Genomic DNA, 144,179 nt, shown 5'->3' on the forward strand with positions numbered 1-144,179 from the left:
GCGTTGAATTACCTGCTCATCATCACTCTAAACACTAATGTCAGATTTTTGCATCAAGTCATTAATAAATTGAAAATGTTAAGTGTAAGCGACGCATAAAAAGATTTAAATATTGCATATGACATTGATTCATAAATCAAAGTTGTGTAACCAAATGTTTCATCACAAGAGTTACTAATAACCAATTAAGAATAATAAATAGGCCAAGTAACGAAAACATAAATTAATAACAATGTGTATTGCTACGTCAACAAAGATGATAGAGATAACAAGTAAATTAAACTTTAAGGCGATAGAATCATGTTAATGATAATTCTAATTAGAAAATCAAAGTAATGATACGTTATTGAAGATGATCAATTGAAAAAATAAATACTTTAAGCTAGGCAACCGATTAAAGAGCATGATCATGACAATGTAAATTTAGAAACCAAAAGTGATAATGTGGTGTAACTCAATAGTGTCGGTGAATACCACAGTTTGTGACAAGATTAATGGAAGGCAACATATATTTTAAATAATAGAAAGTTACCTTGATAAGATGTCAATTTAAATCGAGCCCTCAACGTTGGGTCACTCGAGATGATGTAAGTCAAGTCTAGCCCCCGGTGTCATTTTCTAGATTGATAGATTATCTACAAGAGCATTCTCATATGCCAACTTGTTGTTAATTAATCATGGAATCATACCAAATAGCATTAAATATTCGTAAACGCATAAAGAATTAATGAATAATAAACAAAGTATTATAACAATTGATCAAAGTATAATGATCAAAGCGTTAGGAACTAAAACCATTAAAAATCAAAAAGTGTTGACATAATCATAATAAGCAAAGCATTAAATATTAGAGCATTGAGAATTTTCAATAATAAAAGAATAATAAAAATAATTAAAGCATTAAATTTATATTCAAAGTATACTATCTTGCCCCCTTGTGGCAATTTCATGAAAAATGCAAATAATATGAAATGAAGTTAGCCACAAAATATAATGTTACCGTCAACTTGTTGCTGTTGTTGATGCCAATATTTTAATGTCACGATCAATTAACATTATGAATCTCCACATGTGATCTTACTTTATCTAAAAATACGTTTGGTACATAGGTTAGTCATCACAAGATATATATATATATATATATATATATAGGCATTACTTAAGCTAATGTCATGATATATAATTGGTATTATAGGTAAAAGTTAATGAAAATATTTGTAGAATAGAGTAGTCTCAAGTAAAATATCTGTATTTTGCATTAGGTAAAATCTTACTTGCATCATCATTAAAGCTACATTTGTCTTCATGTCGTCATTAACTGATGACACTAGGTTGCTAACGACTGGTATCGTCGACACTAATTGACGTCGTCAACATTGGCTGTCGTCGTTGAAACTGGTTGTCGTCGTCGACACTAACTGGTGACAGACGACTTCAAGTTGCTATTGACGACGTAAAGTTGCTGACTGATGATCACAATGACCTTATTGGCGTTAACATTAATGGTTGGCGTCACTTGACTACTTTAATACCCTGAATTTTTGTGACATCGCGAGATCCGTGACTTAAAGCGGCGTTTTCCATGATGTCCTTCCCTTTTAGTGTGATGTTTACTTTGTTGATGACGATATAGTCTGTCATAGCTTAAAGGAAACACAAAATAGATAGTTAAATTAAACCACATGGAGGAACATTAGCAAAACTCTTAAGACCGTCTAGGACAATCACCCTTGTCGCAGTATTTTGAGTTGGGTTGGTGTCGGTCGCCACTTTGACGTTGATCGCTATCTCGTCATTGACGATCACCCCCTCCACGCTGATAGTTGTCACATGGCATCGTCATCCCGTCGTTGACGTCACCATCTCGTCGGCGGGACCAAGAACAGTTCTTATGCGGTTAAAGTCACTTTACGGGATTGATTATATCTTGATGATCGGAATGTGTTTGAATGTTCTTGGAGAAAAACTTTTGTAGGGTTGAGATTTTAATCTAGCTGCATCCCCACAGACGCGCGCCAAATTGTTTATGCTAAATTTCGTACCTAGGATTTGATGTGGGAATACGGGCTACGGATCAACTAAATTAAAACAGGATTATGGAATGCGGAAAGTAAATGACGAAAAAATAAATGAAGAGGGAGGAGACACGATATGGTGACGCGGAAAATCCCAATAAAGATGGGTAAAAACCGCAAGTGGCAATGAATCCACCAATCCACTATAATACGGGCATAAAGTCAATAATTACAATTACATTGTATAATTAATATATGTAAAATATAAGAGAATATAACTAAATGAAGGTATCTTGGATAAGGCTTCGTAATATAGCAAGGAGGGTATTTTTATGGTAGTATATACTTCGAGAAATAATATACCAATTGGGGTGGATCTTGTAATGTATAAACAATTGTAGTTGCTCTCTTAGTGGGATGTTGATGTGGAGGATGGATGAAATTAATGTAGGAGGTTCATGGGACGTTTTCCCAAACTAAGCCATTTTTGCTAAATATTAACCAAAATGGTTGCGTGGCAAAAGTATTTACGAAACTAAGCTTCTAGGCTAAAACGCTATCTCGGAAAGCATTTTATGCATGGTTTCTTTTTTTAAAAAAAAAAATTCAACTTAAAAACGCTGTCTGAGACAGCGTTTCTAGTTGTTGACTTTTTTTTTTAAATTTTCTTAAATTTTGAGTTTTTAATAAAGTGAAAAAAATACCTTAAACGTTGTCTGAGGCAGCGTTTTAATCTTTACTAAAAACGCTGCCTGAGACAGCGTTTATAGTGTTTTTTATATTTAAATGAAACGGTGCCTCAGTCAGCATTTCTATGGTTGTTATGTTCGTGTTTCGCAGGCTGCAGTTCACTTCTCATCCCTCAAACTCTCACTCTCACTCATCTCGCTGCCGCCACCACAGTCAACCACCGGGTTGCCACCACTGCTGCCGCCACCACTGCTGTTGCCGCCAGTGGTTGTTGCTGCTACCCCTCTCCACTCAATTTCGTGGTAAACCCTAAATTCAAACTAGTGTAATGTTGATAATTGCTGAATTGTTCAAATTGTATCAAATTGTTCAAATTGCTGCTTTGTTCAAACTAGTATAATGTTGATAATTGTTGCCCCTCTTAATTGTTCAAATTGTATGAAATTGTTACTAATAATTAATGAAAATGTTGTAAATTGTTGATAATTTTTTATGGTAATGTGGTACATTGTTGATGAAATTGTTCATGAAATTGTTATGGTTATGTGGAACATATATGTGAAATAGTTGAAATTATTGATGGTAATATGTGAAATATAATTGTTGATGATTATAGATTATTGGTGAGAAGACGGTTATTTCATTATTGATAATTTATCTATGATTTCATATTAGTTTATTGCTTAAAATATTAGTTTGTTAGTAATCGTTTTGCATTGCAACCTAAACTAAGAGTTTATAAATGGAGTTAATGCTTAGTTTGTGGGCAACATTTTTTACCTCGCTCTAGATTTCAATTATCCTAATATGTGTTTTGGTTATGTAGAATATGACCAGACAAAATGTAGTGTTGTTATGCCGGTGGGGAGGTGAAATTTTGTGTGATGGATCAAATGTTGAGTATAGTGGAGGAAATATGGAACCAGTACCACTTGAACCGAACATGACAATTAATGATTTGATGAACGAGGTTCATAGTAGCATTGGTTCAAACCCAATGAATGTTGAACTGAACATTAAAATGAGGTTTGATACTGGTCATGGGGTTCAAGTGTTACCTGTCTCTACGAACAGACATTTGAAAGCTTTGAGGAGCATTGTTGCAATGAAGGGTGTTCCCAATGAGATATATGTAGAAACTGTTCCTATATGTACCCAACAAAGTACTCGGGCAGAACAGCAAGCTACATATGTCTCTGATTACAACACCGCATCCCTCCAAGTGCCCTCAAACCACATTCCATCGGCTGAATATGGGATGGGATCTTTCATTTGAATGCTGCAGGACGATCAAGTTCACATGCCGTTAAGTTCTCATATAGCTTCACCAGTACATGCGGGGGGATGTGTGACAATGTTCGGCCAACCCGGTCCGTCGTCATCGAATATTGTGGCACCTTCACTGATGCAATTTCATAGTTATTCGCATATGCAAGGTGATGTTCAAGCATCACCGTCTCGAGAAGAGCCAAATCATTTTAATGATATTGTGAATAATGAATTGTCGGTGTATGATGTGTATGCGAAAATGGATGATGAGGACGAGAACGGAGAGGAGGATGATGAACCTGCACATATGGAAGTTGGCGAGCCCTTGGTTAGAACTCCCATACCTTGGTTCAGTGAGGTACCCGAGAACTATGAAGTTGATCATTATTGGGTCGAATCGGGTAGCCACACATCATTTGTTCCCGGGGGAGAATTTCAGAAGGGAATGTATTTTGAAAGCAAGAAAATGCTTCAAGAAATGGTGAAGATGTATTCTATACAGAGGAATCAATTCTACACCACAGTGACCTCGAATGATGGTGTCCTACATCTGCGATGCAAGCAGAAATGTGGTTGGATGCTACGAGGTACCAAATCCAGTGAGCACTCGCGTGGTTTTACCATAGTCACGTACAAAGGCCCGCACCGGGAGACATGTGTCACTGAAGTACTATCTACTGATCACCCACACTTGGATTCGTCCATAATAGGAGAGTATGTGAAGTCCTTTGTGCGGAAAGATCTGTCCTTGAAAGTTGAATTCATACAGGAACTCATCTCCAAGAAATTTCATTTTGATGTCCCGTATCGACGAGCGTGGTATGCCAAGGAGAAAGCTATAGTTGAAATATTTGGGGATTGGGAGAGTTCTTACGGCAGACTTCCGCACTTTATACAAGCACTCCTACGGTCAAACCTGGGTACATGTGTCGTATGGAAACACAAATCTTTGGTGGACGGTGTATACTACAGCAACATGGAAGTGTTTGAACGAGTGTTTTGGGCCTTCGGTCCTTGCATCGACGGCTTTAAACATTGTATGCCTGTTATCTGTATCGATGGGACGCACTTGTACGGGAAGTATAAAGGAACACTGTTGGTTGCTACAAGTGTTGATGCAAGCTTCCAAGTATTTCCTCTAGCATTTGCGGTGGTTGAAGGGGAAAACACACCCAATTGGTCTTGGTTCCTGGGTTGTATTCGGGATCGTGTCACGCAAAGGGATGGCCTCTGTGTTATATCTGATCGACATCCTGGGATCATTGCAGCAATGAATGATCCTAATGTAGGATTCACCCAGCCGCGAGCCTATCACAGGTTTTGTGTCCGCCACATAGCTTCTAACTTGAAGACTTACGTGCAAAGTAACGACATGAGAGATATGTTCAAGGCTGCGGCGTACCAAAGGCACGAAAGAAAACTTCAAGCTGATTTATGTTTCATTGGTGAGGCATGTACCAAGGCCATGGAGTACATTGCTCAAGTCCCGTTCACTATGTGATCTCTCTTTCACGATAATGGTCGCATATATGGGATATGTACTGCAAACCTCTCGGAAACATATAACAATGTGTTGAAAGGAGCTCGGTTTCTACCGATCATGTCCCTTGTCGAGTTAACCTTCCACAGAGTTAACAGGTATTTCATTTTGAGAAGGGAGTCTTTCGAGGCTATGTCTGATCAGGGACTTCCATACCCCCCAAAGGTCACTGCGATCCTGGAGAAGAACACCGTAAAAGCCAGATATCATAGAGTGGATGCGTATAGTCGCCGTTTGCATATTTACCAAGTGACAACAGAGAGGGGAGAGCGAATTGGTAGTAAAGGAGGCCACAAGCATATTGTTAACTGGCAGTTGAGAACGTGTACATGCAACAAACCGAAGATATTCCACCTCCCATGTTCTAGCAGTCTGTGCGACGTATTCACTGTCGGAGTGGCCGTGGGTAGACCCTTTGCTGCAATCAGCCGCCTACACGAACACCTATGCACCACAATTCTGACCTATCCCCTGCGAGACAACCTGAGCACAGTGGGCACTGTACGTTGGCCCTAAACTCATTCCGAACGGCACCATGGTTCGTGGAAAAGGTCGTCCAAGGACGAAGCGCATACGCAATGAAATGGATGACACCAACCGGCCCCCGACCAAATGCAGTCGTTGTCACCAGCAGGGTCACAACCGAAGTACTTGTCCATCTAGACCGACGTAGGACCTAAGTTTATATTTGTTATTTGTTGTAGTAGTATCTAGTAGTGTTATTTTGATTATTTTGTACCAGATTTTCTAAAGTCTGTAAAATTGCGGTCACTTGGATGATTTATATTTACTACTTTGGATGTTGTTAGAAATTTTCTGTCTTTGCCTTTAAATCGTTAAATCGTCCACCTTATGTTAAATTGCTATTCCAGTTATTCTGTTGGTGTTTGGTATGTAACGTTTTTAATTAACAGACACCATGCACGGACAGGATAGGACACCCGGACCCATTGACCCTTCTGTCCTGACTCTGCAGGACACACATCGGAGCGTCGACATATGGAACCAGACGGTAATATTTCATCTGTTACTATTCTGGATTCATTGATGTACTATCTAATATTAATTACAAACGGATCATACTTTTTCAGGGTGACGTAGCGAAGGCGCTGATTTGCAGGCACTACACTACCCGAGCTCTGGGCGGCTGGGTTGTCGATGAACACTGTCTTGCGTACGTCGACTACGCTGGCTTTGGCGGTATTCATCGGGTGGCGTTCAGGGAGATCGACCGACAGCTTGTCACTGCGCTAGAGGAGAGATGGAGGCAGAAGACGCACTCCTTCCATCTACCAGTTGGGGAGGCCACCGTTACATTGCGGCACATCGCGATACTGACGCGCCTTCCTGTGCATGGGACTGTGGTGATAGGATCTGCGATAGTCGATCCAGCTGGTTTGGTAGTCCGGGTTCTCGGGGTGCAGCCGGGTCCCGATGATATTAGGGGCTCCGGGTTGAGGACCAGCTGGTTACGAGATACTTTTCGTGCCATGCCTGCGGACGCTGATGACGTCACAGTTCAGAGATATGCTCGAGCATACATGTTCCTGCTCATATCCGGCGTGTTGTTCGGGAACAAGAGCAGGAGCCATATGCAGCTTATTTACCTACAGCTGTTAGACCACGACTGGGATCATATACGTGGATACAACTGGGGTAGTGCCTGTTTGGCGATGTTGTATCGCAACCTCTGTAGGGCCTCCCAGAGTGGTGCATTCGAGATCTGTGGACCCCTGATCGTGCTTCAGGTAACCAACCTAGTTTTTCACAAGCTATTTAGGCAATGACCACGGATCATACTTAACCTAGTTTTGTATTTTGCTATTGCAGTTATGGGCTTGGGAGCACATCCACGTAGGAAGACCAGGTAGGCCTGCTGTACATCGTCGAGGGCAGCAGAACTGGGATGACCAGTATGAGTCGTACATCGCTCCACCGCTCCCTGCAGCTGATGAGGCATACGGTTGCAGGTTTGTAACATTTGTCAATCTTTTTTGCCCCTATACAGTTTCATTTTGCTAACAAACAAAACAACTTTGTTCCCATAGGTGGGTGGTCCCCAGACTCACACAGGCACATGCGGCGATGGGTCTTCCGTACTACCGAGACGCCCTTGATCAACTCACTGAGCAGCAGGTGGAAACTTTTTAGATATTTGTAAACAATTATGTGTTGTGTATACCGTATGTGGACTAACTTAATTATAATATTTATTTTGATGTGTTATTGCAGATCACCTGGGATCCGTATGTACTGGAGTTGGTAGATGCCATGCCTGCACATCTACTGGATCATCAGGCAGAGTGGCGTGCGAGAGTTCCCTACCTGACCGCGTCATGCGACAGTTCCGACTACGCCGGCCTATTCCCCAGCATTGTGACACTAGTGTACGCCTTCACGGCATTGACCGTCGGGGAAAGGGGGAGACAAACTAGGCATTGGAGCATTGGCGTTTCCTTGAGCTGTGGCAGCAACGGCTGGAGTTCGTCGTTGGCGGTGATCCGATGCAGGGCGTTATGGATCCTCACGATCCGTACATGGTGTGGTACAGGCGTATTACACGCCGTTTCATCAACCCCAGCTACACACCACCGTCCACACATTACCAGCCAGCACATGACGTCATTCGCGGATATGTGAGTTTCTTTTATTGTACTTATCGTCCTCATTTTTTATTTTTTTATATATTATGTAAATGACTGATCGATGATTACTGCAGGCGGCGGATATGGTGTCGATGTTTGATGCACTGTCACTCGCCCTTGCAGACGGACCCACCAGAGCCTAGGTCGAGCGGATGCGAGATATGTCCGTGACTTCCTTACAGAGACATGGTCACGGTTATCTCGTCCACCAGCGGGACAGTCAAGATAGTGGATCCTCCTTCCATGCACAGTTCGACCCTGGCCAGAGTAGCGGTGGAGGTGATCATACGACACCAACAGACGCAGAGGAGTACATCATCCACACTACTGCGCCCATCGGGACTCAGGAGGACACATCGTCCAGCCAGCTCACCCCCCCACAGCCCCGAGACCCATTCACCACCATTTCTCATTACACTCGGCGTCATAGACGGACGGACGACAGTCAGGCTAGGGAACCATTATCCCGAATTGATGATTAGGGATAGTATCGTATGATTTATTTGTTGTAGACAAACATTTTCTAGAATTCTGTATATAACGATTACATTATTAATATAATACATGTTTGTTGAATGAATCTGTGCGTGGTTTGATGTTTAGTTTCCTTATTTATCCAAACCGGACTTATGTCAGTCAAAATAGATCCTTCTAGGCCGATTTGTATCAAAAAACAAACATTTGGGATCCATAATCAGAAACGGAGTAGAAGCGATGGCCATGGTGGCTAATGTGGTGCTTCATGGTGGTTTAGTGCTGTTGGTTGTGGTGGGTGGTGGTCGACGGTGGTGGAAAGGTTGGGGCTGGTGGTGGAGGTGGTTGAAGTGTTGTTGGGGGTAGTTGGACTGTTTTGAAGTGCATAAGGGTGGTCGAAAGTGGCGGAAGGTGGTGGTCGATGGTAGGGGTTGGTGGTGGGGGTGGTGGTTGACTGTGGTGGCTAAATCAAGGCAGGGGGTGGTGTGTTGGGGCAAAAATTAGAGTACAAAGGCTGCAAGCTGCTGGTGTCAGCGTTTTATGTACAAAAAAACTTTGTATATAAAACGTTGTCTCAGACAGCGCTTTATGTTGTACATAAGACGTTGTCTTGGACAGCGTTTTATGTGTTTACCTTTTTTTTTCCTTTTAATTTTAAAATATCTGAAATTACAAAAAAAATTTACAAAAAAGTCAACAACTAAAAACGTTCCTTTTAATTTTAAAATATCTGAAATTACAAAAAAAATTTACAAAAAAGTCAACAACTAAAAACGCTGTCCCATACAGTGTTTTAGCCTGGAAGCTTAGTTTGGTAAATACTTTTGCCACGCAACTATTTTGGTAAATATTTACCAAAAATGGCTAGGTTCATGGGTATTTTCGGAGAAGTGGCTAATAGAAGATTTTCCACGGGAGGAACTTGTTCTCTATTTATAGAGCCTCCCATGTGTAGTAGTGTTGAGATATTTTGGGTGATTGTTGCATAATGCTTCCGTGATTCTCTCAACTGCTTCCTTGGGTGGTGGAGTAGTGGTTGATTCCTTTGCTTGGTCTTCTAACGAATGTGGACTTGTGTAGGGTGTAGATATGTTTAACAACTTTCATGACTTGTTCTTTGTGACATATATATTCTCTCCATTATTTTAGGGAGCATTCGTAACCATTTTGACCCGATCTTGTGTCGTTGGTCGTTGACTATCATCGTTAGTCAACCAATGTACAAAATTACCCTTAACAATAATTATATGTTCGAATACATTGAAGATTCAATTTAAAATGTCACCAATATTTTTGTTTCGAATTATTCTATTCAAAATGGCTGATAAATAAACTTAGCTAGTTGTAATAACAAAAATCAGTTGTTATATGTGCTAGAGTATGAGTATGGGGTTGGACCACAAAGAATCATCCTCTGATCTGCCTTAGCCATGATTCTAACATCTAACCATCCTTGACAATTGATATAAATACTGCACTTTTTAAGATGATTAGAGACTTTAGAGTTGTAATCACCCCAGATTATGATGTTAATTTCACCCAAACCTTTTTGTTTCTTTGCCACTAAATCTTTAGCAGACCTTTCAAAAAAAGAAAAAATCTTTAGCAGTCACATTGCCGAGTTGCATTACTACCTTAACATTAGTACTCCGTCTCTGTAGTGACAATGTATGATAAGAATGTTTATCAATCTTTGTAGATGGAACAAGCGATTTGTCATTGTAGTCAAGAGAGAATTTATTGACGTACAATGATTTTGTTGGCACTTTTGAGGAGTCCATAAACAAGGTTAAGTTTAAATCAACAGTTGTAAAATTATTACTAGTAGTAGAGATTACCATGGACGTAAACCCAAGTATATGAGACTTATCGACTTCATACTTGTTGCCGAATGCATCAAGGTCCTTGCACCCATGGTTCTTATTAAAGACTTCATCAATTCTATTAGACGTCTTGATTCCAACAATGATACACACGACTAAGATGATAACAAAACACCCACAAAACACTAAACATTTCGGCTTGTTTTTTTGCATGTTTACTTAGCTTGCAATTGCTCTCCACTTTTTCTTTTGGTTTTATACTCTTGTTTGTTTATTGTTGTTATATTTTTACTGTATAATCTAGAAAGAAATCAATCAAAAGAGTTACAATAAGTCGTGCCAAATTGAAAATTTTCCAGTTTCTCTTCAATCTTTTTTTAAATGGGGAAATTTTCCAAAAGCCAAATTCGTAACACACAATCAAGTTAAAGTAAAGTAAAGTTGGATTTTGGGAAGCATGCATTTCTATTATGAAAAAATATCCTGCAAATATTCTTCAAATAATAATAATTCAAGGGAAGAAATACATAATTTAAAAAAAAGATTTTGTAAAAAGTTTTATTTTCCTAATTCATATATTTGTTTCATTATCACTACAACAAAGATTCTTCAAAAAAAAAAAAAAAACATCACTACAACAAAGAAATTTAATTCCTTTTTTTTCCATTTAATCGATTAATTGTCTATCAATAATAACTTAATACTAAAATAGACACCGGGAATGACACATGTCACTTCCTGTTTTTTCCCTCCAAAATCCCTCCTTTTACTTTTTGTTTTTGTTTTTTTTTTTTTAAAAAAAAAAAAAAAACTTTTTTTATGCCACCTACTATATATAATGTATACACATAATATCACCAAATATAATTGTGGTAATTTTGATTCACACACTTTTCATATCTATACTAAAATATTTTCCAAATCTATTATTTTAGATCTTATAAATATTACTCTGTATGTAAAATTTTGTTTTTAAATAGCACAATCAATCAACAGTAATCAATAACCTTAATACTAAAACAGACACCGAGAATGACACATGTCACTTCCTAGTGTTGTACACACCAAAAATAACACGTATCATTTTCTAGAGTGTCCCTTAGGTTTTTTTTTTAAGCAAAAATCTATTTAGGAAACAAATCTTACACATAATAAAAGAATAAAAAAGATATAATGTATCCTTCCACAATATATATTGATACCATACACTTATGTTAATATATATATATATATATATATATATATATATATATATATATATATATATATATATATTCTAACATGATCTGTAACATAAATAGTATTATGTACTACTCTACCATTATAACAAGGATTTTTTTAAAAAAGATTTTTGTATTTAATTATGTATGAAAAGTTTGCTAGGAAAGATATGAAAAACTATTTAAGTCAATTGATTATTGAAAAAAATATTGCATAAGAGAGAATGAATAATAGTGTATAAAAAGAAATCTTTTTGCATACAAATACATATAGTTAAGATATTCATTTGGCTAACAAGAAGAAAATGATACGGAGTATAAGTTTGTTAGTGAAATATACTGTATATAAATTTACATATATGCGTATTTTAAAATATCTATTTTGCTAATAATAGACTCTTTTCACAATAAATTCATTTTACGAAGTAGTAACTTAGACAGATTCATTTTTTTATAATTAAATGTAGTATTAATTATGTACGGAGTAATAGTAATTGAAAATTACCGTGTATGACACGGGACCTAACCTACTATATATTAGTACTAGGACTAAAACACAATTAACAAACAAGATCAAAAGGTTGTTATAGTCGGTAAAAGCGCATTTTCTTGTCTAAGCTACAATGTGTATGCCTACGAGTTCAGGTGTTAAAGACGCAATATGTTGGAGCTATAAGCGTTGTTGTTGCCTTTGTGCTGTCTCTTTACTCGTCATAAGCGTCGTGTGTGTCGTGACGGTTATTAAACTTGATAAATGTAATAAGCATGAGGATGAAATTGATCAACAACACTTGAAGAAGGTTGAGGTTACGGTCAAGTATTTTGATCTGATCACATTATCTATGGGAATTTCGAGTCGTAACAACTTTACAAGAGCCAATGCAAACATAACCCTCTCAATGTACACCTTTATAGAATCCACAAAACCCTTGACCATCGACGGATTATCACTCAAATATCGCGGTAAATTAGTTACTTCATCTACAAAAGTTTAACAACATAGTGTAAAGGAATTAGGGAGCAAGAGTAGTAGTACTAATAAGGTAGTTATGGATTTGAGAGATGTGACCATTAATAACGTGATTGCCAATGATTTATTGGCAACAATGGCGAGCATACAAGAAGGTAATTTGGATGATTTTAGTATCCAATTTTGGGGTTATTACCATGCTCGTAATATTGTTGGTTCTTCAAATACCGTCAATTGTCCAGGAAGGTTAGCTCTTCAAATCTTGGCCGAGGCCGAGTGGATGATTAGTGGTACAACTCCATGTTCATACCACACATGTTATCACTAAGCTCTGCATTAGAAATTCCCCTCTTGATACGGGTCTCCTAAGCTTCCCTAATAATCTACTTCGTAGTTGAATTAATACTAGTTGAATTGTACTTGAATATAATCATCAATAAACCTTAGGAGCAATTTTTTTATTATTATTATTTCTTTTTTTGGCATGATAATACATGCCTAAGTAGTAAGTATGAGGTTATTTTGTGAGACCTTAATTAAAAAGTTAAAAGTAAATTTTAAATATAACATTATGATGGATATAGAACTTATGAAGAACCAATTCATTCATGCCCAACACATAATTATGTCGTCAGGAAATTCCATAGCATTTGCATTTGATAGAAGAAAAAGACTACACAGTGGTACACAATAATCGTCCCAGTAATTAAACCAAAAAAACAAAAAAAAAAGAAAAGCTTGTATACCCTCTTAGTTCTCAGGTAGTCTTTACTTCTGTATTACATTACATACTACTACTACAGTCTACAAGCATGGTGATGCAACTAACGCCTTTTGTATACAGGGTTTTCCAATTTGTATACCCCAGAACCTTCGATTATAAACTAGGAAAAAATATAATAATTATTATCCTCGGACCAAAAAATTAGAAAAACCGGAAGAAAAAGCAAAACTGAATTTCACAGAGCAATGAATCAATCACAAAAAAAAAAAAAAAAAAAAAAAAAAAAAAAAAAAAAAAACAAACTAGCAACATTTTGTACTTAGAAACATCAAGCATCATCCTCTTTTTGACCAGGTGATCCTGCAAGCCAACCCCATACACCACCAGAACCCTGCCTCTGCTTTGCACTTAGGGCTGCTTGTTCAGAAGCCGCCTTCTGTCTGCGCAGGAGCTCTAATTCTTTTTCCAATTGCTCCATTGTTTGTAGCTTCTGCCGTAACTCAGCAACGTCAACCTGCCAATCCAAGTTACAATCAGCAATATGTCAAGGAAGTCCAGGGAAAGCATATCAAGGACATCAGATAAGGCTCACGATATCAAATACACTTATACACCCTTTTATTGTCTCACATATTTCATGATCTCAGGGTGCAAAACCTGATTTTTATGATTGGGAAACTGGCAAAACACCAAGAAGCAACTACTTAAAACTAATCACCATTATCCCTATTTTAAAGTAGCAGTAATTATCCGTCAAAAAAAAAAAAAAAAAAAAAAAGTAGCAGTAATTAACTACCAATTTTTCTTTAATTTGTTTTAACTAATGCATAAAAAATAAGGGAAGATCAGCTATTTAAATCCATAAGAGAAAGGGAACAAAATCAAATATATGAAGTGTTTCTTTTCCAGGTTTCTTAGCTACCCCCATCCCATCTATCAAACTTTTTTTTTTTTTTTTTTTTTGACGGAAATCTATCAAACATAGTTTAACAAATCTATATTCAAGAGCTGTAAATAAATGCTATAAAGAACATAAAACTGCACAAAAATTAATAAAAGCAACATAATACTTATATTATTTGGACTTTGGACCAATAGAGTTATCAAACTTTGGGGGAAAAGTACGATAAAACCAAACAAAAAAGTCTGGCATTACGTACCTCAAGCTTAAAACATCTAGACTGCTCAGCAGCAAGCTGACCACGTACAGATTGGAGCTCCTGCAATTCAAGATTTAAAAATTATATAATGAAACCAAAAACATAGAAAGAACCCTCTTCTGAAGTAGCAAACACTACTCTCGGACTTAAAATGGCCCATTGACCCAGCTAAAAAAAAAAGGTATTCCATGACATGAACATACAATCTTATACCAAGAACCAAATACAAAGGATTTTTTACATCAAAGAGTGGAGTATATAATAAAAGCAAGTGTTCTTTTCGTTTGGACAAGAAGATAGTTAAAGATCTCTAAGGTTTTTCAGTCTCCTTTTCTTTCATAATAAAAGCAAGTGTTCTTTACCCTTATCCTCTCCCATGCACCCACTTGTTTTTATCAGTCTCCTTCCTGTACATGCGTTCAAACAGGCACTGTACACAACATAAATGGACGGAGGGAGTATAAAGTATATAGGAGTCAATTGAAATTTATAATTTGCACAAGTGCAGGGTTTGAGATAGATTAGTGGTTGGCTAGTGTTTCCTATCTACAGTTTCTGTTTCCATCAGTTTCAACTTCTTGTATTGGGAGGTACCAGTTGTTACTTGAAATTTGGCTTTTCCTTACGAAACTACAAGTCGAGTGTGAAAAACTAAAAAAAAAAAGCATGGTAGAAACTTGAGAAGGGTAAAGTGTACATATTAATAACAAAGAATGGGAGAAACAGGAGTAGCCAACTCAAGAGAACAAAGGGGGAGTATAATTTCAAAACACTTACCCTTTTTTATTTTGGGGAAGGGAGGGGGGAATACCCATCTCAACCAAAACATCTGGGATCAACATTACACTAACTTACCAGCTCTCCAGAAACAGCAACAATTTATTACACTTCAGGTTTTCAAACTTAATTGCAATCCCAAATATTTTTATAATCACTATTCATTTGTATAAATTGACATTAAATAAAAATATCAGCTTCACTTTTCCATTACGCTAATCTCTGTCAAAGAGTAACAACAACCTACACAATCTTCCTATAAAAAAGAGAGGATATAAATGAGCAACACAAGACATATATAGGTAAATATAAAATGGAGAGACAATGACCTTTACAAGGTCACCATTTCGATTTTCAGCTTCTGTCAACTCTTGCTTCAACTGTTGACTCAGCAACTTTTCCTTACTTATTTCAGATTCCAGCTCTTCCTTTTCTTTCGTAATCACTGCTATAGAACGGTCTCCACCATTCTTGTTTTTAGTTTTCTGCAAAAAAGGTGGAAGCAGCAAAGAGCATATTACAGGTAATTAAACAGAATAACTTTGCAAATAAAACTATGGAAAAAGTACAAAATTCAGCCAAGTAGTCACAAAGAGTTGTTCATATAATCACTTTTTTTGAGTCTATTCATCCCCCATCAGAATAATCCCAGGAAATTGCTAACACATTGAAGTTGCTATAATACCTCTCCATCAATATTGTCCACAACAATTTCCCTAACTTTCCCGTCCTGCCCTGCATCAAGTTCAGATTCCAAATCTCTAGTGGCATTTGTGGCATTTGTTGCATTATGCACAGCAGAGACACTGCCAGGTACAGATGTATCTATCATTTTCGATTGCAACATAGATTTGTGGCTAGGTTTGAGAACATGAACCTGCCAGAAGCACATGACAAATATCAAGATAGATGTACAAAGAAAATACATATTCATTCTAAGTCAAAAACAAACACTTCAACAGGTGAAGATCATACTGACCTCATTGCTGTAGCGGCCATTATAACCTCCAAAAGCAACCAGAACATCCTCCCCATTGTATGAGCCCACAACCAAGCTTACACCCTGAAATAGAAGAAAAGGTATGACACATTGTCCAAGTCAAAGAAGCACGTGAATAAGAGCTATTTTTATTGAGACAGGATATAGTAGGTTCTTATGTAAATCATGAAAACAGAGTAGTACAGTGTAATTTGAGACATGTTTCAATCATATAGTAAGCAGCTTACCTCACTAGCAAGGGAAACACGTCCTTCAACTGAAGTAACAACGGACCAAACAAGCGTAGACATATTGAGAACAACAGTCTCAGAGGCACCTGTCAAATATAGCACAAAAATGCTTAAAAGTGCTACAAAAGATGTCAAATAGTCGTTCTTAACTTCTCAAGTTGAATAAAAAAAAGACAGACCAAGGAAGAAAGAAAAGCAAGCCAAGTACAATTACTGTTTTTAAAAAGAATCTTCTGAAAGAGCTACAGATTTTATACAGACAAAGGCCTTTTTACCATAGACAAATAAGATTACATGCACTAACACGACAGACCAAGGAAGGAAAGCAAGCCAAATAAATTACTGTTTTTAAAAAGGATTTTCTGAAAGAGATATTTTATTCAGATAAAAGCCTTTTTACCATACACAAACAAGATTACATGCACTAACACCCAAAATTTCTTCCATGGACGTGCACACGCGCACACAGACATTCTAGATTAATGTTGTTATTTTTCAGGAACCCCAGGAGATCATACTTTTCGTTTATATAATTAAACTTTGGAAATAGTAATAAGTTCATCCAAGCAGCATCAGACATACAAAAGAAAGAGTGCACCCTTAAAATTCAGAAACATATGTTGACAAATACATACCACTTTTATTATCACCTCCTCCAACAATAAACCAATTCTCTCCAATAGTCACACCTGCATGTCCAGCACGTGGAGTAGGTATATCACCTTGCTGAGTGGGTCTCGACCATTCCATCTACAAGATCAAAGAGGATATATAGATGGAGCAAAGCAAAATCAGAAAACAGGGAAATCAGAGAAGTGAAGGCTTACAGCTTGCAAATCAAGAACATGCAAATCATTGAAGCAAGCAGCATGAGAGCCACCACCAAATATAAGGAGGTAACGTTCTGCATGTACTGCAGCAGCATGATCAGACCTTGGAGATGGAGGCACACCCCTATAATAATTTAACAATGTGTTAGGCTAGTAAAACTGCGAACATTTTCTAGATTATTATCTAACATGTTACAGAGCTGTGTGTACATACAATAAAGATGGAGCATCCAGTACAATGAGAGATAAGAAACTTTATTATGCCTTTAAAATACAGAGACAGTCCAAATTTTATCAATATTTAACATATCCATGTCATCCATGGCTTTGACATTTTGCACATCTTATTAATTTGACAAATAATGATAATAAGTTTGTTTTAATTAAACAAGCAAAACCACTTACACTGCATCAAAATCATCCCATGTCATGGTTTCCAAGTCAAGAAGGTGAAGATCATTTAAGAGAGTTCTGTTTGCATTTTGACCACCAAAAATAACTAAGGTGTTGCCCACAAGGGTAACAGAATGGCCCCCACGAGATACCTGCAACAAATACATGGTCCCAGAATTAAACAAACTGCACATATATCATTAAAAAAATCAAGCACTAATATATAGTCACCATAATTTTAAGAAGACACATCCACAACTATTGCTTTTTAATGACTTCAAAATCTTCTATCCTGAACATCCAATATGCAATTTGAAAGAAAAGTAAAGTACCAAATCACTTGGGACGAAAAAAAGAAGAAAGATGCATAAGGAAACTCATTAAAATATTGGATATTGGCTAAAATAATATGTTAAATTTTGATTCTAGTTATAGCAGACTAGGGTTGTTCAGAGTGCGGTCTAGACCGCACCAAACTACAAACCAAACCGCAATTTTGCTGTTTTGTGCGGTTTGCGTTTTGAAAATTGCGGTGCGGTTTTTGAAAATGCCAAACCGCAGTTTGCGGTTTGGTGCGGTTTCCAAAAAAATTAGACCAAACCGCACTTTGATGCGGTTTGCGGTTTTTATACTATATTTTTATTAAAAAAATATGGGCTAATTAAAGGTTAAAAAAAAGAGTTTAATATTTGAATTATAAATTAATAATCACAAAATAAAATAAGTTTTTTTTACAAAAAAATAATTATAATTTTAAATAAATATGGTTAAGCCGCAAACCGCACCGCACCAAACCACATTTTACAGTGCGGTTTGGTTAGAAGAGCGGTTTGAAAAAATTACAAACCACACCAAACCGCACCGCGAACACCCCTAATTGACCCTGTTTAATATGGTCCATGTCCATTATAGTCCTATCCATTAAAATCCCTCTTTACCTGGTCCCAACCACTTTGACCCTTTACAACTCAACACTCTTATGACCTGACCCGCTCCTGTCCCTCCTAGACCCAGACCACCAAATAACCAGGTCTAGATTGAAATGCACTCACAAGAAAAAAGGGACTTGAAAGGTTCCCAATGTTAAGAGTTAAGACTATGAACATGAAATAAAATTCTGTAATCAAACCCCTAAGTATGATGTCATCAGTCCAAATTCGATCAGCAAGATATCTCACTGCCATAAGACTCGTAACAAATAAAATTACAGAGTTATTTTGATTACCGGTGACTTTCCGTACGTCTTCAGGATTGACCAAGTAGATGCTTGCGGATCAAAAACTCTCACTGTCAAGAAAATAAAATATAAAAATTAAAAAAATGCATTATCCAATATATGTAAAGCATCAAAGTTTTAAGACTTGATAATTTCATCAGAGATTCTAGTCAAGATTTAGAAAAGCCAATATTTAGTTGATTGCTCTTATAACACATATCAGGCACACATCAACACCTTTACTATTAAGTTACAGGCAGTAGATTAAAAGGTCTGTCTACTTTGACAAAATAAGCCAAGATAGAGAATTACGGAAATTAGCTACTTCCATGTACGTGTTAAAAGCTTAAAACTTTTGTCTTAATATTACAAGAAAACCAATGTGCCAAAAATATTTAATTTTCCTCAATATTAACAAAAAAGTTAGTCAAAGGAAAATAATTAAATATGTCAGCAGACAAGGGGTTGGCCAGTGGAAATGAGTGTAAAAAAAGTGAGTGCCAACACCACTGATTCTCAATAAAGAATGAACCTGAAGTCAAGCTAAGACGAGCCCCCATTGGCCCATCCCAAAGAAAAGCTTCGTCAGTCCTACTACAACAGATACAACCATTCCACTCAAGTCACAAAACCTACACAGTGGTATTACTGGTATATACATGCACCTGCAGAGTATATTCTGCTCCTCATCTCCAATATCAACTCCAATCTCAAAATTTAAACATCAGAGCATGGTTTAAAATCTTGGCCACATTGCTGCATCGTGACCGCATTTTAAAGGTTTTTAGCATTCCGTTACTGAGATATTAGGCCGCAACAACTACAAATCATCTACATTGCACGCAGTAGTGATTTCATGACCGTTACCACGATCACGACCACATCTGAGATTTAACCGCATACATAAGAGCGTATAGACAAGTGCATATCTTCCTCCTCCTGCCAGTGAAAATTCCCAAAATACAACACCCTTATATTGCAAGAGCAAGGGCCCTGCTAAGGCTACAGTAGCACTTAGGAAGGTTTCGATGGAGATTTAAAAAGAATGCTTCATACATTCTACAAAACCACAGTTTTCTATAATCCTCACCGGCTTAGGGAATAGGGAGATAAGACATCCAGACAAAATTCAAGAGGAAAAAGGGTTCAAATGTGTTCTGGATGGTTGTTTCACTGTCTTATCATGCAAGTCTTTTGATAGTCACCAGATAAATCACCATATCTAAATCCTTCCCTACCTATAAGCAGGCACACCAAAGTTCCCCAAAGAAAAAGTATTACTTTGACAGCAGAAGGGGGGGGGGGGGGGGGAGGTGTAACAGAAAACCAGTTTGGAGCCCAAACCTAAAGAAATGGTGGAAAATATCTATTTTCAAATCATCATGTCGCATTCTATTCATCACACCAAGGTACATGGAGAAGAAGAGAATACTTAGGCCACGATGCTGAAGCATTTTCTAATTACAATATTTTGGAAAAGAACAGGGCAAGACTGTATGGAAGAATGCTTCCATTGTAATTTTTGTAGGCGCGGTGATTAGAAAGGAATGATACATAGAATATGGGATAAGTTTCTTTTCAAGCCTCACATTTGAATATATGCTTCTCAGCTTTTCTTTGATGGTTTCACAACCATTCCTGAAATTCATCTTCCCTCTACCCTACACCAAAAATATCCAAAGCACTTTACAAACAAGAATTATAGTATAGATGTTCTCTATCTAGCAGTAATATTTCAACAGAAAATAAAGGTGGTCTCCAAAACCCTTCCTCTAAAGTTTAAACTAAACAGTGCTTGACCATATATGATTATACGCACAGCTCATTAGCCTTTAGGGAAAGGAGGGGGAGGTCCAGTGTTACCTAACTCCACCCCCCTGTGTACCACATGTTGACAAAAGCGAATTATAGCACAATCAATCAACGCCTTAATCCCATAAGTGGGGTCGGGTACATGAACCAAAAGTGATTATTCCGTGTAGTCATCGACAAAAATCTTCCTCCTCCATCCCTTACAATCCAATGCCTCATCTTCATGCAAATCCATACTTCATATCCTTCCTAACTCCTTCCAACCAAGTCATTTTCGGTCTCCCTCTCCCTTGTTTAACCCCTCCATGGTCCCACTCTTCCACTCTTCGTACCGGTGCACCCTCGGGTCTCCGCCTTACATAAATGGTATTTTTGGCCTTAGGTAGAGAATTGCATATCGTATTGAATCTAATCTCACATAACAAGTAATTCTGGGAGGGACCCTCTTTCTATTCCAAACTTTGAATATCATGATTTTAAACACTACAAAAAGCCAATCCACAAAGACAGTTTTTCAAAAGATTGCAATTGAACATGCAAAGCAGTAGAAAATTATGGGTAAAGTTCTAAATCCATAAACATTTCAACATGATTTGAACCTTGGATTGTCTCAAAAGGATCCTTTGTATGCCCAGCAACTGAGAGAAGCTTGTTTTCCCATGTTATCTGCAAGAACCAACAGCTGACATCAATTTTCTTCTGCACTAAATATTCAGCATGGCATATTGACATCATATTGTGGACACAGCTCCAATACTGACCAACGTATGACCCGCACAAGGGATAGATGGGATACAAGACTCCACTTCTGTAGTTTCAGCTCCTTTCTTGACCTCCACTCGGGACCAGGTCCAAGCTCTCATATCTAAAACCTATAAAATATTGATTATGTTAACAAAACACACATGGGAAGTGGGCCGAACAAATGAAGGATTTGAACCTTATAGTACCCAGTAATGAGAGAAGAGAAAGAGGAGATCCAATAATTTGGAGGATGCTCCAAGACACACCAATGCAGATATGTGAATAAAATTACCTGAAGATCACTAAGATACCGGCCATTGTAATTTCCGCCATAGACATACATCTTCTCCCCTATAACAGCTGATCCATGCTGCAAATTTAGAATCCAATCTTTACAACAAGTTTGAACAGGAGAAATAGAAGGAACGCCTACCCTTATAAATCTAACCATCTGTATAGAAGGAAGAGTGCACAATATAACACATGTAAAATAGACCACTAGCATAAGCCAATACCTCATATCGGGGTTTAGGTTGTTGGCCAGAAACGGGAGGCGCAACCCATTGATCGTAGACACTAATTGATCCAAGACCTTCAGATACAACATCCTTATCCTCAGATTCTACTACTTTTCCATTTTCAGTGGAAACTGTCTTTGTCTCCGGATAAGCATTGCCATTCTCAACGATTTCCTCACTCTTCGAGTCATGCTAAGCCAAGGGGAAACAGAAATAATTAGAAGGGTTCAGAAGAATAATTTTACCAGCAATAAAATATCATATTGCAGATGGAGCCTTAATACTGAACAAAAGTGCCACCACTTTAGTTGTTTCAGGATTCTTTCTACAGCTCTCAAAATGTTCACACCAAGTAATCCTTTGAGGGTATAAAAATAGATACAGGGCAATCACACAGAGGGTCATAAAATTTTCATAATATACAAGGGAAAACCATAATAAATTCATAGCACCAAAAACTAAAGATAATGCAAGGCACTGAAAACTGAAAAGGCGGCTATAATCTGAATTCTGAAGAAGAGATTTTGTTTCTTGCTTTCAATGTAAGGTTTATGAAAGCAGTCGTTGATTAGGATGTTTAATTGATGGTTAGATACATGATAACATGTAGGCAAATACTTAAGTAGGTATTAATATAAGGTTTCATAATATCAACTTTCCAATGTTTTTAACCAGCATTTAATTATATATATTAAGGTCAAACTAATGCATTTGTATGTGTGCTAAGTTTGATTGTGTCAATTATTCTAGATAGAGGTAGTACTAATTGTCAAATTTTACAAACTTTGAACTTTGTTCATCAAACAGAAACTCGAATTTTGATGGAGAGAGGACAAGGAATGCTAACTATTCATTCAAGGCATATGACAATCTAAAAATATACAAGCCAAGGGAACTCACATTCATTTGCACGTCAACAATTGCATCTGACACTTCAGCTCTTGAATACCAGCCTGGGTCCTCTTCCTATTAATCAACATAATGCATCAGACGATCACATTGAATTTTTGATATAAACTGAAATCTACAGCATACTACGGCATAGAAAAGTAGGCAAGTTGAAACCTCTAAAATCTTCACAAATAGGCGCATGGCTTCTGCAGGTGCCATATTGCCTAGACCACTCCAACTGGATACATGAAAAACAAAGAACAACATAAAATGCAAAAAAAAAAAAAACATTACTAAAGTGGATGGCAAATCCTAATCAGCAATATGGTCTTCCAAGTAGCAAAAACAAATGTCAGCAACAACACGAGGTATTATTATGTTTTAAAACCATGTGAAATTCAAGGATAAATACACGACCGGCTTGGATAGACCTATGGCCTCCTTAATTAAAGATGTTATTTTTTCAATGCTGCATGAATTCAAAAGTCTACAGTATAAGACATGTCTGCGACAAACCTTTTCCATTTGCTTAGCTCAACAGGACTCCAAGAACTTGGTTTCGGAATGTTACATGGTCCAACAGTAGCCTGTAACCAAAACAGATTATAACTAAAATCAAAATTGAACCCTCACCAAAGCCAAGGTAATCAACAACCAGAAAATCAAGGACAAAACATCCAAACCCAACTAAGATGCATAAATCAACCATTAGACACAGCACACTAACTCTCAAAGACCTTGCCTAATATTCACAAGCTACCCAATCTCTGCTTTCTACATATTATAATGGTTCCAACTATTATATGATATGTAATACATTAGTACATAATTATAAGTCAACGATATGTAATGTATTAGATTGACAAAAAAAATTCCTTCCGTCTGTTTCAAATTTCTCCAAAAACCTCCAATTTTGCCAACACATTTATGTTTACACTAATAATAGTGTCATCAACCGCATCTCAAAATCACTATCAGTCCCTATTGGTGCAATTCTTCAACTCGGCATTATGAAATCATCACATCGGACATCTCACTCAAATGGAAATACATTACCCCATCCTCTCCGCCTATTGCGATAACAATGTAGATATTTGCACTTAACCCTCAATCTGATACGAAACAGGTACATCCTACTCCACAGTCCACCATTCATAGGAAGTACAAGCAAGTATAATTTGCCATTTCAATAAAGAAAAGAGCGGCTTTCGATCTACGGCAAATGAACAATCCAATGCCAAACCTAAATCACTAAACAAAATCAAGATCGTAGTAAAATTCAATCATATCATCTGATCTCAACACCTAAATACACAAATTCAAAAGCTGGAATTCCAGAAACACAAATCAGATCCAACTACGGTACAATCCAATCAAATCGCACAAAATCCCAACACAATTCACAAAGCAATCAAATTACAAACAAATCCACTAAAATCAAATCAAAACAAAAACAATCACAAACAAAATTGAATAACAAAATGGAGAAAGTAAAACCTGTTGATAAAGACCATAAAGCAAAAGAGCGGCTTCATTATTGAACTTAGAAACGACGGCGTTAGAGGCGGAGGAATCAGGAGATCCGGCAAAACCGACGTAAGAAGCGGCAGCGTAGAAGCGTTCAGGGTAAGCGGGGCCAGTGCTAGCCCTCGCCATTGATGAATACTGCTGCTGCTGCTGAAGATTGCAGATCGATCGCAGTGGAGAGAGAATGTGATGGAGGAAGAAGAAGAAGTAGTGAAGGAGAAGAAATGGAAGGAAATAATAAAAATAGGAGAGAGACGAAAAAAGAGGGTGTCAGACGGGGGTGATCGTTTGGTGTTTTGGGTTCGAGGGAGAGAGGTGTTGTTCCTCTTCTTTGTAACTTGTCGGCTTACAAACAATGAGCTTTTTTTTTTTTTTTTTTTTTTTTTTTTTTTTTTTGCCTTTCAAAAAAAAAAACAATGAGCTTTTTTTTTTTGTTTGAATTCGGCGACAATAATGACGTAAACAAGATTTGATCTTAATATCGTGTATACTGTATATACGATGTAAAATATGACTTAAAATATATTGTATATAATATAAAAGTAGCTGATATATTTTAGTGGAGAATTTCTCAGCCTCTAATAACTTGATTCATTAAAGAATCTAAAAACACTTGTTGGTATAAAATTATAGTTTGATGTAACAATAAAGGATACTATTGATGATACCAAATATCAATAAAGCATTTTGTGTTTGTTGGAACTAATGTAGGAGTATATTGGTATCATATTGTTAAAGTCATTAATTAGTGATTCAACTTGATAGAGCCGAAGAATTTCTCACTATAGTGGTAAGGTTTGCATTCAAACCCCATTAGATGATTAGAGACACTTTGGAGGTGGGGATACCCTTACCCTCCCCCTCACACCCAAAGGGCCTAGCCTACAAACTTAGGGCGAGTGAACCTCTGAGACACAATTTTTAAACATATAAAGAATTAACTTATATAATAGAGATACAAATTTTTTTTTTTATATTTTTTTTAAAAACCCATCAAGAGGAGTTTATATTAATAAATTTGATGATGGCTACATCCAGAGTGCACTTCGGGATTTCATCATTCAACACTATGAGTTTATGGCAAATTTTTTACAATTGGAAATGAGCCACATGTGCAACTTTATTCTCACTACGCTTTAACAATAAATCAAGCAACACTATCAAAGTTTAAATATAAACTTGAAAATATCATCAATAATTAAATGGAAAGAGCTAGAGCCCATCAACTTAGCTTGAATCACCGTTAGGTGCTTTCCATGGTATTAAGACTATGTTTGAAAAAACATACTAGTTACTGTTAAACTAGTAGTGGGATTTTGATCCAAATCAAATGCTTAAAATTATTCATACTGGTAATTGTTAATCTAGTATAGATTGTGATTAATCATTACCTTAAGGGGGTTTTTAGTAAATGGGAATTCAGGGAGGGTGGGAATGGGACTTTTAATCCCAAATAAAAAAAAAATCTCTTGTGTGTTAAATGGGATTGGGAATAAAGAAGAAATGGGATTTGGGAATAATGGGGTGAATTCCCACCAATTTATTACTAGAGGTGGGCATGGGCCGTGTAGAGGTGGGCATGGACCGTGCTGGCTTGTGGGCGGCACGAGCACAGCACGGTGGTGGCACGGCCCGACACGAGCCCGCCAGAGGCACGGCCAAGCACGGCACGCGGTCCGCCAAGCATGACTCGTGCAAACGGCTAATTTTCGCTACTTCAAACCGCCATAAAGGGCTATATTCCAACATCCATTAACAGCTATAATTCCATATTTCTCTAACGGCTAATTCATCAATTTTCCTATAAATACTTCACTTCTTCATCCATTGTTTTCCACAATTCATCAACTCATCTATTCTCAAATCTCTTATTCTCTAATTCTTTTATTCTCTAATTCCTACTCTCTTATAATCTCTATTTTTCAAAAAAAATCATATAATCTTTAATTTTCTCAATTATAAAAATTAATTAAAAAAAAATTTATAAGTTCGGAAAATTAATTAGTGGAAAGCAATCGAAACGTTGTTGTAAGATCTAACTCATCTTTGTTGTTGTTATTACTAATTTATATATTATTATTATTATTATTATTATTATTGTTATTATTAATTATAATTATTGTTATTATTAGTTATAATTATTGTTATACTTATTGTTAGAATTTTGTTATTGTCACTATTATTATTGTTACTATTGTTGTTATTATTATTGTTATTGTTATTATTATTTGTATTATTATTATTTATTATTGTTATTATTATTTGTATTATTATAATTGTTGATATTATTATTGTTATTATTATTAATCATGGCATTAAACCCGAACCCTTCTTTATCCTCTAAGAAAGCCAAGTCAAAACGTACTAGTACTAGTAAGGAATCACCAAATCCAAACACTTCAATGCCCCCCCTAACATGCCCAATCCGAACACTTCCACCCCCTTCTTCCATCCCCAAACCATGGGAGGATTCGAACAGTTTGACAATATGTCTCCTTGGAATATGTCTAGTTCGGGATTTCAACTAAACCAATTCTCACCTCATTTATACGGCTCACACACATGAATTTTCTTATCAAACTACCCAAGGTAGCCAATCAAATGACAACGGGTCAAGTGAACAGTCTACCCAAATTCCAAACACATTAGAATGGTGTACCGAAGAGAAACTTGCCAATGCCAACAGAAAGAGTAATGTTTGGGGATATTTTCAATTAAGTAGAGATGGAACCAAAGCCAAGTGTAAGACATGTAACAAAATTTACTCGACCGAAACCAAGGGAGGGACGGGACACCTTAGTAGACATGTAAAAAAATGTGGTGGTCCATCTAGTGATCCAACTCAACCCAAAATTTCTCAATTCCATCCACATGGCTTCACTTACAATTATGAGAGAGATAGAGATGAACTTGGGAGAATGTTAGTACATGCCGAACAACCTTTTGTTTTTGTCGAAAATGATCCCTTTAACAATTACATTAACCGAGCACTACAACCCCAACACAAAAAAAATCTCTAGAAAAACTGTCCTTTCGGCTGCCATGAAATCTTTTCTAGAGTACAAATTGAAGTTATATGATGAATTAAGTAATCTTACTTGTAGAGTTTCTTTGACTGCTGACGCATGGGATAGTGGTTACGGATATCACTATTTGTGTGTGACTTGTCATTGGTTGAATACTGATTGGTTATTACAAAAATGCATTAACCATTTTGAAATGCTTGAATACCCCAACACCGGTCTTAATATTATTTAATGCAAGCTATTGATGCATATAATCTTGGCCCAAAATCATGTATATGACTTTTGATAATGCAACTTCTATGAAATTTAGTGCAAATTTAGTTAAAGCACAATTGACCGATGTAATATTAGATGGAGATGCACTTCATATTAGATGCATTTGTCATGTTCTTAACTTGTGTGTGAATGATGGAACACAAGCAATTGGTCCATTTTATCACAAAATTAGAAATGCTATTATGTCTATTAACAACTCTAACATGAGATTTCAGGAATGGAAAGCTTTTTGTAGGCAACAAAGGATAAAGGCTATTAAAATATCAACGGATTGTGCAACTAGGTGGAACTCTACCTATGAAATGTTGAGTAGGGAAATCGAGTACAAGGCTCCATTAACAATTTTTTATAATAAAAAATTTCCACAATTTGCTTTACTAGATGATGATTGGTCTCATTGTGAAAAATATATGCAGTTTTTACAATTATTATATAGTATGACAGATTGTTTTTCAATCTTTGTGCTCATTCTTTTCTTAGCAATGCATGTTTACTTGCACAACTTTTCGATGAACACCGATTACAACACGATTATGATGGATATCTTTCATCAATGGAGGAAAAATGGCGTAAATATTACACTACTATTCCTATGATTTATATTTTTGCTTCTATATTAGATCCAAGGCAAAAGTATGATGACACATTTTTATTAATTGATATTTATTTTCAATGCATGAATTTTGAAGATGATGTTGAATCTTATAAAACTAATGTGACCAATCAAATTTTTTGCCTTATATAGAGTTTATGAATCTAAATATGGAACTGTGACTCAATTTGCTCCTTCTCAATCATCCAAAAATGTAAGTAAAAGGGTTAAAGGTTTATTTGCACAAGCTGCTAACATGATGTCTAAGTTTTCAGGTAGTGAATCATCATCTAGGAGAACACAAAGCGATGTTTCGGCGTTGCAAATGTACTTAAGTTACGACTTCATGAAAGACATGGATGACGAAGAGAAGTACGACCTCGACATCCTTGATTGGTGGAAAGCACAAAGCACGAAACATCCAATTTTGGCGGCAATGACTCGTGATATTTTTGTTATTCAAGTCTCCTCCGTTGCCTCCGAAAGAGCTTTTAGTGCGTCTGGAAGGGTTTTAGACGATAGAAGAACAAGACTAAAACCCGAAACACCAATTAAAATGTGTGTTTGTTTCAAGGATTGGTTGCACTAGTAAAAAAACATAAATGCACCGCAAAATGCACACCGGTTTTTAAAAACCGGTGCCAAAAAAAATAGGCGGGATTGAGGGAAAGAGTAATCGCACCGGTGATGAGTTTATTTTATATATATTTTTATTCCCCGCCCCACGGTCATATTTGTGCTTATTTGAGCTATGCGGAGCTATTTTAATTACTAATATACGCTTTCTAGTGTTTTTGTAGAGTTGATATTATTTTGTAGGAATTTGCAAAATTATAATCCCGAGCTTATTGAGCCACTACAAAAATATTAGAGTCGGATCGTATTTTATGAACGAGTATTTAAAGCTCAAGACCGTACTAAATAAATTTAGTTCAGTGATTAAGAGTTTGATACGTGAGAAGGTCCAAGATTTTACAAGTTATATATTATTATGGACCAAGCAATAAGGCCACGGATTACAAGATAAAGGTTAAGTTATTGGCGGCCCAAGTGGAAAAGACCCGAAATCAAAAGTCAGCTGGGCGTGAATTAGCCGGCCCGATCGGGCGAGTATGCTGCAAGTATAGTTAAGTCGGTCTTCAAATGTTGGCAGAATGATGAGATAGTAGGAGCAAAAATTATCTTCTTGTATTAGCTTTTAGGATAGGTTTTGTCAGTTTTTGATTGTTTTATAATACTTTTAGTTTGAGTGGGATTGGGTGGATTTGACTTTTCTTATATAAGGGAGGTAGTAGTAGTTTTACGGGAGTTAGTCATTAGATTAGTTTTAGTTTGTTAATTTTCTTTTAGTTTCTTCTTCCATTCTCCTCTCCTCTCTCCTCAAACCGTGAGTTTTTTTTCCCTTTTTCTTTTCAATATTCTTAGTTTTCCTTCGTAAATTTTGATGGATCTTAATTTAATTTAGTTGCTTGTTATGTTTGATGTGTTTAGGTAGTTTAGAACCCGATCCCGTTGGCCCGTACTCCGCTGAAATCGAACCCGAGCTTCCCTCACAATCAAGAGTAAGAATGATCGCAAGTCATAGAGGAGAACCACAGATGGGAGATGTGGTCGGCGGTAGCAGTAGCAGCAGAGACGTTACAGAACTTGCAGATATGATGGAGGCTTTGTTGAAGATGAGCCCTATTGAGATATCCATAAGACCAGTCAATGAAGGCACATCGTTCCAATTTTTAGCGTCTGATCACCTGCTTGCAATAATGGGTAGCAGAGAACCAGTTGTCAAGGCTTATTTATTGGAGAAAGTTGCTGCATCAAATCACGACATTGTGATGATGGATAAGGAGCCTACTACCAAGCAACAGAACATTAACGATGATGACTGGGAGAGCTGTCCTTGTTAGGGTGATGTTGAAGATGCTGATGTTGACTTCAACCTTGACAAGAGACCTACTTCACTATATGATGTGAATTTTCAATCATATTTGGAGGTCGCTGGCCACATCAAGGGGTATAACACCAGAACCAAGACCCTTTGGGTTGGTGGCCTTATCCCCTGTGTAGCCGACCTTGTGAACATAACCACCAACTGTAAGCGCATTCTTTTGGCTGTTAATGACCACATATGGAGGGAGCTCCTGCATTATGTTGCCAAACATTTAAATGATTACGTGGTTGTTAGGGTCGGTTGGGACACGACCAGCTATTGCTTCCTCAGAAAACTCGCCCAATGTGTGCCTGGCTTGACCTTTATTGTTGTCACCGATCTAGATAACCACAACCTTGACTTCCTTTCCTTCCTTGATACGCCTCCCAATGAGCTCCTTACCCACTACAAGTTGGATATTTCAAAGGAGTATAGAGATGCAGGAGTGAGTCAGGACAGCACTGTCAACATCAAATGGCTCGGCCTAAGACCTTCCGACATTGACACCTATGGTGCTTGCTTCGAGGCTCATTCGTGGAAGCAGTGTCAAAGTGACTTCAAAATGGTGAATGATCGGCTGTTAAGAGATCCTAGTTATTAGCACTAGTCTAATAAAAAAATAAAAATAGAGAGTGAAAGATATACCATGCGTACAACCGATTCAAACCAAATCGACGCGAAATGATGTTATTAGCACCGGTTCAAACCGGTGCGAATTTTTAAAAAAAAAAATAGAGGGAAAGAGTAATCGCACCGGTTCAAACCAAACCGGTGCGAATTTCTTCTTTTCCTTTTTTCTCTTTCCCCTCTTTTTTCTTTCTATTTCCTCAGTCTCGTTTTATCTCTCTCTTATTTCTTCTCTCTCCTCTCTCCTCTCTCCTCAACTAGATCTTTCTCTTCTCTCTTCTATCTCTCTCCTTTCTCCACCACCGCCGCACTGGTCTATTTCTTCGCTGGCGCCGGATCTTTTGCAGTGGTGGTGGATTTCTTCACGAAGGTATGTGCTCTTTGATTTGAAATCTAGGTTTTATGATTTTTTTTTTTGTTTAATGATGAACAATTGAAATTTTGATTGAATTTAATGGTGAGAATGTGAGATGATAGGATTTCTGATTTTTATTTATTTATTTGTGATTATGGTGACTGTGGTCGGTGCTAGTGGTGGTGGGTTCGTGGGTGCGGTGGTGGTTTCGTGGTTGCGGTGGTGGTTTCGTGGGTACGGTGGTGGGTGTGGTGGTTAAGGTGGTGGTTTTGTGGTTGCTAGGTTGTTTCGGTGTTGCTGGGTGGTAGAGGTGGGTGGTTTCGGTGCTATAGGGTGGTGCTAGTGGTGGTGGGTAGGGGTGGGTGGTTTCGGTACTATAGGGTGGTGCTAGTGGTGGTGGGTAGGGGTGGGTGGTTTCGGTGCTATAGGGTGGTGCTCGTAGTTCAATTGTGAGGTTCACTCTCCCTTTCCTCCTGCCTCTCTCTATTATCTCTAAAGTTAGATTGTTGCTAGCTCGTGAAAGGTCCTGAAAAAAGCTCCAATAGAGTCTTCCTGTTCGAAATGAACTTGCTTGCTGACATTTTTTGGTAGATTTCTGAAACCCTAACTTCTCTGTTATTTAACTAAATTTATTTTAATTCTATACTAAGAAGCATGTTTAAGTGGCGGATGAACGATTCATGTTGTATACTAGCATACGTTGCTGGCGGGCTGGATTTTTGTTGCTGGATTATTGTCGATGAATGTTGTTGAAATTTACGTTTTCTGTTGATGAATGTTGATGAGTGAAGTGAGGTTTTTGTTGAGGAATGATGATGAATTTTGCGAATTTTTGAATTAACATTACTCGTAACATATACGGAGTAGTACATGTCATGCATATAAATTGATAAAATCACAAGTTTTAACCTTTTTTTTATGAATTAGTTTTGGGTTTGGCTTTTTCTGATGAATTCATTTCGGTTTGGCCTTAATAATGGATTATTCTTCTGATTTTGATCCAAGTGGAATTTGCATCAATCCTATAGCAAGTAATGTATATATGAGGTGTAAATGTTGTAAAGTTATATCTGCATTTTTTTACATGTTGCCAACCTTTGTAGGACATAGTAGTATTCATTATTGAACAATTCTTATAGTATATGTGTTTATTAACTTATTGAAAGGGAGGGGGGTGTTTGGATGCTATCAGTGTAACCTGTATGAGTTTGAGACCCCTTTAGCCTAGTACTATAGAAAAAGAGTTGTTCCCCTTGATCACAAAGACCAACTAGCTTACAGTCTTGTAGGAAGATAAGCATAGTTAAGTAATTACATTTATGTACTTAATTTTGACTAGAGGTTGGAAAATTTATGCTTAATCGATGTAGTAGAACCTTTTATTACATTGAATATTTGAATGTTTTCTGTTTAACATCTTATACTCCAGACATGATATAAATCTGTCATCTGTGATGCTTAGGAGTTAGGAAGCTCTTTGTCTTGATTCAGGGACGCCTTATAATTGCATGTGAACAAGTTTGATTATCCATGGAAAATAATTTTTAACATGATAGTGCAAATGCTATTTTAGCATTAGTAATTTGACAAAGTTGTAATAAGTTGCTAGTGTTCATACTGGCTATTTACTTGGGAGGATTGTGGGCAAAACAGTGATGACTAATTTTTGATTCCTTTCTAGATATACTTTGTAATGCTTAAGGAATAAGTTGACATGGTATTGATCATGTGCTACATTTGATTACTTTCTGATAAGGAGATTCTATGATTTCATTTCTGGGAATCAGCGTGGCCCAATTTGATTCTGAATATGATTTATGATAAAGAAATGGGTTTTTACCCTTTGTTAAGACAAACGTGGGTGTATAAAAATTTCTCACTCATCCTTGCAAAATTTTGGATCTGTAAAGCTGGTAGAGAATCAGAATTCACAGCCATCATCAATAAGAATGTGTCTCTTTCCACCTAATCTCAAAGACCTCCTCACTGCTTGCTTTGGTTTTAATACTAATGTAGTTGATTTGAAATGTGCTTTAAGTATAGATTGTATCTTCCTTACTTCAACTTTCTGGCAATACCCTATAGTGCCTATACAAAGTAAAGAAGCAATCATCAGTGTGGATACTAGATAGATTTGATTGGCTTGATTTTTGCTTTTGATCATGTCGGTCTTACTGACAGCAGCAATAGATATGTTTCTCTATTTCTGTTCAAACTTTATCTTTTCTTGCACCTTGTTTATTGTGTTTTTTTTTTTCAATTAAAGTTTTGTTATTTATTTTATAATGAGTATACTTTTGTGGAGTTTTCATTTATCCTATAATGCATCTGTTGTATGGACCGACAATGGAAACATATCTTTTTCGATGTTACTAACTTCTGTTGTGTGCACAATTATGTCCTATCCCATTGCTTTTTACTTACATCTACCAAATTAAATTGCAGTGAACATGGCGAATCAGATGACGAGTTTGTCAAAATGGGAAGACTTGTTCTTGCAGGATAATGTAATTTGGGGTTGTAAAAGCCACTTGATTGAATCACAATCAAGCATTGTGGAAGGGCATTAGATTGGGCTACTTTTGTGTGCTTAGCTGCTGTGAATCAAGCATATTTTAGAATCCCCAAGTTTTTTCTTTTCAATTTATTTGTGTGTGACTTTGTATTTTATTTTATTTTATTTTTTTGGACGAAAATTGTAATATTACAGCCTTTTTTAATGAAAATATGTAACTTTATATATATGTTAGTGTTTCTATATCAATTTAAGTGAAAAAAATGCAAAAAAGAAAAAAAAAATTAATTTTAATTTTTTGGGGCATTAAGGGCACCGGTTTTGAACCGAACCGGTGCCAATTGTTTTCTTTAATTTTTTTGGGGCATTAAAGGCACCGGTTTTGAACCGGTGCTAAAGTTTTTTTTTTGGCATCCTCAAATCTACACCGGTTCAAAACCGGTGCTATATGGGGGTTTTGAATCGGTGCCCTTTTATATTTTTCTACTAGTGTTGGATGCCGAAACTTGCTGCCAAGATCGTACTTATGCAGAAAACGACGACGACGAAGAAACGTCGGGTTCTACTAGTTCTCAATCAATTCAATTGGCCGATGAACTTGAATAATAAGAAGAAGAAGACGAATACGAGGAAGAATAATTAGATTATTACATACTATTAATTATAGCTAATTTTTGTATAATTGAACCCTATATAATAGAATAAGCTATAAAGTTAAGTTATTCATCTATTATTGTACGATTTTTATCATTATAAATTATTGTATTATCGATTTATCGTACTGGCGTATAATAAAATTAAATAAGTTATTCATCAATTTTTGTGTTATCGCACTCGTAAATTTTATAATTATATGGATTGTTCCTTTTTGCTAAATAATAATAAATATGTATAATAATAAAAAATAAAATTAATTATAATAAATTAATAATAAAAATAACATAAATAATAAAGAGTAAAAGAACTATAATAATAAAAAGAACAATAATAATATAATAATACAAAAACATAAACATAATAATAAAATTATTTAAATATACTCATTTTAAAAGTTGTTCAAAAAAAATATATATCAATTTAAAAAAAAAATTAATAAATATAAAAAATCGGGGCGGCCCGCTACATGGCATGGCACGGCACGCCAGGCACGTGGGTCGTGCAGTGCCGTGGGCTGGGGTGTGCCAAATGGTGGTCTGGCACGGCACGGCCCGGCACGAGCCACCACTAGGCACGGCCCACAGTGGCCCGACATGGCACGGTGCCCACCTCTATTTGTTTCCTAGGGAGGGTAGGTAATAAATGGGTGGGAATGGGAATAAGTGAAAAATGACATTTTTGCCATTAATGAAAAGAATGGAGGAGAAAGATTAGTAAGGGTAATATTATATTTTTGTTATTTATTCCCCATCTATTCCCATCCAATACCCAAACAAAGTATTGTCATATTTTTATATATTTCCAACAATCAATTCCCAATCCTATTCCCACATTTTAATCCCTAAACTCCCATTCTTATATTCCAAACAACCCGTAACTTTCTACATCATTCTTTTAAATTATTAAGTATTACATCAATTTCTTAAGTGATAAGCTAAACAACGCCTACATAATTGTCATATACTAGTCACTAAATCAATCCATTACATCGTATGATATTTGATAAGAAATCCCGACTTAAGTGGCCAACCCGACTACATAGGAAAACACAAAATTTTGGTCCAAAAGTCTAGCTTGTTTTTTTGCCCAAAATCCATGTCAAACCCAACCAAAAAACCCGACCGGTCTCCCCTCTCTTTCCAAATTCTAAACGCTTAATTCTAATTTTTACTCTCAGAAAAATTAGACCTCTTCTGCAGTTCATTGCCAGAAAATTGAGAATCGGAGATCATTTGATAAGAAAGCCCGATTTAATGCAAGGTAAGTTCTACATTTTATGAACAACGCATCATTTTATACGTTTATATCAAAGACTAATAGTTTACTTGGTAAGTTGGTAATTCTTTTGCCTTTTATTGTCTTTGATTAGAATGTGAAGGTTTTGAATTTCGTTTTTAGGTTGATTATTTACACATTATATAATGGTGTGAATGAAAGTTGTAATAAATCAACTGTATATAGTAGTACTGTATTAGCTTATTTGGTTAGATATTTGTTTAATTTCAATCTGTGAGTTTATATACAAGCATTTCTGTAACTTTTAGTACTTGTTAAACGAACAACTTATTTTGTTACATTGTGTTGCCATTATACCTCCTCCGTTTTTAAATAGTTGCGACGTTTAATACAATGAGAAGCCCTTGCATCAATTGCAATTGGCACCGAAGTTTGACAATATTCGTGATCAGAGAGTTAGAGGGCAAGAGGGGTGTGGACAGATTAAGAATGTTCTTTTTGGAATTTATCTTCTTAGTGTGAATTAGCACATGGGTTATGAAAGGGTCGATTGGAAACAATCGCTTGATTATGTCTGTATATATCCAATGTCCTTCACCTCGCCGTAGTAGGAACCTCTTTTGGGCATTGAAGGAAATGTTATCTTACTTGTTTACCTCTAGTCGCCCCTGCGACAAGGGCTGATCTGCATTAGGTGTAACTTTAACTCGAAGTGGAGGACTAAGCTATATAAATTAGAAATAAGTGCCCCTGGTAGATGGTTCTTAGGAATGAGTATCCATGGTTTTTTATTGGCGTCGTTGTTCTCTAGTTTATTAACATGGCAGTATACAGCAGTTTGATTAAGCATGGCTGTTCTCCAGTTCAATTAAGCACGGGCCACATGACAGTATCCAACAACAATCTAGTTAGCATGACTATTCAACATCAGTATGAGACATTGAGACCGATGAACTGAATGGTGGGATATGCTGCACCATAGGTGCATTTGCAAGCATTTATCCCATTGCCTACTGATGTTTATGATGCTTCTTACTTGATTTAATTTAAAATACAAGGAGTTATAATTTGGTGAAGAATCTGTGATGGCTAGGTTAGAGGTTCATCACCTTCCAAACAAGATCACATAGCGGCTAGCGCTAGGTAATAACTAGCTGCTTAGATGCTTCAGAGAATTAGTCGTTCCTTGTATAAGAGGAAATTATACAGCCATATTATCACTTGTCAAGTGATATTTGTAGCTCTTCCTGAAACAATTAAGATGAACACATAAGACTCAATGGAGAATTCCGGATGCAGAAGCTGACCCCCTATGGATGAGCGTGTAGAGCTATTTTAATAAGACGATCCTTGTGAGAGAGCAACCTTTAATGGTCAATTGTGTCTGGATGACTGAAAATTTTGCCACTTGATAGATGAAGATAACGTGGAATAGGGCCAGGCAATAGAGGAACAATTGGCTACAGATCTCTGTATACTGTTTGGTCATTTTCTAATGTAAATATAATATAGAAAAGATGAACAGGCAGAGTTTTTGGGGTTTTTTTTTTTCCCCCTCAAATGTGCCTTATGCTTGACATTAGTTATCAAAGAAAGATATGTTCTTTAATGTATTATTGCTCTTCATTTTTTGGTCCCTGGTCTAGCTAGTTTGTTTTTTTATTTGTGGTTTTTGGGATGCTGATATTGGTACTTTCTTTCTCATGTGTTTTTCTTTGGATCCAGAAGCTTAACGCCTTGTCTCCTTTTCATGAGGAATCAAGTTCCTGTAATTGGATTTCCCTTCTTGACCAAAGAGCTCCTTGCTTTATCCGCTGTCATCTTGGAGCTGTAATAATCAGAACTGGATCTTACATGACCCACGGATGATGGCTTTGGTTGAGCCTGAAGATCCTATCAACTCTGATGCATTTATGGAGCTGGCAATACAGGAAGCCAAAGTTGCTCTTCGCAGACTTGAAGTACCTGTTGGTTGTGTAATTGTCGAGAATAGGAAGGTCATTGCAGCAGGCAGTAATCGTACTAATGAGACACGAGATGCTACAAGGCATAAAGAGAAGCTGTCAATAGCCTTCTACAGAAATGGCAAAGAGATGGTATGTCGCAATCTGAAGTTGCTAAAAGAATATCAGAGTGTGTCCTCTATGTAACATGTGAGCCATGCATAATGTGTGCAAGTGCCTTTTCATATCTTGGAATAAAGGAAGTGTATTACGGATGTAGAAATGAAAAGTTTGGAGGATGTGGTTCAATTCTTTCACTGCATGCAACCAGCTGCTCACAATCAAATAATGCTGGAATAAGTGGTTTTAAATGTACTGGTGGAATAAGGGCATCAGAAGCAGTTTCTCTTTTTCAAATCTTCTATCAACGTGGAAATTCTTGTGCTCCCAAGCCTCATCGAGCTGTAGCTCAACCCTAGCACTTTGCTCTTATTGATTGTGCATTCCTTTTTGAGATGTCTTCATTGCTTTTTTAATGTATGTATACTAGGAACTAGTGCTTTGAGTTGTGAAATTGGAAGATTGATAACTGGCTAAATGCATTATTAGCTTTTGAAGATTTGCATAGCTAGAGCTGGAAGGTGGTATTGTTATATATGCACTCCAGATAACCGAGCGTGTGGCTGATTGTTTCTTTAGCTGAAACCTATATGCTCCTGCTCCTTGATCTGGATTCATAAATTGGTTTTCTCCTGGTGGTTGTATCTGTTCTGGAGTGGGTTTTTATTTATGTCCAAGAAATTTTTTGCTTCTATATTAATTGGATGAGCTTCAGATGCACATAGTATAAAGGTATGTTTGTTTTCAATATAGCTTACTTTCTTAATCATGCCATATTCCATTGTGCTTTGACCTTGGAGTCTTGTAGAGGGTGATCCCTAATTACTGGTAGCTCAAGTCGCTTATAGTTACTCCTACTCTCTCCCATATTACAGTCCAATAAATTTAAGATACACATATATATGTTCTTCGGAGAGGATTTTTATTTCAATCACAAAGCTGATTTTGGCAGTGGGCATTTCCTTTTTCACTATCTCTTAGAATATATGGCTCTGTGTTTGTGTTTCTGCATTTGTGAGTGATTTGTGTCCACTTGTCTACGAACATATATGTTTCTCTTTTTTTATACTCTTGAGAACTAATACAGGTTTTCACTATCTGGTAGATGCTGAGAATTGTGTAGTGTGTGTGTGTCCACATATCTGTGAAAATATACGTTTTTCTATTTTCTCACTCTTGAGAACTAATGCGTGCTTTCACTATCTATTAGATGTTTGGAATTGCGTAGGGGAAAAACTAAGGACCATGTTATAGCAGCTGGAACTCTTGCCATTTACGGTGTATCTTTTTAGGGTATCTGTTGTCCTCTTCCAAAGAATATGATGTAACCCCCTGTTCTGTGGGCTACAAGATTGAGGAACTCCCGACAGTCCTGAGTAATATGGATCTTTTGAACCTATATTATAGGGCTATACTCCATCTGTCACTCTAAGATTGCCCCATTGGAGTACGGTTGTTTTTTAAGTTTTGGTTGGGTAGAATTTGTAACAGAAAATTAATTGGACTAAAAGTAGTGTATGTGAGAGTAAATTGGTGATCATACAGGGGCTGGGGCAATCTCAGAGCCATGGAGGGAGTACATTTTGCAATTTTTAACAATCAATCTGCCGATTCTGAACATGCTGCTATTCAGAAATCAGAGTTGTTCCTGCTATTGTAGTTTATGTTTAGTTGTTTTAAGGTACGACACTTATAAGTTAATATGCCACTCCTTGTAACTAAATGTGTATTTTATTTATTTATTTTATTATTATAACCAAATGTTCACTATGCTAGGACAACTTCTGACCTTGTATAATAGCTGTTTTCATTTGTTGTCTTATAAACAAGCAGTTGCAATTGCATATTTTCTTGTATGTTTATTATTTTGGAAGTCTGCATTAATAATGTGTATGTTATTAACTTTAAATTTATAATATTGTTATGGCTTCTCAGTTAAGATATGGCATCATTGTGGAATTTCCTTATGATATTTCAAGGTAAGTACAGATCAATCAGGTGTTTCTCATAAAGGTTCCACTTGTTTATTTCTTGCCTCTTTTTGGTGGAGACTGAAGAGTGGATGTTTAGGTATCCCTATCCCCTTTCAATACCGTTCTTCAAAAGGAAGGCAAGAAAGAAGTAGAAATGATCATACTTAAGGCTCTTTTGGTTGCCACTGATACTTGATGATTTACTTTATTAATTCTGTCGTTTTCGGACATGTTTCTTATGATTTGAAGTAAAGAAGGGTATCAGGTTTAACATTAGTAAAATCACCCTTTAAAGAGAAAGGTAGAAGAATCAAAGCTTTGAAAGTTGCCTTGCAATGTCTCAGTGCTTTTCGATGGAACCTCAGTTTGCTTAGTGCTATTGTACCTTGAGTTTGCTTTTAATTTTTAACTTATTTGCTTTTTTCAAAAGGCTTTAGGATATGCTTGGTGCAATTCTAGACTGTTTGAAGTTTGAACCCCACTGTATAATATGGCAGAAAGTTAACCTTCATTGAAAATAATTTCAACTGCATCAATGGAGTAAATTATGGATTTTCCACTGGCTACCTTGTTTTGGCGTGTAGAGCGCATACCTGTAATTGGAAAATGCTGTAAGAGTTAGCTTTGCTCCTCGCTGGAGTGAGGATATCTGAATGATGGTAGTCTGGAGAAATGTTTTTTTTTTCATCTATTTATTATGTTGCTATGAATTTTATCTGTGTTGCTTGAGTTAATCAGGATAAATAAAGTAATTATATTGGCTAGCAGCCTAGAAATAAAAAGGTGTAAAAGGGGAAAAAAAATGGATGTTGAAACTACACATCTCTCCCCACCATCTGAACTTTTTATCGTTTAATTTTACGGTGGAAAAGTGAAGAGATGAAACACTGATAATAATACTATGGCAACACAGCCAAAGCTCAATGATTGCCTGGACTAGAGGACTGTCCTCCATAGGGGCAATGATTGGTTTAGAACTTTGCCCTATCATTTACATCTTTGAGCTTTAGGACGTTTTTGTCATGCTCGCCTTATCTGTTAGATTAGCCCTTATCCTTGTGACCTGTGAATGGCTGTAACTGTAAAGGATGATTATTTCAGGACAGGCTTGCTAAGATAACATTTTATCAGATATATGTGCAGACAGCTTCTATGGAGCTTACAGCATGGCATTTTGATGTACATAATTACGTTTTCTGTCATGTTGAAGTCTTCTATGGTCACAGTTGGAGGGCTGCTGACTCCTGAGATTTCTTATCCTAAAATCACCAGGAAGCTAGACCTGTTCTATGGATTTACATTGTAAGTATAACAACAGAAGGTGTTTTGAAAAGGGGAGACTTGTTTTCAATCTTGTGAACACTCAATATCGCTTGAAATACTCTAAATTAAGGTGCCTATCACAAGTGAATATTGTTATAATGGATATCAGAACCTATCACAAGTGGATATTGTTTCTATGTGCTTTTGTTTTATCATTTAACGGAGGATGGGAGGAGACAAGGTCTTTATTCCTGTATAGATGTACATACAAAGTTGCATCTATCTAATTTTTAAATAACATGCTCATCTCTGGTTGCTCTTAAAAACATTTGCAAACGAATAATTTTGTTACATTAATTTGGAAATGAGTTTATGCATAATGCTAAACCCTCAATTGATTTCTGTTCACTAGTTTACCTGAAGCATCCTCTCCATATATTCTTTTGTATCTCAAAAGCAATGATATGTTCAATCTGTCACATCAAATTGTTGTGCTTTGCAGCTCTGCTTGTTTAAAATACTCTTTTTCTAACATGTTTACTGATCAGATATTTTCTTCTCAAAGCAACGAAGAACACGCTATAACGAGGGGTTTGTAGATATTTGCACATTGAAGTGTAGATATTTCTTGCTTATCTTCACATATAAGAAATTAGGAGAATCTGTTAATGAAGGCATGGACATCCTGGTTACACGGTTCACTAGTGAGGTATGATTCATATGCTTACTCTAATTTATGTTGTGTTTCTAAGTTAAGGAATCTTAGCTTTAGCTTAAAGCACTTTTTAATGTTTATCTAAAAGAAGAGTAGTGGATGCTCCAGGTCATGGAATCATGTCTTAGTTAAACTGTCATCCTCACAGGGTCCAGGGGAAAACAGCATAAATCATATCTGCCAATACTTTGCCTGATAAGTGCTGATGATTGGGTTCGTTCTTGACAGTTTGCTTAAATTTTGAACTCATTTAATTGAATATATGAAGGATTTTCTGTGCACTGTACCTGTAGTCATTCTGATTCCAAATTGGGATGGAACAACGCGTTATTTTCTTGATACGGAGGACATAATTTGTAACACTTTATTGCTCGCTCTGTTCCATATTCACTGCCGTTTAAGTTTGTGTGGTATCTTAAGTGGCGTATAATACAGTATGATAGAAGTTTGTTGAGTGATCAGATAATATGGAATGGGGGGAATACTATTTGTGTAAAGACAACCGTCATAGGAACTCTAGTGAGTTTGTATTTATATTACTGCAAGAATTAAATTCTGCAACAAAAAAGCTAACAGAGGCTTCAGAAAATTTTCTTATTTTCATGACTATCTGCTGAAATATGTGCATATACTGGTAAGTTATTACATGTGCTGGTATGCTTTATCTTGGACTAGGAAATAACTCTAGCAAGCTTCACTACTACAAAAGGTGGAAACTACATCAAGATTGCATAGCGCATGCTGTCACTTACCATAAGATGATCGATTTCTGATGTTCTCATCGTATCTCCTGTAACCCACGTTCTATCAGCTGTATTTCCATGCCGTTTAGAGAAGCAAGAAAGGATAGAAAAGGGGATGCGAACAATGGTATAAAAAACCAATAAACCATTCCAAGGCTGCCTATTATGTTCAACCTCATCGGCGTATATAGGCATTATGGTGCCTATCCCATTACTAAACATTGCTTCATCAGCAACCTTTGGGCTCTTCTTTCTGGTGAGAACATGCTCCCTCAAAGCCATGAATGTTCGAGACATCTTACAAGAAGTAATACGGCTTGAGAACCCAATTTCGGACACTAGATGATGGTGGTGTAGCTAGTTTTGCAAAGAGAGGAGAGAAGCTTGGGATAGAAAGAGGAGAAATGGTTATGCTTGTTCCTTTTTAAATTACAGATTAGGCTTTGTCTTGCTTTATGATTTGATAATGGTGAGTTAGTGGTGGGTTTATGCTTAGTTGTTTAGTGCTTATGACTATGAAAGTAAGGTACGATGCTCCATCTTATCAGACGTCTAGTTCCACATAAATACTAATGCTCCTAGGGGTTGAGGACCCTACATAAGAAATATCACTTTACTTTTTAAAAAAAAATTGTAATCAAGGGTTGGTGAATTGATCTTTTTTTTTTTTTTTTTGAAAGATGGTGAATTGATCTTTAGGAGTGAGCTAGTTACCTAATTGTGAGGGTAACTTTGGAAATTTCTTATAATTTAGAGGTGTATTGGTGTATATAAGTATAAGGAAGGGTTTTATTATTCTTCAAAACAACATGAACTATACGCATTCAACTACTAATTGGTAATGATGCGAAAGGTTTAAGTTGGCCAATAATGATGTGATGTGAGTTATAATCATAGTATATAAGATATGATTGTGAGTATACATATGTTATATCGTAATCTATCTTCAAATATGCCAAGGTGTATAATAGAAGTTGTGGATCTAGAACTTTATGAGAATCAAACTCAAGCTAAAAAGTTGGTAGCACTTAATAGAATCACTAAGTTGAACCTCATATTCTCTTATAAGATGTAAATCCTCCAAATCATGCACTTACGACAAATATTTAAGGAAGGTTTTATTTACTAGTAATTTATTATTCTTCGAAACAACATGAATAACGAACAGGTAATGTGCAAAAGGTATTTTCTATTTGAGCAAAACTAAGAGATATGTCGCATTATAGTGATGTGATGTGTAATTTATAACCATACTTTATGATACTACTTTGAGTATACTTATGTAACACTATAACCTATTTTCGTATTACTAAGGTGTATAATAAAAATAGTGAATCAAGCTTGTGGTTAAAAGTCGGTAGCACTCGCAGCAGACCCACTACGTTGAACCTAATAATTTCATCTAAGATGTACTTCATCTTCCTACAAAAAATTAAGCCAAAACATGCACTTACAACAAAAAAATCATAAATCATAAGTTTCTTTTTCTCAAATTGGGAAACTAATCAAACTCATATTATTTAGGTGGTTGTTAAGATAAATTAAATAAATTGTTGGCTTTTATTCCGTTACAAAACAATGAAGGAAATTACGTTGTATGCCTCGTGCTTGAATTGTTTAAGCGCAATAACGTCAATAAGTTGTTTCAGTTGTGTGTGGCTTTGTCTATAAGTCACTACAAAGAGAAATGGGAGCTTATTTATGAGTTTAATGTTTTGTTATTTAAATTAGGTTGCAAGACTTGCAACTTGCAAGTCTTAACTTTCAGTTGTTTATAGTTTTAATTGCACTATGCCATCATCTTTGTTGAACTTTATAGCTTTATTTATATAACTTTACTAGTTATAATTTATATATGTTTAGATCAATTATTGACTTTTTCTATTCTATTGTCTTATTTTAAACAAAATTCTTTTTGCTTTATGCAATCTTTCATTTGTTTATCTTTGAGTCTATAATAATTAGCCTAAATTTTACTTATTCTCTAAGAGTACTTAGTTCACACATTTTAATACTCGGTATAAGTGGTTGTTTGGTTGAACATATGAAGTGTTATTTCCTAACATACATCTTAATTTGTTCAAGAATTCACACGAATTGTTTTATGTTGTTTGGCTGGTCTCACTATATAAGAGTACTAGATGGAAGCCCGTGCGATGCACGGTTTTTTCATCTAAGATTTTTAATTATTTGATTTATTGTATTTAATAATTTCAGACAAAATTACAAAAGTATAATATTTTTTTTTACTATAATTTATAATGAATTTATTATATATAATAAATTGTAAATATGATATTTTTTCCGTTATATAAAATCTTTAATGTGAAATGATAAATTTTTAATAATTTAAATCCTAAATCATTATTCATTATTGATATAAATTAAATCTTTACATTTACATAAAATAAATCAATATATTTACCAATAAATTAAAAATTGTTGCGATATAAAATCAAATCTATGCATTGAAATTTTTTCATCGTCTCCAAAAATAACCAAAGTCATCCATATATTAAGTATACAACATCTAATCGTATGCCATTACATAAACAAATAATCGTTAAGTATCCTAAATAAATACATTGTAACTAATAATTACAAATATAACTTTAAAAATAAGATTTTAAAAATTACCAAGACATTGATGACCTAAAACTAACACAAAATTACTAACACAAAATTCTCTTGATGGGGTTTTGTATCCATACGAAATTTTATTTTTGTCGTATGATGTGTTAGATCTGCATGTAAATAAACATTATTTAGTAAATAAAACATAAACATACAATCGTTGAGTATCCCAAATTAATACAATGTAAGTAATAATTAGAAATACTAATTTAAACATAGAATTTTAAAAATTAAGCTATAAATTACCCGGCCATTGATGACCAAAAATTAACACAAAAGTACTAACACAAAATTCACTTGATGGGGTTTTTTTATTGATACGAAATTTTGTTTGTGTCGTATGATGTGTCAATTTATAATGGTAGGTATCACAAATTTTAATTTAATTATAATTAACGAATAATTTGTATTTCCTATCATAAATACTATCAAAATTTATCTTATAATGATAGGTATGAAACTTTATTATAGATGTTTATCATTTAAATATTTCTTAGTATATTTTTTTTTGGATTTCTTATACTTGTAGTATTGAATTAATAAATTTATTTTTTCATATATTTTTACTTTATTTTTTTTCATTAAAATAATTTAATTCGTGGATTATAATCTACGTGGCATTAAAATTTTAGATATATCAAATTTAATTCGTTACTTTTATTTAGGTGGCGACATAATTTTTTAATTCAAAAAAACAAAATACAAATCTTTCTTCTTATTGGTCGAAATAAGTATATTTCTTACGTGGCGTTCCGAATGCTCTCCAAAAATGCCTACTTTATATAGATATATCAAATTTAATTCGTTATTTTTATCTAGGTGGCGACATAATTTGTTAATTCAAAAATAAAATACAAATCATTCTTCTTATTGGTCGAAATAATACATTTTCTTACGTGGCGCTCCGAATGATCTCCAAAAATGCCTACTTTATTTTAGTCTGTTTTGGTCAAGGAATTGACACCAAGGATTCACATTTGGCATCATCACTGCCCACTAATAAGCTTTCTTCACTAAGAGTTGTTTTATCAATATCCGAATTTGGAATCTTTTTCCTCTTTCTAGTTTTTTTCTTTCTTAGAAGATCATCATCTACAACCATAGCATCAATCTTAGTTTTATTACTAATAAACGAAATTCTCTCTTCTTCATCTTCTTTTGCCATCTCACGTATTAAACATCGTAATTCATCAACACATTTGTGCAATTCCATGTTCAAACATCCTACAAACTTTGAAAAGAAAGATAGATATCTCATTTTAGACTGATTTTTATCACATTAAGCTAAAAGAGGGTGTTTTCTTTTTCATATGAGAGTCTCTACTCACTGGACTAGACAGGTATCTTAGATTTGATTCATAGATACAAGCTAACTACCGTTAGGTAGAAATTCCGTAAGAATAGAAGCCTGCATGGTTTTTCCACTCTGATCATAAGAGGATCTGCGCCAATACTTGATAGCTCTTTGATAATTACCTTACATGCATGACAAATCATACTTTTTACTATGTATTTGTCAATTATTTATGTATGATATCACATATTGATATTATGTGAGCATTGCTTTAAATTATCTAATTGAAATATAATGATAAACAAAATATGTCATAAAATTATGTCTCTAGATCTATTTTTTTTTTTTTAGTAACTTGACATCTATTATACATGATGGTTGTAATTATGCATGTGTCATTATATATACATTTCTGTTAATTTCTGTAACGAGTGAGATTGCTAATATATGCATGATGTCATATTTTTAATATAATTGACTATGTGGATTTTTTTCTAGTTGACCTCAAATTAAATTACGATAATACGAGTATACAACCCCTTTGGCTTTACATGCAATGTTGAATATTACTTTAAAAACAAACTTGAGGACAAATCCATTATTTTGTTAATCATATCAGAAAGGATTTGATTAATGAATTACAGTTTGTGATGATAGTAATGATTATGATATGATATACATATGATTTCTATGAAATGGTAAAGGAAGTAGTGTAATATTATTAACTCGCAAGCTAATACTCTATAAATGTATACTCCTTTTCAATTTTAGGACTTGAATTCCAAATTTTGGTCTTTAACACTTAGAAATATTAATTTGTGTATGATTGAATTTGTTTATATACCTATATACATGAAGTTGGATTATAGGAATGATGAATAAATTGAGCATGTAATACTTACATATATATATGGAGCTGAAATTCCTTAAATTTATAAAGGTTTAAAAATCCTAAAAAATGATACAAAGATACGTATATGACCTAGAAATTTCTATTAGTTTCTAATAAAGTATATTGCTTAATATCATCCGCGATACTAATGCAATTCTATAGACACAATTCCATGTGAAAAAATATACAAAAGGTTTTGAATGTATTCTAGATATTGAACTCTAAGTGAGTATTGGAGATACATAAATTACTAGATTTACTCACTCCATAAGTGAATGAGAGTTCATGTGATTGAAAGAAAGCATGTTTGCATGATGTTTTCATGATTACAATTCATTGAAAAGCTCAATTAGAATTGCAAACATAATTACATATCAACTATTGGACCAAGAAATAATGTTTATGAGTTTATAAAATGCAAACATAACATTGAGAGAAACTTTACATGATCAACGTTTTATTATGCCTATAAATATAAGAGGTTTCGTTTTTTTTAAGATGAATGTAATTGGGCAAGAGGAACATGATTAAGTGTCTATAAGTATAATTTTATCTAAGCATGTTTTTGCTAAAAGGAACACGTTACTTGATACATGACATTGCCAATAGAATTTATGGCTTAAAAGGTGTAGGGATTTTAAAGGTTGTTGGATTGATTCTATACCCCCATATGCAAGGATTAGGGGGAGATTGTAAGTAATCCTTACACATAGATAATAAAATATATTGATGGTCAGTTTGATACATGCATTAACTTAAATATCAACGATTTATCTAATAGAAGTGGCCACATGTTAATTATTTATTTTGAAATGATACCATCCAGATGAATATAAATAAATGTCATTGATCATATACTAGTTGTAAATGCTCCAATTAAAATTGATGCCCCATAAGGACAATATCAATTGCTAATGAACCTATAGCACGCCTGAAGCGTGATAGATCAATATGTTCTAAAGATAATTAAGTCTTATGTAAGAGTAATGGGTAATCATCAAAGAGCCATCAAGTAATGCACGGTTTTTTCATCTAACATTTTTAATTATTTGATTTATTATATTTAATAATTTCAGATAAAATTACAAAAGTTCAACATTTAATTTTTTTACTATAATTTATAATGAATTTATTAAATATAAATAAATTGTAAATATGATATTTTTTCCGTTATATAAAATCTTTAATGTGAAATGATAAATTTTTAATAATTTAAATCGTAAATCATTGTTCATTGTTTTACCATATCTTTTATTTCGATAAAATCACCAACCTTGCCAACAACCAACCTAATACATCAATGGATAAATTATGTTACCCAAACTGAAATTGATATAAATTAAATCTTTACTTTTATATAAAATAAATCAATATATTTACCAATAAATGAAAAATTGTTGCGATATAAAATCAAATCTATGCATTGGAATATTTTCATCATCTCCAAAAATAACCAAAGCCATCCATATGTTAAGTTACAACATCTAATCGTATGCCATTACATAAACAAATAATCGTTAAGTATCCTAAATAAATACAATGTAACTAATAATTACAAATATAACTTTAAACATAAGATTTTAAAAATTACCCGGACATTGATGACCTAAAACTAACACAAAATTACTAACACAAAATTCGCTTGATAGGGTTTTGTATTCATACGAAATTTTATTTGTGTCATATGATGTGTCAGATCTGCATGTAAAAAAACATTTAGTAAATAAAACATAAACATATAATCGTCGAGTATCCCAAATTAATACAATGTAAGTAATAATTAGAAATACTAATTTACACATAGGATTTTAAAAATTAAGCTAAAAATTACCCGGCCATTGATGACCAAAAATTAACAAAAAATTCGCTTGATGGGGTTTTTTATTGATACGAAATTTTGTTTTTGTCGTATAATGTGTCAATTTATAATGGTAGGTATCATAAATTTTAATTTAATTATAATTAACGAACAATTTGTATTTCTTATCATAAATACTATCAAAATTTATCTTATAATGATAGGTATCAAACTTTATTATAATCGTTTATTATTTATTTCTTAGTATATTTTTTTTTGAATTTCTTATACTCGTAGTATTGAATTAATAAATATATCTTTTCCTATATTTTTACTTTATTTTTTTTCATTAAAATAATTTAATTCGTGGATTATAATCTACGTGGCATTAAAATTTTAGATATATCAAATCTAATTCGTTACTTTTATCTAGGTTGCGACATAATTTTTTAATTCAAAAATAAAATACAAATCTTTCTTCTTATTAATCGAAATAATATATTTTCTTACGTGGCGCTCCGAATGCTTTAAAAAAATGTCTACTTTATTTATATATATACTAGATTAGATTTGGTCCATACATTTCACATTTGTATAAGTGATTGTTTGGTTGAACATGGGAAGTGTTATTTCCTAACATCTTAATTTGTCTAGGAATTCACAGGAATTGTTTCAAGTTGTTTGGTTGGTGGTAAGTTCAACGTCCCATGGGAAGTTGCAATTATCTTGTAAACAACTTCTTTCATTTTATGGGAAGTAGAATTTCTTAGTTCATATGAGTGCTTTACAAGTGCAACTTCCTACAATTTTGTCAACCAAACAACTTCTCATGCTTTTACTTTTAATGTGTATGTCAACCATATAAAAGCCTAGATACTGGTTTGAAATTAAACAAACTCATAATCTATTTCCTATTAAGTAAATTTACAAAGAAGGAAACTTTGGAATTAGTTGACATGTATGAATGTATTGATTTCTATAATAAAAAAAGTGTTTGAATTTGGCCAACTTAGCTTGTTGCGTTCTAGGTGCCTACTAGGGATGTGGAGCAATTGCTCCATACCATGGCTTTTAGTAACTTTCATTTAATAGAGAAAACATGAGTGCAAAAAGAGAAAAAGGGAAAGTGCTAGGATTCTAAATTCATAACTATATACTGTTGTTAGCGTTTTTACTGAGACACACTTAGAGGTGTCAATTATGGTACATGGGTCGTGTTTGGTAAGGTTGTATCAAATTTATTTAAAAGTTCAGTCATACTCCCTCCATTTTTAAATACTTACTCTATTTCCTTATTTAGAAAGTTTTTATAATATTTAATTCATTCCTCTCAACTAGTGGACCCAATATAAATCATATTTTATTAGTTTCATATTCTTTTTCCTTCAATTCTCTCAACTACTTTTGCTTTTTACAATTTTTTATTCTTCCACCAACCCCACCACCTCTATATTTTATTACTTTCTCCAATTTCGCGTAAAACTTCGCGCATATATTTAAAAACGGAGGGAGTACTATATTATTTGTCCATACGAATTGAAACATGAAAAATCGAGTCAATTTTTAACACTTTTACTATTCTACATACGCTCAATCGCTCAAAAAATTGTCCTGTTCTATAATCGCTCAAAAAATTGTCCTGTTCTATAATCGCTCAAAAAATCGTCCATTACTCGTCCTTAAAAAGGTAAAACTATTGCGGTTAATAAACCCCAATAGTTTGCCTCAAAAAAAAAAAAAAAACCAATAGAAATAATTAGTCGTAGAGTCGTAATACTGTACAATTTTGCCGAGTAGAAGATTCAGAACAGAAGCCAAAAGGGCGCCCTTACTCTTCCTATTATTTTCCCCAAATTGAAGAGCTGAGGATCAATATATCAAATTCAGAGGAACGAAATTGGGGGCATATTCAAAGTTTTCCAGAAATTGAACTCAATCATTCACTAGGTAAATATTCTTCGTCTTGAATTCTTTCATTACTTAACTCTTTCGGATATGTTTTGGTTAATTTTTACATTGTTTTGATTAATTATACACCAGCATTCAGCAATTTCATACTATAAAGTTTCAGAATTTGATCGAATTAATCTTGGTTAATTTATACATTGGCAAGCTCAAATTAAATTACAGAATTGTTTCGAATTTAATTTGGTTATTTCTTAAATTAGCAAGCTCAAGAAACAAGTTCAGAGTTATTTCGAATTTATTTTGATTAATTCATTCATTGGCAAGCTCATATAAGCTTTCATAATTCTTTTTAATTAATGTTTGGTTATTTTGAACATTGGCAAGCTTTAATTAGAAATTCAGAAGTAATTTTCGGAACTACTTTGGAAGTATCTGAATTTCGTTCTGGTAATTTTATGCATTGTGAAGCTCAAATTAAATTTCGAAATTATTTGGAATTCATTTTAGTTAATTTATGCACTGGCAAGCTCAATTAATTGTTCAAATTTGTTTCGAATCCTTGGATGGTTATGATGTTGGATGGTTTCGTGTAGGTTGTGATAGATGTTTTAAGTTTATGAGTTGTTAGAGGATATATGAAGTGTTAGAATGGATGATCAAGTGGGTATTCCCGATGATTTGCGTTGTAAGAGGTCGGATGGTAAACAATGGAGGTGTACTGCTATGTCTATGCCGGATAAAACCGTATGTGAGAAGCACTACATTCAGGCGAAGAAGAGAGCAGCGAATTCTGCGTTACGAGCCAGTTTAAAGAAAGCAAAGAGGAAATCTATGGGTGAAACTGGAAGTCCTATTTATATGGAGAGTAGAAGTGACGATAACAACAAGGATATGTCACTACAAGTGCAGGATTTTCCTGTTTCAGGTTTACCAAACAATCCCAAGGATCGGATGCCAACCAATGGAGAGGATGATATGCAAACAGACTTGGATTATCATGATCAAAGTCGAAGGTCTTACACTCCTTATGGCATAGAATCCTCAAGGAACATGTCACAGAAGAGCATTGATGATGGTGCTATGGTTACTAGTGAGGTAGAACATCTTTTCTTTTTATTCGCTCTAGTAGTCTTGTAGATCTATTGATTTTTTTCCTAAGAAATAACCTATTGGTGGCCTATGTTATTCATACTTGGCTATAAGTGCCAGACATGGCCAATTTATGAAAATTTTGCCCATAATGAAGTGTCTTAAGTGTCATACCAATGTCCGAGTGGCAAGTGCTGAATATTTGACTCTTGTGCTTAGTGAAGTTAAAGTTGGACTAACACGTATCTGTAAAAATGCCTGTGATTTCTGTAAATCATGCTGCAATTTTATCAATCATGAGAAACTATGCTTGTACTTCTAAAATTCTTGATTTTCCAGGCCATACATTCACTCATCACTGTGTTTGCAATAATGAATTCCATATTGCTCTCTAGGTTCATTCTGATGCTAGCACAGATTCTACAAATGACACTGGTGGACTTACTTGCCATCAGTGTCGAAGGAGTAACAAAGTTTCAGTTATTTGGTGCCATAAATGTGATAGAAAAGGATATTGTGAAAGCTGCATTAGTACATGGTGAGATTAATGTGTTTACTCTCTTAGATGTTTCTAGTCCTTGATGGTGTGGTGCATGACTATTGACTATCCACACTTGTGTTAGGTATGCAAACATTTCTTTGGAAGAGATCCAAAGAGTTTGCCCTGCATGTCGCGGCATGTGTAATTGTAAGTTGTGCTCCAGGGTGGATAATTTGATTAAGGTAAAATGACAGCTTTTATTGTAACATTTCTAGTTTATTTGCAAGTAATCTTTGGTTGTTATAACAATTCTAGTTTATCTAATTGCAAAGATTACCTTTTTTCTGTTGTTGCAGGCAAAAATAAGGGAGATACCTGTGCTGGACAAGCTACAATACCTCTATTGCTTGCTATCGTCGGTGCTTCCTGTGGTTAAGGAGATCCACCAGCAACAGTGTGCTGAAGTGGAATTACAGAAGAAGCTACATGGTAAGAAGTTTATTGTTTCATATTTTTGTGTCACACATTTCGTATAATATTGTTGCTGAAGTATATGCTGTTTATTCTTACATGGATGTGTTCTTCAGGAGCCGAAGTGGATCTAGAGAGGACGAAATTGAATGCAGATGAGCAGATGTGCTGGTACTCATGATATCTTATATACTACTCGGTTTGATTTGTGAAAATTGATGATCTAACATTTTTTAAAGAAACTACCTTATATATGCTGTCCAACCTTTTCTAAGTATGTTGTGGCCTTGTGGGTATATAATTTCTGTTAATTAGGTTATGCCTTTTTTGAAAAGGTATGTTGGTACATATGATTAATTGAAAATGTTTTCTGTTAGTGATTGCTGCAGAGTTCCAATTGTAGATTACCACCGGCACTGCTCAGTTTGCTCGTATGATCTTTGCCTCAGATGCTGTCAAGATCTTCGTAGTGAAACTCTGGCTGTTGCAAAAGATGATGTAGTGGACAATTATAGCTCTGAGAAAAATCAATTGGGAGAGGTTCTGAAAGAGCATCAAGCTTCACCAAACCATAAGCTTTTGCTAAGCGTGAAGTTTCCTGGTTGGAGAGCAAGTATAGATGGTAGTGTACCTTGCCTTCCGAGGGAACATGGTGGTTGTGGTTGCCCTTATCTAACTCTTCGGCGAATTTTCAAGATGAATTGGGTTGCTAAACTGGTAAAAAATCTAGAAGAAATGGTTAGTGGTTGCAAGGTTAAAGGCATTAGTAACTGTTCAGACTCTAGATCACTTAGCTCTAGGTTCCTTGAATGTGCATCACGTAAAGAGAGTGATGACAATTTCTTATATTGTCCATCTGCTCAAGACATTAAACTTGATGGCGTTGTAAACTTCCAAAAACATTGGGTGAAGGGTGAACCTGTCCTTGTTAAGCACGTCTGTGATGGTTCATCAAGCACAAGCTGGGACCCTATGGTTATATGGAGGGAAATTTGTGAATCTACTGATGAGAGGATGAATGATGCTAGTAAAATGGTGAAAGCTGTTGATTGCTTAGACTGGTCTGAGGTATGCTTTTCATATTTAACTGGTGTTAGTAAAATATTTGATTAGCCATTTGAAACATGACTTCATTTGCAAACTTTTCTCAAATAATAACCAAAGGCAATGCAACATTTGTTAGTTTGACAAGTCAATTTGTTACTTTAGGTAGTGTTATCTTCACCCAAATTTCACTTATCTTATTTTATCTGAATTTGAACTGGGTAGTGCTTATCTTATTAGAATTACTCGACCTGAAATAAGTGAAGATAATGTACCAAGTATGGAGCCAACCTATACCATCCGTATGTTATTAACTTGTGGTCCTAACTTATATACTGTCCCTATTTAGTTGATACACTTTTCTTATACAGACAACTTTCTATATTTGACATACTTCTCTTTCTTTCTATAATTGAAGTGGATCCACAAGTTTTCTTTTTTTTTTTTTTTTTTTTTCTTTTTAATTTCTCTCACATTGCTTTTTACCTGTGATCCACTAATTATAATAAACTAATAGCTATAGTAAAATTATACTCCACTACCCACTAGCTGTAGTAGAAAAAAAATACCCACTACCATTCATCACACAATAATATGTTTAAAACTTTGTGCTGGTCAAAGTATGTCAACTATATAGGGACGAGTCACGGAGGTAATATCATAGCTTATTAGACTTAAGTGAAATTAAGGTTAAAACCATATGTTTTTGTTGTGTTTCTGCAATAGCGTGGTTGTATTGTTGGTGTATGAAAAACATATTAGCCCTATTTGGCAATAAGCTGGTTTGACTAGCTATTGTATTAGCTGTTTGTATAAAGTGTCTGGTAATAGTTGCTAGCTACTAGATTGTCTAACCAATAAGTACATCGATACAACATATTGCTGGGTATTTTGTTTGCTATTATTATAGTTTTATAGGTTGAATTCATTTGAAGTTTATAATTGAATAATCACAACTTTTACTAATACATTATAATGGATTTTACTAGGGATGATTAATCATCAAATTAATTTAATAGCGTAAATATTACTCCCAGTACTACCTTCGTCCCTCAAAAATGTTCCCGCTTTTAATGCATGACAAATTGAGCATCAATATCTTGAATTAAGTATTATAAAACATCACTAAATATTAATATTTTGAAACTACACATCGAGACGAATCAAACAAAATTTTACACGGATGAATATGTTTTCCTTATATGTATCAATGAACACCCGAGGTCAAAGTATCCGCCTTTAAATTGAATATTCTAAATGCAAACATCTTTTTAGAGACATGGGGAGTACTATTACTTTTATCACTTGTAAAAATTTAAAAGAAGTAGAGATGTTAATTGTCACAATTTTTTAACTATAAACACAGTTAGCCCATTAGACCATTAATCACACTAAGAAAGGGGGAACAACCAACCTTTCATACTCCTAGGTCCTAGCCTAGTAGTCCATATCTACATTACCTGTCAGCCCTCCCTTAGTAAACAACTCTTACATGACTGATGAATCTAGTTGCTTCTATCAGCCATTTTTGTTATTACCCCTTCTTGATTAAAAGATAAAGGTCAATTAATCTTTCTTATCCTATGCTTTACCATCTCAAAATTATGCACACCGCCGTGTCATCTTTCTTAAAAAAACTCAGTGAAATCAATTAATCAGATCAAGTACCAATTACCCTCCCACCTCAATTTATTTTCGGCCAATTACATGGAATTCAACACGCTATCAAATCTGAGGTATTTGGAGCAATTTTAACTCTTCGTATTATTTTTAATTTTAATTTGTGGTTGCTTATTTAGATTTCTTGTATTCATGGCTATTCATTTTCTAGAGCATCTTTGTGGATTTTATTACGATGTACATGTTTCTTTTTCCAAATTTGATTTTTTTATTCTTCAGATCTTATTAAAATCTGATGTGTAAAAATTATTTATTGCTGGCTTTTTATGTTGTCCTTTGTTTTCAATCATGGTGTGGTATGTTTATGGTGTAGCAGAGAAAGACGACCAAATTATGTTGAAGGAGGAGAGACAGGCTTTTCTCTTTGAAATGTTTTTCAAACCTCTCCTGTCAAAATGCTTTCTCTTGAGCTTTTCAAAAATAGCATTTTGAAGAAAGCTCTCTGATTTAATAATCTTCCAACCCAACAAAATTTTCAGAGGTCTCTCTTGCTCAAACCTCTAATGAGGTTCAAACTTCTAAAAGCTCTCAAAAATGTTACCAACCGAAGACAGATATTGATTCTTAGTTCCATACTGCCTTGTGAACTTTCAAAGTGATTGACTGATTGAATTTGCCAACTTACAAATATGAATTGAAGGTGCATGGACCAGGTTTGCAACACAAACCTGGTGTTTGAGAATCCTCTGTGCTTAGTGTAAGAATTCCGTTCTTGTGGATTGGTATCTTGTGAGTTGTGTCTATTATTGTGGGCTTTGGAGCTGGAAGAGAAGAAGAAGTCTTTTTGCTGTAGAATTTTCCTATTGAGCTGTGCTATGCAATAGGGTTGGTCTACTTGGCCATTTTTTCTCTTAAGCCTTGCGTATTTTTGGTTTATTTCATAGCTGATCTGCAACATGGTAGTTGCTTCACTTTTCTGTCGTACTTGGTTGAAGTATGCCTGATCCTCTTTTCTATCTATCATTAAAAATTATTTTTTGTAAAGTATCAGCATTGTGATTGCTTGGTTGGATCATGACCATACTTGCCTCTCTTGAAGACAGGTTGATATAGAACTTGGGCAATTCATGAAAGGATACTCAGAGGGGCTTCTTCGTGAAAATGGTAGCCTGCAAATGTTGAAGTTGAAAGACTGGCCATCACCTAGTGCATCTGAAGAGTTCTTTTTGTACCAAAGGCCTGAATTTATAAGTAAAGTGCCATTTCTTGAATTTATCCATTCAAAGTGGGGGCTTTTGAATGTTGCTGCAAAATTACCGCATTATTCCCTGCAAAATGATGTTGGACCTAAGATATTCATCTCGTATGGACTATCTGAAGAGTTAGGTACAGGTGACTCAGTGACTAATCTTCATTTGAACATGCGTGATATGGTGAGTCTTTCATACTTTATTTCTTTCTGTTTGTTCTCTGAGTTTAAGGATGAGGGGTGATTGTGTATATTCATAGGTCTAAAACTATAAATAGTAACCCAGAAAAATCAGGATTCCTAATATTCTATGGTTCTCTGTAGTTCTAAATTCCTACTATATGATAGTTTGAACTCTTAGAAACTCAATATACCAGAACTCTGAGGACTTGCGAAATATGTACTGCATCCAGTTTTCTCTTAACATCAAGTTAGACACCATAAATAATATTTCTCTTGCAAATAAATTCAAATTTATGTATCTGTTTTCATGGTCATGATGCTCGAAGTACGATCAAGAATACTAGATAGAAAGATTCATCATTTGAGTTGCAGGTTGTCTCTTCCCAATGTCTACTTAGAGACAAAAGGCTTATTTGTCGTGCCTTGTAGACAAATGGACTGCCTAAGCCGTTATAGATATCCTATAAACCATTCTCTGTTTTTTAGTTTTGAATTTTTCATTCAGATAAATAATTTAGTATTGTTTCAGCAATCTTTTTATATTTTGCCATAGAAATTTTCTAATCTAGTTTTCATCAATCTGATTTTATTTTCTAGTAAAGTTGAATAGGTAACAATCTAGATGGGATCATAATTGCATTACTGTATATTTTGTCTGATAAAAATAAGGGGAATTTTGAACCAGCAATTGTTACCATTCTTAAAACTGATAAATGCTTGGATATCATTCTTTTTTAAAAATAATAAAAATATATTCAAATAAATAACCTGTGAAAGTGAGCACTTTATTATTAAGTCAATCTGTAGAACCTTTTGAAATAGGAAACTAAAAGGAATTTTACTTTTGTTTCCATTTAGTTATTTCAAATATATATGTAAAACTTTAAACATCCATCAACTAAAAAAGACTATAAATCGGAAAATTGACTAAATATCTTATAAAGTCAATGATGATAAAAATAAATAACTATTTTAATAAATTTATTCCGTAGGATATTCCAAATTACTGCCTCATTATTTGCAAAATGGTTTAATTGTCTTGCCTTGTTTCATGGTCACCAACCCACTGGCGTAAAAGTACACAAGGGAAGAGTTGGAGGTGGGGTTGGGGGGGAGGGAATGTTTGGGAGTTGAAATTTATCAGTAGTAATTTGGGACAATAGATCTTTTGAGTTATAGGACTTATTGATTGGATGCTAGGAGAAGTGGAATCTTATGTCAATTTAATTTTTCTGATTTAAGGATTGCCTTATAGAAATCGAGAGAACGCTATTAATGTTGTAGCAAATTATGGGCTATGGAAATAAGGAAGCATTCAAATTGATCATAGTAGAGTCACTGTCTACATCTCATTAGGATATTTATCTAAAAAGGTCTATTCAATTTCTAAAAAGGTATGTTATCACTGTCTACATCTCATTAGGATATTTATCTTTCACTATGTGTCTATTTGACAAGATTGTCACCTAAAGCTACCTCTGGGATTATTTGACAAAATTTATTGTAGCTGCTGCTGCTACACAGCTACACTACCTAACTTACTCTACATTCTCTTTCTCTTGAGCTTTCTAACTTGTTTTAAGAAGTCTTAAACTCACGCTTACCATTTAGCAGGTGAGTTGGGTAAGAAAAAGAACCTTTTTTGTTGGGGGAGAGGGTGCTTTATGATCTTATTTGAGTACAATGGCATTATAAGATCATAAACAAGTTTGATTCCATGGGTCATCAATGATTCTTATTTAAAATGATGTAAATCAAGAATAAACAAATAATATTTCAAGTTCAAGAGTATTATTGATTCTCTCATCTTTTCGCTCTCCTTCAACCTTTTGTGTTTGAGATGTTTTTCACTTTGTTAGTGGCAATGTTTCTTGATTTATCTTGCAGGTATACCTCTTGGTGCATTCTTGTGAAATGAAAGTTAAAGAAAACAATGCCAAGATACAGAAAGCTTGTGGGGAAACTCAGGTGCAAAATTTTTCTGGATATCCATGCAGGGACTTGAATGAAGAAGTTCCAGTTAGTTTACCCGTTGATGGAGATGATAGGGAAAATATAAATAAGGGTAAGCTTGACATAAATTTAGATGAGCAAATGGAAGATACCGAATGCCAAAAATCCGATCTTGGACGTGAGCAAATGGAACAAGGAGTAATTTCCTGTGACAAACATCCAGGGGCCATTTGGGATGTCTTTCGACGGGAGGATGTTCCAAAGCTAACTTTGTATCTTAGATCACATTGGGAGGAATTCGGAATGTCCAATACGGTAAACATTGATCTTTTGAGAAATCACTAGCTATAAATACTTTAGTCTGATCCTAATATTTCCAATTTCTGGAATCTTAGGTTACTAGCCCTCTCTATAGTGAAGCAGTGTATCTGAATGATCACCATAAACAAAAGTTGATTGAGGAATTCGGTAAGTCTGCTTATTCATTAAGGAATCCTGTAATTGAGTAATTTGTTTCTGACTTCTTTGTATGTCCATAGCCTAGACAGAATTGGGAACTGCCGTCAATGGCATTGTATCTTTGTTTCCCATCCAAAAGGTTGTTATTTGTCTCATTGTGGGACTTTATACCTAATGTTATGGCTTCCACCAGCCTCTTTCTATAGTTAAGTTTCATGCTTTTGAAATGTGCATAGGCCTGAAAACATCATTCATAAAGGAAAATATCTACCCATACTGTAATCACTCATCAGTTATTGCTCTTCGTTTGCGTAAAAGTTAGATCCAGTCGGCTCAGGGTGTTGATAGGCTGAGCTGACTGGATCTTTAATTTAGATCCAGTCGGCTCAAGATGTTGATAGAAAATTTCGATACCCGGTTTGGAGTTCTGGTGTCAGGCTGTCCGTCTAGCTTCTTTCTGTGATCATGTTCATGCAGTTCTTCCTAGCTTAGCCCTTGATGTATGTGTGATTGTGGCTCCTATATTTGTTTCTGCTTAATTTTTTTAGTAGACTTGTGATCTCCTTTATTGTGTCTCCTTGTATTCTCCATCATTTTTCTCATAGATTGCTATATTTCTATGAAATCCTAGGGTTCCAATTAATATTCAAGTGACCTATCTATATTTCTATTCTGGTGTAAATCCTATGTGGCTGTCTTGAATTGAGTAACTTATGGCCAATCTCATGCTCTTACAATAGCCTCCCCTCTCTCTTGCTGCAACCCATAACAACATTTCTTGTTACTTGTTTTTCTCTGATGCTCTCTAGCTCACTGGTTCATAAGGTTTATTTCACGTCTGTTGTTTTTGTCCCTATGTCCATTTGTTATGAGAGAATCTTTACTTATGTGCCTGGTGTAATGGTGGTTTTGTTTTACCACTATGATTGGGCAAAATCCAAATTTGTGTTCTCTAGTCATTATACAACTATACTTGTGGAACATATCTTTGCAATATTCTGACCATTAATATAGCATGATTTCACAAAATCTCGATAATTTGGTGTGCTAGGTAGGATTACAAATAAATAACATGGTTAATAACATTTTTTAGGGGTTGAACCGTGGTCATTTGAACAACACTTAGGCCAAGCCGTGTTTGTTCCTGCCGGATGTCCATTCCAAGTAAGAAATCTTCAGGTGAGTTCATTTGAATACTTTGGTTTTAGTGGGAGATGCTTTGGTCATGTCAATACCTTATTTCATTCTCTTTCTTGCTGTTTATTTTGGACTCGATAAATTGCTAGTTTCTACCTTTATCATGCTGGTATTTGCATCAATGTTTATGGTTGATTTTTGTACCCTGGTCCTGTCTTAAGCTACTATTCTCAATATGACTTCTTTGACAATAATACCTTCCAAGTATGAATACTTGCTCATACTTAGAACGTAATCCGATTTGTCTGCATTATCACTTGTGTTTTGCTTAAGCCTGTAGCAGCTTATGTCGTGTCTATAGGTGTTTTCTTTGGCAAATAACCAGACATTATGTCCAAGACTTTTTATTTGGAAAGAGCAAAAAAATATTTTTTTTAGCGTTTGATTTCATTAGGTGCTTATCATGTTCCCCTTCCATGTCCATGAAAATTCAAACTTTCAGTTTCTGCTGCTTTGCTTTAGTAACAGAATGATTTTATGGAGTAGCCAATAATAAGTCATCATAATCAGCAGAGGTGTATGTGTTCCAATGTGTGCCTTTTGTGTGTTTAAAAGTAGTTAAATCCTTTAAACACACTTTGGTTCTAAGAACTTGTAAGTTGCAAGATGTTTTTTTAGTTGTTATACTGACATGTGAGATGTTTGTTGTATTCATTTGATGACTTTGCAGTCCACGGTTCAGTTGGGTCTCGATTTTTTGTCACCTGAGAGCTTAGAGCAGGCAGTGAAACTGGCAGAAGAAATTCGCTGTCTTTCAAATGATCATGCAACAAAGCTACAAATGGTAGAGGTATACCATTCTTGCAGTATTCTTGATTTAGTTGTGAAAATAAATTTTGCTATTATATAATTGACAAATAAGCCACTCTATGTCAGTGAAGGTGTCTGACTTGCATCTTCTTGTGCTCTCAGGTTGGAAAGATATCGCTATATGCAGCTAGTTCTGCAATCAAAGAGGTGCAGAAGCTGGTTCTTGACCCAAAGTAAGCGGGATCCTTAAATTTAAATTATATTGTGCTTAATTTTTTAATTTAGAAAGTGATCGCAACTGCGGTGAATTCTCGTTGATAATCTACCTATGACTCTGAAAGTCTATGCCATGCATGCTTTGTCTATGTGTAATCCAGAGAATGTGTGTAATTTACAAATTTGAACATAATATGTTGTTATTTTCCTGTAGGCTTGGCCCAGAGCTTGTGTTTGAGGATCGTAATCTGACTGCAGTGGTTTCAGAGAATCTGGAAAGAATGACGAAACAGAGACAATCTGTCTGTGCATGAACCAATGTATATTCACATCTTGGTAACTTGTGCTTCATTCTTGTATACATTGCAATTTAATTTAATTTAATTTTATTTTATTTTATTTTATTTTTTTTCTGGATCAGTACGAACTGGCAGTTTCTTTTTAAAGGTTTGAATGGGGAAGAAAAGAAAAGTGTCTATACACAGATAATGGATTTACTGTCCCTGCACAACACAGAGGGTTTATACCTGTGTATAACCTATCCCAAAAAATGAATTTGGGCTATTCCTGTTACTCTGTGTTCGGGAAAAAAATCTTCCATCCATGGTATCAGAGAGCAAAGTTTGACTAATTTTTTCCTTTTTATTACAAGTATACATTAATTTTCAAAGATGAAAACTTTCGTGTACACCCAATTTACAATAATATTTTTTTGTACATGTTTGAGTTTTAGGATAACTTTTAGCTAATTTGGGTAACTTTTAACCTTTTTTGGAATAACTTTAAACCTGACATGATTTTAATGTAAGTAGGCCATGGGATAAGTTTACAAGGTTAATATAATTACTTTCACTCACTTGGATTTGATTTTTAGTCCTATAAAGAGAGTGACTTTATCAATAAAACATATGTAACTTTTATTTATATCGGGGTAAATTTTACTTATATTGGGGTAACTTCTGAAGTTCTGATCATTTTCAGGCAACTTTATATCCGATGTATTTAATGTACTCTGGATTTTTTAAAAAGTTTGTATATATCCAACAATAACATGCCTAAATTACTTATCATATTAAATCTCAACAAAGTAAAGGTCAAAGATGGCAAACTTTGGCCAGCAAGACGGTAGGAAAAAAAAAAAATATATGTATAATTTTACTAGATTACCTCAAGATTAGGATTCTTCTACTTATTTTAATACTGGTATAATTTTTCTTTCTTCATTAATGAAGACTTAACTGCGGTGTGTAAAATTTCTTATGCATAACCATAATCCTATAAAAAAAATGTGTTACGTTATTCACAGTGTTATATTATGTCAAAATAAAGATTAAAAATAGATGCTTTATAAAATATACTTTCTTAGATACACCCAGGCATGTACCCATGGGGCTATAACCTAGTATCCATAACAGAACCCCCAAATAAAGTCTGCGCATTGTTCTTTTCCTCACGTTTTGCTGCAATGCTTTGAGTGTCGAATCCTGGACTTAATTATGAAGTTGATCAGTGACCACTTACCAGGCTGCTTTGGATGTATAATAGGGGTAGTTCATCATTTTACTATCCAAAGTGTATCTGGAATGTACCTAAAATAATCTGAATCGGCATTAAAAGAAAACTGTAAAACACTTCCTGCTTAATTGCATAAACAAGGGAAGAAAGTATGGACTCCTGGTGCTGCTCATGCACTTATGTCTGCAAATGCTAAAAATTTAATCTATGTGAAATTGAGCCATAAGATTGTTTACAAATTTTTCCGTACAGCATAACTCGTGATTTACTGCTTCACAAGTGAATAAATTGACATGGTTTTTTATGACTGTCTTTAGAAGGATTGCTTACACTGGGACTTTGGGTAAATGAAAATTGTGGAAGCTAATTTGTTAACGTGTTAGCTTTCAACATTTTTAAAAGGATCAATTCTTGGATGGATCCTCTATTTTAGACATTTAGCAAAATGATATTTTGTATGATTATTGCCTAGTTTTTTAATATAAGATATAAAAAAATAAAATTCACTAGCTTCCTTTTTCCTTCTCATAATTATGACTATTGTGAGAGAAGGCTGAAGGGCGGCACTGTGGCACGGCTTATCAGAATACAAGCTGAATTTCTTCCGGTTAATTCAAAGCTATCTTTTGAATTAATTCCAGCCTATAATTTTAGGCTCTGTTGCACGCCTATGTGTATTGGATACCATATAAAATCCTTAGTAAAGTCTAGCAAAATGATTCTGAATTCTGTACCAATCTGTCTTTCATATATTCCGTAGTAACTTTTTGTCTGACCGTGAATGTAGCTAGATTAGTTTCAGAAACCACATGAATTTGTTTCTTGATCTTTGGTTCTTTATTGTACATACACATGCTTCCATGCATATGTTATGAAGTTAGACTAAATGAGGCAGCAATTTTGTAGAAGTCTTCTTTCACTTTTTGCCATGCTGATTCTGGAGCTTGTGCGTTGAGTGTGTATAGCCTTCCATTTTGGGCACAACATACAGTCACATTATGGCGCTGAAACGAGGAGCTTTCAACCCTAAATTCTAACTCATAATAATTTATATTTTTCAGAGAATCGCCTCTCAGGTTTGATCTCAGCAATGTAGCCTTCACATCTGGACGTCGAGTGGGAGCAGTTATTGTTCTGATAACAGCTTCTCCTACCTCTTTTGGTCCTCCAAAGGCTTCTATCCTGTGAACAAAATATGATTCAAAAACCAAAATAGTTCCTTATTGGTGTGGAGGTGCTATTGTGCTAATATAACTCTCTTTAAATTTTGTTTATTTGACTCAAAAATTAAAATGTTCCTATTGCAGTAAATGTTGAACTGTTGATTGTTACAGCTAACATTAGAGAAACCAGTGGTTATAGCTTAAGATAGGTGAAGGATCAAAAGTACATAGTTGATACATGTACAACTCGTGCCATTAGTTTACAATGTTCTTTAAATAGAATTTGTTCAACTGTTGTGTTTTCTTTATACTTAGTACTGAGTCGCTTGAGTATAATTGTATAAAGTACCCCAGGGGTGGAGGGTTGAGACTAATAGACCATGCTTCAAACTTAATTACCTGAAATCTGGAGAGACTGGTGAAACAATGACGCTGACGTTAAGCTCACCAGTCGAGCCAGGAGGACCAAAGGCTACAACTGGTTCATTCACATTCCTTTTGCGACGTTTATCAGAATTGAGTGGAGGGGGATCGAGTGATCTTTCCTGTTCTGCCCGTTCTGCTGCTCGATAGAATAAAGTTTGGTCCGCCACCCATGTAGCTGGATAGATGAATTCTGTTTTTGTCCAGAAAAAAAAAAACATTCAACATTCAGTCTGACAACTATTTAAATTCATGTTCATATATAGTTGCTTCAAATAATATATAGAATGTATGTATGACATGAACTTGCTAACCAAATCCTTCATCTGTTGGCTGAATGCAGCGACTATATCCTCCTATTGGATAAAGAACATCTAGCTTGAGATTACGCCCTGTATCTGGTGAAAGTCCAAGGAAAAAGCTCGTGATTCCTCCAAAATTAGCACCAATAGCTACAAACGAGGCTGACCCAATGCCTATCACGAGCCTCCGTTGGAAGGTCGATGCAAGTGGTGCAAATTGCTCGGCAGGTGAATATTGGGTGCCCCTCCCTTTCTTGTCACCGGATGATTGAGTAAGATATATTCGGTTGCGGTTGGATGATGTTGCAAGGTAATGGTAGGGTTGCTGCAATGCCATTCTAACTTCTATGACTGGAATGTATTTTTACTGCTATGAAAGTATGAATTAAATGAGTTCCGATGAAAATGATGCAACAAATCGCATTGAGAAAGTTCCCAGTGTGTCTTGCCTTGTATGAGATAAGCAGATAATGTTAACTTCTTTCGGCGGGTCGTTTTTAGTGGCTCTCATTTGTTGTAGTTTGTGTGCGTTGAAGCTCAACTGAGTTTCGCCCATTCAACGTCACTAATATTATTGCTGCTTTTCAAAAGGGCTAAAATTCCACACATTTAGTTCTTTTTTATTTAACACGTTTTTTTGTAGATAATTTGTTAATGCATATTGAGAGGAAAAAATATTAAAACCTGGAATTTTTATTAACAAGATTTCATGCGATTGTATTTTTTTTTATAAATATAAGTCACATAAGTTAGTCAAGTGTGTGTGAATGTTGAATAGTGCTAAAATTAAATTGTGTCAATTAAAGAATGGATAAAATTTGAATTTTTAGGCAATGACAAATGAGGGAGTTTCAATTTATCTTTATGATAAACAGAAATCGTTTGGCATTTCAGTAAATAAATTATAAAAATATCCTAGACAGCATGACATTTTCATAAATAAATTAAAATTTGTCGAACCCGCATTTAATAAAAGTTGTTGACTAATTTATAAAAATGCCACTAGATGAACACTTTTTTGTTTATTATGAAGATAAAGTTGTATTTTCTCATGACAAAGTTGTTATGAGTAACAAATATCATAAATTTGAAAGAGTGCGAATTAGAACTTAACATGTTTGCCTTCCCTTCGAGAAAGGGAAATAAATAGGCTTCAATTTACGAAAACAGTTTCGAAACCCAAAAACCATAATTAGTTTTCAGTTTTTAAAAAACATAAAACTAAAAATCAAAAATGGTGCCAAACGAACCCTCAGCTATTACTATCAATTTATCAAACAAAATTTATTATCATCCACAGCTTGATACGTATTCAATAAAATTGATTATAAAAAGTTTCTTCTATTTCTATTGGTTTTTAGAGGGAAGAGGCTAGTTACAATCCTAGATGAATAACAGCATGAAAACATCAGAGTTTACAGGTCCTGCACAGTTAAACCACAGATCTAATGCTCTGGCAGCTTTTGCTCGCACATTTGCTAGGATATGCATACTTTAAAAAGATGATTGAGTCTTCTTCCCAGTCAAAGCCAAACAACTGAGCATGATGATCTTGAAACTAACAGCATGCTGAGTAGCACGGTAACATATATGATGAGACTATGAGACACGGAGTAGCACACTAGCATATATGATGAGACTATGAGACTACACATTTTATATCACCCTAGGAGTTCTTCCATCATCCCCTGTTTACAAAACAAGATTTTAAGTTTAGTTATTCTCTAGATACAAAATGTTTAAAACCAGCAAAAAAAGGTTGTCTTACTGTCCATCTACCTGAAACATGTAATGCTCAGCATCACTTCGTTTAAGAAAGTGGATTGAGTGGCGTGCAAGATTGGTATCTCGGTCTCCCATTGCTGTCACACCAATATCATCTAGGACTCTTACTTTAATGTAGGGATCTTTTGGTGGCACCATATCCTGCCACAGAAACCCACAATTTAGTATCCACAACTTCTTGAGGGTTCATGTGAAGGAGGAATGTTCAGAATTTGTAGTCCTAAGCAAGAAAATGATGAGTAGAAGATAGGGAGAAAGAAGAACAGATTCATACCACAGTCAAATCAAGGCCATCCATCTCCCTCATATACGATTGTAAAGCTGAAGAGTGGCTCTTAAAGTAACGCTTTTCTGGATCACTTAGCTTGTGCTCAATTTCTTCAGGAAGCACCCGCCCAACCTTCCAGCTTAGGTTCTGTATAATTTCAGATCGGTTATGCCTGCATTTTTCAGAAACTGATAGTTGAGAAAACAAATGATTGGCAGGATAGCTAAGCATCAAGTGAGAACAGGATCGTAAGCTATTACTTACACATATGCCATTAGGCAACGCTTGTTGCGTAATAGAGAAAGATGATGGATAAGCATTCCAAAGTGATCAGCATTTCTAGCTGATTGGACATCCAATCCTTCATCTTGCATTTTCCTGCCAAAAGATCAGGTTCATCAGTACACAAAAGTTCACAAGAATAAACTAGTGTTAACAACAACAATCAAAGCCTTAATCCCAAAAATAGGGTAAAGAATAAATTAGTATAGACCGCCCAAAATACTTAAGTTTCCCAAATTACTTAAATCTGTGACAAAGCATTGCGAGTTGCAATTTCAAGCTAGGCAGAATGGAGGATGATTATACATAAAATGTTGCAATGGAAACCACTGGAAATCATCAAAGCTAGCATATACGTAGTACAAGCTAAAATATGGTACTTGTCATCCAGTTGAATGGATTATCGAAAAGTTTGGGAAGGATAAGTACATTAGAGAGCTGATGAGATGTTTCTCAAACTCAACAGAAAATCGCATAGCTTCTGGGACAGCATCAGTACAGTACAGTAGTTTAATGGTGGTTCAGTTATGCAGAATCAGATGAATGGCTTGTTCAAGTGCTGAAGGGATTAAAGAAGCATGGCAAGAATGTGCTGAGGAGCGAAACCTTTAGGAAATTGAAATCAAAACTTAATGAAAAACAAAGGGAAGCTTACCTAGTAAGTTCGTAAAATTGACTGTAGTGCACAGCACATTCCTTGATAACTTGATTAAACAAATCATCCTGGTGAACACAAGAACAAAGTTAATGAAGGACAAAGCAATTTTTACCAACTTTTTTTTTTCTATCTTCATTTCTACATTTTCTCTAACAATTTCTCTCCATTCTCTTTCGGTATTTCAATTCCGCATTTAACATATACTCTTAATTTCCTTGCCTTATACAAATGGGAAGCTAAATATAGATTGAACAAAGGGTGTAGATTATCCACAAACATAAAGGAGAAATCTCACATTAAATCGAGTAAGTTGACCCGGTTCGGCACAAGCAAGCTCTTTCACAAGCTGGCTACCCCTTCTACCATAGATCTCTGTACCCTCCATTAGAGCTTATCCTGAAATTGAAACACATTATAACAATACATACCTTAAACTAATTATAGTACTCCTAAAAAAATGCAAATTGAAATTTCGAGGTTCCATTTATCTTCAACATGCTAGATTATTCACGAACAAGACTTCAAATTCCAGAATTATCAATTCACCATATTGTTTGGTTAGATTTTGGAATTTTATAATCACAATTGGAAGATTAAAGGGTTTTGTTTTGCAGCAGATTATGAAATTAAATTCTTCTCGCTTTAGAATGTTATAAATGGATAGAAAAATGTTAACCTTAGACTAATCAAATTATAACTAACATAACATTCAATAATCAATTCACCTTGAAAGAACCCTAATTTGAAAAAATTGACGAATAACCTAGATTGTGAAATTGATATTTGATGTTTCATTAGAAAGAAGTCTTACCTCAGAAGCTGCTTCAATGGAGGAGAGAAAGCTCAAAATCCACTTCAATGGAGAATTCAGAGTATGTAAGATTGAAAACACAGTGAAGAGAAAGTGTTGTGTATTTTAGTAAAGAGTGACCGCCCAACCCAATTTGAATAATTTTGCCCGGATATGAGCTCGCGCTTGTTTTATTTTCCGTGTTTAATGAAAGAAAGATACTTCTAATTTGACAAGTGATTAAACAAATGCCGACATTATATTAGGTTAATTTCTTTTCTTACATTTATATTTAATATATGGTATTTTCAAAGGACTGCAATGCTTTTCTTACATTTTGTTCTGTTAGTTTACATGATTTCTTTTGAAGTCACTTGCAACACTCCTTGCACATATTTGCATTTCATGGAAGCTATACCTTATAATACATTACCATTTCACTTCTTAGCTAAAGCAATCTGGTCTTACACACGAACAAACCAAGAGCAAAATGACCTGTATCATTACTAGAATCAGGTCGATTTTCGACGGAAAAGTCCCGACGGACATATTATTCCGTCGGAAAAGTTGGAATTTTCGACGAATTTTATGTACATTCCATTCCGTCGAAAAGTACAATGTCCGACAAATTTTTATTCTGTCGGAATATAATTTTTTTTTTAAAAAAAAAGAAAAAAAAAAAGCTTTTAAATAAAACCCTAACATACCTCCCTCGCCTTCCGCCTCTTTTCTTTCCTTTCCCCCTTCTCTTTCTATATCCCTTTCCCCTTCTCCTTCTCTCTGTCGTTCTCTGTCTTCTTCTTCTTCTTCTCGTTCACCTTCTCTCTCCTCTTCTTCTTCTTCTTCTTCTTCTTCTTCTTCTCGTTCGTTCTCCTTCTCTCTCCTCTTCTCTTTCCTCTTCTTCCTCTCGTTCTCGTTCTCTTTCTATCTCCTCTTCTCTTTCCTCTTCTTCTTATCCTTCTTTCCTCTTCCTTCTCTCATCTTCTTTTCCCCATCTTCTAACTACCACCTACCGCCAGCCACTACCACCGCCAACACTAACCACCGCCACAACAACAACATCGACATGAACCGCAACACCAACACAAACATGAACATCAACGGCAAAAAACGAAAGTTTTAAGGTGAAATTCGACCATGAAAACTCTATATTTCGAGGTTTTGGAGGTGGAATAAGGTATGTATCTCTTTTTTAAAAAAAAATTTGTTAGTTGTTATTTCGATTTTTTTAATATTTACGGTGGTTGGGGTGTTTTGGAGCCGTGGTGGGTGGTTTTAGGTGGGCCGTGGTGGGTGGTTCGCTTAGGATGGGTGTTTTTAGATCTGGGTTTAGGTGCGTGGTCCGTGGTGGATGGTTTTAGATCTGGGTTTAGTTAGGGTTAGGTGGGGTGGGTTAAGGTGGTGGGGTCTGGTTCGGTTAGGGTAAGTTGTGGGGTGGTTCAATTAAGGTGGGGTGGTTCGATTAGAGTGGTGGTGTTTCGGGCAGTTGGGTGGGGGTGGGGTTGACTATGGGTTATAGGGTGGTTGGAGGTGGTGAATGGTGATACGCCATGCCGGTGGTGGTGCGACATTTTTTTTTTTAATTTAAGCAGCCTTTTCCGACGGAATTTCCGGCGGAATTGAGTCAGACGGAAGTTTCCGATGGACTTTTTCCGGGCCAAAAAATCTTTTCCGACGACTTAATTCTGTTGTAAAATTGTTTTCGACGGAATTTTCGTCGGAAAAGGTCGATGTACCTACAAAACCTTTTCCGATAACCAATTCTGATGGAAAACGGGGTGTTTTCGACGGATTTTTTCCGTCGAAAATGGCCTGCTTTCTAGTAGTGTATTAAAATAACATCACTGCACTTGCAATTTATTTCTCCTTACCGGGGGGGATTAAAAAAAGCCTTACATATAATACATGCGAGTATTTTATTAAAATATTCAGGTTAGTGTTGGCATTCGCAACAATTACTAAGAGAAGAAAACAATAATAGCAACATCCTAGGTTTTCCAATCTAAAATTATTACTATACACTTTGAATGCATCACAAAATCTGATTTTGTGAAAAGCAACTTCTATCTTTTCTTATTTGGTTAACATACTTACTTTTACAACTGCATTACAACAATAACCGTTCATTCTATTCCCCACAAAAATGTCCTTTATTTAATTTCACTGCATACACTTTATTAACTGCTGGACAATACCATGTTTCAAATCATTCTTAAATCTACCATAGAACCTTTCTCATATGTGAAGGTATATAAAAGAGAAAGCTAACAGTAGTATGCTAAGTTTTTCCCGTCTGAAATTATTACTAAACTCTTTTATCTACTGCAATTTATTTTTTTTTAAATCACTTCATATTTGGCTTACATAATTATTATCACTTCATCATAATAACAGTAACCTTTGTTGATATTAACCACAGAGCAGATTTCCTTCACTTCAGTTCACTTTATACACCTTCTTATCTGCTAGCGATAAAATGTATCAGAACATGCTAAAACCCACTGGATTTTACAAGGCCACTCATGTTTAACCTCATAAATTTCTCTGCTATTTAAGCCACCTCATAAACTTCTATGCTATTTAAGCTACTTACAGTTCAAAGAGAGCATTTACTCCACTTCGATTATCTCTACTAATTTGCTTCTCTGTTGTTGTAGACTAGCAATAACTGCCTACAATTCCACTTCAACAAGGTACGTCCATAAATGATTCTGCTTTGAAAATTAACAGCTGCCTTTACATGAAGTTGATTCCTTTTCATTTATTTGCTTGTATTCATTTTAATCATCTTTTTTAGCTTCCTCATATGACCTACATAAGCTTCCTAAGTCCTAACAATGACATCTTGAATTCTATTTTATGTTAGCTACAATTGAAAAGTTTAATTGTTTATTCTTGCTTGCTTTGTACATTATCATAGCATGGTAGCTAGATTACATGCTTTTTTTCCATAACTAACAAGTCTCTTCACAATGCTTAAATGTAACCAGCTCCTAATTCTTTTTGGACTACATTTTTCTTCTAACACAATACCCGGTTGCTAGCTTAATAAAGATTCATGGAAATTGACATGAACTTCTTCACTCAGTACACTGTACACTGAATCACATGACAATAACCAAGCTCTGTAGTTATTTCAAGTGAAAATCACCAACTTGTAATTTATACTTACATGGTAATGGTTCTCTTTCTCCATCAAGTGCTCATGTAATTAATTTTACTATAGTCATGGTTTTCTTTTTACCATTAATTTTCACCATGTACACTGTAATTTACATCAACTCCAGAAGTTCATGTAGATTATAGTGAACAACTTGGTTATGCACATGTGGTGAAAAAGAAAGCCATCTGATGGTTAACAAAGATTAATAGGAAATGATTACAAAAAATGACCAAAGAAAATAAATAGAAGCTTTCATTAGATCCACACAGCACCAGTACAATAATAAAGAAACAAACATTGAGAACAGTTGTACTACTTAAGCAACAGAAAGCTACTAATACTTAGAAAACACAAGTGATAACTGCTAATACTTAGAAAATAGCAACATAAGACTACTATTTCTTAGAAAAAGAAGTAGATAACTACTAAAACTTAGAACAAGTGACTCAGTGCCAATTAATAGCTTCCTTAAAAAGAATCACCATAGGAAGCATCACTTCCAGGTGAATATGAAGGGCTTGAATGGTGGTGGATGTCACTGCAATGGAGAGTAGGCTCAGGATTATAATTGATGGTCCCTTCTTTTGGTGTCTCTTTCTTTAGGCTGGGATGCTTATCTTCTGGTTCAAAGCAAAGCGCAGACACCACTGCTTCTAGGTCCTCCACCTTTTTCTCAAGAACAGCAAGTCGTTCCTCCACTACTTCTAAGCTAGGTTTCTTAGAAAGCCCACACTTGCCACTACTATCCACCTTATCTTTGTTCTTGCTTGCCATTGCTGACTACCTTGTTTTGAGAGAACTGAGATAGAAATGTGAGTAAGAAATACAAACAAGCCTTGCAAAAATTTTGACACCTTACCTTCCTTTTATATATGCCTAAGTGGCTATTTATTACCTGAAGGTTAAAAGCAGTGACCTAAGATAATTATTTAGTCATAGATGAACTCTCCCATGTGCCTCAGCATTGAATAACACTCAACAGAAACTTATGGAATACAAACCACGTCATTTAAGACTATTTGTTACTGCTTTTTGATTCAATTATAACACAGTATATAGTATATGTACAACATATTATCCAGATTTTTGCTGCTGACTAATAATACATAAAACCTATACCAGATGTGACTTTATCTAATTTAAATTCATGTGACAAAACTTTTTTTAATTTGTACACCACAGATGAAACCTGAATACACACCTTTAGACAAACTTTCACCTGTAAGCAAAGCATACAAAGTTCGAGTCACTGTGAAAGAAAAATCTCCTATCCGAACTCCTCCTAACAAAAAGAGGTTTCAGAAGCTGGTTTTTGAAGATGAGGAAGTATAAACCAATCACTCTAAACTTCTTTGTTATTTGTAACTTATAGCTATTTCTACATAACTTTTCCTGTCCTATGCTATAGGGTAACAGCATGAAAGCAACTTTGTTTGGAGATGAATGTGACCACTTCAAAAAAGTCTTTGAACACAGGAAAAAGTATGAGATAGCTAATTCTCCAATCAGAACAATTAACCCAAAATTCAGCTCATTTCCAGGAGAATGTGAGTTAACATTTGGAGGGATGACTAAAATCCAAGCTATCGATCGAACTGAGGGGCCTATTTTGCCAGAATACATCCCTATTACTGATGTACTCAAGACCATCGGTCCAGCAGACCGGTTTGGTAAACTATTAACCTTATCTAAACTAAATATTACTGTCCGGAAACACATCCATCTCTTGAAAGTAATGTACCTAATTCCAAATTGTTTGCTAGATTTGCTTGGGATTGTAGTCCACATGGAAGAAGTTCGGCAAGTGACATATAAATCAGGCAGGGTAGCTGATGTGCGCGCTATCAGCATAGTTAATGAGAGGTAACTACCTTTTTAAAACTTCAACAACATTCCCACCAATATAATTATAGACAATGTTATACTTGTTGTTCATTGCATTTGTAGCACTGGTACTCGGCAATGATCATCTCTGCATGGGGACAACTAGCAACTTCTGACTGTAAAAACCTCAAGGACTAGTCATCCACTTTCTTGGTTGTAAGCTTAACTTCTTTGAAGCCTGCTACCCACAGAGGTTACAAATATTTTCACCCTCTACCACTTTATATATGCTACCAAAAATAAGTATACTAATGCTAGCTTTCACAGGTTTTTCACTACAATCAAGCATGTCTACAACAATTGACCCAACATCTGCCGGTGAAAAAGTTGATGCCTTGAGAGCTTGGTGATTCAGCAACCTTATTGCTCACAATCATTTATAACATTACACTTTCACATTATAATGCAATTATATAAAATCAGATTTTAGCTCCCTTAATTAATCCCACCTATTTCTGCCTTTGTATATGTCATTAGGGCCCATGCACAACCAGACATCATTGTTGGCTACATGGCAAGGCAACTCGAGTTCATGACTGCAGGCACTGAACCAGTTCCTACAACACTTGATCAAATCATCAGCAAAAATGTAAGCTCTTTCGAGAACTATACCCTATCCCTTTGCTACCCTAACTCTTCTTCTTAACTAACATTGATTCATTCAGGTTGACAATACTGTCCAAGAGGAACTATACACGCTCACAGTCACAATTCCAGATGCACAACTGAGCAATGTTATTGCTTACATTGGTTGCGATAATTGTGGAAGGCGATGTGGCCTTGCTGCAAATGTGCCATTCTTTTGCCCACATTGCCCTGACAAGAAATGCACTTCCACTGAAAGGTAAATTTAACAACCTTGTGTTGTACAACCAAGTACTAATCTTAGTTAACATGAACTGACACCACAAATGCAGAGTCAACTTTACCTTTGATGCTACGGATGACACTAGAACATTTCGACTGACTGCCTTTGGTACAGTTTGTGAGCAAATCTTCAATCTGACTACATTGGAAGTTTTCAACAGGAAAATTAAGGTGCCTAATAAATCCTCACCATTATCTTATTTAGTTAAAAAAGCACACACCACTATCCACCTTAGGCATAACATCACCCTTTGTTCTTCTCAGGATGATTGGAACGATTTTGATCACCTTGCTGCAGCTCTGAAGTCCACACCAATGCACATTATAGTTCATCCAGCTCAGGCATTGAACAGGGTAGGGGTGCTGAGGTGGGTTGTCCAGTCAGTTTCCCGTCCCTGAATATCTGCTCTACCAATCTAAGGCTTCTAATCAGAACACATCATTCACGATAAGCTTTACTTATCATTTCAGATGTGTTCTTGTTTGAGGCCTTCTTGATTGCTGCCTAATCATGTTGGCTATTCTCAAACTATTTGTCAAACATTGTCTCTTCTAATTTAAAGTTAGATCTTTCTTTTGTTGCTGTTGCTGATATCAAACAACTTAATATTCCAAACTTGCATCTACTTCTAGTTAGGCCTACAAACAATGCCTCTTTTGCTTGCTTACTCTAATGCATGAGTTCGGCAAGTTCTTGTATTATAAACTCTATGCTTTCTAATCCAAAATATGATGTTCTGCTATACATGTCAGGTGCTATTTTCCTTGCAAAATCCTAACTTACAACAAATGCACATGTAGAGTACTTATTAGTCCAGCCATAAAGAATCTTGTTTTCATTCCCTATTTGCTTGTGAAGTTACATAACCCCTAATTAGATTACACCCCATCATGGAATCCATTTTTTACATATACTGAACACTCATAATCATATAAATACTTAATTAGTGCACATTTACTTACAATTAGCTGAAAATTAACAACTAATAAATTATGAAGTAGGAATTTCTAGGATTGAGTAAATTCTTCTTGTAATACATAAGAGTGTAGTTTCCCTTCTAAAATATAATTTAAAATTTAAATCTCTAGATCAACCACAAAAGTATAGAATCACACTAAGAACTGCATAGTTTTTTTTTCCCTTCCTTTTTCTTTTGACATGAATTCCTCAATTTCCAATTCATGATTTCATGCATTGTTATTGAATCGATTCAATGTTTTATCTTGATCTTGTCATTAATTCTAAGATTACATAACTCTATTAGAATGGCAAAGTTGTTATATTTTTGGAATATTAGAGGATTTTGAATTAAGAAGTCTTTTTGAGGTAATTTAGAGTTGGGTGTAATGAAGTACGATATATCCTATTTAAATTTGTTATAGTTGTATGTTTTATCAAAAATCTAAACAACTACAAAACCAAAATTCAAAGTTTAACAACATAATAATGATATACTTTCCTCAATTTTTTCACTTAAACATAAACCATGAATCAAAATTACATTACACCCCTAATTACATGAATTATAGTATACATGAATCAAACTTCATTCATTTCACTTAAACAACCATGAATCAAAATTCATTCATTTCACTTAAACAAAAACCATGAATCAAGCTTCATTCATTTCACTTTTAAAAAAACATAAACTGTTACTACAACCATGAATCAAACTTCATTTAGTTCGTACTTAACAAAAACCTACAACAACCTGTTACAAAAGCAAGCAAATTACCATAACATTTCGCATTCATATCAAGTAAAAAAAAAAAATAGCTTGCCAACTACTAACAATATACTTAGAAACTTTAACAGGTTGTTTATCTAAACCACTAAGCGATCAAGCCGTACTAGAATATATTACATAACTAATTATAAACAAACCCAACCTAATCCCAACTCAAGGCTCGATACATAACGAATTCATCTAACAAATGCGATCAAAGTTCCTTGGAGTGCGCCGGTAAGCATCTGAATTAGTTGAAGACTCTGACCCGTGATTGTCATCGTAACCCATAAACTCATCTCCACCATCAGAGCCAGAAGACCAATGCCCTCCATCATCATCTTCAGCATCATCTTCAACCTCCTCCTCAAAACCATTTTCATCGGCTTTACCCCCGTCCTCATCCCCATTTTCACCATCTTCATCTTCAGCATCTTCATCATCCTCATCATCAGCATTCCCCTCTTCTACATCCTCTTCATCATCACCGTTCTCCCCTCTGCATCATCACCGTCACCCCCCTCTTCATTTAATTCCTCCATCTCAGCATCAACACCGCCAACCTCATTCTGTTCTACAGGACCTCCTTCAACACCACCATCATCCCTTTGTTCTACATGACCTCCTCGAACACCAACATTCCTAGCCACAGCACTACCCCGATCCTCTTCAATAATCCTCTCAACAGGTTGCACATTTTCAACGGTCGCCCCAATTCCGCCATAACCTGCCCAAGCCCTTCTACGAATTTCATCAACTTGCCCATAAAGCTCTCCAATTCGCTGCTCCCAAAGCCGCTGCAACTGGGCCGACAAAACCCTTGCTTCTTGTAGCTTTGTCGTATGTGCCGCTCTGATATTAGCCAATTCTTCTCTCTTAATCTTCTCCTGTGCTCTAATTTCAGCCACTTTAGCGTACAACACTTCAAATTGCGCTTTCAACTCACTCACTTCCCTGTTGTTAGCCATGGTTTCACTTACAGAAGGAAGAAGGGGAAAAAATTTCAAAGAAAATGGAGAAACAAAAGGTTGTGTAAGGAAACTAAAAGAGTTTAAAAAGAAAACTTTGAAGAGAATTGAAAGCTCTGTAAAACACAATAAATGAAGCAATGTTAGAGAGAGAAATGAAAAGCCAAAATTTTAATCCATCAATCATCCTTCACAACTTCCTCTGTTGCCAATTTCATTTTTGCTTGCATAGAAAACAACAAAAAATAACTTTCTAAAAATGTTACAAAAGCTATACTACTTACCTTCCCATATTAGTTATGTCAACAAATATCCAAAACAAAACGTACGTAATGAATATGTAATCAATTTCAAACAATAAAATGTTTTATGAAAAAAACTTAGACAATCTCATTGTTGAAATATTTAGACAAATTAACACAGGTTTAATTTTGCCGAAAAAAAAAATAGATTTTGACAAAGATTTATAACTTGAAATGATTTAATTTTGAACCAAAAACAATAGACTAACCAAGGTGAAAACTCAAAATTATAGTATTAATTTAAGTCAAAGTTAAATTTGTAACATTACTATTCAAATAAAAAATTAACAATACAATTACTTTCATTTAACTAACAACAAATTCGTATCCAACAAAAACCACGTAAATTAAAGCGATTGTTATAAAATATTAAAACAAATTCTACATATAATTAGTTATATTAAATATATATGATCTCGCTTAATATTTATTTCTAATTCACCGTTGTTGACTCTTTGACTATAAAACTTACAAATAATAATATATAAACATGGCAACAAAGATTAGCATTGTCTATAATTAAATTTAAAATTATTCTTTTTATAATTGTCAATGATTCTTGCATTTTTTACACTTACACAAATTCAATAGATTTATATGAATACTATTAATACAAGACTTTAAAACATCTTTTTGAGCTAGCATTTGGGCTTAGAAAAAAGGGCCATATATTGTTTAGTAAATGGGCCAAGACTACAAAATTTAAATTGCCAACCAAGCATATACATTTGGGCTTACATGCAAATTGAAAGCATCTTTGCATTCTTCTCTTTTTAAAAAAAAATATAATTCCTTAATAGAACGCACTTCATTTTCATTGCTTTACAAAAACATCATTTTATTGTATTTGGACTTCAATCAATTTTTTAAAACAATTACCATGCTCAATACTACTTTAGACACATATGTAACTTGCACCCGAACATAAATTTCTTTTCAAACTCATTACGTATTTGAAAGAGAAAAAACCCTCACATTGCCACACCTCAAGAAAACAATTACACCCTAAAATTCCAACTAGCAACGCGTGCGAAGCGCGCCCAAAACACCCTAGTAGATCAAAAAACCAATGTCATCAATAATCTATTGAGTGGAGCTGCAATTACCATCAACATTTTTTTTTTGTTTAAAACAAATTGTTAATAAGGAAGATTTGATTTTAATTATTAAACCATACTTACTTTGACTAGAAACTTTCCCTCAAAATACACTTTGACTAGAAACTTATTAAAATTTATGCGGTTAGTTATATCTGAAAATGATTGTTTGTACGTATCTAAAAACCATTTTATTGTCAGATTATTGATTTATAGTTTGCAGTATGGTTTGATAAAAAGTAATAAAATTCAACGATCAAATATAAAATATATAATAAGACCATCCCAATATAAAATGATACTATTCTTAGGTGCATAATTTCTCGTCTTTTTATATTTCTCCGTATAATCTAAACATCGAAATATACTTGTACTATAGTAATAATACAAAGTAGTACTTAGTAAAACATAGTTCCTCTGTTTCATATTAGAAGACACATTTCATTTAGACACGTTTGTCAATGCATACTATCTAATGCAAATATCGTTGATTACATAATAGCAAAAATTATAAAAATTTGATATTTTAAAAAATAAATGTTGAGACGAATCTAACAAGACCTCACATGACTATACTTTTTCTTCACACGAAATCACAAAACAAAGTCAAAGCTAGTTATATAAATAAATGGACAAAGTCAAACTATGCCATCTAATTTGAAATGAAAAAAGTAGATAGTTATAGAAATATCCATAAATACGGTACAAAATATAAAAAAGACATGGGGTTGCATGTAAAAGGACCGGCCGAAAAATATAGTACGTCTTACAATATTATGCGACCTCTGATTTGCTGAATCTGTTGTCATTAATCTGATAACTACTTCTTTAAGCAATGTATTACATCTGCCACTTCTACTTACGTGCGTATGATACCCGCACTTTGCTTGTTACTTGCCTTTGCTTATCCCCTTCATTCTTTCCGTGATACTTTTGCCATGCATCAACCTTTGTTGTTAACTTGTTATTGCCTCCACTACTCATTTTGAAATTAATTGCCGCGTTAATATAAAGAGTATTTCTAACTACTACTCTGTGAGACCGTGATGCAGTAACTAATTCAGCTACAAAATATATTTAATCTAAGGGTTAAAATTGTATCTCATAATCTTGATCAGTTTTTACTAGAAACACTTTAAAGGTAGAGATTCCCTTATCTTTTTCCTCCATTTTTATGGAGTCTTGCCGGCTAACTAGGGGCTTAAGATTTAGGTCCAATAGAACTTTTTCTCCATTTAAATTGACAGTTATATATATGCATGAACCTAAATTAATACTACATATCAATTAACTCATGCATATGTGTACACATCTAATTTAGTCGTTAGATCGGGAGTAGTTAGTTAGCGAGTACTCCTTTTATAGAACATATAATCAAGTAGACATTGTATATTATGAAGTGTCACTTTATTTTTAAAGTAAAAAATGCAAGGATATGGAAAAGTGTGCCTTTGGATTAATTCCAGACTTGATTGAGAGAGTTGCTAGGCTAGTTGTGCGTCGTCTGCCATGCATAATGGGCTAAGGTCGTGTTCTTTAGAGCTACTCTGCTCTGCTGAGTTTTGCTCTGCTCTGTTCTGTTTAAAAATAATAATTAATATTTAACAGTAATAATAATAATTAATATTTAATAATAATAATAATAGTAATAATAATAATAATTATTATTATTATTAATAATAATAATAATAATAATAATAATTGATTTTTTATAATAAAAATTAATATTTTAAAGATATTAACTAATATTTAAAGATAATAATTATTAATTTTTAATAATAATAATAAATATTATTAATATTTAATAATAATAAATAATATTAATATTTAATAATAATAAATAATTAATATTTAATAATAATATTTAATGATTATAATAATAATGCGATAATAATAATAGTGATGATAATAATAATAATAATAATAATAATGCGGTAATAATAATAATGATAATAATAATAATAATAATAATAATGAAATCTGCTCTGCTCTGCTGCAATTTGTTTTGCTCTGCTCTGCTGAGTCTTGCTCTACTCTACTCTGCTCTACTCACTCCTGCTATGCTCTACTCTGCCCTGCCCAGAAGTTCAAAAGAATAAGGCCCAACTTGTTCCATGCGTAAAGCCAAGTCAAAGACGTTCGCCCAATATCACAAATGATGATGCTTTGGACTTAACTATCAAGCCACGTCCTATTATGGCCAAAATAAAATTCATAGAATCATGATTCATATAAAATATAGGATCTTTTACCAAAATGGCTAATTTAAAATCAAAATGGCTATTAATAATTTTAATTCCAATATTAGCTAATTAGCCTAATTTATTGACTTGGAAGAAGATGACTCTTTTTTTTTTTTTTTTTTTTGTTTGTATTTGTAATTTTTTTTTTTAAAATGCAATACACAAAGCTGCTTTACAAAACTAAAGTTGCAAATTCAATAAGCGTATGGATACCATTGGAACCATCAGTCAACGAGCTAAGAAACAATGGGATTCAATACCTCTAGAAAAGTGGGCTCTATGCACTGATGAGGGAAAATGATATGAAATCACCACAATAACGGAGTATTTTATTACTCCGTACTGTTCTAAAAGGGGCTCGTAATTTAATTTACCAATCACCGTCCTTGTGCAGCTTAATTTCTATCGGCTTAACAAGTATTTTGATGAGCGAAGAAAATCTCGTGAGATAATTCAATGTAATGAGCAAAAATGGTCTGACCTTGCAAATCAAAAGTTGATTCACAACGCCAAAAGTGCAAACATGTTGAGATCCCAATCCACTCATCAACCATAGATGGTTTGTCAGCAAGAGACTATGGTTATGCTCGAGAAAGCATGGGAGGTACCATGTGATGTTGAAGTGTGTGAGAGGAGTTTAAAGGAACCAATCAAGTCTCTTTCGAACAAAATTTGAAGTAAATTCAAAAACACATTTTTTTTTTTTTTTTTTTTAAAGGAAAGAAAGAAAAACCCAAAAAACTTAATCGGTTCAATGAAAAAGAAAAAGGGAAAAAATTATTTCTTTCAAAATGAATAATTAGCTAGTTTTGGAATTAAAATTTATAAATAGCCGTTTTGGTAAATACTTTTGTTAAATTAGCCATTTTGGTAAAAAATCCTAAAATAAACATGCTAATGCAAAAGGTTAACATATGAATTTTACTAGATAATCTTTACAAATAATAATGAAACCAACAGTAAATTGTTGTAAATGCATAATTGGCAGATTAATCAGAATAATATAGAACTATTGTTCAAAATATAGAATTGTTGTTCAAATGACAAAACAAAATATATTGTTAAGTGTGTTCAAATATTATAAAATGTGTTCGTTTTTTTTTTATTGTTTAAGTGTTGAAATATAAGTTTACATAAACAATTAAAAAAATTATTTTAATCCAAGTGGGTCCAAGTGAGCACACTTGCCTCAATGTGGCCCTACTCAACAACCATACCAGAGTGAGTTATGAGGATTATTTTTGTTTTCTTAATAAGGTATTAAATCATTACATATGAGCTATTTGTTTCCCTTCTTAATGCCCTAACCCTACCTCTATGTTGTTGTACACGCCACCTCCACACCCCCCTCCCCAAGCGCCCCCTTGCCTCTAGTTGTCTTCTATGTTTACTTACCCGTCTTGTGTGATTAATAGCATCATATTACTTTTGATTTTTTAACAAGTTTAACAAAAAGCTGTAACACGCACCCATTGTGTCACCAATCACATTTTACGCTAAACCAGATCCTATTCATATCATCAAATCACTTTTGATCCTTGAAAAGTTTAAAGTTAAGCTATGACACGCACTCATTGTGTCACCAGCCACATATATAATACCTCTCCAGATCTAATTTATCACAAAGCAAAGTAGGATCCTATTATGTAATCTTATATGGCATCAAATTAAAGTCTTTGCTCATGACCTTATTTCACTATTAAAACTGTAACGTTATACTCTATGTTGGTTCACAGTTCGCACGTTGCCCCTTCCTCCAAAATTGTCCATGTTATTCACCCAACCTATGTAGTTAGTAACATCAAATTTTATTTTATTTTTTTATATAAATTCAACAAGAAGCTATGACACGCACGCATTGTGTCAGCAATCACATTATTTAACACCTCTCTTGATCAACTTGATTTTAAAGCAAAGTGAGATTGTTTACCTTTTCTTTTAGATAAGATGATTACATTCCATATATAGCTCAGATGTTCTCCGCTCCAAATTAATTGACACGTTTTGACTTAAAAAACATATTTCATGTGAGATTTTGTTTAGTTCCTCCTGATATGTAATTTCAAAATATTAACTTTTATAATATATTGACAATTAGAGATATTTACGCTTGAATTTAAACACCAACAAGCATGTGTGAGAAAAGAAAACGAACATGCCAACTAATTGGAACAGAGCTTATGATCTTATTGTACTTATTGATGAAATTGTATCTTAAAACTATGTTGGTTCACAGTTTACACACTGCTCCTCCCTCATCCTGCCCCACCCTTCACTCTATGTCAAGTTTGAATACAGTGTGTTCGACAATGTCTTTTATTGTTCTAACTAAACCAATCATTACCAATTTTGAACCTCTATTGTCAGTCTTACATATTTACATCGGCACCTAACCTTTAAAAACTAAGAACTAACCTATAACACCCAACATTTCCTAAAAAACTAAGAATTAACCTATTACACCCAAGACCTCATTTCCAAATAATTTATTCAATTCATTTGGAACATACAATTTTCATCCTACACACGAATGTAATTTTGTGCCCTCTTCCATTCATCCCCATCCCCAAGGCCCCAATATCACGTATTCATGCCACATTTTATCGATTACTAAGCGAATGTTTTGTGCTATGTCCTAGATCTTAAACCCACAAACTCACTACATTGACCAACAAAAGCTGTGTAGCTTAACAGAGATTTCTAACGTTGGCATGAATACAACAATGCTATGTCTTAGATCTTAAACCCACAACCTCCCCAACCCCGTACCACTCAAGTTAGATTTGATTCCAAAACTATTGCATGATCAAGGCACGACACAACCATGACAACACAGAGTTCGCCCAAAAGTCAGCAACTCTATCAGCAGTCAGGACTTAGTTAGATGCTCCTTACTGCCAGCGACTACAATTGACAAAGGAAGCTCAAAAATGATCAAAAAATAATTCTTGACCTCTGAGAGCACCATAATTTACACAATCAGGAGCCAAAAGACGAAACATCAATCACTAGCTACAAGCAAAATTCCTACAGAGTAAATGACTGATATGCAATATGAACATGAAGCTGTGAACTATTCACAGCTGGAAGGTAATTGGGAACTTTAATCGATTATATTTAGACAGAATCCTAAACCAACAATGTCGAAAGAAAAACTACGAAAATTTGTAACAAAAATATTACACTTATTAACTGTAAGAGACTGGTATAAAAGGAATTGTCAATCAGCAGGTATAAAAGAAACTCTTTCGGGTCTTTTACCTGTGTTGAAACATGCTATTATGAACAATGCCAGTAAATGGATGACATTTTGGAGAACCAAGAGCAATGGACAATTGCTTGCTTTTAATTCAGAGCTAAAAATTCCGGCTTAACTTTCAACTTCCCTTCTCTGCTGTGATCTGCAAACTCCAGACTGACCGCTCTAATTTCTGCCTACGACTTTCCTTGCTTTTTGTGCTGTATATACAGTATCGGCAATGTTTATCAGTCATAATCAAGCAGCTGTGAATTAAGGCATGCTTGGCCATATGACTTCATGTGAGTCCCAGAAATTACATTTCTAGCACTTCCAATGAATTCTACAGCAGATAACAGCAAACCCTGCTTGCTGAGAGGTGGACTTTTAAATAGGATAAAAAAACTCGTCAAATTAACATAATAGAGCTCTACTACGTAAACATCTCCTTTGACGAGGCTGCAGGTGGAAAGGAAGTTTCTGGAAGCCCTAACAATTCACGAGTCATGGCTGTCTTCTCAGTCGGAGTAGCATTGGTCAGAATACCTGAATTCCCATTACAATTTTCATCAGTTGATGCCCTGACCTCAAAATCCATAGTGGGGGGGTACACGGAGCTTTTGCTGCGTGGTTGACGAGTATGCTTTGACTTTTGATCTAATGTAGTAGACGAAGAGCGCTTTCGACTATGCCTTACTGGGCTCAAGAACCCAATTTCAAGAGCTTCAAGGGCTTTGGTTGTTAGTGGACGATTCCTAGTGCTTTGCCTTCTTGGTTGTTGGTCTAATGAGTTTCCAACCTTGTTAACAGGCCCCACAGCAGAACTGGATGAGGGAATCTGCACAGCAGAAGAACTGGATGAGGGAATCCCCACAGCAGAACTACTGGATGAGGGAATCCCCACAGGAATCCGCACAGCAGAAGAACTGGATGAGGGAATATTTTCCCCTTCGTGCTGCTTTACTTTGCCATCACTCTCAGGTTCAGAAGAAACCTGAGGCAAGTTTAAGTCAATAACTGTCTGATTAATAGGGTTTGTTTCATTTTCCTGGGAAACATCGGAACTAACATGGGTCAAGCTTTGGTCCTGATCCTGGTGAACATTTTCATTGGGATGTCTTGCAGCTGATTGTTCCATAGAAATTACTTGCACATTGTCAGACAGATTCACTCCAGAAGGAACGGCATTATCATTTGTCACCCCAACTCTACAAGCAGCAGCCTTTTTTTTCTTTTTAGCTGGCAAGCTCAAAACACAAGTCAGATCCGCCTCAACACAAGAAGCTAACTTCCGTTTTTTTGTGACTGAGCAGCCTGAGGGGCCTGATTTTGAACGGCGGCTGAATTGATGTTTAATGGTTCTTGATTTGTGGTCTGTTGGTAGATTGGCATCAGCTGGCTTTTTCAGAGGTTCTAAGTTAATGCTGCCTTGTTCGCTTCCACCAGTAACACTCTTTGGTTCTTTTGGATGAGTGTGAAGAGCTAGGCTTTGAAGACCATTTCTCATCCTATCAGTATTGACCTCCAATGCCAAATCAGATTTTCTGGAAGAAGATCTTTTAGCTTCATGAGGTAAACTCCTCAGTTCTCTCACCTTAGAAGGGTTATCTTCATGAGCCAGACTGGTGTCAACTACAGTGAACTTGAAAAGATTTGAAATTTCTGAGGAGACTCGAGGCTTGAGGTAACAATGACGCTCATGGTCAGAAGAATCTTGATCATCATCTGATTTCACTGCAATGGACCACCCATTTTCTTCTATCTTGGAGCTACTAGGTTTAATTTCATCAGTTTCCAGCTCAAGAAGCTCTGGATCACTGGCAACTTTTGCTAGAACATCACTGATGGAGTCAAAGTAGTGATCTCCCTTTGAAAGCTTCCTTCGTGAAAATTTCTTAATCCCTGGCATAAGAAAAACCAAACCGTTCTTTGTGCTAGCATAACCATCACCCCTAGGCTGCTCAGAATGCCAACCTCTTGCTAACAAACGAGGCCAAACAGCTTCCCAGAAGAGATCATTAGATCGAGCTTTGCTAAGACGGAAGTCTCCTGTCAGATACTTTACTATCTCAGCACAGGTTAGAGAAGAACAGGCCTTGCCAGAAGGAATTTCAGGTCGATGAGTGAGTATTTGGCTATTTTTTGAGCCATCCAAAATGAATGTCGTTAGATCCTCCTTTCCCTTCCCAATTCCAACAGCTTCTACTAAACCATGGATTCCAACCAAGGCTTTGAGTGAGGAAACATATTCATCTAAGGTTGTCCTTCCCTCAGCAAATGCCCTAGAAACCTGACAATAGTTCATATGGATTTTTGTTAAGAGCAGCAAAATAAAAGAAAAAAGAACAAACATGTAACCAATCAGTGTCTACAAATCCATCATTATTTTTTACAAGTTAAAGAGGTATTGCATGATCTTAATATTTTGGCTAAAACAAATGCTAAAATGAGATGTTCAGTGAAGCTAATAGATGTTGAGAAATTGAGATGCATAAAATAAAAAGAGGTGATGTGATCTTTTCTACTCTCAGGCTGAATCACATCATATTCCGATGTCTTTTGCTTTCTGTATCTTTCTCTTTTTGTTCTGGATATACTGCCTTCCTCTAGAGACGAAACAAACAAATAGGATAAAGACTCCATGCAACTATACTCCTTGTACTTTCAAGTAAGAAAAAAATAGCAGTTAACTAGTGAAGTACCTCCAACAGATTAGTTTTGGATACATCAGAGAGACGAGGGGCTAAACGAGCAAAGAGTTCATGCTGCCTATATCCTGTGAAAAATCTATGTCCAAGTACACACTTCTTGTTTCTCATCTTTCGACACTCTGACCATCTACGATATCCTCCAGACCCATAAAACCTTCCATAATAGTACGCCAAAATTTGTCCCATACCCTTGCTCTCCATGAACCTCGTCACTTGGAGAAGATTCTTTCCAAAAAAATACAACCCAAGAAGGAAGCTATCAGCTTCAAACTCACTCCACAAAGCACTTGATTGACCAGGGACAAGCCAGTATGTTTGTTTCGGAACCTCACCTTTGACATTTGGCTCTTTTTTTACTGAAGAAATCTGGCTAATTCCCACAATCTTTTTAGACTCCAAAAATCCATTTGTGTAAATTGCATGAGGATCATTAGGGCATTCCATCCTATGCTTGATTATATAAGCCTGATTAGAGATCCACATCACTGGTAAAGGGAGTCCCATTAGAAAAGAATGTGAAGAGTCAGTAATGCCTTTTGATTCAGCTGGATTTTTCATCAGCTGACGAAGTTCAGACTTGCTTTGTAAAGATGGGATTTCCACCTGGTACTCATCACCAACTCGTGGATGCACCAATGGTTCTCCAAATATGTCATTTGAATCAGGTGAATCTGGAGAAAGAGATGAATCCGAAAGCGTTTCCGGCGAGCTTTTGCCCACTTGATCCAGGTGACTTTGGTCCATCTACAACAGGAGTTGGGAAGGTTACCACATGAATATCGCAAAAGGCAAAACAAAATGTGGGGAGGAGAGGCAACGTGTGAGTGGTAATCAGGAAACAAAATCATTGAAACAAATTTTCTCAATATGCTGTACTACACCGATATCCAAGAAAAAAAAAATCAAAATACAAGTACAGTCTATTTTGTTTACTCAGTTCATAAATTTGATGCAGAAATTCATAGGCTAACCAAATTCACTTATCAGATGCAGAGATTCCATAGTTTCAGTCTTCAGGCATTCAATCAAATATGCATGTTCTTAAGATTGAACAAGGAGGAGTCAGTTTCAGCTCAATTATAGTAATAGCACAATACTAGCAAGAAATGGACCAAATTTGCTGTAAGAAACAGCTGTATACAGACCAATTTGCTTATAACAAATGGTTGCAAATCAACCAAAAACTATAGAAGAGCAGAGTGCATGAAGATCCTGACACTTCTATAAGTACATTACACACGGCTTGGGTACCAAATGAAGGTTATAATGTATATTGCTCCAACTCTTTTATCCAACTCACAATACCAGCATTGAGATATAACTATTATACCGTGACAGTTAGAAACTTAGGTTTCAACGAAATACAAATGAGACTCCTTTAACCTATCAATCTCTGAAAATCGGATCCACACCTAATATGCAGGCTTTTTACGAACTCAATGTCACTTCAATAGTCATGCCACTTCCTTTATCTCAAATGATTTATGCATAACAAAACTGATATAATATGATCAGGTTCAGCACCTAAATGCATATACATATACGAAGTATATAGTAACAATTCACATCATGAACCATTCTGATCTGACATCTGATCAAGATATGTTTCTACTAGTCTGAAGTCGCGAGGACAGATTCCTAGAACTTGAAAAGCTATACTGAAGAACCAACATAAGACACACATTCAGAAAATTCTTAAAATTACCAAATCAACAAACACAAAAATGAAGAATAAAATACACTTAACACATTCGTGATTTCTTGACATTGAACTTTAAGAGGAGGGGGGGTGGGGGGGAATCATGTAGCAAAAACCTAATTGTCACCACAACTTCTCTATTTTCTGCTATATCAAATCTGAATATCAATCAAACCCGTCCTTACAGTCCACAATGGTAAATTTCCGGACGACAACTCGACAACAAGTCGAGAAGTTCCAAACTTTCTCTCTCCACCTCCACCTCCCAACCATTCATTCTCTATAGTAACACACTCGAACAGAGAATTTCTCTGCTCTAACAAACAGAAATTTGACAGCAAAAACCATTTATAACAAGTTACCAACACCTACATGTAAACCCAGAAACCAAATTCAACCAAAACCCATTAAACACTTCGATATCACCAACCAAAATATACAAAAACCCAACATTTTTAGATCCATTATTTCTCCAAAAATTTGCACAAAAACCACCTAAACACGTAAAACAAACATAACAATAAAACATGTTCACACCATTAAATTAGTCACCAACAAACTCATACAATTTTAACTTGCAAAAGCAGCACAAAAAACAAGCAAAATAATAGCACAAAATTAACAAAAAAAACACCACATACCCAACAAATAATCCTAGAATTTCAAACAAAATATGTAAAAATAATACGTGATCCAAGTTTTTTTTAACCATATAATATCATTAAACAAAAAATACCCAAGAAAAAGTTACAAATAACACTTACATTAACACTTTTCACAACCAAAAATATACATTTGAGTATAAACATTTGCATTGACTATACCAAATTATCAAACAAGATTAACAACATCATAAAAAACGTGAAGAACCAAATTTGAACAAATGGGTATTTTAGATTTTTATTTTTTTGGAATAAAAAACTTTGATTATTATTCTTAAACTTTCTTGTAGGCAAAAAAAACAATAAACCAAACCAAACAACACCTTAAAAATAAAGAGTACCCAGAAAGCAAAAACTACAAAGAAAAGGGTAAAAGAGTTTACCATTAACAGTTCAGAGTTGTAAGCTTTTGTTTGAGATGGGGAGTTTACAAAATATTTTTGAAGGGGTGGGTCGAAGAAGAATAAGGAGCCAAAGTCTTCCTCTTCTCTCAACTTTGTATAAGAGGAGAGAGAAAGAGAGAGGAGAGAGAATGAGAGATGTATTGTGTTTATGATTTTTTTTTTTTTTTTAATGTATTTAAAGATAGTGAGATGGGGTATTTAAATAGTTTTATGTATGTTTTTGGGTAGTTTTGAGATATGATATGACAAAGTTATAGCCAAAGTTATAGTCGTAGCCGTATTTGTTGGGAGAGCTTTCGTCTAGTTGAGGCCTCACCCAGCTCGAATCTGAATAAATTAGAGTTTAATCAGGTTTAAATTATGACATACGATTGTATAAATACGAAGTATGGAGTACAAAATATTTGTAGTATACTTGTCAATTTTTTCATTCTTGTTAATAAAAATATGGCCAACCAATTGTCATGTAAGGATATTATGGACTTTTTGTTAAAAGTTAGGAGATAGAATTTTAAATACAATGGGCTAGATGGCTTTTTGGTTTTAGTTAATTTGGTAAACCAAGGGTTAAAAATAAGTTGCAACATAGCCTAAAAAAAAATAACATAACATTATAACAATATGTCAATATTACATTGTTGCAAATTCATTAGGTAACCTAGACTAAGAAATTATAAATCTCCCTTTCTTAATTGGCAGTGATTAACTCTCTCATTCAGTTATTCTCACTCTATTAGGCTAGATTTCTAATTTAAGATGGCCAAAAAAAAAAAAAAGCATTTGATGTGTGTAGTATCACAATCAGATACTTGTATTCAACAATTGTACAAATCATAAAGGTAATTATGGTCATTTAAGCAAAATAGTTTTAAATGACCTCTAACTTTAAATGTGATCAATTAAAGTAGAATAGAGGGACTCAATTTTTTAAAATTATATAGAAATTAATTGGCATTATCTGCCACAAATAAAGAAATCAAAATAAAATATATAAAATCTTGATTTGACTAATTCATTGCAAGTTTGTATCTCATGAGATTTTCTATTTAGTGAATAAGTGATTCGTTAATTGAAATGACACAAGAGTCCATTTTGAGATATTTTTTTCCAAAATTATTGTTCTCTAAATTGTCTATTAACATACCAATATTTATTTAAAAATGTAGAGTGGAATAAAAAATCACTCTCTTAGATACATATACTCTTTTTTTTGTTATTTCCTTCATCCCACTAAGGATTGTTTACTTCCCTTTTTTCAATTTCAAACTTTAAAAATAAAGACGATTTATAAATATTACCAATATACATTGAAAAAAAAATATAAACATGTGAAATCTTATTAGATTTATTTTAATGTATATCATAATACGAAGTAAAATTTCTTTTATAACTTTTATATACGTAATTAAAAATATTTATGGCCTTAGTTAAGGATTGAACTATGTATTCTTATATGACATCAGAGTCATTGCGCATCTTATTAAAACTTTAATGTTACACTTTATGCTGGTTCACAGTTTACACGCTGCTCCCTCCTCCTCCCTCTGTCTTCCACGTAATTCACCTAGCCTATGTAGTTAGTAATATCAAATTAATTATTTCACTTTTAGTTGTTTATAAACTAAACAGAAAACAGAGACATGTATACATGCATTGTGTCAGTAATCACATTATTTAACATCACTCTAATTTAACTTGGATTGATTACCTTTTCTTTTAGAGGATTACATATATAACTTACATTTCTTCTATTTTGAATTATTGACACGTTTTGACTTTTAAGGCGTAATACTTTTAACTAACTCTACTTTAGAGCACTCCCGGCAGTGAGGAAAAAAGCCCTCACGAGTAAAAATAAAGGTGTAAAAAAAATACTCGAGCATTACGTTAGTGAGGGAAAAAACCCTCACCGTTGAGAGCTATGGAAAACGCACAAGAGTTGAGGGGAAATACTCGTGAACAGTAACCGGTGGGCCCCACATGTACACGCTGCTTTCCCTTTTTTTTTTCCTTTCTGGCTTGCAAAACGACGTCGTTTTGCCTTAAAGAAGGGCGAAACGACGCCGTTTTGAGGGGCAAAAAGGGAAAAAAAATAAGGGGGCAGCTGGCCTGACGCGCGTCAGACCCAGCCAATGGGGATGCGACACGCGTCAGGCTTTGTCCTTCCAACCAATCAGATTTTTTTGCTTTTATTACAACGGTTATATTTTTGTAAGGAAAATATAACCGTTGTAATTATAAAAAAAAAAAAAAACAAAATTCACCAACGGATAGATTTTTTTTTTCTCTATAAATAGACATGCATTTTGATATATTTTGATATACTTTCAAAAAACCCATAAATACTACAAATTTCCTTCTTTTCCCAATTTCTTTGAGTTATTTTCATCATTTTTATTATTATTATTATTCGTAAAAAAAAAACCCTCAGTTATTATTTAGTATTATTATTATTATTATTATTATTATTATTTTTATTATTATTATAATTATTATTATTATTACTACTAGTAGTAGTAGTAGTAGTGTTAATTTAAAAAAAGTAGTAGTTTTATTGGTATTCTTATAATTATTATTATTATATTATTATTATTAATTTCTTTATTATTATTTCTGTTAAATTTATTAATCCTTGAAAAAATTCGTATTATTATATTGTCAAAAAAAAGTAGTGGTATTATTATTGTTGTTGTTGTTATTATTATTATTATTATTATTATTATTATTATTATTATTATTATTATTATTATTATTATTATTATTATTATTATTATTTAACATCCCATGTGTTTGTATTACCGTTATTGAAGTTCCCATGTGACTATTTAATGTGTTCATTACAAAAATGTGCTACTAATTCAAATGTTAAATTATAAATAAAACGTAATTGAAAAATAAAAAAATATTATTAATTATAATTAAAACGTAATTGACAAATAAATAACAATCTTATTAAGTTATAATTGAAACGTAATTGAAAAATAAATATAAAAATTATAAATTTTTATTATATTATTTTTAAACGTAATTGAAAAGTAAATATAAAACTTATAAATTGTTATTAAATTATACATTTTTATTAAATTATTTTTAAACGTAATTAAAAAATAAATTATTTTCACATATTTTAATTGTATTGGAAAATTAAATATGTAGTATAAACATTATTTCAAAATAAAGATAAAATAAAAAGATGATGTGTATTATGGTGGGGTATAGTAAATAGTGGAGGAAAAAGTGATGAGAGGTTTTTTTTTCTCCTCATTGATGTAGTGAAAAAAACATTTGATGAGAGAAATTGTATGGGAGGAGTGAGAAAGTGGGTAGAGAGAGATTGAGAGGTTTTTTTTTTCCTCACTGCTGATAGTGGTCTTAGCAAGCCTTTTGTGATATATTAATAAGAAAAGAAAAAAAAACATATATATATATATATTCATGTAGGATCTTGTTAAGTTCCTCTTACTGTGCAATTTTTAAAATATAAGCTTTATAATTTTTACGTATATATTAATAAATAGAGTTATTTATGGTTGAATTAAAATGTTAATAAACGTGCATGATAACAGAAACATGTCAACTGGTTTGGAATGGAGCTCATTACCTTATTGTATTTATTGAAATTGTAACCTTACACTCTTACACTCTATGTTGGTTCACAATTCACACGTTGGCTCTCCCTTCTCCTCCCATACCCTTCCTCCCACTGCACATTGTACTCCACGATATTCATCCAACCTATTAAGTTAGTAACATCAAATTAATTCCTTTCACTTTTGATTTTTGATTATTGTGATGTGCACGCAATGTGTCAGCAGTCACATTATCTAACACCTCTCTTGATCAACCTGATCATAAGGCAAAGTGAGATCACTTACCTTTTCTTTTGGATGAATGATTACATTCCATACATAACTTATACTTCTATTTTCTTTAATTTGTTACAAATTGGTTGAAATGTTTTACATTTAATTTCTCAATTTTCACTCACACTATTTTAATCTTTTTTTTATTTATTATTAAGAGAAAACATATTCATTTGAGAATTTGTTAAGTTTTCTCGATATGTAATTTCAAAATATTAACTTTTATAAATTTTACTTATTGATAATTAGAGTTATTTACAATTCAAATTTAAAGCTGACAACCACGCGTGATGAAAGAAGCATGTCAACTAATTAGGAATGGAGTTCATTACCTTATTTCATCTATTATAATTGTAACGTTACACTCTATGTTGTTTCACATTCACACATTGCCGCTCTCTCCTCCTCCCTTACCCCTCCTTCCCTCCTACCCAAATTGTCTCCACATTATTCACCCAATCTATGAAGTTAGTAACATCAAATTAATTCATTTCACTTTTGTTTTTGAATCAATTTAGTATAAAGCTGTGACACGCGAGTATTGTGTCAGTAGTCACATTATTTTACACTCTCTTGATCAATTTGATCCTCAAGCAAAATGAAATCGGTTATATTTTATTGTAGATGATTACATTTTATATATAACTTATATTTCCTCCGTTCTAAATTGGCTGACATGACATGTTTTAACTTTTACTAACTCTACTTTAACTGTAGTAGTATTGCGTTATTAATAATAGAAAATATATTTATATGAGATTTTCTTAAGTCCCTCTCGATGTGTAATTTCAAATTAATAACTTTTATATTTTTCTTTGTTGATAATTAGAGTTACTTACGTTTTTTACGATTGGATTTAAGCTCTAACAAACATGCGTAATAAAATATACGTATCAATTAATTTGGAACGAAGCTTATAGCTCATGACTTCATTGTTCATAGTTCACATGCTGCCCCTCCCTCCTTCTCCCCACCCCTCTCTCCCAAATTGATTCCTCACGTTATTCACTTAACCTACGTAAGTAACATCAAATCGCTTCCATAGCTTTCACTTTTGATTTTTTAATAATTTAAGTTCAACAGTAAGATGTGACATGTATGCATTGTGTCATAATAATTTAAATCCGAGTGATATACCGTGCAATGTTCTAAGAATCAACTTACTAATTTACTATATGATAAAGTAGCATGTACATAACATTTTCTTCTATAGGATGATTATTTATAGCCGATATAAATTTATTAATTGTGATTTGTGACTATAACTAATTTGTTGGTCGATAATATCATATGATCATGGACTAAAAATGTGTTTTAAACTTGTTCCATATAAAGTGTCAAAAAAAAAAAAAAAAAAAAAAAACAAATGTTACAAATAAACTCCTAATCCTAGATGACTTGGTGTGCTTTCCAATTTTCTTCATGACTTTTCCATGGTCTTTTCAAAAATAGAATTTTTGATGCTTAGCTTAGCTTCCGGAAAGCTTCTTGATCATTGATCAAAGCTCCTTCATTCGTATGAATGAATTAAAGAACAGTAAAAAATTGTTTAATTATAACTTGGTCTTCTCTTTAGTTACTCTTCCAAAAATTGATATTTGCATACTTGAATAAACCGGGGAATCTTATAACTACTATCTCCGATCTCAAAATTTCTTTATGATTACTGTTTACGCACATTAAGACAATTGAAGAGAGAGTGTTCGTGTTGTAAGCGGGTGTTAAAAAAAATAGATAAAGTGAGAGGGAGTAATTAAACATTATGTGTCGATATAAAAAAAGAAATAATAATAAAAATAAAAAGAATAAAAAAACTTTTGAGTGGAAAGCTAAACGTCGCCCTCGAATATCTAACTAACGCCCGTAAAATAAACTAAAATGACGTACGTAGTCTTATTATTAAAATAATTATTTTTACCTAAACTTAACACTTTTACTCTACACAAACATTTTGACCGTTCTCTTTAGTGTTCACCGACCACCAATGATCACGTTTAACCACCAACCACCATATATAATTTTCAAAATCAAACAATAATTTAAATTTTGTAAAACCTAATTCGTTGGATTTCATGAAAGACGACGAAAGACCGAAAACACCACCTACGTTGCTCGCCGGAGGCTCATCAAACCGTACGGAATCAGCCTTCAATATTCGATTAGACCTCAACCCTTGTAATTTTTGAGCTATAAACTTGAGAAATTTAAAGTAAAGAGTAAAGATAAGGGATTCCCTATTCCCAACTACTCTTACTTGATAGGATTCAAACCTCAAATCTTTATGATTTAAGGTAAGAAATCTATTAAATGAGTCAAAACTTTGTTAGTTAAAAACTTTTGACGTAATAAAAAAAGAAAGCATTAAGAACTTCGAGATAAGCGTCTTATATGAAGTACTCGTTAATAGACATGTTAATGAAGTTCAATATAGAAGCCAACCAAAAGAATGATCTCCAACCTTTCAAATTAGAAGCGTAATAACGCATTGACTATGAATCTATGACTTTTATTGATTTAAGTAAACAGTGGGGGCCTTTGCAGCTTGCCGCCCGATTTGTACAACAGTATAATTATCCACATGATTTCATTAAGTCGTTATATAATATCATATCATATCCTATTGAACCGAGCAGGTTTGATTTACTGGGCAAGATTTGACCTTTTGATTTAAAAGTCATGAAATTATATTGTACTAGAGTCTCTTGAGGTTAAAGATTCCCTTATTCATTTCATTTATTTTCAACGAATCTGGCCTATAAGACTTTGTTCATTTCATCATAAATATAATTGTTGGATTGAAACTATTTATGGCAAATTTAATTTATTTTTACTGATTAAAACTTATTTTTTATTGATTTATTAAATTACTATTGTATTTGTACTTTAAAATCACAAATTAATATCAATTAAAGCTTATGTATATTGAACAAAACTTATTTTTGTTAAACTTTACTTATTTTTACTGAAATAGACTTAGTTTGTTGAATTTAATTCTTATTGTATATTATTTGAGTAAGGCAAAATGAATAGGGCCTAAACTGGATTGGATTGACCAAGGTATCGACAAGATAGAGTTTTATTACATTATTTATTATAGTGTACTTTGTGTTTTAATTATGGTAAGAAAAATAGCCCTACTTGTAAGGTTGAAAACTAGAAACCATTTATGGGTCAATTTTGTGAATATGACGAGGGTAAATAAAAGGGAATTATCAGATCTAATATGCGCCCGAGTGTATATACAAGTAAAAACTTTCCAATATATCATTGCTTTACATATTTGAAAAGAATACTTACATCGTAGTAAATGAATCAAATAAACGTTGTTATACAAAATACTTGTTATATGAATTCTTATGAGATTGGTTATCAGTAATGATTAATTATTTGCGAGAGATTCAGAGTTGAATATAATTGAATTCAAAAAGATTTTTTTTAAAAATTTATTATTATTTTTCATATAGACGCTATGTCTTTAAAAGTTTTTCATATTTGAACGATATTTGTCTTATAAAAAATCAAAACAGAAGGACTTTTAAAGATCAAGGGAGTAGTTAGTGTTTCGGGGTTTTCTGATGTCCTGCGGGAGAGTTACAATTCCGAGACTGGAACCGGACGCCTGTACCTGCAAAATAACGGAGACTCCTGGGAGCTCCGCCTCCAACGGTCAAGTTAGTACTTGATTAAGGAGTAATTAATGCGGAAATTAAAGTGATTGAGTCTCTCTAGGTGAGAGTGTTTAATGTAGGTAATCTGCTTTGTTAGCGAGATCAGCCGGTTATTACTGTGTGTAATTAATGTGTTTTTTCCGTAATGTGTTCGTAATGATTTCGTAATGATTTCGTAATCCCCCTTAATGAGGATTAAGGGAGGTATTTATAACCTTGGGAAACGTGCCCATCCTAGGTTTAGGTTAACCTAGGGCCGGTTGGGCTTCCCTAGGAAGTTGGGCCTGGGTGGCCGGTTTCTCCATTAGGCATGGAGTATGCCACATGTCATGACATAATAGGTCCAAGGAGGACGAATAAGCGCGTGCCACGTGGCAAGCCCTGACAGTTCCAACTGGGGGACACTTGGCAGGACCTGATTGGTCCACGTGGCGCATTCCGATTGGTGGGAGCAAAATCCCCTAATCATTTGCCCCTCACAGGTGGCACGTGATTGGTCACGTGTTACCTGTGACAGGTGTCGCACTGTAACAGGCGACGGCCTGCTACAGGTGTCAGTCGGCGAAAGGACGAGAGATTTTCCCGCCCAAATTTTGAATTCTGAAAGTGACCCTTCGCCTTCTCACTTCGCCTATATAAGGGAGGATTGTCTTGAGTCATTTTCACACTTTGAGAACTTTTTGAGAACATTCGGACCCCTGAACTTGCTCTGACATTTCGGACCTTTTCTGCCTACCGCCTGTTCTGACAAGCCGACTGCACAGGATTTTTAGAACTTCATCAACCGTCACTCGTTCAGGTAACTGTCAGTTCTCTTACTCTTAATTTTCTTTTTATTTTTTGAAATGGCACCACGGAAGCACACGACACGACCTAGGTTAGTGATCAGCCGGTCACCGGGGACGGCTGAATCTAGGATTAGGAGTGCCGCCTGCCCTTTTCCGGACCCATCTTTGCCCTTTATACAAAGTCCGACTGTATCTGTGTCTATGCAGAGCAGGATGGCCAGAACGAAAAAGACAGCTAGGATCTTAAATTCAGACGGCTCCTCCCACAGGGTGCCGCTTAGTGAAACATCTGACCAGGCGCCAGATGTGGAAGTGAAACAAGGCGGCCTGAATGCCGGCAATTCTGTGGGGGGGAGTCATAGTGACCCCTTCCCATTTAACAGTTAACAATTCTGCTCCTTTTCAAAGAGAGGAGGCGGGCCCCTCCGAGAGAGGGGAGGAGTCGTCCTCTTCGGACTCATCAGAGGGCGATTCCGAGTCAAGCTCTTCTGGCCATGCTTCTTTGGGTACAGAAGAGAAAAACAGCCGCCTGCAAGAGGCGAGACTTTCTCACGCAGTTGAGAAGGGGGACAATTGGGCGGAACCATCCGCCTCTTACCGAGAGCTAAATACCCCCTACTACTGCACGGTACCTCGGGGCCGGATCACAGCCATGCAAGAGAAAGTGGAGAGCTTTATTGCAAACCACACCATGGGCCCTGACTATCTAGTGTTTGTGCCGGATCCAGAAGACACAGTCGTCTGGCCGGCTGGTTCCAGTTATGATAGCGCCTGCTTTGGCTGCTACGAGGCGGCCATCAAGGCAGGCTGCGCTTCCCATTACATCCGGCTGTTCAGCGGATTTTGGATGGGTATGAGTTGGGGTTATGGCAGTTAGCCCCAAACTCCTGGGTAAACGTACTCGGCTATGTGGCCGGGTGCGAACTGCACGGGGTGGAGCCGAGCTTCGAGGCTTTCCCCCATATGAACTATCTCAGCCGGACCCCTAAGACAGGCGGTACCGGCTGGTATCAATTAACAAGCCACAGGGGCTACCTCATGACGAGAGGTAAAGCAAACAAGTGGAAGGACTGGCGGAGCACTTTCCTCATCATTGAGAGTTCAGACATTGAGCTGAACAAGCGCTTCAATAGGTGGAACAGGAATCCGCCCCTTCTTGCAGGCGGCCGTAGCATGCCGCCTGTTCCCCCCAAGGCTAAGAAAGAGATCCTTGATAGAGGACTCTTTAAAGTAGAGTCGAGGGTCGACTCTACTTCAGGGGTACGAGAGCAAGTACCCCTGCACTGCGTCCCGAGCTTCAAGTGGCACTATGACGAGTATTTTTTGGCCGCCTGTGGCCTCAGCAGTTGGTGCTCAAGAGGTAGTCGGCCTGTCGAATACTCTGTTGTTCCATACATTTGTCGTTATCTTTTATTAACTTTGCTGTTTGTTTTTGCAGCTGACGCCATGAGCAAAATCACCGCCTCCAAGACTGCGGCGGCCATGTTGCGGGCCTCCATCATGCAACAAACTTCAACCGACTCCCCCAAGAAGGGGGCACCCTTGGTGAGCTCCGGACCTTTCACCCTCTTTTTGGAGTGTTTATGCATATACTGACTTTTTTTCTTCTTTTTTAGACGGGTGCTCCAAGAGCTTCATCTTCCCAACAGCAGGACCCCAAGGCCCGGAAGACGACTGTTGGGAGCTCTCCTGGTTCTGCCAGGAAACAGGTGGCGGCTGAGAAACAGCCGGCCACTTCTTCTAAAACTCCAACTGGGCCGCCTAGAGGTATGAAGTTGTCCTTGTAAATTTTAGACTTGCTCCCTTTTTTACTAGGTCTAATCCGTTTGTTTATGCTTGATGCAGCCGGCCCTCAGGAGCCTGACTTGGTAGAGATGGCCAAGTCTATGATCAGGGCAGTTCAGGGGTGTCGGCACCCTTGACGGGATTGCAGGGGTCCTTGCTGAGGTACACTTAGCATATATTTGAGTATTTGAATTACTGGACGCCTGTTTTCTTTTTTGTTTGGAAACTGACGCCTGTTTCTTTGTACTTAGGCCCTGCTCCGAGTGAACGGCCTTCGCAAGCCGCTTGATCGGAAGAACAAAGAGGTAAAGGCTGCAAAAGCTATGGCCGCCTCTGACTGTGATAAGGCAATGTTTCAAATTGCCCAAAATGAAGTTGTGACCATTGATATTCTTTATTATCAGGCGCAGGCTACCGCCGCTGTTCGGGCTCAGTTAGAGGCGGCCCAGAAGAAGAATGACGAGCTGGAGGCGACCATCACCAATCTCAAGGCCGAGCTGAAACCTCTTCGCCTAACAATGTACTCTTACGAAGCCATGGAGAAATCCTTGGCCAGCGTAAAGGAACGCCTGGTGACCCAGGAGAAGAGTCTTACCCAAGAGCTCTCGGAAAAGGCCGAGCAAGAGAAGAAAGAGCTGGTCCGGGAGATGATGGAAGACTCCGCTCAAATCCAGCGCATGACCTGGGGCCGCCTCTTCCCCAGTGCCGACTTTGCCTCTTGGGAAAGAACGTACCGCCAGTGTTCTGATACATATAATCAAGAGATCTTGGCGGCTGCTGAGGAAGAGGCGTTGGAGGAAGCGTTGGAGGAGGAGGAGCCGGTAGTGGCGCTTGTGCCGCTTGGGGGTAAGGCATCAAAAAAGGGTGCAGCTGAAGCCGAGTCCAGCAAGAAGAGTGCTGACCAGGCGGCAACTGCTAATATTGAAGATCTGCCCCCTTCTTAAGCTTTATGTATTCTTTCCACGGCCTGCGTGCCGTTTGCTTTGTATTTACCCGGCCAGGGGGCCGGGGCTTTGAATATTTTGCTGGTCTTTAATGACCGGCTTATTTTTAATGAATTTTTTGTTTTGCCTCAAATTTGTCTAAGTATTCCATATTCTAATATCCAATTGTTCACTAGACCGACTGTTTTGCATGGCCGATAGTTGCAGACAGGTACGGATAGTTAGTCACGCCGCCTATGCCCCTGGACGACTGGTTGTCTGTTTCCAGGATAGACGATCAGTCGGCCATTTATCCAATCGGTATTCGAACTATTTTAAAGACTGGATCCTTTTTAGGTAGGCGGTCCTGTCATTTGTAAATTTATCCAAGTAGGAAAGTGGTCTGACCAAGTAAACATGGGTGTTACCTAGTCGCCAAGGAACTGAGTAGTAGAGATAACAAGCGGCGAGTACCGGTTGTTTCCCTTTATTCGCCAATGTTTGTTGGCTTTTAACTCATAATTTGTTAACCTAGCAGGAGTAGTGGTTGAGAGCCCCTGTTTGCTAAAAACAGGCGGACGACTCATACCTTTTAGGCTCCATACTAAGTTTGAGGGAGTGACTATAAGTTAACATAGGAGTTACTTAGTCTCCGTCACACTCTAGATTGAGTAGTAGAGGTGCCAGGCGGCGGAGGCCGGCTGATCCCCTTGATTCGCCAATGTTTGTTGGCTATTAACTCAATAGGTTACCTAGTAGGAATAGGGGTTTGAGTGCCCCTGTTTGCCAAAAAACAGGCGGTCTACTCAAACCTTTTAGGTTCCCTACCAAATTTGAGGGAGTGACTATGAGTTAACGTTGGAGTTACTCAGTCGCCGTCACTCTTGCTTGAGAAGTAGAGGTACCAGGCGGCGGAGGCCGGCTAGACCCCTTGATTCGCCAATGTTTGTTGGCTATTAACTCAAGAGGTACCCCCTGCATTTATCCCAAGTAATACAGGCGGTCATCTGACTCAGATGTCAACTGCTACCACTGGTTTGGTTAGTGATAGAGTTATCCTTGTCTCAAAAACGGCTACGTGGTTGCCCTTGGGGACAGTCGTATAGGTGCCGTGTAATTAGTTTATAGAGCAATGTTCCACCCAAAAGGGAGCTGCTCTCTGCGACGAATTTCATCCGGAGGGATGCCGCCGGACGCCTGCTATGATGTTGGGACAGGTCGTATTAGTTTTGTAGATTTGATCAGTTGGCTTGGCGCCTGGTCTGATCATTCGGCCTGTGGCCTTGGTAAGTTCTTAGTGAATGTAGGTGCTAAGTAAAAGGAGGGTAGCCGCCTGTTAGGCACAGGGTCGGCCAGGCCCTAATCTCTCTTTTTTTTTTTTTTTTATTTTTTTATTTTTTTTAGCTAAGTATTAGGGGGGTGGCTATGTGTTTGGAACCAGTCGGCCATCTTCTTATGGAGAGTAGCCGACTATATGTCCAGACGACATGCCCCTATTGTGAGTAAAATACTCAATGGAGAGTAGCCGACTGTAAAGGTACAGACGGCATGCCCCTCTGAAGATAGAGTGAAAAACTCAATGGAGAGTAGCTGACTGTAAAGGTACAGACGACATGCCCCTCTGAATAGAGTAAAATACTCAATGGAGATTAGCCGACTATAAAGGTACAGACGGCATGCCCCTCTTTAAGTAAGAATAAAAATTAAACATGGAGAGTAGCCGACTATTTGTTAGTAGGCGTGCCCCTCTTAGTACAAAATTGAATAGTAAGTGCAAACTTTTATTAAGTAGCTCTTGACTATTTACATCATTCAAAAGAAATATTTCTTAAGATTATCTACATTTCAAGTTCAAGGCAACGGTTGTCCGTCTGGTGTTTCCAGACGGTAGGTACCGTCCCTGACTTCCTCATAGATTTGGTAGGGTCCTTCCCAGTTGGGAGTTAGTTTGCCAGACTCATTAGCCCTACCAACTGCTTCCATTTTTCTAAGTACAAAGTCCCCTACTTTGAGTGGACGCTTGTGTACTTTTTTGTTGTATGATCTAGTCATTCTCAGGCGATAGATTTCATGGCGCAAGACAGCATTGCCCCTCTTTTCAGGAAGTGAGTCTAATGCCAGGCGCATGGCTTCCCAGTTTGCCTCTTCGTCATATAGCATTACTCGAAGAGTCGGCTTGTAGTGTTCTATTGGAAGAACAGCTTCCGCACCGTAAGTTAGGAGGAATGGAGTTTCTCTAGTCGCCCCTTTTTCAGTTGTCCTAATGGCCCAGAGAACATGTGGTAGTTCATCCGCCCATAGGCCGTCTGCTCGTTCAATCTTTTTCTTGAGACCGTCTGAGATGATTTTATTAATGGCTTCTACCTGACCGTTTTCTTGTGGACGGCCGACAGATGCAAAGTAGTTTGCAATTCTTTGGTCACCCAACCAGCTTTTGAGAACATGCGTCTCAAATTGGGGACCATTATCAAAAACCATAGACATGGGAACCCCGAACCGAGTGATGACATTTTTCCAAATGAATGAAATTACATCTTTCGTCTTGATTCCCTTTACAGCCTCCGCCTCTACCCATTTAGTGAAGTAGTCAACGAAAACAAGTATGTACCTCCTGCCGCCTGTAGCAGGCGTATATGGACCCAGAATGTCCATGCCCCACTTAGCAAACGGTAGTGGGCTATGAATGGTAGTGAGGTCAGTAGCCGGACGGTGAATTAGTTTGCCAAACCTTTGACACTTGTCACATTTTTTCACCATCTCCATTGCATCTGCTTCCAAAGTAGGCCAAAAGTAGCCCTGCCGCCTTGCCCTTTGAGCAAGCGTCCTACCGCCTATATGAGAAGCACAGTAACCAGAGTGAAGATCGTCTAATATCTCTCGTCCCTTTTCTGGAGTAACACACTTTAAGAAGGGTTGAAGGTACCCCCTTTTGTGAAGTTCTCCCTTTATCATTTCAAAACAGGTGGCTCGTTTTTTCAGTGCTGCCGCCTGTTGAGGATCATCCGGCAGTGTACCGTTTGTCAGATATGCCCTGATTGAATCCATCCAAGTTGAGCTTCTGTCTAGGATTCCAATAGGGTTTTCCTCGATGCTTCTCTTCTCCATTACTTCCCAAAAAACAGTTCGAGGAGTATCAGAGGAGGCGGATGATGCTAATTTTGACAATGCATCCGCCTGGTTGTTTTCTGATCTCGGCACTTGGATAAGATGGAAATCTTCAAGGGAGCCGACTGCTTGTCGGACCGCCTGTAAATACTTGATCATGGCCGGATGGGTTGCTTCGTATTCGCCATTGTACTGACTCACTATCAATTGTGAATCGGAACAGGCGTCTATTTTTCTTGCGCCTGCCGCCTTGCACATGCGGATCCCGGCTAGTAAAGCTTCATATTCTGCCTCATTGTTTGAAGCCTGAAAACTGAAGCGTAGAGCATACTCGTACCTGTCGCCCTCTGGCGACTGACATATGACGCCTGCTCCACAACCATTTGAAGTAGAGCTTCCGTCCACATATACCTTCCATACTTGGTCTGGAACTTGAGAGTCAGGAGGACGAGTCATCTCTACAATAAAGTCAGCAAAGGCTTGCCCCTTCACTGCTTTTCTAGGCTCGAAAGTAACTTCGAGGCTCTGTATTTCTATGGCCCATTTGATCATTCGGCCTGACGACTCCATGATGGTAAGTGGCCGCTTGATAGGTTGGTCTGTATACACGACGACTGCATGTGCCAAAAAGTAGAGCTTCAATTTTTTAACAGCCATGAAGAGTGCAAGACCAAATTTCTCCACTAGGGGATACCTCAACTCGGCATTTTTCAGTACGTGACTGACAAAGTAGACCGGGAGCTGACAGCCGTCTCTTTCAGCAAGGAGAACAGCGCTTAACGCATGATCAGAGACGGCCAGGTACATGTAGAGTACTTCTTTGGGAAAAGGGCTGACCAGCCTCGGCAAGGAATGCAAGTGAACTTTCAATGTCTGGAAGGCGGCCTCAGCATCCGGCCCCCATTCAAACCTTGCCTTTTTCTTAATTGCCTGGAAAAAGTATAGGCATTTTTCGCCTGATCGGCTTAGAAATCTTCCCAAGGCCGCCAGACAACCTGTTAACTTCTGAACCTCTCGGACGGTACGAGGCGACTGCATGTCAATGACCGCCTGCACCTTCTCAGGGTTCGCCTTTATTCCTCTCTGATTGATAAGGAATTCGAGAAATTTCCCAGACTCAACTCCAAATACACATTTCTTGGGATTGAGCATGACATGGTGCCGCCTGAGTGTGGCGAAAGTTTCTCGGAGGTCCGACAGATGATCTTTCTGAAGTTTAGTCTTGACAATCATATCATCAATGTATGCCTTGAAATTTCTCCCAATCTGATCAAAGAACACAGTGTTTATCATTCGCTGGAAGGTAGCCGGGGCATTCTTAAGACCAAACGGCATGACCGTGTAACAGTATAACCCCTGATCAGTGACGAAGGCCGTCTTCTCCTGATCTTTCTTCCATAAAGGAATTTGATGGAAACCAGAATAGGCGTCCATAAAGCTCATCAAAGCATGGCCGGCTGTTGAGTCGACCAGGTTATCAATTTTAGGCAGAGGGTAACTGTCTTTGGGGCACGCCTTGTTTAAGTCTGTGTAGTCTACACACATTCGTCAGGTGTTATTCGGCTTTTTAACAAGCACCACATTTGCAACCCAGTCTAGGAAGTAACATTGCCGAATGAACCCTGCATCAAGTAATTTTTTAACTTCGGCGGCTGCCGCCTGACTTCTTTCTTCGCCATGGTTCCGCTTCTTTTGCCGTACCGGCTTCTTTTTCGGATCTACGGCCAGTTTATGTACCGCCAGTTCAGGACTAATGCCTGGCATTTCATGAACTTCAAATGCGAAGATGTCCTTGTATTCTTTCAATAGTTTGTGAAAGTCGTCACCAAGGTCTCTCAGAGCAGTCGTCCCAACTTTGACTGTTCGGTCAGGACGTGAGTCGTCTAAGATCAGGTCCGCATGCTCACCAGCCGGCTGAGGGCGGAACTCATCCGACCGCTCCTCTGCCAATGATTGCTATTTTCTTTCTTTTCTTGCGGCCCCTGTCTGGGGTGCCTTTCTCTTTTTGCCGCCTGCTTCTTGAACAGGCGCACTCTCCTTGACATTATCAAGGTCTGTTTTTTCACCGCCTGACCCAGTGGCCATAAAAGTGGGCTTGATATCCGAGAGATAGCACTCTCGGGCCATCCTCTGATCTCCCCTCAGGGAGCCGACTGTTCCATTATCCCTCTCAAACTTGAGCAACATAAGAGATGGGATTATAACAGCCTTAGAATTATTCAGGGTTGGTCGACCTAGAATCATGTTGTAGGCCGAGAGTTCTTCCACTACCAGGAACCGGACTACCATGTGTCGTCCTTCCCCTTTTTCACCCAGGCGGATGGGTAAATCCACTCGTCCCAGTGGGTGGACGACTCCTCCTCCAAACCCTACTAAAGGGTGGGAGGCCGGATGTATGCAATCAGTCTGATATTTTAGCTTCGACAGACATTTGCTACTGATGAGATCTGAGGAGCTTCCGGTATCTATGAGGATTCGGCCAACTCTCTGGTTGACCACTTTACATTCAATAACGATAGGGTCGTCATGCGGCCCCCTTACCCCTCCTAGATCTTCTTCAGTGATGACAATCTCAGGAAATGAATATTTGGACGGCCGTTCTTGGTGAACGGAATTTACATCTAACCGCCTGATATTGTCTTTGTTGCCCCTACTAGTGGGGCCGCCTCCTGAGAAGCCGCCTGCAATGGTGTAGACGACTGCATCATCTGTATCGGAGCTGTCGGCCTGTTGATTCTTTTTGGCCGACTGCTTTTTTGAGGAAGTGTTCCCCGTAGATTTCTTGACATAAGTGGCAAGGTCACCTTGCTCAGCCAGGCGGTCCAGATACCGCATGAGACTGATGCAGTCATTGGTGTGATGACCAACATCATCATGATAAGCACAGAATTTATCTTGGGTCCGGTTGTTTGCAGAACCCTTCATGGGGACCGGCTTCTCAATTGAGATCCGTCCCTTGATTTCTTTTAGGATAAACTGGTTATCCTTGTTAAACGCATACTTTGGGGAGTATGGTTTGAATTCTTTTTTCTTTTTCTAGGCCGGCTGTTTAGAGGAATCAGCCGCCCAGACCTCTTTTCTCTTCTCATCTTTGTTTGACGACTGTTTCTGTCTCCTTCTCTTTTGTCGAACCTTTTCCCGTCCGACTGTTTTACCGTACAAAGATCAGTCGCCTGTATATAGGCTTCTGCTTCAATCAAGGCCTCTTGAAGAGTCGCCACCCTCTTTCGAACCAAATCAAATTTGAAGGTAGACCCGTCTTTGAGACCTCTGAAAAAGTCAGTATAGGCTACCTCATCCGGTAACCCTTGAATCTGTATTCTCATCAGGTTAAACCGCCTGATGTAAGAACGAAGCCCCTCCTTCTCGCCCTGACTGACTCTCATGATACGACTGAGTATGCCTCATCGAGGCATTTCGCAGACTGTCTTGGAAGTTTGAAGTAGAGGCCGACTCTGACAATCGGTCACTCTTCTTCTGCTCTAGCAGCAGCCGAGCGTGTGTGAATGTTTGCTTCGACCCGTCCGCCTGAATATGACGAACAGGTTTCCTATTTCCTGTAGGAAAACGGAATTTTGTGAAATCAAGGGCAGGCGGCTCCCGCTTCCTAGATTTAGGATGAGGAGTCGCCTCTCGCCCTTGAACTGGCTTCCTCTTCAGTGAAGTGGAGGGCTTCTTAGCCGACTGCTCCTTGACTGGAGCAGGCGGCTTTTTGTTGATCAACTCTTGAATCTCTCCCTTGAAGTCCCTCATGAAGGTCATGAGTTCGTTCCTTGTGATGGGAGCAGACCCATCAGTCGGCTGTTGCCGAACAGGCGGTGCGCCTGCTGGCTCGCTTCCTGTTTGAAGATGTTCCCGTTCCCTCCTTTCGGTATGACGGGTACGTCGGGCCCTTAGGGTCCCGTCTGAAGCTGTATGAGTTTCAACTTCAAATTCACTTTCGGTATCATGGTCCGACTGAACTTGAGGGTCGTCTAGGGGACGCCTCTCTTCAGGAGTCGGTACATACTTGGATGCCATCTCAGAAGTACTCTCCCCACAGACGGCGCCAAATGTTTCGGGGTTTTCTGATGTCCTGCGGGAGAGTTACAATTCCGAGACTGGAACCGGACGCCTGTACCTGCAAAATAACGGAGACTCCTGGGAGCTCCGCCTCCAACGGTCAAGTTAGTATTTGAATAAGGAGTAATTAATGCGGAAATTAAAGTGATTGAGTCTCTCTAGGTGAGAGTGTTTAATGTAGGTAATCTGCTTTGTTAGCGAGATTAGCCGATTATTACTGTGTGTAATTAATGTGTTTTTTCCGTAATGTGTTCGTAATGATTTCGTAATGATTTCGTAATCCCCCTTAATGAGGATTAAGGGAGGTATTTATAACCTTGGGAAACGTGCCCATCCTAGGTTTAGGTTAACCTAGGGCCGGTTGGGCTTCCCTAGGAAGTTGGGCCTGGGTGGCCGGTTTCTCCATTAGGCATGGAGTATGCCACATGTCATGACATAATAGGTCCAAGGAGGACGAATAAGCGCGTGCCACGTGGCAAGCCCTGACAGTTCCAACTGGGGGACACTTGGCAGGACCTGATTGGTCCACGTGGCGCATTCCGATTGGTGGGAGCAAAATCCCCTAATCAGTTAGTACATTAATTAGGGGTTGAGGTTTATTTTAAAATAGTAGTTTAGCTTTTTAGTGTTTTTTTTTTTTTTTTTTTATAATGAAGAATATAAGATTGTCGGTGTAACATGTAAGTGGCGTACATGCGTTGGAATTATTTTTTCAATTAAAACCGTCCTTTACGATTGTTAGCCAGCTTGAGAGTTGAGACATACTAGTCTAATAAAATCTTGCTTTCATTAATGTCCTCTATGTATTTCATTACTCGTATTATGTATACAACTATATATACAACTATACAAGTTCGCAAATTAAAGTGCTACTGTAACATACATACGTCGTAAGTAAATAATTCGGATTAAGTTGATCCGTGATTTTGTGAGGGATTATGGTGCGTTAGGGTCCTTTTTCTTACCAATCAAATAAAAAAAACGTCTAAAAGTAAATAAATAAATAAAAGGAATTAATTTATATGTACCAAAATAAATACTACTTCGTATAAAAAATTAATTTTTATTAAAAATATACGTCTTTAAACGATAAGAGTTATGTTATTGAGTAGAAAACAAAAGGAACATCTTCGTGCTACTTGTATAATCATAATGTAAAATTCGTCTCAACAATTTCAAACTTTAAACATAAGTTTACCAACTACAGGATACGAGTACTAAAGTTCATCTCTCCAACAAAATTCATCACCATATTCATCAACACTAGCACGAACATAGATCGAGGCAGAAGTCGGAACATCATCACTAGAACTCTTGGAGAACATTGATGAAGAAAAGAAACCCAGATTATAAACTTGTTCGTGTTGATGAACTTGTGTAAGAGAAAGATTAAAAAGAAACAGACCAATGCTAAGAAAACAAAGCATTATGATCCCAAACCAAAAAAAAGACGTCTCTTTCTTAGATTGTCCTGTTGTTCTTCGGTGACTCATTGTCGATCACGAACTTTTGAACTAAGGTTCACGTACCCTTGTGAGTTGTTATTATGTAGAGGTTGTTGAGTTCTTAAAAATATGAACGATTTTTTATTCTATTTATAAGGGTCATATTAAACACCTAATCAATAAGCATTAAGCTAAGCCCACAAACTCTTGGATAATAAGACAATCCTATGACAATTAGGAAACTACTAAAACTTTCCCTTAAAAAAAAAAAAAAAAAAAGAACTACTAAACTTTCTAAAACTATTTAACAACAGGATTCTATCTTAAAATAACACTTTCAAAATAATCATTATCATATACTTCGTACTTGTAGTAGTATATGCTATACCTTAGATTATGTAGCCTCTCTAGGATATTCTACTTCGACCCGGATATCGATGCTTTTTTTTATAGCAAGTTTTCTTATTTCCTACTCTACACTAGATAGATTAGGACATGGTCTTGCAAGAATATGTTTTTAATCTCAACCTGTGTTTTTTTAAAAAATAAAATAAAATAAAAAACAGAATATATATCCCAATAAAATACTTAAGTACGGACTACTCCGTATATTTCTAATGTTCACTATTTGCATATTTATTGCATAAATAACATATAGTTTTTATTTTTTCAAAGGACGTACATAACTCATAACAATAAGTCAATAATCCAACAAAACATTCTTATAAAAACTAGAAAATAAAAATCATACTTCATATCTAATTTTTTTTTTTTTTTTTTTTTGATAACTAATCCAATTAATCTTGCGTCTCCTATGAATCTTATTGGAGATGTACACTTTTTATTCTACTACGTAGTTACGTTGTCTTATTACTGTGGCTGTGGCTGCGGCTGCGGCTGCATCAATGATACATGGGATATTTATGGCCTTAGGAGTTAGGACTTTAGGAGTCGAGTGGAAGACAAATCATTAATACTTCGGAGTTGAAATTCACTCCTTATTCACGGATCACTTATATAAATTTATTTGAACTTTATTTTAGGGGAATTTAGGGTAATTAATTCTTATAAGAACTTATCAAATAATTATATCTTGGCTTATCTTACATTATTTGTACAATTGTACTTATCTAAACCTATTTTTTTTTTTTTAAATCAATATTAATCTTTCTTTAGTCATAGGAAATAAAGGGTTTTTTTTTTTTTTTTTAATTTTTTTTATTGACAACAGAGTACAATAGTCACCTCTGTTATTTCTGCTTCTTAGCTAATGTTGCTAGTTTGTGAATTGTGAGCTACTTGTACATTATTTCTACTGACTTTTCTAATTACGAGTACTATACAAGATTAAAACAGCTGGGCTAATTTTTTGATATCTGCAATTATCAAATCACAATCCAGTACTCCGGAATAGGGTAGTTGATTGCCTCCTCCATTCTGTCAACTCTCTTTATTTTGGAGTTAAAAGTTTCAGACTTGTTGCGACTATACCGGAATTTTTGTAGAGGTGATTGTGAATTTTTTATATATACACCGAGTATATCGTGCTCCCAACTAATTCAAGCTTAGTTTTTGCTCAAGTAATTACGGAGTATCAAATAAGAACAAAATACTTATGGGTGTATATAACAATCGCTGGGTGACTGAATCTTACTCCCTCTATCCCCATTTTTTTCGCCCCATAGTAGATAAATGGGTCAAAGTTCATAAACTTTGACCATTAATTGCCATTAATCAATAAGAGATAAAATAGTCATGTGGGATATTATTAAATTCATCTCATTATATATTTTTTTTAATATCAAGTTTTTATAATATTTAAGCGTATGAAAATGGAGTTATATATTTAAGACGTGTATTGGAGACCGTGAAAAGTGCAAAAAAAATAAGACAGAGGGTGTATAATATGTCTCATACACAAAAATAATAGTGAAATATTAAGAAATACGGAGTAATAAAAACCCTTCAGCTCCTTTGTATATACTTCGTAGTATTCTGTTTTGGGGAGAGAAAGTCACAAGGATAAATAATGTAAACGAAATTTTATCATAGGTCTTGAATATCATTCAATCTTTAAGACTTTCCTCCTTCATACGGTACTTAGTTTTCATGTTAGTGCTTTTGAAACAATGGCTAACTACTTTATTAGTTAAAATCACGTCAGCTAGCAATAAGAATTTTGATCTAAATATCAAATACTTCGTATGTATTGCCCTTTATACTCCTTAATCCATATATAAAATAATCTATATTGTAGTTCGGCTCAAATACTAATGAAATTTATTTCGCAATATGAAATTTAAAACACAATTGAAGATAAATTGTCTATCACAAATATTATGCCTTTGAATGTACCATCAATATTCAAAATCTAAGATTAATTTACGTCTACATTATAGACAAAGTAGTCTAATAACATAAAAATAAAAAAAATTCCTCTAAAAAAAAAATTAACTAATAATCTTCAAACTTCCTTACTTTTCACACCATTGATCCGAACTTGATACTAACACAAAACAATCCATCACAAAGTTGACTTACTTTACCACCCAAGACCCCACAATGCAACACTATACTGTTTGCCATAGTTAAGTTTGATCGTGTCAATAATTTTTCCGAAAAACTAAAGATCGTAGTCGTCGTAGTATTCATCATCGCCATAATAATCCGAGTAGCGTATGGGATAATTAGCCCAATGATTTCCATGGTAATCAATCACACCATCTTTGTTAGAGACCGAGTAGGAATTATGAACATCACCAGCAGAATCGTTGTTGTTGATAGGCGTAGCAGAACCATGATTCTCATCGTTAGTACAAGTATTATTGTTGGGAATCACAGATGAAGAGTTCGTCAATTTATGACCCGTTCTTTTTTTGTGACGAACTTGTGTAAGAGAAATATTAAAAAGAAAAAGACCAATGCAAAGAAAACAAATCATTGCTATTAAAAACCAAAAGTTACGTATCTCTTTCTCATATGAGCTTGTTCTTCTATAACTCATTGTTTCGGACTTACGGGTCGTTTAATTATGAATGTTACTCCGTATATTATTGTACATGTATTTATAACTTTATAAGGGTTATAACTTATAAGAAACCTAAATTACTCGGATTATAACTTTTACACTAGGTATTATACGAGATGAGAGAATACTTCTTAGGAGATAAAGTTGATAATTTTAAAGTTAATAGGAATAGGATTCTGCAATAAGTCAAATTATTTATGGAAATTATTTACGACGGGGCCAATCGTTTAAATTTATGACTTGGGTTAAGCGCATATCATATGATTTTGCTTTTAGTTTAAGTTTTCCTTGACTAATCTAACATGGCAAATTGCCTAATACGAGTAGTAACATTATTTACCAAACTTTCTAAGAATACAAAAAATATCCAAAAATAAAATAAAAAGTTGTAATTGAAGAAGATCTGAAATTTAATTTGGAAAAAGACCAAACCCACTTATTATCAAATTCTCCCAAGTCAACTCCATTTATTGGGTAGTAATTAAATCAATTGAGATTTTTTAATTTTTTTTTCACGTGATTGGTTTCGTAAAATTCCATTTTTTGAGCTTTAAATTTCATGTGTTTGCCTAATTTGTGATTCAGGTGGAGAGAGAAAATTTTAATGAAATTTATAAATTTTCCAGCTTTAAAGAGCTCATATTTGCCGAATTTGTAAGCAATTTCTGGGGTTAAATTAATTAATTTGTTAAGGGTTTTTTTTGGTGGATTTTAAGCAAAATGGGTTTATTTATATCATACTTAAAGTGGTATTTTTTTATCCTATTACAAAAGTTGGGTAGAATTCCAATATTATGCTTATAAAATTCTCATTACTGGAGAGTTTTTAACACATTTTGCAGGATTCAAATTTCTGAGGGCTTTTTATTTGGAGAAAAATTAAATGTTGGTAACTGTGATCTTTCCCCTTTAATTTTTAGTATTGTATTTTTTTTTGAGTAATTTGCATGGATATGATTATATTATGATAGTTTTACCTTGTTTTTTCATTGATTTTGGTAATTGTTAAGTTAGGTATGATCTTAGAGTAGTTGATTAATTTCGAGTAATTTATAATGTTGGGTTTTGTGAATTTTGAGTAGTATTTGGTTTGTTGGGCTCTTGTAGAGAAGGGAAACTAGGTTTGATTGTATCAGTTACCGGTTCACGGTTGATCTTGATGATATGGTTACTCTAATTATCAGAATCCTCAAATTTGGCTGTTTTTGGGTAATATGCAATTTGGACCTGTGAATTTGGTTAGATCTTAGGAAGAAAGGAAGAAAAATAGTACTAGTAGGTCATTTGGATATAATTAGGCATGGCAAAGAATCCGAAATGGAGATTTAATCGAATAATGGGATGGCTTCAACTGTTTTTAGGAGTGCTGGTTATTATTGTGAGCATTTCTAGCCTAGTTAGATTCTATCATGCTGGATTTTTCTTTCATAGTGAAGATATTTGCCGTCATTTTTATGGGGAGAAGGATGCTTTCGAGGGGTTTGATGCCAAGGCGTTGTCTAATCGTATTGGGGAAGTGCTTGAAAAGATGGAAAATTTGCAAACCAAGCTTGAAGCCTATGTGCAAAAGATGGAGAAAGACAAAGATGATTTGGAGAAGAGTAATATGTCAAAGCTAGAGTTTAAGAGGTACTTGGAGGATGAGGTTATTCAACCTCTTTACGACTCTCACATCACACTTAGACAAATCCGATTACCAAAAGTGGGAGGTAGTGGAAACACGACCTTTATGGAGGAACCGTTGATAAATAATTTCGTGATTGAGGAGATCAGAAAGTATATCACCCCGAAAGAGAACAAGAATGGGAAGGTTAACATTTTTAAAACAGAGAGGATTTACAATACGATAGGCCATGCTTGTGTTTTAATGAAGAAAGATTTAGAATTCTACATGGATTATGATGTGGGTTCTTATTGCAAGGATGACTGGAATCTAGCTCAGAAGCTTATGCTTCATGGATGTGATCCATTGCCTCGAAGACGTTGCTTGACAAGGGCCTCCAAGATCTACCTCAAGCCAAAACCAATCAATGAATCACTATGGAAGATACCAGATGGAAGAAATGTCAGATGGAATCTCTACAGGTGCAGGGACTTTGAGTGCTTATCGAGCAACAATACTGATCGAGGTTATACCAAGTGCACGGGATGCTTTGAGATGGAAAAGGAGAGGCTTAAATGGGTCAACAAAAGCTCTATTTCTCCTGCTGAATTTCTCATAAGTGATGTTTTGGCTATCAAGCCAGGGGAGATACGGATTGGCATTGACTACAGCGTGGGTACTGGCAGTTTTGCTGCAAGGATGATGGAACAAAATGTCACCATTATTTCGACTGCCCTGAATTTGGGGGCACCTTTCAGTGAAATGATTGCACTTCGAGGGTTACTTCACTTGTATGTAACACCAAATCAACGGCTCCCATTCTTTGAAAACACGATGGACTTGATCCACACAACTGGTCTCTTGGATGGATGGATCGACCTGCTACTGTTGGATTTCATGTTATTCGATTGGGATCGAATTCTGAGACCCGGAGGTTTGTTATGGATAGATAGATTCTTCTGTAATAGAAATGACTTAGATGATTACATGTACATGTTCCTGCAGTTCAGGTACAAGAAGCATAAGTGGGTTGTGACTCCTAAGTCAAAAGACGAGGTTTATCTATCTGCTTTGCTTGAAAAGCCCCCTAGGTCCTTGTGAGTTTATTGCTTGATACTCATTTTGTTTAGTATTTGCAGCAAAAATTACTAATGTAATTATGCAAAAATTATGTTGTACTGAACAGTTTACATTTATATTGTTGCTCCTTTCCCTTAATGATTCAGTATGTTTCTTTTTTGATATCACCTATGCTTTCTCATAACTAGTTGAAATCTTGTGCCTTGTGCAAAGTTGTTTCATCCAAGTGCCACGATTATGTGCTTTTTTCTAAGCAGATGGTGAATTCTCATAATCCCCTTCTGTTAGAAGATTAAAATTATGCTAGGGGGAGGCTTTTTATACAACAGCTTACTCTGCTTATATCCTCGGAATTTTTGAGATGAACGGCTTAAGTTAAAGCTTTTCTCTACTGTAAGAGTGAAACTCGGTGAAGATGGTAGGGAACTCAATCTTGTGACCTTTAAGGTCATTCATAAGAGTGAAGCGACTGATTTTCTTCCCCAAAAGCTTTGAATTGTACTGTATCTAATTTTAGCTTATACTACTACCATGTCAAACTAATCTATTAGTTAATTAATTAATTAACTTATACTGAAGGCGAATAATCAATGACACTTGTCATTACCTTCTGAAAATTTTCCCGCCTTTTTCGCTTTTTATTTTTTTTTCTTTTTTTTTTTTGTAAATTCTTTACGTAAACTATTTATACCTTATGATATTTTCTTTCCAGTTTGACAATCATATTCCATATATACCCAAATGAAATATTTCTATATATCTTTTAAATACTTTACCTTATATTTTGTAATATTATTGTCAAAAATATTTAACAATCTGCATTGCACGGGATTTTAACCTAGTACTTTATATTTTTCAATGGAAAAGTTCTTTCAAATACATTTCATCTGTAATTAATTTTCATTTGAACCCTAAAGAATTCTTATTTTCGCTTATGGACACATCTATGGATGAAATGACTCAGCTCATAGAATTATTGTACTTCCTTCTTTTTTGAGAAGAAAAACATCTTTCGTGAACTACAATAGTGATATACGGAGTAACATTTTGAACACTTCACAAATAAAACACAAATATCAAACAAGAAAAACAACTATATAGTAATGTTATTATAATCATCATAAACCAAACCAAAATTAATCTTTTTTTTTAAAGGTAAAAAAAATAAACATTAAGAAGCCCTTCTCACGAGGGAAATTCCTAATGTATTACTCGTATGCATTTAGAGAAATTAACTTTGACCAAACCTAAATTGATCTGATTCATAATACAATTGTACTCGTAATTAATTAACCGATCATCGTATCTAGAATTAAAGACGGATGATTTTGCAGCGGTCATTTGAAAAATAATTATCATATTATTTTAATGATATATAATATGATTGGTTTATTTTTTCACGTTACAAAATAGCCACAATTAGTCTTATTATATCTACAATGTAAATATAAATTTTGAAAATTTTTATCTAACATAAATAAATATTTTTTGAAAAACTATAAAATAAGAATAACAATTACATAAATGAAACTAAAAATTTGATAAATCAAAAAAATGTTGATAATGTTATTTGATACCATTAATTAAGTAATATAATTAATAACTTGGAAAAAAAATGTTAATTATAAATTATATAATCATTAAAACATTATTCTAGTCATATTTCAAACGACTGTTATAAAATTTTCAAATCAAGACGACTCGACCTTTCACCCGATTTGACAACTCTCAATTTCCTCCTTTAAAAATCCCACCAACATGCACTTCGCATCATATAGTAAAAAAGGTCCAAATAAAAGAGGCCCAAAAACAAACATTGAAAACCCTCTTGATTTCAATTTCAATCACACTGAATTCCCTAAAACCTCATTCATCTTCAACGAGCAAACAAGCAAGTGAAGGAGGAGAGAGAAAATGGGGAGAAGAATACTCAACGATGCTCTTCGCACCATTGTTAACGCTGAGAAGAGAAACAAAGCTACTGCTGAACTCCAACCCATTTCTACGGTCATGTGCTCCTTTCTCCACATCATGAAAAATCGAGGTCTTTTTTTTTTTTTTTTTTTTTTTTTTGGGGTCAATTTATGCTTGTGATTTGATTAAAAATTCTATTTTTATGGGTGTTTTCTGCAATTGAATTTGACCCTTTAAGTTGCTTCTTTGTTTGCATCTTAATTTGGTTATGGTTTTTTATTTGGGAGTGATTTTAGCTCGAAATTGATGCTTCTGTTGAGATATGATTTCCTCTTTTTCTGGAAAATTTGGGTTGTTTAGGAAGATAATTGTACTGGGTTGCTGTAGAATTTGTCGTTAATAGAATGATTAGGGAGTTTTAGTAATTAGTACTGTATTATTGATGTTTATGCATAGGATGAGAGTTTAAGTTGATCAGTTCCACAACAACAAACAACCTTGCAAGATCTACTATAGCTAGTGATTATTGTATGGTCCTCGAGCATTCCCTCCCTTTGCAATATGGCAGAACTCGGTTGCCAAATTGTTTTACAAAGGGTTCTTGTTTTCACTTGTTGTTGTGAGTGTTGACTGTTGAGAGCAGTGGTTCGGACCACACATTAATTACTTCATTATAGTGGAATAAGAGGGGAGTAAGATCATAAGAGTTGGATGTATACGGGATTGGTTCTTGGAAATAGGATTTAAAGTATTGATGTTTTGAGGTGGAAGTTCAATTTCGTGAGATATCGAGCTAGACAATTTCAAGGACTTAAGACATATTCTTGGGGGTTAATGAATCGCACTTGAGTAAATTTTCTAGTTTAAGCAGTCTAGGTGTATATGGAAAATAATGTAGTACTCATAAGTCATAACATCTGTAACCTAAAGTTCCAAACCCATTGTTGCGAGGGAAGTTAGGCCTAGGAAAATTTCAGTATTTCTCTTATTCGTGCCCTGCTTGGACCTATGGCTATAGGCAGCATTTAGTTGGGGTGAGCATAAAGGAAACATTGTCAATGTTTGGGGATTAGATTTCCATCCACGGATCACATCACTGCAGCTTCCAAATGTTATCTTCATACTTTTAGTGCAGAATAACCTGTTGCAACATTAATCTGTTATAGGTTTTCCCTTATGAACTTGAAAAGAAAGAAAAATGGTTAAAGTGCTGAACATTGGCCAATGTTAGAAACATTGGCCAATTGTGTATGATTCTGGCAATATTAAGCCATCGGCAACCTGAGTTGGAGAATGCATGTGGGAAGGATTGTGCCTGTAAATTTCTTCAAAAGCCTTTACATATAGGTTTATGTTATGCTTAATCATCTAGAATCATAGATTGAATTTGAACTTTAGCTCATTTGACTTTATAATCGCTTTCTTAAATCTTAACCATGACCGGTGATGAAGAAAGTCTTGGGGAATGAGATTATCTAGCAGATTTAGTTGGCAGAATCTATTATTTAGAGCTTCCCACATGCAGCACTTTTGAGATGCTATAAATTAATCTAGCAGTCATTGGTGATAAACTTGTAAATAGCTAATCGGTAATACTGTAATACATCACAAGAAAATTATTTGAACTGCACATGTTCCCTCCAAAAAATTCTCATGTTGTTATGTTACTGGGTAGCTTTTACCATCTGTTGCTGTGAGCCTGTGACTATAACTTCTATCTATTGTCTTTGTCAGTTTAGTGAAGCCAAAAAGTGTATTAGTATCCTAAACTCTAAAATAAGCTGATTGAGTCTGAAATCTCCACCCTTTTTGTACACTTTGATCCAAATCTAAACTTACGTTCCATCTTTTCACTCTCTTAGAGACGACACTGTTCCGATAGGTCACGAATAAATTCATATAAATACCTTTTTTTCACTCTTGGGCTAGCTTATTATTCTAAACTGTTGTCAAATTCACAGAATCTCTGTATGATTGCATGTAATGGTACATTGGTACATATACAGAACTAGTTTTCTATCAGTAAGTCAATTCTAAACTTGGTCAGTGACTTATATTTTGTGTTCATTAAGCACTACTAGAAAAGGTGATATTATTAATGTCTAGGGGCTTGTGTCAATGGACCTTAGATATAGGAGAGATTGGAATGAATCAAGATGGATATGCTGAAGCTTGGTGCTGTGAGTTACCAGACAATCTTCACAAATCCTTCCTTGCCTGATAGAGGTTGGTGAGGTTTTGGTAACCAACGCATGGTGTTGCATTATTTGGATATGCTACCAATACAGGTTTAGCTATGGGGAACATTATTGAGATGTTTTGTTCCAGTTCATGTAGCTGACCTTATCATTTGGATTAAAGCTCTGATATTGTTGCGGTCTATACCCTAAAGTCTATGCGTTCATTTAATAACAAATGCTTGATTCTTTTGTTTTTTTTTTCCCACTTGAAAATCAGGCTTTTGCTATTAAGTTCTGTAGCCGTTTTTTCAAGTCATTATTACTTTCTTAACTACAAAAAGTCAAATTTTGGTGATTTGGCAATTTTAAACATTTTGCTTCTAAGACTACACAAATTCTTCGTATATAATTAGATATATTGTTTCCTTGTATGAATGTGGATTTGAGCTTCATTGGCCGACTACCCCTGTACTTCCTTTTTCACAAAGAAAGCTGGTTATCTTATTTGCAGGGTATATCAAAGATTTTCAAGTTCATGATCTGCATAGAGTTGGAAAGGCAACTGTAGAACTTCTAGGACGGGTGAATGACTGCAAAGCTCTCACTTATAGACAGGACTTGAAAGCAAAGGATGTTGAAAAGTACAGAAAGGAGACTCTCCCAACACGACAGGTGTGTATTTTCATACTCTGAAAGCATTCTGACTAATGTCCATGTGCTCCTGATTGCAAGAATCAAGTGAGAGCTCAGCACTAGGTTTGGGTTTGTTTCTAATGTGCTCTAAGCTCATGGTTGTTGAGCAATAGTAAGTGGTTGAATTTTGTCCCCCTTCTTTTCAGTTTGCAGTTTTGCACTCAGCACTGGATGGGAAGTGGACGTCTCACCCCTTACTGCTCTCCAAAAATAAAAAAGAATTTTTTGGATTCCTGGTCAATGAAGTCTAGAAGAGATTCGACTTTACAGCTTGTTTGTGAAGTTAATTTTCTCCTTATGAGTTCAAGCATTTTGGGTCGTAAAAAAAAGAGATTGAATAGGAATTACGTATCCCAATTTTTGACCACGGATCTATCTATGCATTGGTAGGTAACGACTTTTTCATTACCCCAGCAATTGACCTAGGATAGTTATACTAGACCTAGCAATTGATTTAGGCTAGGGAAGAGGGAGTCATTCACTGTGCGTAACTTAGGAGCAATCTTTATAACAGTCCTCACCGAGAAAGAAGGTTGGTTAAAATGAGTCCTATTCAAAGAGATACAATCAAGGCCTAAGGGAGGGCTATCTTAAATGGTTTCATTTTTATTTTTTACTTCGTATTTTTTCGGGAGGGGGTGTTCGTTCTTGTGTCTTCTCTGATGTTTATCTCTTTTATTTTTGTGTTTTTTTGCAGTGGGGCTACGTTGTAATTACAACTCCAAACGGTGTCCTGGACCATGAAGAAGCCATCAAACAGAATGTGGGGGGTCAAGTTCTTGGTTATTTTCATTGATTACAAACTTGATATGGCTTCTGTAGTCAAATATACTGGTGGAAATGATTGTGGGTATGAGATTGTAGCCCATTTTTAACAAAGTTGCATGAGACAAAAGTTTGATCTACTCAATATCACATCATTTTCATGTTTGAAGATGCTACATTAGGTCTTGGCCAAATATCATGTATTCTTCATTGTGTCATTTTCCCGGATTAGTTTGGTGCAGAAATTGAAGTCCTTTTGATGTTCTACAGAAATCCATGTGAAAAGAATTCCTATGCCTACAGGGGCTTCAGCAATTACTGTATTATCTTCTAGTGAAAACTTGAAATCGAGTGGAAACTTGAAATTTCGAGTGGTTATTTGCTACTCCGTATTATTTGAATAAGCACATAAACTCCAGATATGGCTCTAGATCATGATTTATGTCAATCTTCAAGGATAAAATACTACAGAGTAACAAATAGGGCTTAATTTACTCAAATTGTTCAGTTTTTTGGACTAAATTATTGCATTTGGCAGTAAAGATTAGTGAGGAATTGAGTATTGACAGCAAAAGGAATTATGAAGGGTTGATTGACAAATAATACACTAAGACAAGAAAAAGCAATGCAGTGATTATCATTAATTGAATCTCTTTGAAAACGCCCTACAGCAAGGTTGTAACACGTTGCCTAAGATTGCAGTAAACTAGAATTATTCATCAATAATGGTTGTTTTTATTTCAAGGAAAGAGAAAAAATAAAAATAAAAAAGCAAATTAAGGAACAACAGGCACTAAATATTATAAGTACTGCAACATGTTGCTGGCTAAATTGCTTTGTCAATATGCTTGAATTTGATGATAATGCATCAAAATTTTGTTACACTAACTTAAAAACCAATGTAAAATAAGATCAACCTGGAACTCTGGAAGCTGAGAACATTTTAACATCAGATATTCAAGATAGTTGATGGGGAGATGCAAGAAATTTTGAACATGGCGTAAGACGTACGCAGACAATAACATACTTGTGTACAAGTCTGTCCATGTTCATCGTGGATGTTCCCAGCAAAAACATAAGATTATATAATAACTTACTAAAGTCATAACCAATACCATTCACCATGTAGGTTGAATAAACAAGCAAAATTAAATGGATAGCTCCGTACATAAAAGCAACCAGTTTCGTAATAACAGAATACAAGGGGCAAGAGCCCTACTACTATATTTGATTTCCATTCCTCGGAAACATGGAAGATAGATGGCATATTTCACAGCGCTCAGCCATATATAACTTTGCAGTAGCTAGTTCAGATGACATGGTACATGAATCCACTCCCTGCAAGATTGTAACAACCACAAATTATTAATCTGCTTGACTATTTTAGATAGTGAAGATAATGGACAAAAAACGAGGGAAACATAACCAAACACACATAAATGAACACACAGATACTAAACACAATATAACCTAACCAATGTCATTATTATGAATGACTCGTTAAAAACAGCGAGCTGCATAAACATCTCCCATCACTTCCAGTTGGACAGGCATAAAGCATACAGATAGAACCCATTATACTTCTACATGTGGAACAATTGAAACCTTTCTTTTTACTTATTTGTTTGTCCTCCACACCCCCCCCCCCCCCCCGCCGCCCCAAACCCCCCACAAGTCTTTCTTCTTTGGCCCATGCCATGGGCCAGATTCAGAGGTTGTCTGTAAAGGAGGCGATAAGTATACACATAGTATATGCAAGCATGATGCCTTGTCAACACTCCATTGGTATTGGAGAGCAACATAAGGCAACAATCACATTAACAATCAACCACGTGAGCCAACTTATGGTCTCAAACTGGATACATGAATAAATGTCTTACTTGGGAGTTGGGACCATCCAAACCATCAATGACACGGGGTCCTTCAGATACTCCTTATTGTAGCATAGTTAGAGTCTCATGAGTGATATTAAGTTAATGCATGCTTCGAGTTTCTAGATCCATCAAAAAATACAAGGCTAAAGGAGTGAAAGATAATCGACAACAGCGAAGTTGGAAAATAGCAGGACAGGAAGAAGACAATTGATGTAATCACTCAATTTAAAGAAAAGATAAGAGCAGCTACAAGGTGCAAAGCAGTATACAACCGGAACCTCAATTTCCACATGAAAAGCAGATAATATGAAGACTTCAGGTGCCAGAAAGAGACAATAAACCCTTGTAAATTGTAACTAGGTGAGTATGAAAGAGCAAAAAAAAAAAAAAACATAAACAATAGGTTTTGTCTACATAAAATAGAAAAAATCTCTCTTGAGGAATAATCAGCAAGACATGCACAAATCTTTTTACACAAAGGCAACCATTGTATACACAAGTCAAGCAAACATATAAGAAATCTAGATTAACTGTAGAATATATAGAAGTAACCAGCAAGGACAACATAGAAAAATGATTTGATAAATACAAACTTTAACACAGCATTAGTTAAAAATAAATAAATAAAAAATACACAAATACACAAATAACAGTAACGGTGTGTTTGGATTGAAGGAAATAGAGGGAAAGGAAGGGAAGGGAAAGGAAGGGAAGGGAAATGGAGAGATTGGGTTTCCTTTATTTGGATAACAAATGAGGAAGGAAGGGAATTGGAGGGAAGGGAAATGGAGAGATTGGGTTTCCTTTATTTGGAAGGAAAACTCACCATTCTTCCCTTCCCTCCCTTTCCCTCCCCTCCTCTTCTCCTCCCTCCCCTTCTTTTCCTTCCCCTTTCTATAACTAAACACACTGTAAGGGAGCCACAATTCATAATAGATTACTCATTGAAGCTCATACCTAAAGATAACAACATTACTCATCATCTTCATAAGATCGTTTCCGGCTCTTCTTGTCTGAGCGCTTTGAGTGCCTTCCAATCCTAGAATCCTCCGAGTCACTGACATCGGAATCAGAAGGTAACCTAGCCCTCCTGCTCTTTCTCTTACGCCGCTTAGGAGATTCATCAGTATCATCTGAATCATCTGCATGTCGATGGCTCCTCCTCCTCCTCTTCTCCTTCCTACTCTTCCTCTTTCGACGTTCCTCCTCTTCATCAGATGATTCATCCTTCTTCATTCTCTTTTCCTTTCTCCTCTTCCTGCGAACATCATTATCATCATCTGAATCGGTCCCTGATCTTTTCCCACTCCTCCTCTTCTTTGACCTACCCCTTTTCTTCCTCCTTCCAGAATCAGAATCTTCATCATCCGAGGTATCTTTCTTCTTTTTTGTAGACTTCAATTTGCTACTGGCCTTCTTTTTCTTCCCATATCTTTCAGCAATAATCTTCTCCATCTCAGAATCTTCACTAGAATCAGAGCTCTCAGTCTCATCATCCACCTCAGAACTCTCCTCTCCGCTCTCAGCAGCCACTTTACCATTCATTTTCCCAAAACTACCCTTAATTTTCTGCAGCCCTGCCAAGACATTGGCCTGAATCAGATCTTGGTCTTTCTCATCCTCTTTAACACTCAGAAAGTTCCTACACTGAAAAGTAAGATGCCCAACACGGCCACACTTCTTGCAAGCACCACGGGCCTCGTCGTTATTTGAACCAGTGATTCGAGCTAGAGCAAGCAAACCCTGGAAATTTGCATAAGCATTCTCAGGATCTTCCTCAGTCTTGCTCTGAGAAGCCACCTTGGAATCATCTTTGGTGGGAGCATAGGGATCATAACCAATCGCACTCTGCCAAATTCCGTGAGTCTGAAGAGCAGCACTACTGTGCACCCGGTTATTCGCGGGCATACGCACCCTACCTGCTGTAGCCGGCATTTTGAAACCAGAATCTACAACTCTAAAACAACACAAGGGAAACAAGATCAGAATTTAGAAATAGATGAACAACAAGGATTTCAAACAATAATCCCCAACAAATATCAAAAGAAAATTAATATTTCAAATACAGAAATTTGTCAATAGATCCAATTGATTGATCACACTTCGTTTTACTTACCATAAAATTCAAATTCTAATCTTCCCAATTCACAAGCTAACGAAATACGAACCTTTTCACCGATTAAAGTGTTAAATCAATGTTCCCACTAATCATAAGGAAATAATTTTCGGGCATCACGATCAATGCAACAAAAACTAGTCATTATTAACCTTCAAGAAAAACCCATGAAATCAATTTGACAATAACAAAATCATTTGTAAAAAGTAAAATATTGTCATTCAACTAAACAATGAGACACTAACTATTCAACCCCAAAATTCCAAAATCCAACCTATTCAATGCTATGTTTAATTCGCGTATTCTCTCCTTTTTTTCTAAAAAGATTACAAAGTTTTCTTTTTCCCCCACCTCCAGGCAAGATCATACGATGCTTATAGGAAAAGAAACATGAATTCCTCAAATTTAAAAAGCAATAAATTAGAAACAATTAAGAAATTAAGAAAGAAAACTGAGAAATTACCGAAATCAAATTAGGGTTTTCCGAGGCGATTGAGAATGGAGACGGCGGAAGCGAGCGCGAAGGCCGAGGATCGGCAAAGAGGAAACTAAGCGGCGAAAAAGCTTGAGATTTGAGCTTTAATGGCGTCTGGATAAAGAGAGGGAATTGATGAGGATGAAAAACGAAAAAGAAGGCAAAGAGATAAAGTGTCGGGCAAATTGAAGAAAAAAGGATATTGCATTACAATTTTTAATTTAAATTCTACGGTTTATATCAATTCTCACAATTGAAATTTAAAGAGTATTTGTTGACTTTTTAATATATTTTTGAAAACATTGACATGATCCGTTTTCTTTAAAAGGTTGCGAGCACAAGAAACGGGTACTGACACGGATATGGATACGAAACGGATACTGAAAAACGTCTATCGTAAAATAAGGGATACGGGTACGGAATGTTAAAATTCATATAATATGTTTTTTTTAAAAAAGAATTTGACCATATATTTGTCATTCCGTCCTTTCATTAGATAATAGTGTATCATATTAACAATGAGTTGTATAAAGGCACCCATATTATTTAACAATTACCTTATTTATCTTACTTTACTTAATTTTTTACATTTAACAAAAGTTGAACATTCTATATTATAGTAGGATACGGTCCGAGACATATCGTCGTGTGTCTCACGAGTGTCGGTGTCTGACACAGGGTCCGACACGGACACGGCAATTGGATGAAGTGTCCATGTATCCTAGGTTACAACTATTGATTAACTTAGACCGGTCCTAATTAATTTTAGGAGTGCCCTTTATAAAATGATCCTTAACATATTTTTAACCGATTTGATATGTTAATATTGACATGTGTCTTGTTTTTGTTAGGCATAACACGTGACAATTTTAACCGGTTAACTCGGTCATTATAAGGTAGGAACTGTTTTAAGGACACCCCTGAAGTTAGGAGTTAATCAATAGTTGAGATCGTTTAAAGAAAAATGTCCATAGTTGAGACTGGTGAGAATCTATCCCAGGATTCCCTGAAACCGGAAAGAAAACTCAAACCACCTATTCTTCATTCTCTTAAATTTAATTTCAAATATTGTACTACCTTTATTTTAATCAAGTGTTTTAATTTGACTTTTTACACTATTTATTTATTACATTTTGAGACTTTGAGTTTTTGACCAATGTTAGTAAGTTATACTTCGTACATTAAAAAATAAACATAATCATGTGGATATTTATTGAAATCATCTCAATATATAGTTTTTAAATATCAACTTTAATAATTTATACTTATTGATAATAAAAGAAATTATTAGTCAAAATTCTACATTGACATATATACCCAGTCAAACTGGGGGTTTATTGGGGCACTTATTTAAAAAAAAAAAAAAAAAAAAAAAAAAAACAGATAAAAAAACTAAGGGAGTGCTACGTAAGTGGTAAGAGCATTTACATCGGTGAGCTAGATCACAAATGCAAATGCACAAATTTTTCCACCTCATTTCTACTAGTTTTTTTTTAAGTAAAATTAATCCATTAATAAAAGTCATACGACATATCACATGAGTATATTATTCATAATACTAATTGAAATGAACTTGACTATAAGGTGTAAGCAGCAGCAGCTGCAGCAACAACAACACCAAGAATAACAAAAACCAATTTCTATTCTCATAATTTTTTTTATTGACTCCAAATCCTTGCGGAACTTAAATGACATACACTTTAGACATATCCAAGTGATCATTATTGCTTGTGTGTATCTAGTTCGAGAAGTATTAATGCACGTTCCCTCTAGATTTTGCCTTGAGAGGGTTTTTGTTCTAGCTTTTCTAGCTAGGGTTTCTTGATTTTCAAGGCTCTTCTCGATTCTAGATCGAGTTTCTTTCTCTTTTCTTTGTTTGTTTCTCAAGTTATTGGTTTTCCTTTTCATTATGATGGAGTCCGATGAGCAGTCGACCCTAGCATTACATGAGAAGGAGATTGTTGACAATGTTGTTAAGGAACCCCCAATCTGGGAGGATCCTAATGAAGCAATTGAGTGGGATGATGAAGGAGAGGACGATGATGAAGCCCGCATTGAACTCGCTCTTGTAGGTAAACTTTGGAAAAATCGTAATGTTAATGTTAACGCTTTTATTTTGACGATGAGAGGAGTGTGGCAACCTAAGCATGGAGTGGATGTTTCTAATATTGGTAAAAGTCAATTCTTGTTTCAATTTTACCACTGGAGAGATAAGCAACGAGTGATTGATGAACAACCTTGGCACTTTGATAAACGTGCTCTTATCCTTGGAGAAACTCTTGATTCGGTGAAACCATCAGAAATTGAACTGTTCCATTTGCCTATGTGGATTAGGGTTTATAATCTCCTTCTCAAAGGAAGATTGAACCTAGCTAATGTTGAGAAAATTGGGAATAAATTGGGTGTAGTCGTTAAAATGGATGCAGCCGCGAAGGTAGGAATTGACAAATCGATTTGGCTTTGAGTTTTAGTTGATGTACGTTAACCTTCGTTCAAGCATGTTCGATTGAAGCTTAGGGGTGGAATTGAAGAGGCTTTTGAAGTAAAGTACGAAAAACCTCCTCTATTTTGCTTTTATTGTAGTCTAATAATGGGGCATGGTTTAAGAGACTGTGAAGAGCACAAGGAAATTGAAGAGCCGAAACTTATGTATGGGGCCTGGATGAAGGCCTCCCCTTGGAAGTATAATCTGGGGCTGACAGAAGGTGGGGAAAGGAATGAAGGAAGCTACGCAAAATCTACGTTTGTGACTAAACCGAAGAAGAAATCAGAGTTGAAGAGTGTTAGTACAATGCAAGTGACGGAGATGTTGAACAAACTTGATAATGTTGATTTGAGTAGTGGGGAAGGGGTGAAAATTCGACCTGTGTAATGCCTAGTGAAGTGTTCACTTATAAAAGTGGGGAGGATAGTAAGACTGTGAGTGTGCATCCAAGTGGAGGGGAAAAATCCGGTAATAACCTGATTCATAAACAAAAGCAGTGGAAGAGAACTAGAAGGGATGATGACCATAGTATGGGAAATAATGTGATGATAGCTGGTGAGAAAAGAAAATGTATGGAGGAAAATGAGAATGATGGAATGAGCTGTGAAGAGATGGAGAAAAAAAAAGAAGAGAATATTGTTGAACTCTGATGTTAGTGTGGCGAGCCCTACCAACAGGGCTCTCGATAAACAATGAGCTACATCATAGCTTGGAATTGTAGGGGGTTAGGGGGCACCCCTGCAATTAATGCCTTGAAATGCATCGTGTTTCTTGAAGGTCCCCAGATTGTGTTCCTCTCAGAGACTAAATTGAAAGCTTTTGAATTTTATAAAATAAAACAAAAAACAAAATTTGATAGTGCCTTTGTGGTTGACTGTGATGGGGAAGGAAGGAGAAGAAAAGAGGGTTTAGCTTTGATGTGGAAGAGCTCAGTTAACGTCATAATATACTCTTACTCCCAAAATCACATTGATGTAGGGGTTGGGCAGTGGAGGTTTTCCGGATTGTATGGCTTCCCTGACGATGAATCAAAGTTCAAAACTGGGCAGCTCCTTAAGAGGTTGGGGGATGCGAATGTGCAGCCTTAGCTTTGCGGGGGTGAATTCAACCTTGTGGTCCAGTCAAGTGAGAAATCAGGGGTCGTGCATTCAATTATGATGATGCTGATATTCTCAGAGATGCGGCTTCTCACTACCAGTTTGAAGACCTTGGGTATATTGGGCATGATTTTACGTGGTTGAACAATAGAGGTGGTTCGAAAAATGTGCAAGAAAGATTGGATATATTTTTTGCGAACAGAGAATGGAGAGAGCTTTTCCCAGGTTCCTTTGTCACTCATCTTACTAAGAGAAAAGTTGATCATCTCCCTTTACTTTTGTGCATAAAAGAAGCTGTGAATTCACCAAAAAAAAAAAAGAAAAAAAAGCAGTATCGATTTGAAGAAATGTGGCTTCGTGATGAAAATTGCGCAGAGATAGTATTGGAAGCATGGGAAAGGGGTGGTGATCTGTGCTCAAAAATTGCTTTTACTTCCACTAGATTGAGTGCGTGGAGTCGGGAGAAGTTCGGTGATTTTGTGAAAGAATTACAGGCCTGTAATTCGGAGATGGAGAGACTTATGGGGGAGACTCAAACAGAGGAGGTAATAGCCCAAATGAGAGCAATTGATGGGGGAAGTTATTTGTGGCTGTAGCATGTCCCAATGAGTCCAAAGTGAGTAATGCAGCTTACTACTTAAGGGGTGAGGCAGATTTGTGGTGGCAGTAGAATGAACAAAATGTGAGTGCATTACCTAACTTTGGATGGAATGTATTCAAGGAGCAAGTGAGGGATAACTTCTACCCTATATTCTTGCAGAAGCAGAAAGCTGATGAGTTCTTGGAACTTAAGATGGGGAGTATGTCGGTGACTGAGTATTACACTATGTTTATCGAGCTGTCTAGGTTTGCTGAAGATATTGTGGCTACTGATAGGCAGAAAGCTAGAAGGTTTGAGAGGGGATTGCCTCTTTCTTTCCAAGGAAAGTTGTCGGGGCAAGTGTTTGACAATTTGGATTAGTTGTATGGTAGGGCAGCGCATTTACATGCATTGGAATTAAAGGAGAAAGCTGCAAAGGCTGAGTTGGAAGCTAGGGAGAAAAGAAAGGAGCCTATGACTAGTTCTGGACCATCTGGAAACCAGAATAATTTTAAGAAGCAAAAGTTTAATACCACATAGGTAATAACTTTCAAAACAATAGAAACAACTAAGGTGGGCGCAACTTTCCTAAGGGAAATAGAAACCAATCTAGAGATTAAGCACAAATAGTGTACCACTGCAAGAAATTCCCTAATAACCACCCAGGAAAGGGCAGCAATGGTAACATGGTCACTTGTAACCTATGTAACAAATAGGGGCATAGGGCGTACGAGTGTTACTCTAGGAATCGAGGGGGTCAAGGGAACAATCAGTTTTTAAGGGTAACGGACAAAACTGGAATCAACAGAAAGGAGGTTAGGGTAACAATGGGAATCAAGTGAACAAGGGGGCGCAGTTTCAGAATGGAAATAAGAATACCAATGGTGGTAACACACAAGTCAAGGGTGGAACACCAAGAAAGCTTAATGTGATAGGTTCACGTGAGGCTGACGCAGCGAGAAATGTCATTACTGGTACATTTTCTATAAACTCAGTTCCTGTTAAAGTTTTGTTTGATTCTGGTGCAACATACTCTTCATTCCTAAAGCTATGCTTCTAAGACTATCGCATTGTCTGAAAACTGTAGATGACATAGATATTCCTATAGAACTTCCAACTTGGGGTGTAGTTCATTATAGTAGGGTCTATAAGGATGTACCCATAAAGATTAAAGGGAAGGAATTTATGTCCAACTTGATTGAATTTGAACTAGGAGACCTTGATATAATTCTGGGAATGGATTGGTATTGTCGTTATCATGCTGAGATTCGATGTCAGTCATAGAAAATCCACTTGAAAACGGTTCAGGGGAGCTCGTAACCCAATGGAGGCATGGAAAACCCAAGCATACTAAGGTCATTTCTGTAATGAAGTTGGCAAAATATATGAAGAAGGGGAACCCAATCTATTTCTGTAGTGTGAGAAACTTAGAGTACGAGGAACCATCTGAACCAGAGGATATTGAAGTAGTAAAGGAGTTTCTAGATGGGTTTCCAGAAGAGATTCCGGGTATGCTGCCAAAAAGAACCATAGACTTTACCATAGACTTAGTACTTGGAACAACACCTATCTCTAAGGCACCATACAGAATGGCACCTGCGGAGATGAGTAAATTGAAGAGTCAATTGCAGGATTTGCTGGAGAAGGGATACATAAGTGCATCATCATGGGGAGCTCCTGTATTGTTTGTGAAGAAGAAAGATGGTAGCATGAGGTTATGCATCGATTATAGGGAGTTAAACAAGGTAACCGTAAAGAACAAATACCCTTTGCCTAGGATAGATGACTTGTTTGACCAATTGAAAGGTGCAGCAGTGTTTTCTAAGATTGATTTGAGGTTTGGATATCATCAACTACAAATTCCGGAAGAAGACATTTCGAAAATGACATTTAGGACGAGATATGGACACTATGAATTTACAATAATGCCTTTTGGGTTGACAAATGCACCTGCAATTTTTATGGACTTGATGAATAAAGTGTTTCAACCTTTCCTAGACCAATTCGTTGTGGTGTTTGTTGATGATATTTTGGTTTATTCAAGGAATAAAGAAGACCATACAGAGCATTTGAGATCAATATTATCTACTTTATGAACTAACCAATTGTATGCCAAATTCTCAAAGTGTGAGTTTTGGCTTGAGAAGGTAGCATTTTTGGGACATTTTGTATCTAAGGAAGGAGTGGAGGTAGATCCTACAAAGATTGAAGCTGTGAAGGGGTGGCCTACACCAAAGAATTTGTCGGTTATTTGAAGCTTCTTAGGCCTAGCTGGATATTACAGGCGGTTTGTGAAGGATTTTTCAAAGATAGCTAGACCTAGGACTTTGTTGATGAAGAAAGAATCTAAGTTCATTTGGAGAGATAAGTGTGAAGAAGCGTTTCAAACCTTGAAGAAAAGTTTGACAACAGCACCAGTGTGGACTTTACTTGATGGGAGTGATTCTTATGATGTGTATAGTGATGCATCTAAGAATGGACTTGGATGTGTTTTGATGTAACATGGGAAGGTGATTGCTTATGCATCGAGACAGTTGAAGAAACATGAAGTTAACTACCCTACTCATGATCTAGAACTTGCAGCAATAGTGTTTGCGTTGAAAATATGGATACATTATTTATATGGAGTGAAATGTAGGATATTCACAGACCATAAAGGTTTGAAGTATCTTTTCACGCAATCAACCTTGAGCATGAGACAACATAGGTGGCTAGAATTATTTAATGGCTATGTGTAGACACCTGATTGTGTCTCCCCCAAAAACCAAACCCAGTGATGAGTACCTTTCACGTCTTTAATTATCGAGTTAGGTGAAGAGTTGAAGAGTCTTGTATCCTTACCATTTCTAACCTTCCTAAAAATGTTTTAAGCCAAAATCATTCATTTCGTGTCTTTAAACCCAAAATCATTCATTTCGTGTCCAATTTATAAAATCATCTAAACCTGATTATTTTGGTCCATAATCCGGGTCCAATAATTATGTAGTTGGATGGGGCTTGAAAAGAGATTTTCGATGATATATTTGACAGGCTAAAGTCGTATCACCTAATCAAAAATAATTCCTAAAACCTCTAACTAATAATAGATAGGGAAGTAGGGACGAATCCACAGAGAAACAGCGTTCTTCTATTCCTATTTAATTATTATAATCTAAATTATCAAGTAACAAGTATGATTTTATGTGAATTAATCTAAGGGCACTAATTAAACTAGCAAATAAAACTAAGAGAATATCAAATAAATAAAAGCCTAGGGTATAGGTTCACCAATAAATAATATTCCGGGATAAAGACAACAATCAATTATCAATGCATAAATTAACCAGATTATAAAGGGCTTTCACTACGTATTATAATCACATAATTAATTTATCGGTATTAAATCACATCTCTCGAATCTTGGCTTAACCATTTATAAATTAACCTGCCTATTGAAACTAAGCCTAAACATCAATTCTCATCTCTCGAATCTCGAATCAATATTGCATAACTCATACAATTAAACTAGCGCTAATCTAATTGCATAGCATTATATCAATCAATAAGAAATTAATCTAAAACATTAACAATCAACAATAATAATTCATCCCTTCATATTATTCATGGATCCCCATAACCCTAGAATTAAACTACTCGTGCATATTTAAAACTAAGCTAATCAAAGCAATTATTAAACAAAGCATAATAAAAACAAGAATTAAAATAAAGAGAATAATAACATTAAACTAATAAGAAAACAAAATAATAAAACTTGATACGAAGATTAGAAATAGAAACAAAACTAAAAGAAACTAAAACTAATCTAAAAACTAAACTGAGAAAGCTTGCCTACCTCCTACATAACTACTACCTAATCCTTTTATAAGAAAGGAAAAGGAATTTGTTTTCCTGTCAACTTCTAGCCTTATAATCCCACTGAAACAAGGATTATTAACAACTTAGTACGTAGTACAGAATAATATAAGGAAAAGTTGTCTCCCGTTGCCCAATCACATACGGAGTAAAATATTGGGCCCAAAGCTGCACAATCCAAATAGCAAGAAGGAATCTCGCTGATCTCGCCCGATCGGGCATTGGGCCACCCGTTCCGGCCTGCTATTTTATTTTCATTAATCGGCTGATTTTGAAGGCTTGTTTCTTGGATTTATACTTAGGCTCTTAGAGTTAATTACTTGCTTGGTCCGTATTTCGTGTCGAAACTTTGGACCTCTTTTACTTAATCGAGCCATTAATCACCGAATTAAATTTCGCTAACTCGGCTTTGGGCTTAAAATATCCGGTCATAAAATACAATCTGACTCAAATGTCTTTGTAATGGTTCAATAAACTCGGGAATTATCATAAATCTGCATATTCCTACAAAATAAAACCAACTCTACAAAAACACTAGAAATCATATGTTAGTAATAAATATAGCTCTACAGAGCTCAAATAAGCACAAATATGACCATGGGACGAGAAATACCAATATATATAAAATAGACTCATCAATATTATAAGCCCAAATTCGAGTTATAACGAAGAAATCCAAACCAAGCCTTATTTGCGGACCCAATGATCATGTGGAGGGTCCATTTATCTTAATTGAATTTCTAAAACCATTAGGATTTATCATAAGTTTCTAGAATTATCTAGAAGGTTGTTTTGAGTCCTAAATCCCTTAGGATTTATTATTATCTTCTGAAATCTTCTAGAAGGTTCTAATTTATCCTGTTTTTGAAAAGATAAAGACTATGAATTTTATATCGGATAAAACACTTGTTTTTAATAGATTTAATTCTGATAAAATAGCGATAAGCACGGACATTTGACTATCCCAATTTGAATGGAAGTCGGATTTCGTACGGATCTTATCTTCTGAAAAGCATCGCGCAGCAATGGAAATATCGCACAGCGATGCTAATATCGCACAACGATATAAGCATCGCGACGCGATAAAACCATCGCCATGCAATGAGAAGCGTTTTACTCCAAGTCGGATTCTGACTCTCTTTCTGATCTTTTCCCTCGTTTTTCCCTATAAATAAGGTCGTTTTCCTCTGTTTTCATTCACCAACAATCATCATCTATTTTCTCTCTCTAATCTTTAAGCTTCTCTTTTTTTTTCTTAGCCTAGCCTAAACAAATCACACCATACGACCTTTGCGAGACTTGAATACTTGAAGCCCTTCTCATAGTTGCCTTCGACCTCGATGTGCAAGGTTGATATTTCTGAGGGTTTGGTCCCTAATCTATATTTCAATTCTTATTTGATTTATTTTATTATATCTTTCTTGAAGTTACTAACGCGTGTATTGTTTTAATAGAAAGAGAGACGAGGCATCAAAGTGAGTAGATCAACTATCCTTATTCCTTTGATATAGAAATCTTGCTTAGAATATTATTCTAATTTCTAGTATCATGTTAGGATGTTGATTATGATTTCTAGTATCATGTTAGGGTGTTATTTTAATATTTCTAATGTCATGCTTCCTAGTATCATGTTTAGGATAAAGCTTTGATTTTTATTGTTTAGCGACATGCTAGGGTTTGTTAGTAATCCGTTGAGTATCATGCCTAGGATCTTGCTAATTATACTATTGATGATATTATGACATATTGCTATTTATTATTGATTATTATTATGATGACTTGTTGTATGTATGTTGATCGGAAAGTGCACATGAATATCATAGAAATAAAGTAGAGACCTATTTAGGGCGGGTTCATCTCTTTTAGGTTGGATTCGTACCATCATCCCCGAATTTAAAGTCATGGTTCCGGACCACTATGGAGTTAGCGCTCTCCGTGATCTTGAATGGGGTGTAACCTTCATGCCGTGAACGGTTTACAAGTTCCTAAAACTTGTTGACGACTCTTTTGATCTAGCTTCTTTCCCTTTGGACGCCACCATGCTTAAATGCATGATCATAGTGGGGCTCAAAGTTGAGTGTTAAAATATTCCCTACACTATGACATAGATATCCAATATCACGAGGGTAAAGCGAATGTAGTCGCGGATGCTTTGAGCCGAAAAGCAACTCATGGGGTGAACGCTTTGGTAGTGGCAGATGAACTTTATAAGGAAATGAGTAAGTTGAACCTCGAGGTAGTACCACATGGAACGTTGGAAACAATGCTTAATAATTTGAGTATCCAACCAACGATATTCGATGAGATTAAGGATAACCAAGTAAGGGATGGGAAATTAGATCGCATAAGGGAGAAGATCAAGCAAGGGAAGGCGAATGATTTCAAAATCCATGATGATAGGAGTATTCGATTCAAGGGGAGGTGGTATGTACCACAAAAGTGTGAGGAGTGAAAAAGAAGTTGATGGAAGAAGGGCATAATACACCCTTTTCAATACATCCAGGAGGAGATAAGCTTTACAAGGACTTGAAAAAGGTGTATTGGTGGCATAAGATGAAGAAGGAAGTAGCAGAGTTTGTAGCCAAGTGTCTAACCTGTCAGAAAGTTAAGATAGAGCATAAGAGACCACAGGGAACAGTACAACCACTCGAGATCCCAGGTTGGAAGTGGGATTGCATCTCGATGGATTTTTTCACTAGCTTACCTAAGTCTAAGAATGGGAATAATACCATCTGGGTTGTGGTGGATAGACTTACCAAATCAGTAGTGTTTATACCAATGAAAGAAACTTGGAAAATGGAACAACTTGCAAAGGCTTACATCAAGAATGTTCTGAGGCTACATGGAATTCTTAAGGATATCGTTTCTGATAGGGATTCTAGGTTTCTTTCGAAATTCTAGAAAAGTGTTCAGGAGAACTTTGGTACAACATTGAAGATGAGTACATCATTTCACCATGCAACAAATAGACAATATGAGAGCACTATCCAAACCTTAGAAGATATGTTAAGATCATGTGTGTTAGATTACCAAGGTGGATGGGAAGATAGCTTAGACTTGGTAGAATTCTCTTACAATAATAGTTACCATGCAAGCATTGACATGGCACCATTTGAGGCATTGTATGGAAGGAAGTGTAGGAGTCCACTATGTTGGAGTGACATTAGTGAGACAATAATTCTAGGTCCTCAATTGATAGAAGAGACAACAAAGCAAGTGAGAGAAATCCAAGCTAAGTTTCAAGCTGCCCAAGATAAACAAAAGAGTTACGCAGATTTAAAGCATAAAGAAGAGGAATTTCAAGTTGGTGATAAGGTATATCTTAAGGTTTCACCAATGAAAGGAGTGATGAGATTTGGGAAGAAAGGATAGTTGAGTCCAAAGTACATTGGACCATATGAGATTTTGCAAAGAATAGGAAAAGTTGCTTATAAATTAGCATTGCCTATGGACCTCAGCAAGGTACACGATGTGTTTCACGTTTCTCAAGTGAAAAGGTACATCCCAGACAAGTCGCATGTCCTACAACCTGAATCCATATAACTAGACCAAAGCCTAACCTATGAGGAAAGACCTGTAAGGATTCTTGGTAGTAAAGTGCGTAGTACACGCAAGAAAGATGTCAAGATAATAAAGGTTTTGTGGTCGAATCAAGAAACTGAGGAAACGACATGGGAAGCTGAGGATGAAATGAGAAAGAAGTACCCAGAATTGTTTGAGGTTAGTTGAGTTAAGGGGATGTAACTCGTTTCCTTTAAGGGGGGTAGAATGGGGTAGAATTTTGCGCTTTTTACCCTATTTTCAAGCATTTTTGTGCATTTTAGTATATTTTGCACAATTTTATATGAAGTTCAGAAAGAAAGAGATCAAGAAAGGTTACAAAAAGTACAGCAACTTTAAGTATTAAGAAAAGTTTTTACTAAGCGGGTGAAAAAGTACAATTTTAAACAGGTTTTAAACAAAGTTTTATGATTTTCGTGCTCAAGTTTCGAGGACGAAACTTCTCTTAAGGGGGGTAGACTGTAATACTCCGTATTTTTATAATATTTTCATGTATATAAATTATTTATTTTATTTATTTTTATAAATTAAAATGATTCATTTCATTTTAAAAGAAATTAATTATTTAAATATTATGTAAGTGTGTATAAAATAATATGAGTCATTAATTGAGGCAATAAAAGTATTTTGAATTGGGTCATCTTTATATAAATGGTTGGATAAACTTGTTGGGAAATTGAGGACACTTAAAAGCCCAACAAGTTGGTCCCAAAGGAAGATGTTAAGGGGAAGTAGGATTTAGTAATGGTAGTATTGTAATTATGAGTTTTTGTTTTAAAAGGGGAGTATAAATACTGTAAAACCTCAAGGTTTTTCACTCAAAAATCATAATTGTCAGATTTCACAAAATAAAAACCCAAAAGTTTTCTCTTTATTTTCTCTCTCCTTTTTCCTCTTTTTTTTTTCTCTCTCTTTCTCCCACACCTCTCTCTCTCCTCTTCCCCTCACGAACGGAAACCACCGGCGGCCAGCAGCAGCGGCCGGCGACCACCGTCCCTCCTTATTCTCTCTCTCTCCTCATGGTTTGGTACAAAAGAAAAAAAACTCTTTCTCTTCCTAATTTAATTCTAGTGTTTTATTATTTTTAAAGTATGATTTTGATTATGTTTTGATATTGATTTTGGGTATTTGATGTTGTTAAATTATTCATATAAATTTCAGATTTTTATTTAATCAAAAACCCTAATTTATAAACCCTAGAATTTGGGAATTTATTGTTTATGGTTAGGGTTTGATCCTAGGTTGTTGTTGTTGTTGTTTAATTAATGGTTTAAACATGTTTTTAATGAGTTAAAAGCTCTCAAATTAATGCTGGAATTTAAGTATACACACTACTTTTTAATTATTGTGTAAGGGTTTGATTACCCATAAAAGGAGAAAAGGTTTTAATGATTTAAATATGATTTCCTAGTCTATTAGTGATGTTTTATATTAAATAAGTGTGCTGGAATTTTATTTAAGTCGTAAAAACTAAGTATTTTTGAAAGGATTTAAAGCACCCACTTAAAGAAAAGGTTTTATGGCTTTTATGTCATTAAATTGGGTTGATTAGTAAGGTTTAATGTGTATTATAGTTACTGGAAATTTGTGAGAATAGTGGATTAATTATAGTTATGTATTCTTATTTGTAGGAAGCTTTGAGCTAGATTAATTCTAGCGAGTGTGGCCGAGTTTAGGCACTATTCAAGGTACGCATGTGCACGAGAATATTTGTGTATGTGTAGTATCATGCTAGGATTGTAAAGTATGATTTAAGTTATGAATTAGTAGCATGTTTGGTTGATTATATGCTTGGAATTGATGTTGGTTGAGCGTGAATTATTATGCAAGCATGTGAATATGTTATTTGAGGCATGGTACAAGTTGAATATGTATGAATCATGGAAGTATGTTTTATTTTCAAGTATCAAGAAAGCATGAATTTAATAAGCAAAGCTTATATATGTTTGAAAGAGGTAAAGTTAGAATTATTGAACTTGATTCATGAATTTATTTCTCACCCATTTATTATTGGTGTTGAGTCAAGAAGTTAGTTTATTTATTTACTTGCTCATGTAAGTTGAGTTCGAGTCAAGGAAGTTTATTAGTGCATATTATGCACCAAGGTAGTAATCGTGCAATTTTGTGCACAAAACTAGGTAAGGAACCTTAATTAAAATAAATAGTATGTGCTCACTAATTAATTCAAGAATGAATTGGAAGTATGTGTGGAATGTTGTCATGTTTATTCTTGATTGATTGGTTGGAGTCATCACAAGTTAAATTGGTAAATCACGTAAAGTGTAAGAGGATACGCACCAAAACTCTTGGAACGTATATACCTTAATTATGAACATATGGGGAGAGTTATGGGGTTTTATATTTAACCATAGCTTCTACAGGGGTACAGGACGCTGTACTTTCTTTTATTAATACTATGCGTTGAAATTCCGTCACAAGATGACACTAGTTGGTACTTGCTTGTTTAGCTCCCAAGTGAGGGGTCCCTTATTATTAAGGGATAGTTAAGGAAGGAAACCCGTTCGATGCGTAATCCAAAGCTATTATTTAATAATTAAAATTGTTAGTTATGAGTCAAAGGTAAGTTGACTTGTGATTGTATGGCAAGCATGTTTTATTTATCTATTGCTAGGATATTCATGCTAGTGTGGTGCATATGTACTCAAATTTTGCTGATTCGTACTTTTTGTGTTTGTGTTTGGATTTCCTTTGCATTGGCCCTACTATGACTCATTTATATGGTAAGTAGAGGGGTTGAAATAAAGAGAAAGTAAAAGGTACCTGAAGCATGAAGAGCATGAAGGGAATGAGTGCAGAGAGTTACTTGTTATGTTATGTTAGTATTGATATTTTTGAATTATTGGTTATTGTTTTTTGGACTAACATGATTGTGTTTATTTTTAATTGGTTTTTAAGAAGGGTCATGTTTGAATTGGTTCCAACTTGTGAACGTTTTAATTCTACTTTTGTTTTGAGGTTGTGAACTTAAGTTTTATTTTAAAACTTGATTTGTGTTTTAGACTTCCGCCGTGTGACTTTGAAAATTAGCCTTAGCCGTTATCACGGTGGCAGTAATATTTTGGTTATTTCCTAAAAGGGGTTTTTTTTTTTTTTTTTAGAGTAAAATGAGTGTTTTAAAAGAAGGAAATTTCCAGGGTAGCACACCCGGGCCTGACGGTATGTCTGCTATATTTTTACAAAAATTTTGGGTTATTGTGGGTGTGGATGTAGTTGATAAAGTGCTAGATATCTTGAATAATAATGGTGACGTAGGTTCTATTAATTAGACTCATATAGTTTTAATTTCGAAAAAAAGAGTGTAAGTCTCCTGTTGATTATAGACCTATTAGTTTGTGTAATGTCATGTATAAAATTGTCACCAAAGTACTAGCCAACAGATTAAAGTTAGTACTTCCTTTTATTATTCATGAGTTGTAGAGTAGGTTTGTTCTAGGAAGGTTGATAACAGATAATGTTCTTGTTAATTATGAATGCTTTCACTATCTGCAGGAAAAGAAGACAGGGAAAAAAGGCTTTTTGGGACTCAAATTTGATATGAGTAAGGCCTATGACAGAGTAGAATGGGTGTTCCTAAAAAAAAATGATGCTGAAATTAGGGCTGCCGGAAACTTTTGTGGGTTTGATTATGAAGTGTGTGAGCTCTACAGAGTTTGATATCTTAGTGAATGGATAACCGTCAAGATGTTTTAAGCCGAGTAGGGGGCTTAGGTAAGGTGATCCTCTCTCTCCTTTCCTGTTCATTATGTGTGCTAAAGGTTTATTGACCCTGATTCGGGATGCTGAAAGTAAGAAGATCATTCATGGTGTTAAAATTGGGAGAAATGTCAATCCAATTTCCCATTTATTTTTTGCGGATGATAGTCTTCTTTTTGTGAGGGCAACAAAAGAGGAAGTAGACAATGTTCTTAATATTCTTTCTACTTATGAGGTGGCAAAGAGACATAAACTGAATATGGATAAATCGGAAGTGTCTTTTAGCCAAAACATTGATCAAGAACGTAAAAATTTGCTTCAGATGAAGTTATCTTTTAAGGCCGTCGAAGGACATGACAAGTATCTTGATTTGCCGACTTACATTGGTGGATTGAAGAAACAAGTGTTCCAAATATTCAGGATCGTGTCTGGAAAAAACTAAAAGGGTGGAAAGAACATTTTTTGTCTCAAGCGGGTAGAGAAGTATTTATAAAATCAATTGCACAAGCAATCCCAACTTATGCAATGCAATGTTTCTTAATCTCGGCTAGTATCATAAGTGACATTGAAAAGCTTTATCGATAATTCTTTAGGGGTCAAAAAGGGGAGGAGAAAAGAATGTGCTGGTTGCGTGGGACAAGTTGTACACTCCAAAAAAAGAAGGGGGTCTCGGTTTCAGAAATATGAAGAATTTCAATATGGCGCTTCTAGCTAAACAAGCTTTGCGAATACTAACAAATGAGAACTCCTTGGTGGCGAAAGTGTTAAAAGGAAAGTAATTTCCTCACTCGAACCTTTTTTATGCTAAAGTTTGCCCGAATGCGAGTTATACTTGGAGGTTGATATTTGGAGCTCGTGATTTGCTTGGGAAAATTGTTCGAAAAACAGTGGGAAATGGCTCCACCATGCACATTTGGAATGATCCGTGGATTCCAAACCTCCCTGACTTTAAAGTGGTTCCGAGGCAAAATTTGGGGGAAGGGGCGCCAATATTTGTTCGTGATCTATGACTGAACAACTCATGGAATACCCAAGTCCTTAATGAGTATTTCTCTGCGGTTGAGGTAAATGAAATCTGTAATTTATCTATCCCTCTCTATAATAGGATGGATGCTTGGATGTGGCACTTTACTAAGGATGGGCGTTACTTTGTGAGAAGCGCTTATAATCTGATTACTTTGGAGCAGAAAAATAAGAAGGCCACCACCTCTAAACGACCTGTAAATTTGATTGGAATATTGTATGGAACGCTGATGTGCCACCAAAGATCAAACTCTATGCATGGAGAGCTATCAAAGAGGCTATAGCAGCTCGGCATTCTCTGATCAAAAGAGGTATATATGAACATTGACTCTATTTGTCCTATGTGTGGAGATGAGATTGAAAGTGTTTTGCATATGCTTGTTTCTTGTAAGGATGCAAAATTGATGTGGTATCTTTCCCCCCTTCGTTTAGAGGTGGAGAGACATGAGGGTAGCTCATTTGGGGATTGGTGTGTTGCTGTCCGAAAATGCTATAAAGATCAGAGTTGGTGGAATGTGTTCTGGAGTTTATTGTGGGGTGTTTAGCTTCGAAGACATGCGTGGATCTTTGGGGGGAGAAAGAATTATGTAAATGAGGTTATCCACAAGGCCTTAGGGATTGTTGGGGACCTTTCTCAGGCTCAAGAAATCCCCTGTTCGCTTTCTGCTCACACTTAGCTGGAGTGTAAATGGACTGCTCCTGCGCAAGGGGTGATTAAAGTAAACTCTGATGCTGCCATTTTCAGATCAAATTGCGTGGGTCTGGGTGGAGTTATGTGAGATGATGTTGGGGATGTTTTTGCCTCTACATGTCTTCAATTGAGGGGAAAGTTCGATCTTAACATTGCTGAAGCACTTGCCATGAGACACTGTTTGCTCATTGCTATCGAATTCGGCTTCACAAAAGTATGTGTTGAAACCGACTGCCTCAAATTATACAGCCATGTCTCGAAAAGGAATGCTTCTTCTACTGAGTTTGGTATGATTGTTAATTATACAGCTTGCTAGGGGCTGCCATGTTTGTTTTTTCTCTTTTGTCAAAAGGAGTGGCAATAGTAGCTCACGAACTAGCCAAACTTTGCTCCTCTTTTGATAGTATTAGAGTCTAGATGGAGGAAGTTCCCCATGGTATTGTGAACTTTGTTTTGGCTGATTTAAGCCCTTTAAGTGATTAATAAAAGCTCCCTGCTTGCTTGCTTGCTTTGTAGAGGTGTCCACTGTGCGAGTCGTGCGAGCTGGGTTAGGGTTAGGTGGGTCGCGGGTTGGGGTTTCATGACACACGACACGATAGGGTAGGGTGGGCCGGGTCGTGGGCTGGTTCGGAGAAGTTGGACACACCAGGGTTAGGTTCGTGGGTTAGACGGGTAGTGGGTGGGTCGAGCTGGGTTCGTGGGTTAAATGGGTCGTGGGTGGGTCGAGTTGGGTTCGTGGGTTAGATGGGTCGTGGGTGGGTCGAGATGGGTTCGTGGGTTAGACGAGTCGTGGGTGAGACGGGTCGTGGGTGGGTCGAGTTGGGTTCTTGGGTTAGGGTAGGTCGAGGTGGGTTTGTGGGTTAGGGTGGGTCGAAGGATGGGTTAGGGTGGGTCGAAGGGTGGGTTAGTGGGTTAGGTGGGTTTGGGTTGAGCTGAGTTAGGGGGGTAGGTTCGTGGGTTAGGGTCGGGTGGGCCAAATGGCTAAATGGGTTGTGTGGTGTTTTAATTTTTACAAAATAATAATTTGATGACTTGCTCAGTTGCTCTTAATTAAGATGCCTACGTATTCTTATATCATAAAATAAGGAATCAAAGCCAACGTAATTCTTATATTGTACTTCTTTTGGAATTTTTTTTTGGGGGGGGGGGCTTGGACCTATCTTTAGAAACTAAAATTTAATTTTGCAATTAAATTGTAATTTTCGAAAAATAAGTTGCCTATGTATCCCGAAAGAATCAAAGGCCACGTAGTTCTTAGCGTACCTGATTTAGACTTTTCTAGCCACCCATGTTTGTTGCATCATCATCCCCGGAAGCTGCATCATCCGTTGACAACTCCAATATCATCACAGGATCATCTTCATCGTCTTCGTCTCCCTTTAAACCTTGAGCTCTTCTTTCAGCTTGATCCCAATCTTTCTTACAAACACAAATTTGAATGCTTTCCGGAGTTAAGCGAGATCTTTTTTCATCTAAAACTCTTCTACTTGCACTAAAAGCAGACTCGGAAGCAACAGATGAAGCGGGAACTGCAAGTATATCTTTTTTAATGTTCTTGCCACCATTTTATAATTTGAAAGTTATTGTTGGTCTCATGTTGATATGACAAATCATCATTAATAGCAAGTGTTGAAGAAGATGATGATGAGAATAATGTAGATGCTTTGTGTTTTTTTTTTCATAACTTTAGCAAGAAAACCAAATCTAGAATCGGAAGTGCTAGTAGTAGTTGGTGTTGCTAAATCAAAACCATAAATAGATGCATAATGATCATAAAGGTCTCTCAAAACAGATTTGCATTTGTTAATATATTCACTAACATCATAATCGATACTTAAACTTGTATAATAAAATTCTAAAAGATTTTCCAAATCGTTAGCTTTGACACCGGGGTCAAGAATAGCAGCAATTCCATAAATAATTGGAAATTCACTAAAATAAGTATGCCACTTACGTTTTGTGCTATCAAGAACGGGACGAAGTC

General features: G+C 35.8%; 11 protein-coding genes and 1 pseudogene across 17 annotated transcripts; 5 read left to right on the top strand and 7 right to left on the bottom strand.

The window, feature by feature from the left end:
* The first annotated feature begins 4,059 nt into the window (after positions 1 to 4,059).
* Positions 4,060 to 5,475, top strand: LOC110735907. The gene has a single exon (XM_021916084.1). The coding sequence runs from the start codon at positions 4,060 to 4,062 to the stop codon at positions 5,473 to 5,475; it is 1,416 nt and encodes a 471-aa protein (XP_021771776.1).
* A 7,772-nt stretch (positions 5,476 to 13,247) lies between these two features.
* LOC110736879 (acyl-CoA-binding domain-containing protein 4-like) lies at positions 13,248 to 24,951 on the bottom strand. Its single transcript, XM_021917209.1, has 18 exons — positions 24,439 to 24,951; positions 23,458 to 23,528; positions 23,116 to 23,179; positions 22,951 to 23,016; positions 22,048 to 22,242; positions 21,825 to 21,902; positions 21,550 to 21,660; positions 21,388 to 21,454; positions 18,986 to 19,047; positions 17,773 to 17,912; positions 17,365 to 17,491; positions 17,173 to 17,287; positions 16,535 to 16,623; positions 16,287 to 16,370; positions 15,993 to 16,184; positions 15,637 to 15,792; positions 14,531 to 14,590; positions 13,248 to 13,884 (listed from the first exon to the last, which is right to left on the bottom strand). The coding sequence occupies exons 1-18, from the start codon at positions 24,595 to 24,597 to the stop codon at positions 13,699 to 13,701; spliced, it is 2,022 nt and encodes a 673-aa protein (XP_021772901.1). The 5' UTR covers positions 24,598 to 24,951; the 3' UTR covers positions 13,248 to 13,698.
* Positions 24,952 to 35,446: 10,495 nt separating this feature from the next.
* LOC110736880 lies at positions 35,447 to 42,379 on the top strand (annotated as a pseudogene).
* A 30-nt stretch (positions 42,380 to 42,409) lies between these two features.
* Positions 42,410 to 42,733, bottom strand: LOC110735908. Its single transcript, XM_021916085.1, has one exon. The coding sequence runs from the start codon at positions 42,731 to 42,733 to the stop codon at positions 42,410 to 42,412; it is 324 nt and encodes a 107-aa protein (XP_021771777.1).
* Positions 42,734 to 50,777: 8,044 nt separating this feature from the next.
* LOC110736881 (lysine-specific demethylase JMJ25-like) lies at positions 50,778 to 65,236 on the top strand. Of its 6 annotated transcripts, none has more exons than XM_021917214.1 (15): positions 50,778 to 51,001; positions 51,556 to 52,057; positions 52,447 to 52,589; positions 52,675 to 52,774; positions 52,889 to 53,021; positions 53,120 to 53,174; positions 53,381 to 54,071; positions 56,771 to 57,100; positions 58,987 to 59,367; positions 59,448 to 59,520; positions 60,605 to 60,690; positions 61,379 to 61,498; positions 61,621 to 61,691; positions 61,889 to 61,994; positions 65,119 to 65,236. In XM_021917214.1, the coding sequence occupies exons 2-14, from the start codon at positions 51,611 to 51,613 to the stop codon at positions 61,986 to 61,988; spliced, it is 2,730 nt and encodes a 909-aa protein (XP_021772906.1). In that variant the 5' UTR covers positions 50,778 to 51,001; positions 51,556 to 51,610; the 3' UTR covers positions 61,989 to 61,994; positions 65,119 to 65,236. The 6 variants fall into 6 exon arrangements, with proteins under 6 accessions (XP_021772906.1, XP_021772902.1, XP_021772907.1 ...); XM_021917210.1 differs by having other exon boundaries at positions 61,889 to 62,010; positions 65,119 to 65,213; XM_021917215.1 differs by lacking the exon at positions 65,119 to 65,236 and adding an exon at positions 64,251 to 64,636 and having other exon boundaries at positions 61,889 to 62,010.
* LOC110736882 (psbP domain-containing protein 7, chloroplastic-like) lies at positions 62,667 to 65,414 on the bottom strand. The gene is made up of 3 exons (XM_021917218.1): positions 65,090 to 65,414; positions 64,752 to 64,968; positions 62,667 to 64,371 (listed from the first exon to the last, which is right to left on the bottom strand). The coding sequence occupies exons 1-3, from the start codon at positions 65,412 to 65,414 to the stop codon at positions 64,059 to 64,061; spliced, it is 855 nt and encodes a 284-aa protein (XP_021772910.1). The 3' UTR covers positions 62,667 to 64,058.
* A 922-nt stretch (positions 65,415 to 66,336) lies between these two features.
* On the bottom strand, positions 66,337 to 69,116 carry LOC110736883 (DNA replication complex GINS protein PSF1-like). Its single transcript, XM_021917219.1, has 7 exons — positions 68,882 to 69,116; positions 68,366 to 68,466; positions 68,068 to 68,135; positions 67,395 to 67,508; positions 67,137 to 67,302; positions 66,857 to 67,003; positions 66,337 to 66,765 (listed from the first exon to the last, which is right to left on the bottom strand). The coding sequence occupies exons 2-7, from the start codon at positions 68,453 to 68,455 to the stop codon at positions 66,739 to 66,741; spliced, it is 612 nt and encodes a 203-aa protein (XP_021772911.1). The 5' UTR covers positions 68,456 to 68,466; positions 68,882 to 69,116; the 3' UTR covers positions 66,337 to 66,738.
* Positions 69,117 to 76,702: 7,586 nt separating this feature from the next.
* On the bottom strand, positions 76,703 to 77,469 carry LOC110735909 (30 kDa salivary gland allergen Aed a 3-like). Its single transcript, XM_021916086.1, has 2 exons — positions 77,019 to 77,469; positions 76,703 to 76,977 (listed from the first exon to the last, which is right to left on the bottom strand). Exons 1-2 carry the CDS (start codon positions 77,467 to 77,469, stop codon positions 76,703 to 76,705), a joined length of 726 nt encoding a protein of 241 aa, XP_021771778.1.
* A 6,594-nt stretch (positions 77,470 to 84,063) lies between these two features.
* LOC110736884 lies at positions 84,064 to 90,561 on the bottom strand. The gene is made up of 3 exons (XM_021917220.1): positions 89,805 to 90,561; positions 87,052 to 87,804; positions 84,064 to 86,639 (listed from the first exon to the last, which is right to left on the bottom strand). Exons 1-3 carry the CDS (start codon positions 89,805 to 89,807, stop codon positions 84,783 to 84,785), a joined length of 2,613 nt encoding a protein of 870 aa, XP_021772912.1. The 5' UTR covers positions 89,808 to 90,561; the 3' UTR covers positions 84,064 to 84,782.
* A 22,239-nt stretch (positions 90,562 to 112,800) lies between these two features.
* Positions 112,801 to 115,337, top strand: LOC110736885. Its single transcript, XM_021917221.1, has one exon. The coding sequence runs from the start codon at positions 113,793 to 113,795 to the stop codon at positions 115,194 to 115,196; it is 1,404 nt and encodes a 467-aa protein (XP_021772913.1). The 5' UTR covers positions 112,801 to 113,792; the 3' UTR covers positions 115,197 to 115,337.
* A 1,620-nt stretch (positions 115,338 to 116,957) lies between these two features.
* LOC110736888 (40S ribosomal protein S15a-5-like) lies at positions 116,958 to 121,145 on the top strand. 2 transcript variants are annotated; one of them, XR_002514286.1, is made up of 4 exons: positions 116,958 to 117,219; positions 119,781 to 119,941; positions 120,109 to 120,348; positions 120,660 to 120,751. XR_002514286.1 is itself a non-coding variant. In XM_021917223.1 (3 exons), the coding sequence occupies exons 1-3, from the start codon at positions 117,090 to 117,092 to the stop codon at positions 120,756 to 120,758; spliced, it is 390 nt and encodes a 129-aa protein (XP_021772915.1). In that variant the 5' UTR covers positions 116,964 to 117,089; the 3' UTR covers positions 120,759 to 121,145. The 2 variants fall into 2 exon arrangements, 1 of the variants encoding a protein (XP_021772915.1); XM_021917223.1 differs by lacking the exon at positions 120,109 to 120,348 and having other exon boundaries at positions 116,964 to 117,219; positions 120,660 to 121,145.
* Positions 121,146 to 121,683: 538 nt separating this feature from the next.
* LOC110736887 (CAX-interacting protein 4-like) lies at positions 121,684 to 125,391 on the bottom strand. Its single transcript, XM_021917222.1, has 3 exons — positions 125,181 to 125,391; positions 123,559 to 124,558; positions 121,684 to 122,065 (listed from the first exon to the last, which is right to left on the bottom strand). Exon 2 carries the CDS (start codon positions 124,534 to 124,536, stop codon positions 123,574 to 123,576), a length of 963 nt encoding a protein of 320 aa, XP_021772914.1. The 5' UTR covers positions 124,537 to 124,558; positions 125,181 to 125,391; the 3' UTR covers positions 121,684 to 122,065; positions 123,559 to 123,573.
* Between the last annotated feature and the right edge of the window lie 18,788 nt (positions 125,392 to 144,179).

Source organism: Chenopodium quinoa, unplaced genomic scaffold, assembly GCF_001683475.1.
Source record: "Chenopodium quinoa cultivar QQ74 unplaced genomic scaffold, ASM168347v1, whole genome shotgun sequence".
Lineage (NCBI taxonomy): Eukaryota > Viridiplantae > Streptophyta > Magnoliopsida > Caryophyllales > Amaranthaceae > Chenopodium > Chenopodium quinoa.

Bases quoted from the DNA above. Each gene is read 5' to 3' on its own strand.
- LOC110735907 (XM_021916084.1), top strand. From the start codon at position 4,060: ATGTTCGGCCAACCCGGTCCGTCGTCATCGAATATTGTGGCACCTTCA.
- LOC110736879 (XM_021917209.1), bottom strand. From the start codon at position 24,597: ATGGCGAGGGCTAGCACTGGCCCCGCTTACCCTGAACGCTTCTACGCT. The intron at 23,017-23,115 runs GTTTCAACTTGC...GTTGATTAATAG, and splicing joins TATTTGTGAAGATTTTAGAG to GAAGAGGACCCAGGCTGGTA. The intron at 15,793-15,992 runs GTATTATAGCAA...CCTTTTTTGCAG, and splicing joins TGGACAATATTGATGGAGAG to AAAACTAAAAACAAGAATGG.
- LOC110735908 (XM_021916085.1), bottom strand. From the start codon at position 42,733: ATGTCTCGAACATTCATGGCTTTGAGGGAGCATGTTCTCACCAGAAAG.
- LOC110736881 (XM_021917214.1), top strand. From the start codon at position 51,611: ATGGATGATCAAGTGGGTATTCCCGATGATTTGCGTTGTAAGAGGTCG. The intron at 53,022-53,119 runs GTAAGAAGTTTA...TGTGTTCTTCAG, and splicing joins ATTACAGAAGAAGCTACATG to GAGCCGAAGTGGATCTAGAG. The intron at 60,691-61,378 runs GTGAGTTCATTT...ATGACTTTGCAG, and splicing joins TCCAAGTAAGAAATCTTCAG to TCCACGGTTCAGTTGGGTCT.
- LOC110736882 (XM_021917218.1), bottom strand. From the start codon at position 65,414: ATGGCATTGCAGCAACCCTACCATTACCTTGCAACATCATCCAACCGC. The intron at 64,969-65,089 runs GTTAGCAAGTTC...GGACAAAAACAG, and splicing joins GCCAACAGATGAAGGATTTG to AATTCATCTATCCAGCTACA. The intron at 64,372-64,751 runs GTAATTAAGTTT...TTTTGTTCACAG, and splicing joins CCAGTCTCTCCAGATTTCAG to GATAGAAGCCTTTGGAGGAC.
- LOC110736883 (XM_021917219.1), bottom strand. From the start codon at position 68,455: ATGGAGGGTACAGAGATCTATGGTAGAAGGGGTAGCCAGCTTGTGAAA. The intron at 68,136-68,365 runs GTGAGATTTCTC...TGTGTTCACCAG, and splicing joins GTCAACTTACTCGATTTAAT to GATGATTTGTTTAATCAAGT. The intron at 67,509-68,067 runs GTAAGCTTCCCT...ATCTTTTGGCAG, and splicing joins CAATTTTACGAACTTACTAG to GAAAATGCAAGATGAAGGAT.
- LOC110735909 (XM_021916086.1), bottom strand. From the start codon at position 77,469: ATGGCTAACAACAGGGAAGTGAGTGAGTTGAAAGCGCAATTTGAAGTG. The intron at 76,978-77,018 runs GTGACGGTGATG...GTGATGATGAAG, and splicing joins GGAATTAAATGAAGAGGGGG to AGGATGTAGAAGAGGGGAAT.
- LOC110736884 (XM_021917220.1), bottom strand. The intron at 86,640-87,051 runs GTACTTCACTAG...AACTATTGTCAG, and splicing joins CCAAAACTAATCTGTTGGAG to GTTTCTAGGGCATTTGCTGA.
- LOC110736885 (XM_021917221.1), top strand. From the start codon at position 113,793: ATGGCAAAGAATCCGAAATGGAGATTTAATCGAATAATGGGATGGCTT.
- LOC110736888 (XM_021917223.1), top strand. From the start codon at position 117,090: ATGGGGAGAAGAATACTCAACGATGCTCTTCGCACCATTGTTAACGCT. The intron at 117,220-119,780 runs GTCTTTTTTTTT...TCTTATTTGCAG, and splicing joins CCACATCATGAAAAATCGAG to GGTATATCAAAGATTTTCAA. The intron at 119,942-120,659 runs GTGTGTATTTTC...GTTTTTTTGCAG, and splicing joins AGACTCTCCCAACACGACAG to TGGGGCTACGTTGTAATTAC.
- LOC110736887 (XM_021917222.1), bottom strand. From the start codon at position 124,536: ATGCCGGCTACAGCAGGTAGGGTGCGTATGCCCGCGAATAACCGGGTG.